The sequence below is a fragment of the Suncus etruscus genome, chromosome 2 (genome assembly GCF_024139225.1).
Source record: "Suncus etruscus isolate mSunEtr1 chromosome 2, mSunEtr1.pri.cur, whole genome shotgun sequence".
NCBI lineage: Eukaryota > Metazoa > Chordata > Mammalia > Eulipotyphla > Soricidae > Suncus > Suncus etruscus.
In genome coordinates this window covers 102,300,037-102,444,215 of record NC_064849.1, presented here as the reverse complement: position 1 = coordinate 102,444,215, position 144,179 = coordinate 102,300,037, and the positions used below count along the sequence as shown (strand labels likewise).

Genomic DNA, 144,179 nt, shown 5'->3' with positions numbered 1-144,179 from the left:
TAGTCTTTTTTAAAGAGATCTTCATTGCAATCTACACTTTTAAGAGTACCTCAGTTACGCTTCTGAACACTAAAGCTGGAGTATTATTTTATGTGCTTGTCTTTTTTTTGTTTGTTTGTTTGTTTTGTTTTTGTTTTTGGGCCACACCAGCAGCGCTCAGGGGTTACTCCTGGCTCTACACACTGAGGAATAGCTCCTGGCAGGCTTGGGGGCCCATATGGGATGCCAGGATTCGAACCACAGTTCTTCTGCATGCAAGGCAAACGCCCTATCTCCATGCTATCTCTCCGACCCATGTCTTTGTCTTTTGAGTCATTGAGTTGGCAATGCTCAGGGCTTACTTTTAGCTGTGTGCCTAAGGAGCACTCCTGGTGGATTTGGAGTTGTGATAATTATATGGGCTGCCAGTCATCAAACCCAGGCCAGCATGTATGTGCCCTATCTGCTTTTACTATCTCTCCATTTGGAGGACTATTTTTAAGTTACAAATAAATTAAGAATTAGTCCTCTGGAGTGATAGCACAGCAGTTGGGTATACCTGGGGCATACCCGGGCCTGATCCCTAGCATCACCTAAGGTCCTCCAGCCTGCCAAGAGGGATTTCTGAGCCCAGAGCCACAAGTAACCCCCTCCCCACCAGGTGTGGCCCCAAAACAAACAAACAAAACAGAAAAATTAGTCCTCGAAGTCCCCCCTCCCCACTCCACCCACAAGTTCTAAAGCAACCCCACCCACAGCTCTTGCAGAAGAAAGAGAAGGCTGTGGTAGACTTTGGAAGTGAAATCTAATTGAAGGTTGAAGAAGGCAAAGAAAAGAAAGACAAAGAAGTGAGAGAAATAGAAACTGTACCACTTGTAACTTCAGGTGTGGTACTCTAGGTAAAGGAAATGTTTTAAGCCATGGTAAAAGGTTGTTGTTGTTGTTGTTGTTGTTGTTGTTTTATTAACATCCGATTGTTAGGGTGACCAAAATGAGTTTGATGTTTGTAGATGTTTTGTAATAATCATAGCCATGAATCTAGTTATCTTTTGTTGGCATAACAATGCAACTTGCAAGTGTGTTTTATTTTTTATTAGGTTACTGGGCTGCACAAGGCATCCCTCTGCAATCTTCACTATGTAACTGGTCATTTGTATGAACTTCCTTCACCCAGCTTGCACATGAGTTGTTTTGTTGTGCTTGATCATTTACTGTTTTTAGGCCTATTTCCCCTCTAATGGCAAATAGGTATTCCAGTCTCCATGAAAGAACAAAATGATAATAGTATCTATTTTCCTTTACTTTGATGTTTCACTTAAGTCTGTCCAGATAGCCCCAAAGGGTAAGATTTCATTCTTTTTCACAAATGAACATTATGATGTATAACTACTAAACAACAGAGTTTTATTTTTTCTTTCTGGATGGAATGCCACTAAAGCACTCTAAGGATTCTTACTTGGTGCAATTGGTGAGCTGTGGATCTGCTTCACGAACTTCCTGAGGAAGGCAGAGCAATTCCTTGAGAAGCTACTGCTGGTTAAACAGGCAGGAAATGGCCAAGGGCACTGAAAAGTCTACATTTGGATCCAAAAGATCCTTGGAAGGTAGAATCAGCCAAATATGCTGATGAGATGTGAGTTGCTTAACCCCACATTGATATTTTTGGTTTGTTTACTCATGTTTGGGTCTGTTTTTTTGCTTTTGTTTATTGGGCCACACCCTACTAGAAATCCAGGAACACTTTTGGCTTTTTGCTCTTGGTTGCTTCTGGCAGTTCAGCGCCTATTGTGAAACCCTCAGGCAGTTACCTGAGGGTTTAGAAGAAGCAACCCTGGAGAGACATGCCTCTGGGACAGACTTCTTTGAAACTGACTCAGGACTATATTTGCATGGAAAGAAAGGAATTTGCTAATCTAGTTGAAGGGGTGGGACCAACCTTCTTGGAACTCAGAGTTTGGGGAGAATTAATCTTTATGTCCTTGGCCTACTTCTAAGCTGATTTTTCTTCTGTCTCCCAGTAGTGCGAATGAATATAGCAGGAGGGATGAAAACAATTCACTGGCCATGAAGAAAAATAGTTCGAAATATTATACTTTAACAACTTCATCTTTTATTTTCTGACTTTGTTTATTTGGGTGAGGGGGTGGCCAAACCTAGTGGTGTTCATAAGCTATCCCCAGCTCTACCCATACCTAATGGTACTAGTGATTTATCCTCAGCTTTATGTTGGGATGCTCAGGGCACTATGAGGTGCTGGTCTCTTGCATACAAAGCATGCCCTCAAACAGTTGAGCTAGCTCTCTGGCCCCTTTGTTTTGTTTTACAATAAAAGTATTTGCTAGGTAACCTGTGAGTATTAATAAGGATTTATGATAAATATCTACACATTAGATACACTGTTCTTTTTTTGTTATTTGTTTGTTGCTATTGATACATCATTAAAATCCTATAGTCACCATTCTCCTGCATGGCAAAAAAACAAAAACAAAAACAAAAAACTCAGGAAAATGAAGTGTGTGAGGTTCCAAACCTCTGGCACCATTTAAAGGTTCCATCTCCTATGCAGCTGACTAGGATTTCAGTGTAGGCACCCACCTGTGGGTTAAAACAACCACAACAAAAATCAAACAAACAGGGGCCGGAATAATAGCATAGAGAGTAATTTGCCCTGCATGCTACTGACCCAGGTTTGATCCTTGACATCCCGTATGGTCCTCAGAGCCTGCTGAAGCAATATCTGATCACAGAGCACAGGAGTAACCCTTGAGTACTGCAGGTGTGGCTCTCCAAAACAACAACAATAAACAATATAAACCAAAAAGGGTTTTTTTGGTTTTTGGGTCACACACGGCTATGATTAAGGTTACTCCTGGCTCTGTGCTTAGAAATCGGTCCTGGCAGGCACAGGGGACCCTATGGGATGCTGGGATTCGAACTACTGTCCATTCTGGCTCTGTTGCTTCAAGGTAAAATACTCTGTGCTATCACTCTGGCCCTGTTGTTGTTGTTGTTTTTTTAACCTTTATTCTTTTTCCTAATTTTTATGTATTTCAAGGATCTAAGCTCAGACTAGAGGAGGGGGATTTAGATTCAGAGTTTAGGAAATCTCTTTTATTGTTTGCTTTTACTTTGCTCAGACAGCATAAGAAAAGGCAGGTGAGGAAAGGGAGATTGAGATCAGAAGAAGGAAAACAAGAGGAAATCTGTCTTGTTTCAGATATTCAGTGAGAGACAGTCCTGCGCTAACAGTCTGTGATGTTTCATTGATTTGCATACTGGAGACTAAGGGAGATAAGGGAGTGGGGGGAGGCTCTAAAATTCAAAGCAAAGAAGCAGAAGCTCTTTTACTTCTCCCCAATGAGACAGACTCACCTCAATAGCCCATATATCTGGACAGAGCAGTTTCTGGATGCTGATTAGGACTATACATCGTGGCTGATCTGCAATAGGCATGTAATTGGCTGAAAGACAAAACTCCCAATAACCAGCTTATTTGCCTTTTAATTTGCTGTTCTGTATGTAGTCTGTTACAGAGGCCAGTCTAGCGTCTCCTGACAAATGCACTCCCTTGCTCCCAAACACTTTCTTTCTTTTTTTTTTAATTTTTTATTTTTAATTATGAGAACAAAGATGCAAAGAAAGAAGACAAGGTAAAGTTACAGTGGAAGGACAATCACCCATAACATAATTCTCAGAAGAAGTCCCCTTGCTGATATCTTAACTTTGAACTTTCAGCCAAAGAACATTAAGATAAATAAAACAGAATTCATGTACAATTATTTTGTCCCTCAAGTCCCCAGATTGTAACACATTATGATATTTCTTAACAGCACACAAGGCAATCTAAAGCCATAAAACTTACGTAACTCCTTAAACATTAGAGGCATAATATTTTTTACATTTCCATGTACATGCATATTAGCTTAAGTTAACCTCAAATTTTAAGTGTTTTTTTTTAAGGATTAGAGTCAAAGGAGCACAGTAAAAACAGTGTTATAGTGGCAATTGTTGTTTGCATAGGCCCACCAAAATATGAGGGGCATGGAAAGGAATAACCTTGGTCTAAATACAAAGAGACCCTACCCCTGAAGTTTCCTGGCATAAGACCAACTCTAGGCTCCAGGCAAGCTAGATCGTCCAATCCAAGACATTGTCTGTAGTGCCAACACACTTTTATTTTTCACACAGTCTCTGTTGTTGGTATCATGTTTCTGTATTAAAGATCCTGGAATCTGCATATCCTACATTGAAGTCAGGGCGTGGAGCATCCTCTCATTTCACCTCACAATTAAAGGGTAATGCAGGAAGCTCTGTCCTGTAAGTAGGTCTTTGTTGTTGTTAAGTCTTCTCAGTGTTAAGGGAAGTCTCTTGAGCAGGTCGATGTCTGAGCAGTGGTAGGGTCTTCCGTGGTAGAGGATTGCTTCCAGGTGATGTTATAGACAAACCTGGATGTTTCATGGATGGCTTCCCTGGTTCAGGGTGAATGGAAAATGCCCTTTCTTCTGAGGCCTATGCCAGGTCGTTATGTCAATGTTCAGGGTGGAAGGTCCCTTTGCACTACAAGATTTGTGTGTTCCAATCTCTATTAGATAGGATCTTATTTGTATGTATAGTATTTTCCCATGTTAATGTGCCTATGCAAAAAAGGAGCAATGTCAAGTGGCGTTATTGGCGCATATGGGGGCCATAAGAATAAGTCCAACAATCCCCATGACATGGTTCAATCATAAGCATTAAACTGGGGGACTCTTTCACCAAAATTCCTTGTGGAACAGCTCATAAAGAGAAAATAAAAAGTGGTTAGAATCATCACTGTATAAGGGAATATTTAGTAAGACTTATAGCTGTCAGAGAAAAATACAAAATATTCAAAAGAAATACGTGTCCATTTTATGTCTTTTGAAACAGTTTGCTCCCAAACATTTTCATGGTATAGGTGCCCTTACATTATCTGTAGGCCTGACATAGTCATTGTACCAGATCATCTCTCCTGGAAAGGGGCTAGATTGGCTACTGATTTCAAGTCACTCATTCCTTTAAAATCTTGACATGAGAGATAGTACAGCAGTAAGACATTTGCTTTGCATGTGGTTAACCAGGATTTGATTTTCAGCACTACATGAGACTCACCCAAGCATATCTAGGAATCATCCCTGAGCACAGCTGAGTGGTACCCAAAAATAAAACTAAAAAGAATGGCAATAATAAAAACTGTTAGTTTTCAGTTGAGTTATCACTACTAAAGTGATAATAATAATAGCAATTTTGGGTTTTGATTTTGGATCATCATACTTGATGATGCTAGGAACTGACTCCTAGCTCTGCACTCAAGGAATCACTTCTAGTGAGGAGAGGAGAACCATTTGGGGTGCCACGGATCTAACCTGAGTCATATGTATGCAGAGCAAACAGAGCCTTACCTGCTATACTGTATCTCTGATAATAGCATATGTTTTAATTTAGAGAGCAGACAAGCAAACATATGGACAGGCCTTAAGTGTGAACAGGCCAATACCATAATATTATATCAACCTGATAGAAACAAGGTCAGGACCTCTGTCTCTCTTACTAATGTGTTCCCACTTCCTTTCCTAATTCTCTGTTGATGTTTCAGTAATTAGAATTTACACAGGCTGGGTTGCTTTGCACTCCCACTCAACCTTGGTATTGCTGGCTCAAGCTCAAACTCCTTTTAGTTGGGGTACTTGGGCTACAGAACAGTTGGATCTTAGTGGTGGGCCCTAGGATCCCTAGACAGAAGAGCTTCCAGGTACAGTCAGCAACATAGTAGTTAGATCACACTCAGTGTCTGGAAAACATAAGGGAGCCAACATGCTTTCCATGAAGGTTGTTTTAGCCACTGAACAGCCCCCCAAAGCAAAAGTTTCTTAACCAGAGGTGGATGATGGGATGAGACTTTTTTTGTTGTTGTTGTTTTTTGTTTAGTTTTGTTTTGTTTTGGGGCCATACCAGGTGATGCTCAAGGGTAACTCCTGGCTCTGTGCTTATACCTAGCAATGCTCAGGGGGACCATATAAGGTGCTGGGGTCAAACCCAGGTGAGCCTAATGCAAGGCAAGCACCCTACCCACTGTGTTATCTCAGTGGCTCCATGAATGAGACATTTATAGCAGAAGAATTTGCCTAGAATAAAAGGAAGAGAATTCTGTATGTACTGATACTAATGAGTTAGATGTGACTTCCTCCATCTTTACCCTCAAATTCATTACTTTCCTCTCCTATATTTTATTTCCTTGTTCTACACAAAAGACCTGCACAAAATGAGGAAGAAAAGAGCTTATTACTCAAGTTCTTGAGAAGTGAGCTATTCAGTGAAACCATTATTTGCTTAGGTTTGCTTAAGTTCTCTAAAGTATTCAAAAAAAAAAAAACTGAGGTGTTATGTAAAATCTGCTATTTGACTTAAGGAGCTTTTGAATGATTTCTTTATTAATTGCTTGGGTTTATTTGTAACTTATGAAAAGCTTTAGTAGATTATAAAAATAATGAAAATAGATATTTAATTAATAACCCAGTATTAAATCATTGGTTTCCTTTTGTTGTATGTTATTTATTTACTTTATTTAAACACCCCGGTTTACAAAGTTGTGCACAATACAGTTGTTCTGGGCATTCAATGTTCTCATTACGATCCTACCACCAGTGTGACCCTCCCTCCAGCATTGTTCCTAGAGTCCAACGCCCTCCATACCCCCAAATAATTTATTTTATATTTCTTGTTACAACTAAATGGATAATGGACTTATCAGAAAATATTTCAAGGAAAGAAAATTTATGAAAATTGTTATATCTCACAGTGGAGTAATCAAGTCGTTGGCTGAAGGTTTACTGATATGTTTGTTGTTAGCTGCACTTTCTTCGATACTGTTCTTGTTTATTGAGCTTAGTTGGCTTGTGTGTTGATTTTCCTAACTAATTTGGTGTGCTCCTACTGGGTTGTCAGGATTATGGAACCTGGAGGTCCAGGATTTGTGGATCAGGAGCAATGGGCTGTGAGATGTAGGTGTGGCTGCCAGGGTTTCTGGCAGTATGGAGGTGTGTGGGGATGGAAAGAGACATCCAGTTCCCTCTCCAAAAAGACTCCAGAGTTTTCAGCCTCAAAACCAATATACCTGGAATTTTCATCAGTTTGGTATCTGTCTAGAGTTTAGTCATGACACAGTGAAGTCGAGTCATTGGCTTGGTGGCCGCTGTGAACTGTGGTGTGCTGCCTCCTGGGGCTTCAGTCCATCTTCTCCCAAGGGACCCCAAAGTTTTCAGCCAGAAGACCCAGAATATCTATGGATTTTAGCTGTTTAATTTGCATCTCTGCTGACAGAGGGTAGAGCCTTTTTACACGGTGGTGCGGCAGGAGAGTCCTGTATGGGTTTTGTCTTTTTACATGTCACATGACTGATGAAAAAGTCAGCAGAAGTGTCCAAGCTGAATAGACACTTTTTAGTTCCCCTCTTCTTACTCAATACCCTGAGGACCTAATAAGCTAGTAAGGAAGGAGGAGAAAGAAGGTCTCTCAACCCCTCAATCATGCTCCTAGATGTTCCCCACCCTTTGTAGGCACCATTCTTGAATTCTATACCCTGAGCATCACAACAGCCCAAAGCAGGACCCCAGAAAGACCCACACAACAGTCTCCCACTTTATTCTGCAGGAGCCAGATAATTGCTAGGCCCAAATTTCTTCTTTCAAATACTCCTCCAATCTTTAGGGCAGGCATCATTTTATTAGAGACAGTGTGATGGGAGAAGCAGAAGGAAAAGAGTGTGTGGTAGAAAATAACAGAAGATGCATAGCAGACCTCAAAACTGTCTCTATAATCAGGAGTGATTTCAGGTGGTTGGGGGTGGGTGGGAGAAAGAAGCTTATGCATTCCTGAGTAGAGAAGGTGTCATGGACCTCAAGACAAGTGCCTTTTTTCTGGTCCTACCTCTCAGACCCTGTCCTACTTTCTCTGAAGAAATCTGGCAAACTGTAACAAATGATGACAATGAAAATTATCAAGGAAATCTTTCAAAGGAACCAGTAACTGAAAATGTGGCTGGAGTCTTTGGCTTGCTTGAGTCAATTTTTACCATTTCCAAAATATTCATGGTACTCCCCCCAACCTTTAGTTACATTTATAGTCAGGTAATTGGGTCAGGTAATACATGCCCTTTCTCTGCTTCCTAACTGATTTGTGACTTTGAATTAGTAACTTAACTTCTCTGTGTCTTTGTTTCCTTCTTTAAAAAAAAAAAAAGTATTTACCTTATAGGACTGTTTTGAGTATAAAGTTATATACATTATACAAGTACGTAATAATATAGCTCATTATATTTGCCACCTTAAATATTTTGGAGTTGGGTAGAAATGATTCTGAATGGGAATCCTGATGAGTGTTTGGGAAACAAGACATACAAAGAAATACACGCTGCGAGATGAAGGGGTGGGGTGGATGAGGGTTTTGTAGAGCTAAATGTGAGTCTATGAAAAGGGAGACACACATTTTAAATATCCTAATGACCCAAGAAAACAATAAACAATAATAAGTCATTCCTGATCTGGGGATCCTAGTAGTTGTGGGGAATCAAACCTGGATTAATCAGGTACAAGGTGAACATCTCTACCATCTCCACTAACACTCCACCCCCACAGTGGCAGTTCTTAATAATAAAACCACAACTTAACATGTTCTGGTGTAGTGATAATGAATATTTAAATAACTGTGGGCTATTCAGGGAATGCCGTGCAGAAACAGGTTTTTAAAAGTTTGCAAAGGAATTCATTCTCTTTGAAAAAAAAATTTTTTTTTTATTTAATGAAAAACATTTTAAATGTTTCAATGCAGGCTGCCTGCTTGCCCTTTTCAGTTTTTCAACTAACTACCAATGAGCTTCAAATGGTGCCCTTCCAAGACCGAATCCAGAGGCACTTTCCCTGGCTTGGGGGAAAATTCTATCTTCCTTAACCATCTCACTGAGCAGTGACACTGACACCTAGTGGCCTAAAGGTTAAATTCAGATAATTCTTGACAGCTTTTGAGCTTTCTTTTACTTTTATGTCATTTTCCACCATGAAAATATCATGTTAACCAGAGAAAGAGAAAGAGCAGTAGCCATGGACCTCATCTTTCCATCATTCACTTATCTGCAGGACACTAAGTAAACATGTCTAAAAAGAAAAACGTTGAACGAGCAGATCTTGGTTTATTAGCAAGTTTTAGGTAGTGGTCTTGGGATTTGGATTCAGATTGTGGCTCTAATTTGAAAGGAGGCTCTGCCACTCACCAGCTGTGGGCCTCCTCTGGTGTTCTGCATCTTTTCAGGTTTATATTCTTTACCTGCAAATTCAAACAAGTGCCCAATGTGGTACAGTTTTCTGGGATTGGGAGGAGGGGTCACTTGGCAGTGCTCAGCCTCTTATGACTGGCCTTCTCCCCTCTTGTCCATTTCAGTATCTCCTAGGGCCATCTTAAACCTAGTGCCACCTGGAAAATTTAGGATAATCTTATTATTTTCTCCCTAATTACATCATAAATAATTATTCTAAATAAGGTCACATTTCTAGGCAGAGAGACAGAGTCCTCTCATGAGGGTTCACTAGCACTCCATTATGTGCATGCAGAAAATAATGGGAAAGTTTCAAAACACAAGCACATATATTTGTACTCCAATTTCACTTATTCATGCTGAATCAGAGTGCCTCAAAAGATACCCCAAGTCATTGTTGTTACATTTCTACAACTCTTAACTCTTAAGCAGGGATTCAATAAAGATGTAAAGGTTATGAGTAAGAGGAATCTAAGACCTATCTATATCTCTGTCTGTCTGTCTCTCTGTTTATTTGGCCACATCTAATGAGTGATGATACACAAGAGTTAACCCTGCTCTTCATTGAGATCAGTCACTCCTGTGGTGTTTGGGAAACAATATGGGTTGCCACAAATCCAACCTACCTTGGGTACCTATATGGCAAGTGTCCTACCTGCTGTACAATGACTCCAGCCCAGAATTGAAGTGTTTTGATCATGAAAGCACCCATATACACATGGAATGTTAGCATCTTCCATTGGTTCCCATGGCTGGTCCACTCACGGTTTCTCCATTCCTTTGTGGAACATAGCAAGATAGACTGAATCACAGGGCATATGTGGCTTGAGAAAATTTCATGTGGTTCTGCCATGTTTTGTGTTTGTAATCTCTGTCCCCCTGTCCTGATATCAAGAGGAAACCTAAAATACTTTTACAAACCCTATCAAGCAAAGCTAACTTTAGTCAAGATGTGCTTAATTCTATCAACAATTTGTATTCTTTTTATTCAATAAGGTATTTGAGATTGATCCATTTTATATTTTAGTCACACTTATTTGTAATTATTAAAGTATACACATACTTTGAATCAAACCAAAATTTTTAGGGTTTTTTTTGTTTGTTTGTTTTTGGTTTTTGGTTTTTGGGTCACACTGGGTGGCATTCAAGAGTTACTCCTGGCCCTGTGCTAAGAAATAGCTTCTGGCAGGCTTCTGGGACTACATGGGATGCCAAAAATCAAACCCAAGTCCATCCTGGGTCGTTTCATACAAGGCAAATGCTCTACCACCATGCTATCTCTCCAACTCCAAACCCCAAAATTTTAGTAGTAAGATATATATCTATAAAGCTAATTTTAATAAAACGCCATTTCTCTTCCTTTTAAAATGTTTTCCATTATTTCCACCCAATCTATAAAGCTAAGGAAAGAAAAATACATTAACTTAGAAAAAAACACATATTGATACAAGCTTATCATTATGAAGCAAGTATCATAAAGCAAGCTTCAACCAGTTTTACTAAATTTTTATCATGCTATCATATACTATACATTAATTTTGCCATTTTAGTGGTTTATAGTGTATGGTTCTATGGTCGTAAGTCCATTCTCATGGCTATAGACCATCACCACCATCTTTCTCCAGAACATTTTCTATCATCTCCACAGATATTCTGAACCTTAAGCACTAACACCCCATGCTCCCACTCCCCAATCTCTGACAACTCTTACTCAACAATTCTGTCTTTCTATCTACTAGGCTACAGACCACATTTGTCTCCTCCAGAGCTACTTGTGGGGTGCTTCCATATTTTGCCTTTTGTGAATAAAGCTGCCACAAACAGGAATGCAAATTTACTTGTTTGCATCCTGCCTCAGTTATTATGGATATTTTATTCAGAAATAAGATAGCCAGATCATAGATTGATTCTCTCATTTTTTGGAGGAAACACTTTATTCTCTTATATAGTGACACTTTACCAGCAATACACAAAGTTTTGACTTCATGTAGCCTTGCCAAAACTTGTTGCTGTTGTTCACTTTGTGTTTTTTATTTCCTATGGGGAAGGATAATTTCTAATAAAACATAACCTGAAGGGGAAGAATCTATTATCTGGGATACTGCTGAATCTTTAGCAATATGGACTCAGAAATGTTTTCCAGGTGACAGGTCACTATCTTTCTCAGTCCCTGTACCTAAAGGATACTACTTAGCTGCTGTTTATTTCTCTCTCTCTTTTTTTCTCTCTTTTTTTTTTTTTTTTGATATTTGGGTCACACCCGGCATCGCTCTGGGGTTACTCTTGGCTCTTTGCTCAGAAATTGCCCCTGGCAGCCACAGGGGACCATATGGATGCCAGGATTCAAACCACCGTCCTTCTGCATGAAAAGCAAATGCCTTACTTACCTCCATGCTATCTCTCCGACCCTGTTGCTATTTATTGTTATTGATTCTGAGAGGCAGCTCTGTGGGTGAAAAAATAGACCTTGTATAATTCTCTTCAGGGATTATATAAGAATTATGCAAATACCTAAGTCCCAGAACACTGCACACAGAGATCAAATATCAAAACATATTTTTTCAAAACAATAGGCCCAATTATTTCTCTTCTCTGAGGCTTTTCCCTTTCGATATTGCCTGAAAGTTTTCAAAATCAGTCAGTCTGCTTTGACCTTGAGCTCTACACCTGTAAATCTTGCTTGCTCTTTTTCCTCGCTGAGATGAATCAGTTATGATCATAACCAAGAGTATGGCAAATGTTAACACGTCACTGTGATAGATAAGGGATTCTTGGAAAGAAGTAAATGACTAGGGTTAGGTGGGAAATTTGGGAGGGGGGAGAAATAGGAAACTGTGAAATAGTTTTGAATGTAAGCCCAGAACTTTTACTCAAAACTAAAACTGTGCAAAAATAATCATAATTCCCTTGGTGTGTTGAAGTGAGCACATGACTTAGAGCTAGAAAACCTAGGTTTACCACATTCCTGAATTTAATTTATTTCTATAAAAATAAGAAGTAGGCTAGAGTGTGGGGCATGGCAGTTAGGGCATTTGCCTTGGCACGCGACCCACTGGATTCAGTCCCGGGCATCACATATGGTCCCTGGAGCCTGCCATGAGTGATCCCTGAATGCAGAACCAGGAGCAAGCCCTCACACATCTGGATGTGGCCCCAAAACAATAAAGCAAAAGATATTTGGGAAATATTAATCAGAGGTAACAGTTCTTATAAACATTGTTTTAAAATATGTTTATTAGTTCTAATATAAAAATAGTAATAGATAATAGCAATACTTGAGAATTTTTTGAATATGATAGGACAATATGTAAATCTGAGAGGGAAATGAATCATTTGTAGCTTGGAATTATGATCTTTACAAAGAGAGAGTACAGGAGTTAAAGTGTATGCTGTGCATACTGCTGACCTCTGTTCTATTTCTGGCACTAGTATCCCCTGAAAAATCACTGGGTGAAGCTTTCAAGGCTTCTAGCACTGCAGGAGGGAGGGCCTCGCTGATTCCCAGCACCACAGAACAGCTGCATCCTCTACCCACTTCTTTTTTATTTTGGGGCCACACCTGGCAGCGCTCAGGAGTTACTTCTAGTTCTGTGCTCAGAAATCGCTCCCGGCAGGCTCTCTGGACCATATAGGATGTAGAGATTGAACCCAGGTCAGTCATGTGAAAGGCAAATGCCCTACCGGCTGTGCTATATAGTTCCCGCCCCATCTCTGCCTACTTCTTGGGCTGAAGCTCCAAGTGGACAGAGAACCAGCTCTCTGGAAAGCTCAAAATTAATTAATAAAAGTACAGACTTTATATTCTGTAGTGGCCAGGGCCTAGCTCCCAGAGCTAGTCCTGAAGGAAGGAGCTGCCAGTATGATAAAAAGAAAATGAAAGAACCCATGAATGAATTCAGGAGCAAAAGCCTGAAGCAGCTGAAGCCATGAAACCTTGGTAGAGCAAGAGAAACTGGGCAAAGTGGTGCCAAGGTGTTTGGAGCAGGAGCTGTACCGTGAAATGCTAGAAACTGAGAACATCACAATTTTCATAAGTAGAGGTGTAACCCACTGTAAAGAGCCTCATGATAACAAAGGTGAGAGAACTGCTCATCTTATGGCAGAATCTTGTTACTGTGACAGGAAAAGTGAGGAAAGAGCTGTAGGTGATTATTTTATTTAACCCTTGTTACTTAGAAGCTAAATAGATTTTTCTCTCTCTCTCTGTTTTTTCTTTCTTTTTTTTTTAAGTCAGAATATGATCCCTCCACCAACATTTTTTTAAAGTCCCATGATGTCCAATACCATTAATGAGTTTGGTTTATACATGGTGCCAACCCCACCCCTATAACCAGAGATTTCCCCTTCACTCACCAATAGCTCTGAACCCCCTCCTAACTCCTACTCCTTCCTCCCTTCTTCCCAGGCTCACTATATGTAAACCGCTTCACCAGTTCTGTTGCCTTTTAGTCATTTTTTAATCCTTTGACGATGTTTCTTTCTTTATATCCCACATTTCAAAGACATCATTCTGATCTGTTCCTCTCCTGACTGACTTCACTCATCATGATTCCCTCTAGTTCCATCCACATAGCAGCAAACCATGAGTGCTCTCTTCTTTTCTTATAGATGAACAGTATTCCATAGGGTATACATATAGATATAAATAGATATATATAGATATATATATAATCAACTTATTGGTCATTTGTCAATGAATATGTTTTTAGTTCATCACTAGAAGAGACTCAGTAGGAGAAACAAGAAATGGGAGGTAAAGGAAAGGATTCTGCACTATCCTATTCTAAAGTGTGAGGATTCAAACAACTCTATCTCAGTTGTAGAGTCTTCCAGAAAGATCCATTTCTTTTCTTTTTCTTTTTCTTTTCTTTTTTTTTGTTGGGGGGGGGTTGGGGCTACACCCTGTGACTCTGAGGGGTTACTCCTGGCTATGCGCTCAGAAATCACTCCTGGCTTAGGGGACCATATGGGATGCAGGAACCGAACATAGGTCCGTCCTGGGTCAACCTTGTGCAAGACAAACGTCCTACCTCTGTCTCTGCACTATCGCTCTGGCCCCAGAAAGCTACATTTCTAAGATCTTCACATCACTATGACACAGCTGCCACCTGTCTTCTGTTTGTTGGCCCTTCCTCTTCCGAGCAGTTCTCTTTAGATCAGATCTTTTCACATGCTGGGAAGGAAGTCTCTAGAAAAACCTCATAGATGGCCTCATCCCTCCACCCCCACCCCACTCCATGCAGACCATATACTTTCAGTTTCTAACTCCTTGTCCTGCTCAAAAAAAAAAAAAAAAGAGAGAGAGATTCACAGTTTAGGCATATGTAGCGGCCTTTCTCTGAGTTGGGAGAAATTTGTAGGCAAGAGCCAAAAGAGACAATAGCATTTTCTCTTTCCCTTGTCAAACATCTTTCTCAACTATCAAGAATTTTTAGTGCCAATTTTGTTTTTTTAGCAAAATGAGTTTTCTTTTCCTGGCAAGTGTTTCTCATTATCTATTGTTATGTAATAACAAGGGAGAGTAAAATTAATATCTTTTGGAGTTAGCACAATTGGAAGCAGTGCAAAGAAAATTTGAAATGTATTATGACATATACATTCTATTTTTCTAAAATCCAAATAAACCACAGCAAAACATTTGTAAAACTCTTCAATTATCAGGGCCAAAGTAAAAGTATAAGAGGTAGGGTGTTTGCCTTGCACACAGAAAACTGAGGTTCAATTTTCAATATCCCATATGCTCCTCCAAGCTGCCAGGTTTAATCCCTGAGCATAGAACCAGTAATAAACCCTGACCATCCCAAATCTTCAACCCCCCGAAAAAGCCCAAAACACTTTCATTATCTACAAGTTCACTAGTCAGATTATAATTTTTTCTGAGATTTTTTTCTAATTTGGGATATATTTAATGCATGTTAAGTAAGCTATATCCTATGCAGAAATAAACTAAATTTACTATAAAAGTGGTATAAATTAGAAAGGCAAAAATAAATTATTACAGGAAAATTTGTTGCCCAGTACAATTTACAACTGCTCTATAAATACAATTAATGTCCTTTCAGTCTCCTGTTCACATAAGAAGTTGAAACCTTGTAACAAAACCAACTTAAGAAACACATTTTAAAATCACATGTAGCTTCCTCATTTATCCATTTGAGGTCATACCAAAGTCAAAACTGTAATTGCAAGAGAGTTAATTGGTTGGAAAACCTTGCCTGTAGAAAGAAAGTGATCTTCAAGTGCTTTGTCTTTAAAGACCAAGGTACTGAAAAACCTAAGGGGTTCAGACACATTGAGAAATCAAGATGACTGCACATTTGAAACAGGGACTCTTCCCCATGTGAACCTTGTCCTTTGTTCACCTACTTTCCATTTCTGCTTCACTTCATGTGGAAGAGAGAACACAGGAGGAATACAGCAAGGGCCAGAGCAGCAGGTACCTTAGAGAAGAAAGGAGGGAAATGATGCAATAGTAATGGCAGCAGCCAAGGTGTCATGCCAGCCTCTCAGGCGACATAGATACTTTCACTTGCACTGAGCAAAGAAGAACACACAATAATCAGAGTCCCTCCACATGCCAGGCATTTTCCTCTCACTCCATGATACCTCACAACTGAAAGGATGAGAACATGACAAAGTTGAATGCTGGAGTTGTCTATAGTTCTCCATCTTACAATTCATTGAAAGAATTAAAAAAAAAAAAAAAGATAGAGGCTATAGAGATAGCATGGAGGGAGGGCATTTGCCTTGCATGCAGAAAACGGTGGTTCAAATCCCTGCATCCCATATGATCCCCCCAGCCTGCCAGGAGCAATTTCTGAGCGTAGAGCCAGGAGTAACCCCTGAGTGCTGCCAGGTGTGACCCAAAAACAAAACAAAACTAAACTAAAAAAGGTAAAGAGCTGGGGCCGGGCGGTGGCGCTGGAGGTAAGGTGCCTGCCTTGCCTGCGCTAGCCTAGGACGGACCGCGGTTCGATCCCCCGGTGTCCCATATGGTCCCCCAAGAAGCCAGGAGCAACTTCTGAGCACATAGCCAGGAGTAACCCCTGAGCGTCACAGGGTGTGGCCCAAAAAACCAAAAAAAAAAAAAAAAAAAGGTAAAGAGCTATCACAATCAGGGTTATTACCCCTGTTTCCACCAGCAGATATTTCTACCTGAGACCTCGCCCCAGTGCGTAACTTTCAGCTCTTTCCTGAAGAACTCAATTTTTTGTGAGAGGTATGTTCCCACATACTTTTGAACAGATGTCTAGTCCTCTCTGCAGACAGAGTACAACCAACTGGAATCAATCACAGCCCATTTGCAATGAAAGAAAGCTTTGCTCAGATAGAGTTCTTTTTTTTTTAATATATTTTTTATTTAAACACCTTGATTACATACATGATTGTGTTGTTTGGGTTTCAGTCATGTAAAGAACACCACCCATCACCAGTGCAACATTCCCATCACCAATGTCCCAAGTCTCCCTGCTCCCCACCCAACCCCCGCCTGTACTCTAGACAGGCTATTTCCTTCATACATTCTCATTATTAGAATAGTTCGAAATGTAGTTATTTCTCTAACAAAAGTCATCCCTGTTTGTGGTGAGCTTCATGAGGCGAGCTGGAACTTCCAGCCCTTCTCGCTTTTGTGTCTGAAAATTGTTATTGCAAGAATGTCTTTCATTTTTCCTAAAACCCATAGATGAGTGAGACCATTCTGCGTTTTTTTCTCTCTCTCTCTCTCTGACTTATTTCTCTCAGCATAATAGACTCCATGTACATCCATGTATAGGAAAATTTCATGACTTCATCTCTCCTGACAGCTGCATAATATTACATTGTGTATATGTACCACAGTTTCTTTAGCCATTCATCTGTTGAAGGGCATCTTTGGTTGTTTCCAGAGTCTTGCTATGGTAAATAGTGCTGCAATGAATATAGGTGAAAGAAAGGAATTTTTGTATTGTATTTTTGTGTTCCTAGGGTATATTCCTAGAAGTGGTATAGCTGGATCATATGGGAGCTTGATTTCCAGTTTTTGGAGGAATCTCCATATTGCTTTCCATAAAGGTTGAACTAGACGGCATTCCCACCAGCAGTGGATAAGAGTTCCTTTCTCTCCACATCCCCACCAACACTGCTTGTTCTCATTCTTTGTGATGTGTGCCAATCTCTGGGGTGTGAGGTGGTACCTCATAGTTGTTTTGATTTGCATCTCCCTGATGATTAGTGATGTGGAACATTTTTTCATGTGTCTTTTGGCCATTTGTATTTCTTTGTCAAAGTGTCTGTCCATTTCTTCTCCCCATTTTTTGATGGAATTAGATGTTTTTTCTTGTAAAGTTCTGTCAGTGCCTTGTATATTTTGGAGATTAGCCCCTTATCTGATGGGTATTGGGTGAATAGTTTCTCCCACTAAGTGGGTGGCTCTTGTATCCTGGGCGCTATTTCCTTTGAGGAGCAGAAGCTTCTCAGCTTAATATATTCCCATCTGTTAATCTCTGCTTTCACTTGTTCGGAGAGTGCAGTTTCCTCCTTGAAGATGCCTGTAATCTCAATGTCCTAGAGTGTTTTGTCTACGTGTTGTTCTATATATCTTATGATTTCGGGTCTGATATCGAGGTCTTTATTGAGGTTAACTGGGGGGGTCTAAGTTTAATTTTTTGCAAGTGGCTAGCCAGTTATGCCAACACCACTTGTTGAAGAGGCTTTCTTTGCTCCATTTAGGATTTCTTGCTCCTTTATCAAAAATTAGGTGATTGTATATCTGTGGAACATTCTCAGAGTATTCAAGCCTATTCCACTGATCTGAGGTCCTGTCTTTATTCCAATGCCATGCTGTTTGGATAACTATCGCTTTGTAGTAAAGTTTAAAATTGGGGACAGTGGGCCGGGCGGTGGCGCTAAAGGTAAGGTGCCTGCCTTACCTGCGCTAGCCTAGGACGGACCGCGGTTCGATCCCCCCGGCATCCCATATGGTCCCCCAAGCCAGGAGCGACTTCTGAGCGCATAGCCAGGAGTAACCCCTGAGCGTCACCGGGTGTGGCCCAAAAAAAAAAAAAAAAAACCAAAAGTTGGGGAAAGTAATTCCTCCCATATTCTTTTTCCCAATGATTGCTTTAGCTATTCTAGGGTGTTTATTGTTCCAAATGAATTTCAAAAGTGCCTGATTCACTTCTTTGAAGAATGTCATGGGTATCTTTAGAGGGATCGCATTCAATCTGTACAATGCTTTGGGGAGTATTGCCATTTTTAATGCTGTTAATCCTGCCAATCCATGAGCAGGGTATGTGTTTTCACTTCTGCATGTCCTCTCTTATTTCTTGGAGCAGAGTTTTATAGTTTTCTTTGTATAGGTCCTTCACATTTTTAGTCAAGTTGATTCCAAGATATTTGAGTTTGTGTGGCACTATTGTGAATGGGGTTTTTTTCTTAATGTACATTTCTTCCTTATTACTATTGGTGTATAGAAAGGCCAGAGTTCTTAAAGAAAGGATTCACAGCAAGGGCTCAATATTTACAAGTAAATTTAGAAAATTTAGAAATTTCAAAATTTCTAAATTTCCCACCTGTTATCTGTGTGATCAATCATGGTGATGTTCCAGTACCTTCGGCCCACCAGCCCCAATATTCAATGCATATTATACAAGATATATCTCTGGTATTATGAAAGTATCTGATGTGTGTAAGTGGTAGTGTAGGGAGGCTGCTTTTATGGGTGAAAATAAAGCCAGCTCCTTTGAGGAAATTGAGCATGGATATTAAGAACATAAATTAGAATTCATCAAATATTTAAAATTTACACAGTGTTAATGGGAAATAAAGGTTTCCTGAAGTTTCATTGGAAGTAGAGAACTTGCCATTTCTCATCTTGTAAAAGGATTTTGTTACACATTCAGCTAATTTTCACTAACTTCATATTTATGATTAGAAGTAGAGTAGTTATACTGTATCATTTCAACAGTAAAATATTCAAAAATGTTATTCTCAGATTCAAGTGGTTTCTCCTTTTCAAAATCTGTGGGTATAGAGGATTAAATGCCTTTAAAGATAATTTATTATGCTAGAAAAAGAGTTTAGGTGATAGAATATGTAATTTGCAGCATGAACAAATGCCAGGTCCCCTACCTGACACTGCCCTTCACCCCTCAATACTACTAGGAACAGTTCCCACAGCTATAAAGAGCAATAAGACAATTTAGTTGTGTGTGTGCGCACACATGTGCATGTATGTTGGAAGGGTTTTAGAGATGTGCTGCAAGACTTTGTTTTGGAAGACAATTCTATTCTAGTTCCAAGCAAGTCATTTTCTAGCAATCTAAACCTAACCAAAAAAAAAAAAAAAAAAACAGAAAAGAAAGAATCCTAGACACAATAAAATAGATCAGTAAGGAAAGAAAAAAATGAAAGAAGAGAAAGAGAAAACAGAGACAGTGAGACAGCGCAATTTGGGTAGGTCATTGGAATTGACTATCTTTTTCTTGTATTTTATGCAGTAAAATAAAATAAAATCATTTTCTTCTTTATCCCTGGGCTCTATAAGGGAGAAATACAGCATCTATAAGTGTGGTTCACTCTTCTGCTTTTATTACAAAAGTAATATTAACACATTTTAAAGTGGTAAAATTAGATATCAATGCTATTTAAAATTAATTGCCCTCTACCCAAGGCTGTTGTCTCTTTTGTACTTTGCAAAATACATACTTTTCTTTTTTTGTTGTTTTGTTGTTTTTGTTTTTGTTTTTTTGTTTGTTTCTGGGTCACACCCGGCAGTGGTCAGGGGTCACTCCTGGCTATCTGCTCAGAAATAGCTCCTGGCAGACACGGGGGACCATATGGGACACCGGGATTCGAACCAACCACCTTAGGCCCTGGATCGGCTGCTTGCAAGGCAAACACCGCTGTGCTATCTCTCCGGGCCCGCAAAATACATACTTTTCATGAATGATGTTTTAAAGACAGGTTACATTAAAAACAATCTCTAGTGGAAAGCCTCCTTTTATTGTTTAGTTTATTGTGTGATTTTATGTAAATTTCCGGGTTTATTCTCCTCTTGGAAAGTAAAAGCAGATTTTCTGGAAGTTGTTTTCAATGACCCAGGAGCAATAAGATTAACATTCTAAGTTTCGACTCAGTTCGAATTTAGAACTCTTTGTTGAGACTGGGTGTAGAGGACTGTTCCATGCACTAGAGGCAGTTTAACAATATCCTTGGTCTTAACTAAGTAGATGTTAACAATTCCCTCTCCATGAGTAATTTCAGTCAGCCAAAGACATCATCTAAGTTGTCCCTGTTTGAGAGCTACTGGATTCTCCAATGTATAAGACTAATTGAAAAGCTTGAATAGTATAAAAATTTCAAAATAAAAAAAAAACTGTTACCAAGAATAGCAACAGAATATTTACAGTTCTCCCTATAAAAATATGTAGAGAAACTACAAGAAATTAGTGTGTACAGTTTATTAAAGTTGTAAACACATGAGTCTGATTTATTATACTTATGTTTTCTAAATGCCAAATATGATTTTCCAGAATCTGGGCTTTTCAACTGGAAATCTGAAGGTGTAGCAAAAGCATGTTTACTAACAGTTATCATCCCATAGTATGTGGCAAACATGTAAAGTTTTTAATCAGTGAAGTTGTGTAATTTTGAGGAAGAAAAAATATGTGATGGCCAAAGGAAATTATTTCTACTAAGAACATTCCTGTAATCACATCCATGAAATTGTAGAGCAATATATTTAAGGCCTTTGGGTTAAACATTATATAAATATAATTATGTGAAAGATTGAAGTAATTATGAATTATTTCAAATCATTTTGGAAAAGTGATTTTCAGTAATTTGAGATAAAGTGCTTTATTTAAAATATCCCAAACTCTGGGAACTTCCCGATTGTGAGGTATCAATGTTGAAGAATGAATAGAAATCCAATACATGTTTAAAGAATCCTACAAATTAATGTAAAATCATAACAGCAGAGGAAATTAGATCTTAGACGAGAATTTTTGTATTTTTGTAAATTTAAATCTCTTTTTAAAAAGATAAAGCAATAAAAGTCTCTTTTTGTTTTGTTTGTTTGTTTGTTTGTTTTGGTTTGGTTTTTGGGTCACACCCGGCAGCGCTCAGGGGCTATTCCTGGCTCTATGCTCAGAAATCGCCACTGGCAGGCTCGGGGGATTATATGGGATGTCGGGATTCGAACCACGTCCTTCTGCATGCAAGGCAAACACCCTACCACTGTGCTATCTATCTCTCCAGCTCCTAAAAAGTCTCTTTTTAAAAAATGGTTGCGGATAGAATGATAGTGCAGCAGAAAGGGCATTTGCCTTGAATGTACCCCACCAAGGTTTGATTCTCCCCCACCCCCGGGCATCCCATGTGGTCCCCTGGGCCTGCCAGGAGTAACTCCTGAGCATAGCTGGGTGTGACCCGACACAACACAAAAACAAAGTATGGGGATATACCAAGAGATAGTATACATAGTACAGGGGTTGATGCACATGTGTTGCTTCTGATGACGCTGGTCCAATCCTTGACACTACATGGTTCTTCTGAGCAGTATTGGGTACAGCCTTGGTGGTCACACTTTAGTGTGACACCCGCTAGTGTCACCCTGGTAATCCCCAGCACAGCTGGACTCAAGCAGCACCTCGTCCTGGAGCCTCACAAAGAACTAGTCATGGTAACTGAGAATGAAGCCCCAGAAGCCCCTGACTACAGTCTCCACCCACAAGAAAACAGTCCTGGAGCTGTAGATGTGGCTAAGTAGAAGAACATGACTTGCATGGGTGAGGCCCTTAGTTCAATCTCTTGTGCCAGAAAATAAAAAAGTGGGGGGAAAAGGTTCTGTAAATAATTCTACTAGCATGGATTCATTCATTCATTCATTAGGGGAGTGAACAAAGAATTAAAATTGAAAATAGTTAACGCCAATGACAGAGAAACCAATCAGAATGGTTGCTGAGCACACACCTAGCTATGCTTGTATACTTCAACTAAATATATAAGTTCTGGAAGAAAGATGCAAAGCAAGGATTCTTAGCTATGCAAAGGACAGGAAGTCTGTATGCTTATGAGTGTGTCTCTTTGTGTTTATATATCTGTATATCATAGTTTATCATACATAAGAAAATGATAGCAGGTTATCTCTTATGAGGAAGTGACCAAGTTTATAGTGTTTAAAATTGGTCAATTTTGAGAGTAGAAGGAAAAATTATTCAAGTTTTTTTCAGAATAACAATTGTAAATATGTACATACAGAAAAGCAACAGTATCCAACTACTCTAATTAACTATAATACTAGTTGAAAGCATTCAAATTGGATCAGGCTTCCTTTCAATGGCTCGCCCAACAATATACTGCCCTAGCTTCTTTCGTTTTAAAGTAAAATAGAAAGTATTTTAAAGTATTTAAAATATTTTAAAGTATTTTAAAGTAAAATAGAAAAATTCCTAGTAAAGAAAATTAGTATTCAATCTACAATGAAATCATGGTGAACCAATGTTTTTTTAAGTTTATGATTTTTGCCTATCATTATTGTAACAACAAAATCTAGCTACTATTATTGAGATTAAGGGGAAAGCTGAATGTTAAACTTTCTCTATTAATCTTATTAGCAATAATAATGAGCAAACAACTCTAAAGTTAAGCAATCTTCATTTAAGTGATGAAATAGTTGTAGAGCTCAGGCTATTAATTCACCAGAAACTCCTGTAGGAAACAGTAACAGTACTATTGCTATTGTGTAAGAACCCTGCATAACTATATAAAGTGTTCATTTCTATCTTTAACATCCAGTGAAACATGTCAGAGTATAGGTAAACCAAACTCAAATATATTAATGTTATTATGTTTTTCAGTGCTATTTAGGCAAATTGATTTAAAATTAGGACATAACATTAGCAATTCTAATTCAGTATCTGGTTATCTGAAAGAAAATAGAGCAATGTGACTAGCAACTTAGAAAACATGATAATGGCAGACAATCACTAGATGTTTATCATAGGCAAGTAATCTTGTTTCAGAAATAAAACCCTATTAGAAAGAGACACTATTACTGTATTCTCTTTTTAGTCAAAGAAAACTGAGTGTCTGGGAGATGTAAAGTAACTTGAAAGATCACGGTTTACAGAATAGACAAAAGTGAGGTTTTACGTCAAAGCCAGTAATCCAAGGTCCTTTGCTAAAGCCTAAGACATTGCTCTGTCTGCTGGCCTGGGTCTGGACGAGCAGCTGAGAGTGCATGTTCCAACTTTACATCAACCACTTCTGCATTTTCTCAACCTAAACCGAGACATGAAGCCTGACTATAGGTTAGTGTATATCCTGGGATTTTCCCCTTGAAGTCCAAGATGGAAGGTTGCTAAAGGAAATTTATGATGTCTTTTCAGTCCTTTGGTTTACTGTTTTCTACTAGTGCAAAAATAGATGACTTCGAGGAAATCCTCTTATATTCCAATTCTTCTTTAAAAGTACCTTAAAGATATTAATTTTTTTTACTTTTCTTAACAGCCCTATGACATTAGGTTTTAATTCCCATAATGGAGGTAAGAAAACTAAGGCTCAGGAAACACATGTACCATGCCTGAGGTTAGAGTACTTAGATTTTAAGTTCAGGTGGTCTACCTACCAAATACATGCTCTTTGCCACTCTGCTATACAGTCTTTTCTTGTGAATCTAGAGCCAAGTATAACTCTAAAATATAAATTACAAGATATAGAGTAAGTCTAGACTAGAGGAAAATTCCCCTGGAGGGAAGCTTCCTTCACAGCAGGAAGAAATTATTTTTTTTCTTTATTGTTGTTGTTGTTATTTTATGCTTGTTGCCTTAAAGACTGAGTCCACTGTAGCATGATCTCCACAGAGTCTCAGCCCAGGATGCAATTTCTCTTACTCCATCTCCCAATCCCTAATCAAACTTCCTAATTCTGCTGTTTCTCTGTCTATTGAATTGAGGGGATTCTTGTATCTTTGTAAAATTATGGGACTAACCCATAGGTGATGGAGGGAGGAAAGATAAAAGACAAGGTGCTTTCAGAGACTCAGAAATTCAAGTGATTCTGGGGCCAGAGCAATAGCACAGCAGTAGGGCATTTGCCTTGCACGCTGTTGACACAGGACAGACCTGAGTTTGGTCTCCGGCATCCCTTATGTCCCCCGAGCCAGGAGCAATCACATAGCCAGGAGTAACCACTGAGCATCATCGGGTATGGCCCAAAAACCAAAACGACAATAAAAACAACAAAAGAAATTCAAGTGATTACAGAAAAAAAATTACAGTATCCAACTTTTACTCACCCAATGTGTATTAGAATCATGCAAATACACTGGCCTACGAGTTTCAGGGCTATAAAGAGGAATGAGAAAGTTTGTGGACTTTGAAGTCCTAGATAGGCTTGCATGCATCGCTATTAATAGTTGCTTGCTGTGAACCCTTTAATAGACAGCTTAATTGCCCAATAATATCAGTTATCATATTGAGCTCATGCTACAGTCCACGCAGGTACTTTACAAATTCCATCTCTATTGCATGTAACAATTCCAGCAGATATGTGTCATTATCCACTTTTATCGATTTTGTAACTTAGGCCCCACGAATATATTAAAATTCATACCTACCTTCATACTTTTCCCACAATTTCTTCTTGTAGTTCTAACCTCACTTTTCCATGAAATGGAATTAGTAATGCCATCACTAAAAGAATTGGATGAGGTCATACAATGTATGATTCAAAATCAAACACATATTTAGAAACTAAGTGGTAGGTCCTGTTAGCATGAAAGGAAATCACATAGACCATAGAAAAAGTCTTAAGAGCATCATGACTTAAAAATAGGAAAGAGGGCCCGGAGAGACAGCACAGCGGCGTTTGCCTTGCAAGCAGCCAATCCAGGACCAAAGGTGGTTGGTTCGAATCCCGGTGTCCCATATGGTCCCCTGTGCCTGCCAGGAGCTATTTCTGAGCAAACAGCCAGGAGTAAGCCCTGAGCACCGCCAGGTGTGGCCCAAAAACCAAAAAAAAAAAAAAAAAAGGAAAGAAACATCTTCTGTTTTTCTTATATTAGAGAAGGGTTTTGAAAGACAAAATGAGTGTGGCAATAATAGGTGTTGTAGAAAGTAAAATCAAAGATTTTTAGGTGGGGGCTGGAGCATAGCACAGCAGATAGGGAGTTTGCCTTGTACATGGCTAACCCAGATTCAATCCCTAGTATCCCATATTGTACCTCAAGCTTTCCAGGATTAACTTTTGAGCTTATAGCCTGAAATAACTCCTGCCTGCCACTTGGTGTATCCAAAAAACTAAAAAAAAAAATAATTTTAGGTAAAATTTAAAGTATAAAATCACTTGTCACAACCACTTGTCTCTTCCATGATTTTGTAATCCCTTGGATCTTGAAATATTTCTCAAAGAATCAGTTTTGGGAAGAACTAACCCAGGTCAGTGAGACTGCAGTCACAGAGAAGGGTGGCACCTTTCTGGCTTAACCAAGTAATGCCCTGCTTCTAAGCAAGGAGGCCAGATTCAGATTCTCAATAGCACGACTTCTGAGGAGTGAAACATGTCATTGGAGAAGAGAAGATATGAGCAAAACAGGAAGTCTGGAAATGGAGACTAGCCTTTTAGCTAGTCTTTGCTAGTTCTTGTCACTTTCCCTATGGAACACCCCAGGGAGAGTCCCCCAACACAGAAGAGGTCCCAAAAATGATAATATTTTGCCTGCCAGGTTGGTTCCAGAAAAATCAACAAGCACTGCAGACTCATAAAAAAAAAAAAAAAAAAGGAAAGAAAAGAAAAGTTTATTGTACTACTTTCTTTTTAAAATGAGGGTGTTTGCTTTCTTATCTTCCTGGTAGCAAACACAGAGGCCTAAAGTGGGGGTGGGAATGAAAGACATCTTGTCAACCACAGCCACGCTCAAACCCTGCCAAGCTCTCTAACGCTCACAATCTAATTTTACTGGGGAGCTGACTTTTTTTTTTTAAGTGCAGTTTCTATTTAAGCGTCTCTACTGTCAAATATAGAAGAAGCCATTTGTTAGTCACGTTCCTATTTTATTTAAATCAGCTTAAAGGACCTAAGAGAAATACTAAATTAAAAGTAAACCCAAAGACCTCGCTAGAGAACTCAGAGAAAAGGGATAAATCTTTACACACAAATCAGCAATCAAGTCTAAAACAATAATAACCATAATTAATAAAAGTACATGCACCACAAAAATATGCATCTTCCCCTTCAAAGACATGCACACAACCTAATTTTGCCATAGAGGAAGACACATGTTACAATAGCCCACCGACCAATCAGCGATGCTGGGAACCTCAAAGCAGGAAACCCGTTAAAGTGTAGTAGTTAGAGCTGTGCAAGCTTCTGGTGCTCAGCTAGTTTTTGTTCCCTTTGCTTGTAGGATGGAAAGGCAGATGTGAAGTCCCTCATGGCGAAGTTTAACACGGTGAACACCCTAACAGAGGAGGTTCCCATCGTTCCCATCCGGCCCTTGAAGCTCCCAAAGCAAAACTCTCCTGCCGGAGTCCCACCTAGAAAGAACTTACTCAGCCCCCAGGGCCATGACAGCGCCCCTGCAGGACCCAGTGGTGTACCGAAGATTATGCCTCCAAAGCCCACCTTGGGGGTGAAACCTTCAGAGGACAAGCCTGAAAGGGAGCCCAAGCCCCCGTTTCTCAAGCCCACTGGAGTAGGCCAACGATTTGGAGCCCAGGCCAGCACAGCCACTAAAGATGAGTTGAAACCTGCTTTTCCAAAACCTGGCATCATCCCCAAGACTATCAACCTGCCCAAAGAAGATTACAAACCAGGCTTTCCTCCTCCTCCCGGAAACAAGCCAGGGTTTGGTCACGACCATGACTTGCCACCGGCAGGCCTGAAGCCCAGGTCCAACACTTCTGCTCAGGAGAATGAGCTGAAAGTGGGGTTCCCAAAACCAAGCGGGATCAAAGGCAAGTTTGCGTCCGCCTCTCAAGAACAGGACACCAAGCCCCTCTTCCCTAAACCAGTCTTCCAGAGACCCTCCCTGCGAGACGAGGACACCCACGAAGAGGAGATCCCCTGGAAGAACATGACCTCTCCATCTAAAGGATTCCCGAGTCCTGCAGGAGCCAGGTTCAGAGTAGGCTCTGCAAAGTCGGCTAGGGATGAGCCCGAAAACAAAGACCACAGTGGCGGCGAGGTGACCAGTGCCCCTTATCCTGGAGTGGTTCTGAAACCCACTGGAAGCAGAGCTGGCCCTGCTGGACTCCCCAAGAATGCTGAGGACAGAAAAGAAGAGAGGAAGGTGGATGCTGCTAAGAACATCTTCCTGAGCAAGATGAACCAGGAAGAGCCAGCCTCGGGGGTACCGCCTGCCAAGTACCCTAAGACACCCTCAAAACTGGTCCCAGGAGGGCCCTGGGCCCAAAGTCAAGAAAAGGACAAGGATGACAAGAACCCAAGTACCCCAAAACAGAAGCCCTTGCCTTCCTTGTTCACCCTGGGTCCACCTCCACCAAAACCTAGCAGACCCCCCAATGTGGACCTCACAAGATTTCTAAAAGCTGCTTCTGGAAACAGTGAGTTTTTTTTCTCTTTCTTGTTTGATATGTAGTTTATTTTGTTCCACATTTGAGGGTGTTGTGCTTCTGAGGAAAAGTCTTTTTGTTTGTTTGTTTGTTTGTTTTATTTTAGCAAAGCATCATGATTTACAGTTATTCGCAGTTAGGTTTTAGACATACAAAAAGGAAAGTAGTCTTAACAAAAAATGATCCGATCTGCGGTACTTGGTCTATGCTGACTCTTCTTTGTGGAGAAGCTCTATAAAGGATTTAAAAAAAAAAAAAGAAAGGAAGGAAGGAAGGAAGGAAGGAAGAAGGAAGGAAGGAAGGAAGGAAGGAAGGAAGGAAGGAAGGAAGGAAGGAAGGAAGGAAGGAAGGAAGGAAGGAAGGAAGGAAGGAAGGAAGGAAGGAAGGAAGGAAGAAAGAAAGAAAGAAAGAAAGAAAGAAAGAAAGAAAGAAAGAAAGAAAGAAAGAAAGAAAGAAAGAAAGAAAGAAAGAAAGAAAGAAAGAAAGAAAGAAAGAAAGAAAGAAAGAAACAGTTTTGTAGAAGCTTTCTGTGAGAACATGCCACAGTGGGCTGATTCTGGAGGGTGGGAAAATCAAACCTGATGGACCCGTTGTTTTACTTCCTGATAACCATTTTCCTTCCTTCCTTAGGCTCAGGTGTGTTGCATAGGGCTGACATGAGCTTCCCCCTTCCACACGGGTTAGATGCAGAAATCTCTAATTCAGAGCTCTCACACTGGAGCAAATGGAGGTGCCCAAGAACATGTGGAAAATGTTTGAAAGCACTTTGATTGTCAGAGCTCAAGGGTGTTACTGAGTAAGGCCAGTGCAAGCACCATGATTACAAACATGATTGTAGTTGGGTTTCAGTCATAAAAAGAACACCCCCACCCTTCACCAGTGCAACATTCTCACCACCAATGCTTCTCCCCTTCCCCAACTCCAAGTGATTTTAAAAGTCCATAAACTCATCCTAGGTTTCCCAGGTGCAGTATTCAATAAGAGAGAGGCAGAGTGAAAATGGCAATTGCTAGTTATTTTTTGTTTTCTAATTTTCTGTCTCATAAAGTAGAGCAGTGTCAGAAAAAAGAGCCAGAAAAACACTATTCTCCTCTTGGAGAATTTTCTATGAGATGTTTTTTTTACCAGATGTTGCCACAATCCCATGATACATGGTGCAGGTTGAAACAGAATAACTTGGTAAATATTTGTAATCCTGCATAGGGACCATAAAAGCTTTTGTCTTACATAGTTACTATTTTAGCCTAATAATATGTAAATGTTGACTAGTGTGAGGGGGACTAACAGATGTTGACACCTTGAGTCTATTCCCAAACCAGTGTCCTCTGTCACCTCTCCAGATGGGCTGCTTTATTTTATCAAGAGATGACAAAGCAAGCACAAATAAAATCCCAAAAAGCTCGTTTCTCTCCCTTTCTCTGTTCTTGTTTGAAATCCTTGTTCTCTTTCATCTTACAAACCACTCTAAGAGTGCATGAAGACTGTTACCTGTCTGCTTATTGTCATTCAAAGCCCACAGACAATATAATCATTAGATTCTCATATTTTTTACCCCATAAAAGTCTGTTGAATCAAAATTTAGTATGGATAATCTTCATAGTTTCAGAATTATTTTAACAAATGAGAGAATTCTGCTGACAGACTGACAACTGAATGGAGCTCAGATGTGTAATAAATATTATACACAAGCTCCATATTGTAGATCTATTTAGCTTACTTGTAAACCATAAGATTAAATTTATCACAGTGCTTTTTTGTCTTTTGAGGGGAGATGTAGTGATATAGGCACAACTACAAACACTCAGTGTCTACTCCTGGCTCTGTGCTCTGTGGTTGCTCCTAGCAATATGGGGAACTATTTGGTGCCAGTAATCAAATGTATGTGCAGTATATAAGACAAATGTCATAACCCTTATATTATCTCTCCAGCCCAGAATGGTGCTTTTTGTTTGTTTGTTTTTTAGGCCACAACCAATGATGCTCAGGGTTTACTCCTGGCTCTGGCTCAGAAATGATTCCTAGTGGTACTTGGGGGAACTATATTGGATGTTAGAGATCAAACCCAGATTGACCTCTTGAAAGGCCACAGGTGCCCTACCAGCTGTGTTCTCTTCCCTATACTACATGCTACTTTTTTTAAGATTGAGTTAATTACCTTTACTTCATACCCTAGAACCATTTTCCCTACCTCAGTACCATTTAAAGTTACAAAAGCTAAGCTTTAAATAATAATAATTAATAATTAATAAATAAAGTCCCAATCCAACATCTCAAAATGCCCTCTGAACTAACCTTTTTTTTTTATTCCTGCTGGTATACAGCAATGAGAAACTTACTCCAAGCATAGACATATGTTCTTTTCCAGAAGAGTTTAAGTTGTCAGAACCTCAGGCTTAATGGTTTGCACTTAAAAGTTAGTAGAAACCTGCTGGGTTATGCTCAATCTGTCCATTTATCTATTCTGGTTCTTAAAAATAGAAAGAAATTAATACTTATTACTACATGGATCAATTAAACTATCTTCCAAACTAAAGCTAGGTTCCCAGAAGGCATCTACAAAAGGCTACATTGGTACATAAACCCACTTAGTATCTGTCTGCTTATATGTCAATGTAAACAGTTCTATTTATTGCAATTTCCTGTAGATTTTATATGGTTACTTACTTACTTCGGTTAGTTTTACAGTGTCAGGTATCAAACTCAGGGCCTAACACATGCACAACAAAAATTCTACCATTGACCTCCTCTCAGCTTTACACCACCCTGGAGCCCAAAGGCACTTGAGTAACTTTTAGAGGTAGTCTACTTTGTTCTAGGAGAGGGATAATAATTTATTTTCCTGGATTGTGAAGTCATCATCTTCCTCTTTCCTTCCACTCTCCTTTCATTTGTCCTCTCTAAAAATGACCCTATTGTATATTCATAGGTTGATAGCATTTTACCAGTTACAAATTGTTCTAGAAAAGATAACTCCACTCAAACACCTTAAAGAAATCCAGGCTTTTTATAGTATTCTTGGTACAAGCATTGGCAATAACCAAATCTGAGAACCAAGTACAAGAAAAGCAGCTTTCAGATACTGACTCTAGAACAGTTCATAGAATGGGCTGTTTTGGAACAGAAAAGCTACAGCCCAAGGGCTTTAGAGCATAGAGTGGAACTGAATGCTTCTCAAAAAGAAATTCTATGTCTGGTGACACCAAGGTTCTCGTATGCATCAGGTGCTTGGGGTACACTTGATATCTGGTGCCCACTCCTACTTCTGGTCACAACTGAGCATCCTCTCCTTTCCCCAGGGAAAGCAACAAAGATCTCTAGGTCACTGTTAAGTCCAGCAAGAAACTTGGATATAATCTCTTCCTTTTTATTAGATGACTTAACTAGGATGAATGCATTAGAAGTATTGCTTGGGACCGGAGAGAGAGCATGGAGGTAAGGTGTTTGCCTTTCATGCAGAAGGATGGTGGTTTGAATCCTGGCATCCCATATGGTCCCCTGTGCCTGCCAGGGGCGATTTCTGAGCATAGAGCCAGGAGTAACCCCTGAGCGCTGCCGAATGCGACCCAAACCCTCCCCCCCCCCAAAAAAAAAAAGAAGTATTGCTGAGAGTCTCCCTTCTTTCACCCGTGTACACAACTCTTCCATAAGATTTTAGGAACTTGCAACCTTTTTTTTGGTTTTTGGGCCATACCCGGCGGTGCTCAGGAGTTACTCCTGCCCATCTGCTTAGAAATATCCCCTGGCAGGCATGGGGGACCATATGGGACGGCGGGATTCGAACCAACCACCTTAGATCCTAGGTCGGCTGCTTGCAAGGCAAACAACGCTGTGCTATCTCTCTGACCCTGAACTTGCAACTCTTCGTCTTTCTCAAATTCTCATCTTCTGTTCCCAGCTCTACTAAAGTAAACCAGTTTCTCAATTTAACTACACTTTCTCTTGAAGATGGAATATGGGTTTCCCAGAACCATCATCATCATATCATAATGTGTGTCTTTTGTCCTGTATAAAATCCCATTTATTTATTCTTTTTTTGTAAGCCATATACATAGTCTTAAATTTTCTTTCTGGCATTTAATTTTCTGGAAACCATCTGAAAGATTTTCCCTTTGAAAATGATTTGGTTTTTTTCTATATTTTCAAAGCAATCTCCATCTTAAAGGCTTAAACATCTTAGCCATGTCTCTATCTTTTATTTTAATATCAGTAGGTTTTGCTTGTTTGTTTGGGGGGGGGTGTTTGTTTTTGCTATTCTCAGGGCTTAATCCTGGCTCTGTGCTCAGGAAATACTCTTAGGGTACTCAGGGAACCATATGGGATTGAGGATTGAACCTATTTAGGCTATAAGCAAAGCAAGTAACTTCCCACTATACTATCTCTCCAGCCCCTTAAATTCACTTTTATTTGGTCCAGCACCAAGTAGTTATTTTATAACACTAATTCACACTTAGGCAATTTATAAGAAAACAACTTTTTGTAGTGACTGTTACTATACTTATAGGAAAGGTCATTGTTTCTCTTATTTATGGGAAGAGAAATTTCTGTCAATGTAACTGGTATAGAGTCTGTTGTAATAATTATTTCTGTGATCAACAGGCAGAAATTAATATATATATTTTTGTTTGTTTAATTGGTTTGTTTTGTTTTGAGGCCACAGCTGGCAGTACTCAGGGTTCTCTCCTGACCTTGTGCTCACTCTTGGCAGTGTGCAGAGTAACATATGGAGAACCAGAAATTGAACCCAGGTTGGTACCGTGAGAGACAAATGCCCTACCTGTTATATGAGAAATTAATATATTTTAAAAGTTGCGTACAAAGAAAAATATGCAAATTTTACCTAATCAATAGATATTATATTAGCTTTTTGGTCATATCAAAGAAGATGCAGATATTTATAACAAATATTTGGTTATAGCAGTTGAATTATCCATATAGTGTGAAATTTATTATAAGATGATTTACTATCTACCAAATTTTATAGAAATTACATAATTTTTAAAACAGACATTATATAACACATACAGTTAAATGCATTAAAATAAAATTGTAGTGATAGCTCAGTGGGTAGGACATTTTTCTTGCATGCAACTTCCCTGGGTTCATAGCATCCCATAGAGTCCCCCAAGACTACCAAGAGTGATTTCTGAATGCAGAATTAGGAGTAACCCCTGAGCACCATCAGATGTAGCCTAAAAACAAACAAAAAACAAAAAAAAAAAAAAACAAAAAAAAATTTGAATAAATAAAATTGGCATTTACTTAAGATTAAAAAGAAAGTAAAGTCAGCTAATTAAGTATAATACACATCTCTAATAATAAAATACATTAAAGTTACTCCTGATTACTTTCAATTCTCTTACATGTGTAAAAAAAGTTTTTTTTATGAAAACCAGAATGATATATAGTGAGTAAGGCCAGGTTTGATACCCTGTAAACATTTCCATAAGATTATTATGTTACTGATCCTACCCTAATCAATAATTGTGCCCTACCCTAGGGTGTGACCTGGCATTCTGCTCCCACCCTAGGGTGGTACCTGATTCTGATGTATAAAATCAAGGGTCTGTGGAAGGCAAGGGCTTTTATCTGGGGCTGATTCTGGGGCTTTTGGCTTCAGCCATGTCCACGAAATAAAGCAGATATCTTCTGAAGCCTGACTGTCTGTTAGTTTTCTATCCGCCACATTCACCTCAGAACCACCGACTGAACAGGGTGGCAGACGCATAGTCTGAGCTGGAGGAGAAAGACCTCATCCTCCATCTCTCCATCAGCCAGTCCTATCAAAGGCTGTTATGCAACAATACACAACATCCCATCTGGTAACCCAAGCCCTGCCAGGAGTATTCCTTGAGCACAAAACCAGGAGTAAGAGCATCACCAAATTTATCCCCAAAATAACAACAAAAATTTTAGAGGCTAGAGATATAGGACAGGGGATAGGGCTTTTGTCTTGCATGTGGCCCACCCAGGTTCAATATCTGGTATCCTTATGGTTCCCGGAGCCTGCCAGGAGTAATTTCTGAGCATAGACAGAAGAGTAACTCCTGAGTGTTGCAAGTTGATATCCCTCAACTTTTTATTTTGAACCTGAGAGAAACTTGTGGCAAAGATCTATGTGCAATTCAGTCTGCTCAGTGGATAGGAGGTGCTTGCCTTCATATAATCAGCTAAACTAATATCCAAATTAAGTCACATAAAATTCTTATACATGACTGCACTTCTAAAACATTTATTTGCCTCTAAAGTTTTCTTCACCTTGATCTTAATGAAAACTATTTCTGAATATGATGGATTCATATGTTAACAAAGCACTTCTTGGTTCAAACTTGTTTCAAAACAAAATAAAATTAACTTTCATAACACAAGAAAAATTCCAGTTACTTAAGGAAAAAAATTATGCCTTTGGAGCAGAAATTTAGATATCTGCTTTCACACAGTATCTAGACATTTCCTATCCTTAGAGAGAAAACTTACAATTATAAGTCATGTCTCCAAAGCCCAGAAAACCATCTCAAAAAGCAGATCATTTATTTTTAGTTTTGGTTTTTTTTTAACTGCATAAGAAACAAGAGAAAACAGTTCAAAATTTGGGTATGTCTAACTACTATATTAATTAGTAGTAAATAGATAAACAAAAACATATTTCTCTTCAACTAAATTGCTACTAAAGAACAAAAATGATTTCATTTTTATCTACCATATCAAGGGTAGCAGTAAAAAATATCTAAGATAGTCAATAGCCATAGATACTATCAGAAAAATGCAACTGAAGATGAGACATCTGGTTATGAAAACAAAAACCTGAACAGAAAGCCTTAAGTTTCTCTTTCTCCAGAGGAAAAATTTGGACTGTAGAATCAGTTGCTTGTTTTTATTACAGCAGTTTGCATCTCTGCAGCTGCCCTGTTGCACACCACAATTGCTTTTCTATCAAAGGCAAGTTCCTGCCAATTGAGTGGCAGTACAGCTATTGTGGCAAGCCTGGGCACAGTAGTTTTGCTACCTTTTGTAATACCTCTCTCTTCGCTTGATTTTCTTACTAGTTTCAGAGCAACTAACTAACAGATCACTCACCTAATTATATGTTGATATGTTGGGCTCCAGTTATACTGATATAATTAGCATAACCCAACAGCTTAAAGTCTGCCCCAAAAATGGCATGGTAGAGGCATAGAGCAGACACCCAAAATATGTTTAAGAGTTTGTTACCCTTCTTATATAAGAAAAGTTTTTCAGTTAATATTAAGTGGATACATAAGAGGGAAATTATGTAAATTCCATGTCAAAGTCCCTTTGGTGGTTTATTTTAAAATTCTACAAAGTACTTGCCTTGCGTGTGAGAGGCCCTAGGTCCAATTCCAGTCAGAATAATTCATTGGTAATTAAATGCTACAATATACCTCATGTTCTTTTTCACTATGTTGTCTTTAAATCTGTTGAGGTGTGCCATAGATTGAGGAGGAGGGCTAGCTTCTCAAAGGCTCTTGCTCTCCTGAATACTTTTAGAGGATCTGAATATCCTCAATTGGCTAAGAAAGCTGTATGTGTGCTCATGCATACACACCTACAATCCCCAACTCACAACACACACATACCCATAACTTATAATTTATAACTCCGACATTTTTTTCAAATGCAGTTTTCTGTGAAAGACACTTAATTCATAACGTAAATTTCAGTTTTTCATTTTACTCATTCAACAGTAATTAAGTCAAATAATATAAGACCCAATACTAGCCATTTAATAAGCAGGACATCTCACCCTTTTGTAGGAAGAGACTGTCTTTGACTTTTTCAAAGCTGAAAGTTCTTGGTCCGGTGAAGAAATTAGGAAAGCTCTGCCAGGGCAAGTAACTAGAGCAGGTTTCAGGATTTCAGGCTCTTTGTCTAAGTCTCTACCAGTTAGAGACTCCTGCTTCCTCCACTAACAAGGAGTTGTTTTCTAGTTTAAAAGAACTGTTACAAGGTTGGGTAGTCTGTTAGGGTTGCTACTATAAAAACACACAAAACACACAGGCTGGGTGCCTTCTAAACTACCTAAATATATTTCTCACAGTTCTGGAGGTTAAGACGTCCAAGATCAAGGTCTCCGCAGATCTGGTGTTTGCTAAGAGCCCACTTCCTGGTTTATAGATGACTATCATTTACTGATCCTCACATGGTGGAAGGGTGAGGCATTCACTGGAGACTTCTAATTCCATTAAGGAGGGTGTCAGCCTCATCACCTAATCAGCTCCTAAAAAACTCACCTCCATACCATTTTCTAGGAGGTTAGGTTTAATCCAATGAATTGGGTGTGTGGAGGGTAGAACATAGAAATATCCAGTCTCTAGCAGATAGACCATGCCACTCAGTCTCGCAAGTGACATCCCACCACTTTCTTGACCGTATTTCTCCTCCTCTCCCTCCCTGTCCCATTTTATTTTTTTACTCATATCTTCTTTTCATAATTTCATGAAATATGCTGAGCTTTATTGAGCTGAAGGTACAAAAAAGTCACCAAATGCTGAGCTATTAAGAACATGGAGAATGATCCATACCATATGATTTTGAATTAGAAACACTAAGACATGAAAAAGACATCGATGTCCTAATTGGATAAAGTTCATTACAATTACTATTTTGTATTTTATGGAGAAATGCTCTCAACAGGAAACCAAAGCATGGCATAGTAGCTCAAATTCTAAAAGTCCCTCTGACTTTAAGCTTCTGCTTCTAACTTGGATCAGAGTTGCCTTGCTGGTTCTATGCTGTTCCTCAGTTGCACATACAAGAGGTGGCTCTTTCCTTAGTTTTCCATGCAAACTGCTTGTTGAAGTCATTTGTGTTTGAGACAGACCTCATTGCAGGCATCTTGATAGAGGAGCCAACATGATTTTGCTACTAGAAACTTAAAATGGAACACTGGCAACTATCAGTCTCAAAAGTATTAGGTGTTTTATTGCCTACCTTCTTCTTTTCTCATTTTTTTGACCTCTTCTTCCCAATGATAAGGAAAATGAAAACACTATTTTCTTGATCAGAGGAGTTCAGCTATCTTCAGGCCCAGAACATAAACTCTGTTCTTTCCTTCATTTGCCTATAAGCCTAAATTCTTATCCAAAGATAACAGAACCATCCCTTTAAGGAATAAAAGATAGTGAAAAGGTATAACCTCGGGTGAGGAAATTTGGTGTTGATAACCTTGAGTTTCTAGAAACAAAGTATTAATGAATAAAATGTCATCAGAAGAATTTGGTCAATCCACACTACACAGGAATAAAATTTCTCAAAATTTGTGTGACAGTCAGATTTTTACCTTTTTGTCCAAATTTAGTGCCAAATAACCAGATATCATTATAAAATGTCTAGTAGGAACTACCTTGCTTCTATCTGATGTATGATTTAAAAGTTTCAGATTTCTTTTCTTGAGTTAAAATATTAAAAGAACAATTATAAAAACAAATATCTCTTACCAATCTTTTTTTGGGGGGGGAAGAGGAGTGGAGGACACACCCAGTGGTGCTCAGGATGGATCTCAGGAATTACTCCTGGCAGCTCCAGGGAACCATATGAGGTACTGGAGATCAAACCTGGATCAGACACATGGAAGGCAAGTGCCCTACTCACTATACTATCCCTCTGGGCCACAAGTCTTCATATAACATTAAGGCATTGTGATATTAAATGAGTTTCTAATGAGAAAGATGGTCAAATTGGATAAAGAATCTGATCATTAGTGTGAATGTCTTATATTTTGGGGGGAGCAAAGGTTTGGGGCCACAATCATAGGGCTTACTCCTGAGTCTGCTCAAGGATCACATCTGGCAGTGCTCTGGAGACCAAATCCAGTGCCAGAGATCAAACTTGTTTTGGCCTCATGAAAGGCAAGCTCCTTACACTTTGCACTATCTCTCCAGTCCTAAAATTGTCTACTCAGGAAGAAGAATAGGACATCAGTATTGGGACTTTGTAATTGAAAGGGTCTCAAACTTTAAATGTCACAAAAAATCCTCTAAGTTTTCTAATTCAAAAAATGGAGATGAAACCCAAAAATTGAATAGTTAGTTATCTACCATCCATTGTCTTTAGGCCAGGCTGATCCTAGACTACTTAAGAAACACTGCTGTCTGTGAAGCTATCTTAGTGGAGAAAAGCAGGTAAAGAAAACAGGGAGGAGGGCGAGGGTTTCTGATCCAGAGATACTTTGAATCTATTCCAAAGAAATGCTCTATCACTAGAAAGGACACTAGAAGTTAGTGATCACATCAAAACATGGACATGAGTGTGTGATCTAAGATAGTGTCCTATGATCAATATTAAAATTTTCTTACTTAAAGGAAGTCCAAAGGTACTATTCAAATACCTAATACCTGGATGACTGGTATCAGAGTCCTAAAGCTTCTTTGCTATTTCAGGCTTACCTTGTATGTTAGACCATACAACTCTGCAGGTATCCCTGAGTGTTGTTGTCTGAACAGATCAAGGACTTTAGCTTGTTCATTGTTGCAGCCATTGGTGGTTTAATCATCTACACCGGCTGTCCTTAAGCTTCAGCCTGGTGGGGCTTAATGTCGTGCCCTACCCTCAACCAGACATCTGTAATCAAAGACTCATTATTCTCACTCTTTCCTTTCTCCCTTTTTTCTGTTCTCTATTCTCCTTTTTGCTGTATTTCTCTCTCTTCCCTTCAGTGACCTCCAGTTTAGTTCAACATAATGTTCCTCACGTTATATATATAATTATTGTTCATTAAATGTGAAATCACAAGTAGCACTGTGGACAGTATTTGGGCAAAGGAAAAATATATAAGCACTAAGATGAACATATTTACCTGAATAACTATGTATGCTATGTTGAATGAGTCCATGAAGATAATAGCATCCAGGATCTTGCTGTATGTGTCCACATATCTTACAACCCTTCCCTTGAGAAGTTCCCATGCTCCTTGGTGATAACTCTTCTTTCCCCACCCCAAAACTAACCGGGTGGCTAGAGGGTAAGCAGAGAACAAAGTTGAAAACACTAGGTATTTCTATGCTCTGAATCTAATTACAGCCCAATAGCAATCCTCTACTCTCCTAGGTACCCCATATACAGATAACTTATCTAGATAATATAATTTACCATTTTCTCAGCAATATCTAGCATATTAAGTATCTTGCCCTCAAAATTGGACGGTGTTCATACTGTTCTTCAAAGAAATTGCACCAATGCAAAAGAAAGCCTGGCAACTGTAGTAAGATTTAAGGTACTTTTCTTCTACTTTCAAAGTAATGTGAGTGTGAACACAAGCACTCTTGAATTCTGATACCGCTAACAGGTTCCTCCATTGATGGGCCCAGTGATAACAGGAGAGGTAGATGTTACATTGATAAAAACATGCATTTTTTTTCAACCTTGTCTCTGTTTTTGTAAACTGGAAACTTTTCTTTTTTTCACCTGACTGTGAACTTGATAGGAGAGCTTGCAGAAAGCCCTGCAAACATTTAGTGATCCATGAGAAGATGTACTTTAAAGATAGGGCACGTTCTGTAGTTTCAAAAATGCAAGAACTTACACAAAATTTTTTAATACTCGGTGTTGTTTTTTATTTTGTTTTTGTTTTTTTTTTGGGGGGGGGCACACCCGGCAGCCTTCAGGGCTTACTCCTGGTTCTGAGCACAGATATCACTACTGGCAGGCTCAGGGGACTATATGGGATTGAACCAGGGGTCCTGGGTCATCTGCATGCAAGGCAAATGCACAACAACTGTGATATCACTCTGGCCCCAGAACTTACACAGTTTTATTTTCACGGGGAGTGTTCAGAGCAGAAATTTATTGTTCAGAATATAACCTCCCCTATTGGTTACAAGTGCAACCAAGAGTCAACCCCATACCTGCTGTGGGTACTGAGCCTCTGCCTGTCCAAAGCAAATGTACTGATTCATATCTGTTCTGCTGTTCTCTTTGGGCTTTTGTTTTATTTTCAACTGATTTCTCTTCGAACCTATTTGGGAAGGAGTGTGTTTGGGCCACACTTGGGGCGTAATCAGGACTTATTTCTGGTTCTGTGCTTCGGCATCACTTCTTAGAGAAGCTCAGTGATCCCAGCGATGAAACCTTGGTTAGCTTTGTGCAAGGCAAGTGCCTTATCTACTGTACTATCTCTTATAGCCCTCAAATCTATGGTTTCTCGTAGTCTCTGGTTTGCTTTCTTGATTTCCAGTATGATACTTATGTGTTTGGTTGGCCACCAGTTCTAAAAATTTGGATGAACATGTATTATTACATACTAGGGTCACTTTGCTATCTAGATTGGGAACTTTTCATCACATACCTAAGGGAAACGCATTAGTAGGTATTGAACTGCTATGAAATTATCAATAGCATAAAAATTCTTTTTTTTCCTTTATTAATGTCTTTATACAATTTGATTACAAACATGATTGTAGTTGGGTTTCAGACATATAAAGAAAACCCCCCTTCACCAGTATGGCATTCCCATCACCAATGCCCCAAATTTCCCACCTCCCTAACCCACTCCCCCTCCCCCCGCACCTGTATTTGAGACAGGCTTTCTACTTCCCTCATTCATTCACATTGTTATGTTAGTTGTCAGTGTAGTTATTTCTCTAACTGCACTCACCACTCTTTGTGGTGAGCTTCATATCATGAGCTGGACCTTCCAACCCTCATCTCTATTGTCTCTGAGAATTATTACAGAAATGTCTTTTATTTTTCTTAAAACCCATAGATGAATGAGACTATTCTGTGCCTATCTCTCTCCCTCTGACTTATTTCACACAGCATAATAGATTCCATGTATGTCCATGTATAGGAAACATTTTATTTCATTTCTCCTGATGGCTGCATATTATTCCATTGTGTATATATACCACAGTTTCTTTAGCCATTCATCTGTTGAAGGGCATCTTGGTTGTTTCCAAAGTATGGCTATTGTAAATAGCGCTGCAATGAATATTGGTATGAGGAAAGATTTTTTGAATTGTATTTTTGTATTCCTAGGGCATATCCCTAGGAATGGTATAGCTGGATCATATGGGAGCTCAATTTCCAGATTTTTTTAGGAATCTCCATATTATTTTTCATAAAGGCTGGACTAGACAGCATTCACACCAGCAGTGAATAAGAGTTCCTTTCTCTCCACATCCCCTCCAGCACCAATTGTTCTTGTTCTTTGTTATATGTACCAGTCTCTGTGGTGTGAGATGATACCTCATTGTTGTTTTGATTTGCATCTCCCTGATGATTAGTGATGTGGAGAATTTTTTCGTGTGCCTTTTGGCCATTTGTATTTCTTTTTTGACAAAGTGTGTTCATTTCTTCTCCCCATTTTTTGATGGGATTAGATTTTTTTCTTGTAAAGTAGCAGAAAAATTCTTAATGTGTAGCTTACAGAATTATCTGTAATTTAGGTTTATATAATGAAAATAAAATAAAAACTTTAACCACCTTTATGTATGCATAGGGTATATATAAATAATATGAAGTCTGCATTAATTTAAAAAGAAAAAAAGGACATCTGTCCCTTACGGAGATCATTTTCTTTTTTTTTTTTTTGTTTTTTGTTTTTTGGGTCTCACCCAGCAGTCTCAGGGTTTACTCCTGGCTCTATGCTCAGAAATCGCTCCTGGCAGACTTGGGGGACTATATGGGATGCCAGGATTCGAACCACTGACCTTCTGCATGCGAGGCAAATGCCTTACCTCCATGCTATCTCTCTGCCCCTGTTTTGTTTATTTATTTTGGTTTTTTGTTTGTTTGTTTGTTTGTGGGCCACACCAATAAGTGTTCAAGGTTTTACTCCTGATTGCACTCAGAAATCACTCTTGGCTGGCCCAGGGGACCATATGGGATGCCGAGGACAGAACCCTGGTTGGCCATAAGTAAGATAAATGTCCTATTCTCTTTAACTATCTTTTCAGCCTATATTTCTTTTTAAAAGTTATTCTAGTAGCTGATAAAAGTTACTGCAGCATCTTGATGCAAAAAGATTCAAGTAAAAGCCCAATATCAGCAATTATTAAGTATACTCTGCAGATGAGATATTATTCTTTCTATTAAGTAGACTTACTATCTAAAGTGGAAATTCTTTGGGAATTTCTTTAAAAGGCAGGAAAATTAACCAGTCTGTAATCAGTTAGTTTATATAGAAGAAAAAGATTCTAAACTTCACTTAGAATTTTCAAGTGAAAGTTAGTCAAGATAATCTATCTAATTTTTGTTTTCAAATTTTCACTTTTTTTTTTTTTTTTGGTTTTTGGGCCACACCCATTTGACGCTCAGGGGTTACTCCTGGCTATGCGCTCAGAAGTCGCTCCTGGCTTGGGGGACCATATGGGACGCCGGGGGATCGAACCGCGGTCCGTCCTAGGCTAGTGCTGGCAAGGCAGACACCTTACCTTTAGCGCCACCGCCCGGCCCCAAATTTTCACTTTTTAATTGACTCTTAAAATTATTTAAATAGTCAACAATTTCATTTATTTAAGTATACTGTTTTGTGCAAAAAAACTGTTTTAATTAAAATTTTGAGCTGTTTGTTATTTTAATTCTGTTATTTTCTTGTGAGCAAAGCATTACAAAATCTTTCATTGAATTGTATTAACTTACCTCCAAACTTTGGCAACTATCTGCTTTAGATAATTTTATAAACAAGGTGATCACATTTTCTAATATGACCTCAAAATTAGCCTAGAAAATTAGTTTTTAATTCATTAACCAAGTTCTTTCTAGAAATTGACATTTTTTTTTCTAAATTATTCAAAAGGGCTAAATTTGTCATTATGTGAAGTTCACTTTTACCTCAAAATATCTCACCTGGTGCCTATTATAAAATTTCCTTTCACCCATCATTTTACCAGACACTGTTTCTTCCATTGAGGTCTATAAACCAGCTATGATAGAATGGGCTTGAGCACTATTGAGAATTTGAAATAACTGTCCTATCCTCCAATTCCATCATCACCATTGCTCCCATTCTAATTCAGAATGGAATTAGTTCAGTGACCTAGGTAGTTCAATTTTCAATGTACTTTCCTAGGAGATTCCTATGCATACTGACAACAGAGGGCGAAATTAACTAAAAATAGCCCTTCTTAATCATATATATGTATATATTCAGCATTTCTGGGAGTCAAACTTAGAGCTTCACACATAGAAGAAAAGCACCACCATTCTCCCACTGTTGATCCCAAATTAGTCCTTCTTTAAAATAACAAATTCGTTAAAAAATAATTTATAGTCTAAACTATCTTGTTTTAAGCAGTGTTTGTAGCAGGTTTTCCTTAGGGAAGCTGGATGGAGGGTTGGAAGGGTGTTGAAAGACAACAGCATCTGTAAATTAAAAAGCTGAAATGAATTGTTCCAGACCATTTTGCAGTGGGCTGGGCTTGCCTGAACTGCCAGTAGAAGTAGACCTACAGCACTTGTCAGGTGACTTGTACAGTACACAGAACATTCTTAACAGTCCTCCCTCCTCTTTCTTCTTCTTCTTCTTCTTCTTCTTCTTCTTCTTCTCCTTCTTCTTCTTCTTCTTCTTCTTCTTCTTCTTCTTCTTCTTCTTCTTCTTTTTCTTCTTCTTCTTCTTCTTCTTCTCTTCTTCTTCTTCTTCTTCTTCTTCTTCTTCTTCTTCTTCTTCTTCTTCTTCTTCTTCTTCTTCTTCTTCTTCTTCTTCTTCTTCTTCTTCTTCTTCTTCTCCTTCTCCTTCTCCTTCTCCTTCTCCTTCTCCTTCTCCTTCTCCTTCTCCTTCTCCTTCTTCGAACCACCGCCCTTCTGCATGAAAGGCAAATGCCCTACCTCCATGCTATCTCTCTAGCCCCATCATTCTTCTTTTATGCAAGGAATTTTAGTCAGTCCTCTGGAGAGAATTATTTATTTGGGGGGGGGATGGCAGGGGAGCCCTTCCTGGGGATGCCCACTAATTACTCCTGAGTCAACTCAGGACTTCCTTCTGACTATGCTTGGGGAGGCATATGGGATGCCAGAGATGGAAGCTGGATCTGTTGTGTGTAAAGCAAATTCCCTACCTGCTATTCTGGCTCCAAAAATCATATACTCTTTAACCAGCTGCATCAGACAATGAGTTAGCAATCATGTTTTCAGTCTTTGGTCACTTAACAATGTCATCATCTGCAAAAAAATCATATACTCTTAAGTTTGGTTCTAGGAGCCAAGAGATAGAGGCCAGGGCATTGGCCTTGCAAGTATCTACTGGGATTCAGTCCCTGGCACCACATACCAATTATTATGACCTTCAAAGACATTCAATTTTGGTTCCAGATTTTCACCTGATTTGAACCTATGATGAACTAGTTTTCAAAGAACATGATGGTGCTAAAATAAGCTCAGTTTTCCCTTGTCATTTACATCAGTTACACTAACCCAGTTAAAATGATGTGCATGACCTGAGTCTCTTTGAAACTCATCCATTTAGCTGAAAAAAATATTAACCAAAGTTAAACCTCAGACTGAAATGAAAGCATTTATTTTTACTTTTTTGGGGGGGAGGAGTGGTTTGGGTCATACTAAGCAGTGCTCAGGGCTTTTGGATTTTCACTCCTGTATTCCTCCTGGTAGACTCAGGGTGCCAGGAATTAAATCTGGATTGGCTGTGTGCAAGGCAAATGCCCTGCTAGTTGTACTATTTCTCTGGCCTCAATAGCATTTTTTTTAGTGTTTAATGGCACCTGTATGATACTTTTGTGAGATTTTTCAAATTTCATTAAAAACAAGTAGTAATGGAGTAGTAGCTTAATACACACACATGTGCATACACACACATACACACACACAAACACACACAGGTGGTCATTGTACATGCCACTTGCTTTTAGTCACATCAGTATTTCCTTTCTTTTTTACATCAGTATTTCTTGATGAACATTATGGTAAATCATATTGCAATAAATAGAATGGAATAAAAGAAGTAAAATGTAGTATTAAGATGGAAAATAAACCCAAAAAGTAATCTCATGTTAAAGGTTCTGAGACTTTTATCTGAATATAGTATTGATGCTTGGGAAGGACTGTTGTAGAAGTTGTATAAAGAAGCAGACCTTAGCATTAAGCAAAGCAGGACTTTAAATTAGAAAGGTAGCAATTGGGGCCGGGCGGTGGCGCTGGAGGTAAGGTGCCTGCCTTACAAGCGCTAGCCAAGGAACGGACAGCGGTTCGATCCCCCGGCGTCCCATATGGTTCCCCCAAGCCAGGGGCGATTTCTGAGCACATAGCCAGGAGTAACCCCTGAGCGTCAAACGGGTGTGGCCCAAAAACCAAAAAAAAAAAAAAAAAAAAAAAAAAAAAAAAAAAAAGAAAGGTAGCAATTGAGATAGGAAAAGGGAGTAGATCTTAAAGACACTTTGATTAGAAAATTATGGGTTAGCTAAGTAGGAGAAACATGATTTTTATTTGAAGGTGTTCAATTAGAAGAGTCTTTAATATGTCAGGCAGTTGCTAAACATGTTCTCGAGCTCATCAGAGTTATAGTTCTCTCTCTACAGTGTTGATAATCCAGCCTGCCTCTTGGAACCCAAATATCTTCGGTTTTTACAGATCTAACTTTTTTTGTTTGTTTTTTTTTCTTTTTGTGCATGTGGGGTTATTTTTTTTTGGGGGGGGTCACACCTGGTGACACTCAGGGGTTACTCCTGACTCCACACTCAGAAATAGCCCCTGGCATACACAGAGGACCATATGTGATGCCAGAAATTGAACCAACATTGGTCCTTGGTCAGCCAGGACCTGGGTCAGCCACACACAAGGCACCCTACCGCTGGCCCTGCAGATCTAACTTTCTAATACCCTATTATTGAGATCTCTATTGACAATTTCTATAACCACTGTCTATAGATTGCTATTCAGTTAAATAAATTTAAAATATTATTCTACTGTTAAAGTAACTAAAATTTAAGTTTCTAATAACTACTAGTCATTTTGGTATAAGACAAAATAGATATTAAACATGTCTAATGACCCAGAACATTCTAATTGACAGTACTGGTTTAATGACCTGCTGGTACCTCAGTTCCTCCATTTCTAAAACGTGATCGTTTCCCACAATATCACACAAAGTAGAATCTAGATGGAGCTAGTTTATTTCAGTTCCTAGACATTTATTTATTGGATTTTCTGAAAGCCAGTTCTTTGTTCTTTTCAGGCTCTCATGTCCCCCAGAGTCAGCAAAACATTTTTATACAATTGTACTGTTGAATGAAAGAGTAACTCAGTGATTCAACACCAGAAATTCTCTTTCAGAAATGTAAATAACCCTGTTTAAACTGACAAAATAGTTACGAGACATTCAAAATGTGGAGAAATATATTCTGGTTTATAAAATAGTTCTGTAAGAGGGTTTATCACACATAATTATAACATAAGCAAAATAGAAGCAGGAGAGGAAGAAAATAAAATGGTATCTTCTCCAGCTGCTTTTACCCCAATTCCACTCTGTTTCAACTAAATCAACATTTAATGGGTATTGCCTACTGGTTTCTCACTTCTTGAAGAGAGCAACACAATAATACCTGTTGCTAGAGCAGTATTGCTTCCATCTCTTATATGTCCTGCCCATAATAGACCAGATAACTTTATCTGGCCAGATAACCATATTGGTGGTGAGTTCTGCCCACACAGTCTTCCTAAGGCTGGTCACGTCATGATAGGGACTTTCCTGAGAGCTTGGCACAGGAACCATACTGCGTAGTCTCAGCAAGGATAGTCTCATGTTGGGGCTGGAGCGATAGCATATTGGTAAGGTGTTCGCCTTGCATGAGACTGACCTAGGACAGACAAGGTTCAATCCTCGGTATCTCATATGGTTCCCCAGCCTGCCTGTGATTTCTGATAGCAGAGCCAGGAACCCCTGAATGCCACCAGGTGTGATCCAAAAACAAACAAAAAGAATTAGTCTCATGTCTTACACATGAGGATAGGAGATAATTGAAATAGTACTTAAGCAATAGTGGGAGGGCGCCAGAAAAATAATGTGGTATGTGAAAATAACAGAGGACAAGAGAGGCAGAGCCTGTGTAGACACAAACTCCTTCTTTCTCCCCCAGCATGCTAGGTTTGATCTATCTAGGAAGAAGGAAATATTAGGTCAGGAATGATTATAATGGACATGCTTAGCCTATGAGGGATAGTGGAGGCAGGGCTGGTAATAATCATTTTTAAGCTCCAGGCATGTCTATCTATGCACACTATTCAAGACCCTGTGGATTAGGAGAGAACAACAGATTTAACTCTCTTTCCTAAAACATGTCTTATAACAAGAGATGGAGACATGTTGCTGGGTTCCTATATTACCCTGTGATAAATACTTAGGTAGGAAAATGCAGACTACTTGGGTGTTCTAAGGAATATATATTCATGGAAGTGTAGGGGAAACATTTCAGTTTGTATAGAAGTTTACACTGAGCTTCAAAGAGAAAGTAGGTATCAATTAGAGCAGTGAGAGAAGAGCTAAAGGACAGAGCTGGGAGGAATAGCTTCATCCATGTAGACATTTGGAGTGAAGGATGAAATGAATAAGCTTTTATCATGTTGTAGGAGAAGTAGCGCATAGTGGGAAGTAAACTTTCTGTACAGAGACACGCACTACACCCCCATATAAAGTATGACACCTAGAAAGGAAAAAGAAATTCTTCTCTTTTCTCCCTGCTTGATCCAATATTTCTCACTCACCAAAAGCTGAAGAGATCCTGGAATAGCACCGTTTAGCTACCACTTGATGAGAAAAAGTAATCTAGGAGAGTATTGATCTAACCAACATTTTTTTAAGGACTTGCTTTTGTCATTTATTTGGCTGTAAGAGTGGCAATTTCTAAGAACCCAAAGGCATTGAGAAAAGACTTACTTTACTGTGGTCAAATTTGCACTCTTGGAGCTGAGCTGTTTTGGTTAGAATCTCAGGTTTGCCCCTCAAAGTTATCAAAAGTTATTGGGAAAGCTAATGATTTGTACTTATTTCCACACTTGCACCTGAGAATAATCATGCTCCCTATCTCCTAAAGATAAGAAGGAATTTCATAAATATTTCCATAAGCAGGGTTTTGCAAACAGTGCCTGATATGTAGCAAGCACTCTACAAAGGTAGTCTACAGAGATCTACTGTTATCTAGAGTGGAAACAGGCCCAGCATCAGCATTTTCAAAGAGAAGTACCTTACATGCTTTTCTGTGCCCAATGCATAGAAATCCACAGACACCAGGATGAGAAAAAAGATCTGTAAATTTAGCAGTTTTCTGTGTGCTCCACAATATGACATATTTCCTAAAAGGGGGGAGTTTTTAAGGTTCTGAATAAATAATCAGTTATAGATCAGAAAGCAATAGTTATATATTGGAATATTTGGGAGAAATAAAGCTATTTATTATTATTTACAATGATAAAATTCCAAGTGATATTTTGTAAAGACTTAAAAGAAAAAATTAGTCCCTGTTTTGATCACAAACTTAATGCTTCTATAACACTTTAAAATCTTAGTTTGAAAACCTAAATATTGTGCCAGAGTGATAGCACAGGGGTTAAGATACATGCCTAGCATGCTGCCAACCTATAACCACATGGTCTAGACTAGAGCAACATCTGAATACACAGATGGGAGTTGCCCATGTTCTTTTGCTGTATTTAAATATGTTGTCCTAGTCTTTTCTTTTCTCCTTACATTATTTCCCAGACTCTTCTGATTTTCCCTCATTTTGCTCAGAAGACATTGAGATTCAGTGATTAGTAATATCCGAAGTCATACAGCTAGTAATTGGTATGACTAAAAGTAAATATTAAGGGTTTTTAACTCCAGACTTTGTACTCCAATATATGAGCCTTAAGAAACACTTATTTCTAGGGCCGGGAGTCAGTACAGGGTTCATTCCTGGCACTCATGATCTCCTGAGCATCCCCAGCTGGAGCTGAAGCTGAGGCAGTCCTTACATTATCTGGCACCTACCTAAAGGCTAAAAAGCATAGCACCCTCAGGCTGAGTATTGAACTGCTGGTCTGATAGGCTGAGAATCACTATAAGTGACCCCCAGTCCCTTTGAGCACTGCTTGGGAGACCTCCCAGAAAAAAAAACACTTTAAAAACACTTCAATCCCATAATTTCTTGGAGCCCTGTGAAGCATATAGAACGAACCCCACAAATGTCACTTGTATCAGCATTGCTCAATCTACTGGCAGTCTTGAAAGATATTGGCTACTGTCATAGGCAAAAAGAATCCCGTTTGTTTGAAAAATGCTTAGCAAGCAAGGTTAAATTTGTTTTTCCCATAAGTTTTTCATATAAAGTCCTGAGCACTTTAAATAGCAAAAGGAGAAGAAGGTTTGTTGCAGTTTCCAACTCATAGTTGATTACAAAACATTTCCCTCCATTCCAAATATCTCTAGAAGATCCCTGAAATGCACTTTGTAGGATGTGCTGCAAAAGATAAATGGAATGTAAGGAAACAATGCAGTGTAACATATTTAATAAGTCCAATTCACTGCAGATAAGCATTTTGTATTGGCTAGAAACACTGTTTAACTGTACAGAGCAGAAATTGTATAAAAAGGAACATGAAGTTATTGTTCTAAGTCTTAATTTGCTTGAGATGGGGAAGCTGAGCGAGAACAGCTCTGCAAAAATATGTCACTAGTAAAGTAGGAAGTGGGTGTGCTTGCAGCTTCTAACAGCTGCAGCAACTTTGTTATTCAGAGCCATTGCCTCAAGAATTCTCATTTTAGGAAGCACAGCAATGCACATTCGACTTTAAGGGTCTGGATGAGGAGATGCTTGGGCTTTCACATGCACCTCATATGTAAAAATTATATATAGAGAGTTCAAAATTTTGAAGTAAAATATTTGATGTATTTGAAAAACTTACTGGAATTTTGCATTCTTAATTATTCTCTAGTTATATGACTATCAAAAATTTGAACACCATAGAATGAATCTAATCAAATCTAAATGTATTAACCATGTAATTGCATTTGATGTCCAGGAATTTCTATCTGGAATCTAGAGCGAGAGATAGCATGGTGGATAGGGCATTTGCCCTGTACACAGCTAATTCAAGCTCAATCCCTGGCATTCCATATGATCCCCTGAGCCTGCTAGGAATAACATTTCTGAGCGCAGAGCCAGCAGTAACCCCTGAGTACAGCTGGATGTGGCCCAAATACCTAAAACAAAAATAAGAAATTTCTATTTAGACCCAGCTCTATACATTTTGAATGATCTTGGACAACTAATTCCTTTTTTTATGGAAAGAATATTGGTTACATCATTATGTTTTAGGTATGTATCATTATATACATCAACCCCTGGATCAACATTAAATTCATCACTGAAAGTTCAATATTGAATTCCATTGACCAGATTGTCATTTGCAAAATGAAAGGATTAAACTAGATCACCCATAAATGTGCCCTCCAGTTCTAGAGAGTTGTGAAGTTAAAGAAATAAGAAGGTTATGTTTGTTAATTTATGAAAGAAGAAAGTTAGAGGCTTCTAGGGATAGTAGGAGCTTTTTCGTGAAAAAGACAGCAACGAAAACAATAAACTCTGGGGGTTAGCCACAGACCTCAGGAAACCAGATAGGTGACAAGCTTATAGCAGGCAGAGTATAATGTTTCTAAATTGAGGGTGGTACTGAAATAGTAACTAAGTGGAGACCACCAGTGCTTCAAAATATGATAACTGTCTAAGTTATATCCCAGCATTTTGCAAAACATTCCAAGATACAGCTTCCATAAGTATAATGTATGTGGCAATGAAGAGACTTGACTTCCTCCCAGGAGTTCAATAAACCTAATTGAAATTTAATCCACCCCCATCTCTAAAAATTTGATTTTAACTCTTGTTTCTCAAGCTGAAACTGTGCTGGGGTTATATCAGAGTGTTTTTTTCAGCCTACATCATCTCACTTAAAATCGCTTGGAAAACCAGCCCAAATTACTTGCATCTGAAATGACTAGAATCAGGAAACTAGGAAGTGTTGTTGCTATTTTTATTTTACTTTAATTTAAAATAACAAAAAAAAAACTTAAAGCTTCACTTTCAAAAAAAACCCTATTGCCATTGCTGCCTTTCTTTTTTTATCATGATTACTGTCTTATGAGATAGGCATCAATTGCCTTTTCAAAGACTGGCATTTTCAAAGTAAAGTTGTCCTCTTGATATTTGGAGATCTATCAGAAAACCATCTGAAGTTGCATCTTCTCCGATGTTGAGTTGTCGGCAAAGTCTGGACATGCTTTTGTTCAGAAGATGAAGTGTAATAGTAGCAGAGCATTCTGGCGATCCTGCTGTTCTTAGGTAGATTTAAATGACTTAGAGGTAAAAGTGACTGAATACTAAATGTCGGTAGACTGAATGAACTTTGGTGGAAAGGAAACTGCATTACTGTGTGTAGGGAGAGCTAATCTTTCCTCTGAGGCAGTTGGCACTTTAGATCTCCCTCACAAAACATCTGTCCTCATCAAGCAGAACTGCTTCGCATCTAGAGCAGGAATTTTAACCTCCTTGATCTCTTGCCACTAAAAAGCCCATAGTTCCCATAATTCCCATATGGTCCTTTGAGCCTGCCAGGAGCAATTACTGAGCGAAAAGCCAGGAGTAGCCCCTGAGCATGGCCACGTGTGGTCCAAAAAGAAAACAAACGAACAAAAATAAAATAAAAAAAAAAGTCTATAGTACTCACTAGCCATTGTAATCACTGAAAAAAATTTCTACCTCACTCTCAATTGTAAATGCCTTTTTGTATGCCAGTAATGCCCCACTCCCATTTGAAATCACCAATAGATGACCCTGAGATTCCTTTTGGTCCAGTATTCTATACAAAATGACCAAAATATAAAATAAAAAAACACTAGGCTAGGCAGCCTTGACCCTGCAATTCAAAACTGGAGAGATAGCCCAAAGGACTTTGTATGCAGAATCCCTAGATTTGATTCCTGGCACCCATTTTGTCCTTTGAGCATAGACATAGTGCCTCACTATGTACTACCAAGTATGGCCCAACTCCCTTTAGGAAAAGTAAAATAGAATCTCTTAAAAACCTCTTATACAGCAAAAAAGCTGCGAGTAAAATAAACTGATGAGTTCATTGGGAAATAAAGAATAAGATGCCACCTACTTTTACTTTGTCATTTTGTAGTTGTTTGATTTTTGACCTCTGGGTATAGGCAGTGATTTTTCCATGAGATTTTAAGAATCTCCCAAGTACAACCTTCAAGTCATCACTCCCACCTCAATCCCCTGTGGGAGTCATTCTTACCTCACAGCAGTTTCAATGCAGTGCAGAACCCCTTCTGTCAGAACCCCAGGTCCACCAATAAGGTTTTTTTCCAAATTCTATCAAATAGACCTCAAAGCCAATCACTAAGGACAAACTGCCTACTCTCACCGTGTCTACTCTGCTCCTCTTCCTTTTTTACACCCCCTCACCTTCCCCAGGCTAAATACCAAATGATTCCCCTCCCTCCCAGAAGTTAATAGCAATCAGACTTATCCCAAAGCAACACATACATTCATGCTTATGCATGCAAGAATAGGCATATTCAAGTACTTCTCTCCACTAAAATCCTGTGGACTCTTTCCCATGAGGGAAGAGTTCTGCCTGCTATATTTGTCATCAGTTTATTTCTTGTTGATTTTTATCTTTTGCATTGTCTTACTAAACTGCTTCTTTTCACCTCAGAAATTAAATACCTTCCTTTTGTTTGTGTTTTTGTTTTTGTTTTTAGCAAGTCATAGGTGAAGTAGCCAAAAAGGTATTAGCTTCAAAATGAGAGAGAAAGAGAAATTATTTGGTGGGATGGAACAAACTTTTTATCTGGGCTAATGATTTTTTTTTATTTTTTTATTATTTTTTATTTTTTGGTTTTGGGCCACACCCAGTGATGCTCAGGGGTTACTTCTGGCTATGCGCTCAGAAGTCGCTCCTGGCTTGGGGGACCATATGGGACGCCGGGTGATCGAACCGCAGTCCGTCCTAGGCTAGCGCTGGCAAGGCAGACACCTTACCTCTAGCGCCACCACGCTGCTAGAGCCCCTGGGCTCATGATTTTAAGCTTTGAGTCTTGAGTAGAATCTGGACCTTAGAGTTTTTATCTCTGATCCTGCAGGAAAGGCTGATTAAAGGCTCTCCATATATGTGTCATCCCTAAGGCTAAGTGATATCTCCTGAAAGTTATAAATTGCTAGGCAAGAGCATGAAAAATAACTTCACAAATAATCCAGAGTTTGAGGCAGGATGACAGCACAATGGCACTTGTGTTGCACATGGTTGACCCAGATTCATGCATGGTCACCAATATGATTCTCCAAGCCTGGACAGGCTTTGATCCTGAGCACACAGCCAGTAGTAATTCCTGAGCACTGTTGGGTATGGCTTCTAAACAATAAATAATCATTTTATTTATGCAAAATATGAAAGGTATTGAAACTGTAAATTTATAAAAAAAATTACAGTCTGGGGTGCTGGAGTGAGAACACAGTGATAGGGTATTTGCTTTTCATGCTGCCGGTCTGGGATGGGCCCGGGTTCGATCCCCAATATCCCATATAGTTCCTGAGCCTGCTGGGAGAGATTTCTGAGCACGGAGCCAGAAGTAACCCCTGAGTACTGCCAGGTGTGGCCCAAAAACAAAATGAAAAGAAAAGAAATATGGTAAAAGTTTTTTAGGTAGGCATAGATTCTTACATCTCCTCAATTCTTTTAGGTAACTTTGGGCTTGTGTACATAAAATGTTTGTTTGTGGTAAGCATTCTAAAAAGAGGGAAAAGTTTCAAAAGTTAGCGATTTGGGGGACTGGAGTGGTAATACATCAGATATGGTGTTTGCCTTGCATGCAGCTAACATGGGCTCAATCCCTGGCATCCTATAGGATCCCCAGAGCACTGCCAGGAGTGATACCTGATCATAGAGCCATGAGTAGCTCCCGAGCATTGCCAGGAGTGACTCCACACACAAAACAAAAAAAGCTAAAAACTTTTGTCAAATTATTGCTTAATTTAACTTCATGTTATTTTTTTAATTAAAACTATAATTTATAAAAATGATTTACATGTTATGGCTAACACATATATTTACTAAATAGATGAAAAATGAATAGCAAAGTTAATATGAAATTATTTTTTAAGAATTAAAAAGACCTCAGAGATATGTTAAAGCTAGAAATGAAAGAGAAATTTAAGCTAGTGATCAGTCTTTCTTTACTATTCTAATTGCTCGTATTAGTTTTTATCTCTACTTTTTAATTCATTTTATTTTTAAATCCTTTGAACCACATCCAGAGGTATTCAAGGCTAACTCCTGGCTTTGTACTCAGAATCATTCCTGTTGGGCATGGGGAAATCATATGACGTCCAGGAGATCAAACCCAGGTTGGCCACTTGCAAGGCAAGCACCTTACCGCAGTACTATCATTCCTGACTTATATCTGCTTTTTTACTTTCATCCTAATTTCTTCTTTGATTGTCAATTCAAACACTTATGTTTCAAAATTACTTTTCTTTCCATTTTGATGGGGTATTTTTTTTCTAAAGCTAACTAAAATACCGCTTCTTACTAATATAAGTACAGTGCCTTGTTTTTAGTTAAATTGGTTTTGAAATTTCCCATTCATTATGGTTTACAAATCCTTTGAAGATAAGAGCATATAGTTTTGAATTAGGGTAAGGAAAAAACCATAAAACTAAATTTCTTTTTTTTTGGAGGGGGGGTGTATGGCCACACCCGGCGGTGCTCAGGGGTTACTCCTGGCTGTCTGCTTAGAAATAGCTCCTGGCAGGCACGGGGGACCACATGGGACACCGGGATTCGAACCAACCAACTTTGGTCCTGGATCGGCTGCTTGCAAGGCAAATGCCACTGTGCTATCTCTCCGGGCCCAAAACTAAATTTCTAAGGCAGTGACCAATAGGCCAATAGGTGTCAAGTCCTTACCTTTGAAGTCTGCTGAAGCTCTTCTGAAAAATTTTAAGATACTGTAAAAACCCAAAGAAGAACAAATACAAGATTTTCTTACTCATCTATGCAATAGAGAGAGACAAAAGAAGGGAACAGATACTACTGAACGTTGACAAGCCCTTTACCTTGGATTACAAAACTAATTAATAAATAGTAGCAGGTGTGAAAGAGAAAATGAAGATCAGACCAGAGGTTACTTAGGGACAATGGTGGAGGGTAATGGATATTTATGGCCTGTATGGTGTACACGCAGGGGTCTCAAACTCGAAGCCCGCGGGCCGTTTGCGGCACTCCATACAACATTTTGTGGCCCTGCCCTAGCGGAATCTTTTTTTGTTTTGTTTTGTTTTAGTTGTTTGGGTCACACCCCCCAATGTTCAAGGCTTACTACTGACTTTACACTCAAGGATCACCCCGACTTTGCCTCCTGTGGCCCCTAAGTAAATTGAGTTTGAGACCCCTGGCAGGGGTCTGCTTTTTGTCTTCGTCCTTGATTACCAGAAACTGCAGCTGCAAGGACATATTGTCTTTGTTTTAGGTGCTAAATATTATCCAGAAAAAGGGTTCTCTTAGTATCTTTGATGCTGGAATTTCTGAGCCAAATTATTTGATAGAGGCCAAAATTTTGCCTGATATTTACAAAGGAGAGATTGCCAAATACTGACTGAAAATGTAATGCCAAGCATCTCTTTGGAAATTTCTCAACCATCCACGCAGGGGAAAAAGGCATCCATAGCAGGCCTTTTGAGGAACCCCGTGGGGGTTATTTTAGTTCTCCCCACCAGGAAAATCTGAGGATACATCTGGTGGGCTGAGCTCCCCTAAAAGTTTATGTATGCTGTGGCAATATTCATGTATTAAAAGATAGATAAAGGGGCCGGAGCTGTGGCGCTAGAGGTAAGGCATCTGCCTTGCAAGCACTAGCCTAAAACGGACAGCGGTTCGATCCCCCGGCATCCCATATGGTGCCCCAAGCCAGGAGATATTTCTGAGCACATAGCCAGGAGTAACCCCTGAGCGTCAAATGGGTGTGCCCCCCAAATAAAAACAAACAAAAAATAAAACATAGGTAAATAATTAATGTTATTTAGGATTAAATTTTTGAAACCTGCAGCAAGATCCAATTATTACTTAATTTTTTTAACTTTTTTAATTTAAACATCTTGATTACAAATATGATTGTGATTGTGATTAGGTTTCAGTCATGTAAAGAACACTCCCCTTCACCAGTGCAATATTCCCACCACCAATGTCCCAAATCTCCCTCCATCCCACCCTACCCCCACCTGTACTCTAGACGGGCTTTCCAGTTCTCTCATTCATTCACATGGTTATGGTAGTTCTCAGTGTAGTTATTTCTATAACTGCACTCACCACTCTTTGAGGTGAGCTTCATGAAGTGAATTGGAAGTTCCAGCCCTCCTCTCATTGTCTCAGGATTGTTGCAAAAATGACTTTTATTTTTCTTAAAACCCATATATGAGTGAGACTATTCTGCGTCTATCTCTCTCCCTCTGACCTATTTCACTCAGCATGATATATTCCATGTACATCCATGTATAGGAAAATTTCATGACTTAATCTCTCCTGATGGCTGCATAATATTCCATTGTGTATATATACCACAGTTTCTTTAGCCATTCATTTGTTGAAGGTTGTTTCCAGAGCCTAGCTTTTCTGAACAGTGCTGCAATAAATATAGGTGTGAGGAAGGGATTTTTGTATTGTATTCTTGTGTTCCTAGGGTATATCCCTAGGAGTGGAATAGCTGGGTCAAATGGGAGCTCAATTTCCAGTTTTTGGAGGAATCTCCATATCGCTTTTCATAGAGGTTGGACTAGATGGCATTCCCACCAGCAGTGGATAAGAGTTCCTTTCTCTCCACATCCCCACCAGCACTGATTGTTCTCGTTCTTTGTGATGTGTGCCAATCTCTGTGGTGTGAGATGGTATCTCAGCATTGTTTTGATTTGCATCTCCTTGATGATTAGTGATGAGGAGCATTTTTTCATGTGCCTTTTGGCTACCAAAAAGCTTCTAGAAACGATAGATGCATATAGTAAGGTGGCAGGCTACAAAATTAACACACAGAAATCAATGGCCTTTTTATACACCAATAATGATAGGGAAGAGATGGACGTTAAGAAGGCAATCCCATTCACATTAGTGCCACACAAACTCAAATATCTTGGAGTCAACTTGACCAAAGACGTGAAGGGCCTATACAAAGAAAACTATAAAGCCCTGCTTCAAGAAATAAAAGAGGACACACGAAAATGGAAACACATACCCTGCTCACTGATTGGCAGGATTAACATCATTAAAATGACAATACTCCCCAAAGCATTATACAGATTTAAAACGATCCCTCTAAAGACACCCATGACATTCTTCAAAGAAGTGGACCAAACACTTATGAGGTTCTTCTAGAACAATAAACACCCTCGAATAGCTAAAGCACTCCTAGGGAAAAGGAGTATGGGAGGCATTACTTTCCCCAACTTTAAACTGTACACAAAGCAATAGTTATCAAAACAGCATGGTATTGAAATAAAGACAGGCCCTCAGATCAGTGGAATAGGCTTGAGTTCTCAGAGAACATTCCCCAGTCATACAAGCACCTAATTTTTGACAAAGGAGCAAGAAATCCTAAGTGGAGCAGGGAAAACCTCTTCAACAAGTGGTGCTGGCAGAACTGGTTAGCCACTTGCAAAAAACTGAACATAGACCTCCAGTTAACATCATGTACAAAGGTAAGATCCAAATGGATTAATATCAAATGACCTTAATATCAGACCTGATACCATAAGGTATATAGAACAACACATAGGTAAAACACTCCATGACTTTGAGAGTAAAGGCATCTTCAAGGAGGAAACTGCACTTTCCAAACAAGTGGAAGCAGAGATAAACAGATGGGAATGCATTAAGCTGAGAAGCTTCTGCACCTCAAATATTGCCCAGGACACAAGAGCCACCCACTGAGTGGGAGAAACTATTCACCCAATACCCATCAGATAAGGGGCTAATCTCCAAAATATACAAGGCACTGACAGAATTTTACAAGAAAAAAACATCTAATTCCATCAAAAAATGGGGAGAAGAAAGGAACAGACACTATTACTTAATTTTTAAGTTATTGTATACACTTTATTCTGCAGGAGATTTTTTAGAGCCACTAAAAACAAGGAAGGCTGCTGTACTCTAAACCTAAAGAGGTATAAGTGAAATCATATTTGTATATGATTGGGGTCATATCTACAGTGTTCAAGGCTTACTCCTGATTCTGTGCTCAGAGATCACTCTGATGGCGTTCACAGAATTTTATGAGTTTCCAGGTATCAAACCAGGTCTGACTTCATGCAAGGTAAGCAACTTATCACCCTATACTAGTTTGCTGGTCCTCAAAATTACTGAGGGTGCTCAATAAAAATCAAACATTGAGGTGCTGTTTGTCTATTCATTTTGAAATGGAATTTCTGAATTTCTTCCCATGTATCAATATAGACATATTTTTGTCATTTCAAAGTGCTACTATTTCTTTCAAATTAATTGATGCCCTCTTAATTTAACCCTACTTCTATTTCATCTATGGAGGAATGTTGATTTTTGCTTTTACTTAATTAACAAGCAACATGTGCTTGCTTCACAAGGTTTTGTTGCTTTTCAACTTTATCCGAGAAGATCAAAAGGGGATTATACTGAGAAAACAGCTAAATATTATCTCACCATAACTTATTTTCCATTTCACAAAAATCTTAAAATATAGGTATTTAAAGTTATGTCTATATGAAATCCTGTGTTAAATGTTTTATGAAGTAAAACATTTGTTTTATTTCAACAAAAATCTTAAAATATAGGTATTTAAAGTTATGTCTATATGAAATCCTGTGTTAAATGTTTTATGAAGTAAAACATTTGTTATGGGAATAGTTTATTAAGAGTATAAATCTTGACAAAAAATTTTTTTTGTTTGTTTTTGGTTTTTAGGTGTTACCTGGCGGTGCTCAGGGATTACTCCTGGCTCTGCACTCGAAAATCGCTCCCGGCAGGCACAGGGGCCATATTGGATGCTGGAATTTGAACCACTATTAGTCCTGGATTGGCTGTGTGAAAAGCAAAAGTTCTATCGCTGTGCTATCTCTCCAGCCCCTTAACTAAATATTTTTTAAAGAAAATGAGTTGTTAAAAATCTTACTCAAATGGACCAGAGTGGTGGTGCAAGCAGTAGGGCGTTTGTCTTGCATATGGCTAACCTAAGACCTACTGTGGTTTGATCCCTGGGCGTTCCATATGGTTCCCCAAGCCAGGAGCGATTTCTGAGTGCAGAGCCAGGAGTAATCCTTGAGTGTCACCTGGGTGTGGTCCAAAAACCAAAAAACAAGAAAATAAAAAAATTTAATTAATAATAATTTAATTTAAAAATAAAAAGAACAAAAAGAAAAAGAAAAAGAAACAATGTGGAAATCCTTAAAATGTTAAAAAATAGTTGGCTAGGGGCTGGAGAGATAGCATGGAGGTAGGGCATTTGTCTTGCATGCAGAAGGACGATAGTTCGAATCCTGGCCTCCCATATGGTCCCCCGAGCCTGCAGGAGGTGATTTCTGAGCTTAGAGCCAGGAGTAACCCCTGAGCACTGCAGGGTGTGGCCCAAAAAGCCAAAAACCAAAAAAAAATGCTTAGTAATTCTACTTTAATCATATTTTCAAGAGAAATGAAAATATCTTTTGCATATATCTACAAAGAATTGTGCGAGTGTTCATCCCAACACTATACTATCAAAAATACCCAAATAAAAGGAATTAGCTTAAATCTTTATTTGCTAATAAATAGATGAATACTGTATATAGTATCTATTACTATATGACTGCAAGACAACTAAGTGAATGAAAAGTCGTAAGAGGCAGCATATTTTATGCATTTGTTAATATAAAGTATTCAGAATAGAAAATATATAGAGACCTATATAGATATGGAATAACTCCTAATAGTTTACATGAGTAATGTGTATATTCTAAAAGTCAAAGGACAGGAGCAATAGCATGGCGAAAGGATGTTTGTCTTGCATGCAGCTGACCCAGGATGACCCGGGTTCAGTTCCTGGCATCTCATATAGTCCCCCAAGCCTGCCGGGAGCGATTTCTAAGTATAGAGCCAAGAGCAACCCCTGATCGCTACTGGGTGTGACCCAAAAACAAACAAACAAAAAATAGAATAAAGGACCAGTAGGGTGGACATTCAGGTACTCTGCATATTCTTAGTAAATTTAAATTAAAGTTATCAGTGGTGAACAAGGAAGGCACAGTAGGGCTGGGAATGCGAGAAGATTTGAAACAACCATTATCAGAAATGTGTCAAAAATCTCAATGAGACTATCCTGAGGGAGCCCAAGTTGCACTGAGTGCAAACAGATGTGCACAGGCATTCGACCTTAAGGGAGCCCATTAATACTGTCCTGAGATGATTTTCTAAATTGGCACAGAGTCCATAGTCCAGATTCTGGAAATGTCAGACCTTTGCTAGAGCTTTGCTTCCTGTTTGGATAGGCAGCAACTATGTACCTCCAAGTCCAGAAAAAGTCAGTCCACATTCCAAGACTAATCCTCAGGCCATACTTAATAATTCCCAAATAAATAAACAATTTCATATAAGTGATTTCAAATGTTTTAAGTCACGATTACTTCACAATGACTTTATTTGTGGCTTCCCTCATCCTGATCATCTTTTGTGTTTATATAGTATCTTGGACTTTTTCAAGATGCTTATATACACAGCCTTCTTATACCCCCAGGAAATAGCTTGAATTAGATTACTCACATTAGACAGATGAAAAAACTTAAATCACATGAAGAATAATTTATTTACCCAAGACAAAGAACTTTTTGGTGATAGAAATGGTGTTTAAAATAAGTTTTCTGGGGCCATTGAGGTGGCGCTAGAGATAAGGTGTCTGCCTTGCAAATGCTAGCCAAGGAAGGACCACGGTTCAATCCCCTGGTGTCCCATATGGTCTCCCCAAGCCAGGGGCAAATTCTAAACGCTTAGCCAGGAGTAACCCCTGAGCATCAAATGGGTGAAGCCCCCCAAAAAATAATTGTTCTAATATTTGTTCCAATTCTCAGTCATGCCAACAAAACCAGAATTACAAGTGCTTGGACCTAAAGAGGAGGATTGAGGGCACTTGGGGGTATATGATACAGTGTCTTGGATTTTTTTTCAGAGTCCCATATTTAAAAGTAAATTGAAAAAAGTCCCTAACTCTAGATTTTCCTTGGTTTCTTGGGACATATTCTTCATCAAAAGTCACAAATGTCAATCTGTGATACAGGTTTCCTGAGTTCTCATAGATCTTTGAGTAACAAAAGTATTGTGGCAATAAACACAATACCAAAAATCAGTGTCTTTGTTGGCAGGAAAAATGTGTAGTGCAAAGCTGCTGAAATAATATAATTTATACTTTCTTTATCACTGTACCTCCTGTCTGCTAAAGTCTTCTCGAATCCTCCCCTCCCCTTCTTTCCTTCAGTCCTCAACTGTTTTTCTGTTTATGGAATTTGGGATCCTGACCAAATATCACCACTTTGGGTAGCTAGCTTTTCAATGAACTTGGACCCACCTTCGAAGCAGGGCAGGATAACCCCTGACTCATAGAGGACCCCTCCTAGTCATTTCCTCCTGGTAGAATGACCAGGGGGTCCCACCCATCCTGGCATGCCTGACTAGAGCCACCTGACATGGGCAAGACCTCTTCCAAACTTCCAAAATTAGAGGATGAAAAAATTTATACAGGGGATTGTTAACTTTCCAAATTCTTGACAGCTGGTTTCATGCCCTAGGTTTTGTCCTTTCTCACCCTTTTATGCCCAACTCTCCCTTTATCTTCTGTAACTGGTATGAACTGTTTCCTAACACAAAATCAGTTAGTTCTCTGTGAGTGTTGCTATTAGCTAAACTTATTTAAAATAATTATTTTATTACCAAAATTATCATTTCTCTTATGAATGATCATATGTTACAACACAAATATACCAAGCACTGTTTTATTTGTTTGTTTGATTGTTTTAGCAAACTGCCTAGAAGCCTTTTTCTAAAGCCATCCTAGATTTGACTTTCGATAGGAAGTAAGTTGAGAATTCACATGATTAGAATAAGAGCCCTCCTACAATTTTCAGGAGACCAGCTCAACTCATGGTAGGGAATCTTTATTTGGTGGGGGAAGGAATTTATGTTCCAGTGTTTTTAAAACACAGACCAACTGGGGAGTTCTCCCTGAACCTTAGGGGATGTAACTCAGAAGTAAAGAAGGAATGTAGGTACTAAGCTTCAAAGTTTACACCCCTGATTCTTTTTTTTTTTTTTTTTTGGTTTTTGGGCCACACCCGGTAACGCTCAGGGGTTACTCCTGGCTATGTGCTCAGAAGATGCTCCTGGCTTGGGGGACCATATGGGACACCAAGGGATCGAACCGCGGTCCATCCAAGGCTAGCGCAGGCAAGGCAGGCACCTTACCTTTAGCGCCACCACCCGGCCCCCAAGGCTTTTTTTGGGGGGGGGGTCACACCCGGCAGTGCTTAGGGGTTTTTCCTGGCTCCCTGCTCAGAAATTGCCCCTGGCAGGCACGGGGGACCATGTGGAATGCCGGGATTTGAACTAATGACCTTCTGCATTAAAGGTAAACACCTTACCTCCATGCTATCTCTCCGGTCCCTCCTGATTCTTAATGTCAGTTAAGCCCTAAACTTTTTTTTTTTTATTTAAACACCTTGATTACATACATGATTGTGTTTGGGTTTCAGTCATAAAAGGAACACCACCCATCACCAGTGCAACATTCCCATCACCCAAGTCCCGAATCTCCCTCCTCCCCACCCAACCCCCGCCTGTACCCTAAACAGGCTCTGCATTTCCCTCATACATTCTCAATATTAGGACAGTTCAAAATGTAGTTATTTCTCTACCTAAACTCATCACTCTTTGTGGTGAGCTTCCTGAGGTGAGCTGGAACTTCCAGCTCTTTTCTCTTTTGTGTCTGAAATTTATTATTGCAATAATGTCTTTCATTTTTCTTAAAACCCATAGATGAGTGAGACCATTCTGCGTTTTTCTCTCTCTCTCTGACTTATTTCACTCAGCATAATAGATTCTGTGTACATCCATGTATAGGAAAATTTCATGACTTCATCTCTCCTGACAGCTGCATAATATTCCATTGTGTATATGTACCACAGTTTCTTTAGCCATTCGTCTGTTGAAGGGCATCTTGGTTGTTTCCAGAGTCTTGCTATGGTAAATAGTGCTGCAATGAATATAGGTGTAAGGAAGGGATTTTTGTATTGTATTTTTGTGTTCTTAGGGTATATTCCTAGGAGTGGTATAGCTGGATCGTATGGGAGCTCGATTTCCAGTTTTTGGAGGAATCTTCATATTGCTTTCCATAAAGGTTGAACTAGACGGCATTCCCACCAGCAGTGGATAAGGGTTCCTTTCTCTCCACATCCCCGCCAGCACTGTTTGTTTTCATTCTTTGTGATGTGTGCCATTCTCTGTGGTGTGAGGTGGTATCTCATTGTTGTTTTGATTTGCATCTCTCTGATGATTAGTGATGTGGAGCATTTCTTCATGTGTCTTTTGGCCATTTGTATTTCTTCTTTGTCAAAGTGTCTGTTCATTTCTTCTCCCCATTTTTTGATGGGATTAGATGTTTTTTTCTTGTAAATTTCTGTCAGTGCCTTGTATATTTTGGAGATTAGCCCTTTGTCTGATGGGTATTGGGTGAATAGATTCTCCCACTCAGTGGGTGGCTCTTGTATCCTGGGCACTATTTCCTTTGAGGTGCAGAAGCTTCTCAACTTAATATATTCCCATCTGTTAATCTCTGTTTTCACTTGCTTTGAGAGTGCAGTTTCCTCCTTGAAGATGCCTGAAGTCTCAATGTCCTGGAGAGTTTTGCCTATGTGTTGTTCTATATATCTTATGGTTTGGGGTCGGATATCGAGGTCTTTAATCCATTTGGATTTTACCTTCGTACATGATGTTAGCTGGGGGTCTAAGTTCAATTTTTTACAAGTGGCTAGCCAGTTGTGCCAACACCACTTGTTGAAGAGGCTTTCCTTGCTCCATTTAGGATTTCCTGCTCCTTTATCAAAAATTAGGTGATTGTATGTCTGGAGAACATTTTCTGAGTATTCAGCCTATTCCACTGATCTGAGGGTCTGTCCTTATTCCAATACCATGCTGTTTTGATAACTATTGCTTTGTAGTAAAGTTTAAAGTTGGGGAAAGTAATTCCTCCCATATTCTTTTTCCCAATGATTGCTTTAGCTATTCTAGGGTGTTTATTGTTCCAAATGAATTTCAAAAGTGCCTGATCTACCTCTTTGAAGAATGTCATAGGTATCTTTAGAGGGATAGCGTTGAATCTGTATAACGCCTTGGGGAGTATTGACATTTTGATGATGTTAATCCTGCCAATCCATGAGCAGGGTATGTGTTTCCATTTCCGCGTGTCCTCTCTTATTTCTTGGAGCAGAGTTTTATAGTTTTCTTTGTATAGGTCTTTCACATTTTTAGTCAAGTTGATTCCAAGATATTTGAGTTTGTGTGGCACTATTGTGAATGGGGTTGTTTTCTTAATGTCTATTTCTTCCTTATTACTATTGGTGTATAGAAAAGCCATTGATTGTTAATTGTTAAGCCATTGTGTGTTAATTTTGTAGCCTGCCACCTTGCTATATGAGTCTATTGTTTCTAGAAGCTTTTTGGTAGAGTCTTTAGGGTTTTCTAAGTAGAGCATCATGTCATCTGCAAACAGTGAGAGCTTGACTTCTTCCTTTCCTATCTGGATTCCCTTGATATCTTTTTCTTGCCTAATCGCTATAGCAAGTACTTCCAGTGCTATGTTGAATAGGAGTGGTGAGAGAGGACAGCCTTGTCTTGTGCCAGAATTTAGAGGGAAGGCTTTTAGTTTTTCTCCATTGAGGATAATATTTGCCACTGGCTTGTGGTAGATGGCCTTAACTATATTGAGAAAGGTTCCTTCCATTCCCATCTTGCTGAGAGTTTTGATCAAGAATGGGTGTTGGACCTTGTCAAATGCTTTCTCTGCATCTATTGATATAATCATGTGGTTTTTATTTTTCTTGTTGTTGATGTTGTGTATTATGTTGATAGACTTACGGATGTTAAACCATCCTTGCATTCCTGGGATGAAACCTACTTGATCGTAGTGGATGATCTTCTTAATGAGGTATTGAATCCTATTTGCCAGGATTTTGTTGAGGATCTTTGCATCTGCATTCATCAGCGATATTGGTCTGTAATTTTCTTTTTTCGTAGCATCTCTGTCTGGTTTAGGTATCAAGGTGATGTTGGCTTCATAAAAGCTATTTGGGAGTGTTTCCACTTGTTCAATTTCATGAAAGAGTCTTGCCAGGATTGGTAGTAGTTCCTCTTGGAAAGTTTGATAGAATTCATTAGTGAATCCATCTGGGCCTGGGCTTTTGTTTTTGGGCAGACTTTTGCTTACCATTTTTATTTCATCAATGGTGATGGGGGTGTTTAGATATGCTACATCCTCTTCTTTCAACAGTGGAAGATTATAAGAGTCCAAGAATTTATCCATTTCTTCCAGGTTCTCATTTTTAGTGGCATAGAGTTTTTCAAAGTAGTTTCTGATTACCCTTTGAATCTCTGTCATATCAGTAGTGATCTCTCCTTTTTCATTCCTAATACGAGTTATCAAGTTTCTCTCTCTCTCTTTCTTTGTTAGGTTTGCCAGTGGTCTATCAATCTTGTTTATTTTTTCGAAGAACCAACTTCTGCTTTCGTTGATCTTTCGGATTGTTTTTTGAGTTTCCACTTCGTTGATTTCTGCTCTCAGCTTTGTTATTTCCTTCTGTCTTCCTATTTTTGGGTCCTTTTGTTGAGTACTTTTTAGTTCTATTAGCTGTGTCATTAAGCTACTCAGGTAAGCTCCTTCTTCCTTCCTGATGTGTGCTTGCAAAGCTATACATTTTCCTCTCAGTACTGCTTTTACTGTGTCCCATAAGTTCTGATAGTTTGTGTCTTTATTGTCATTTGTTTCCAGGAACCTTTTGATTTCCTCCTTGATTTCATCTCGGACCCACTGGTTATTGAGTATGAGGCTGTTTAACTTCCAGGTGTTAAAGTTTTTCTTCTGAGTCCCTTTGGAATTTACAAATAATTTCAGAGCCTTGTGGTCAGCGAAGGTAGTCTGCAAAATTTCTATCCTCTTGATCTTATGGAGGTATGTTTTATGTGCCAGCATGTAGTCTATCCTGGAGAATGTCCCATGTACATTGGAGAAGAATGTGTATCCAGGTTTCTGGGGATGGAGTGTCCTATATATATCCACTAGGCCTCTTTCTTCCATTTCTCTCCTCAGGTCTAGTATATTCTTGTTGGGTTTCAGTCTGGTTGACCTATCCAGTGTTGACAAAGCCGTGTTGAGGTCCCCCACAATTATTGTGTTGTTATTGATATTGTTTTTCAGATTTGTCAACAGTTGTTTTAAATATTTTGCTGGCCCCTCATTTGGTGCATATATGTTTAGGAGAGTTATTTCTTCCTGCTCTACATACCCCTTGATTAATATAAAATATCCATCTTTGTCCCTTACAACCTTCCTGAGTATAAAGTTTGCATTATCTGATATTAGTATGGCCACTCCAGCTTTTTTATGGGTGTTGTTTGCTTGGATAACTTTTCTCCAGCCTTTTATTTTGAGTCTATGTTTGTTCTGACTATTCAGGTGCGTTTCTTGTAGGCAGCAGAAGGTTGGATTGAGTTTTTTGATCCATTTAGCCACTCTGTGTCTCTTAACTGGTGCATTTAGTCCATTGACGTTGAGAGAAAGAATTGTCCTGGGATTTAATGCCATCTGTATATCGAAATTTGGTGTGTCTTTTGGTCAGTCTTGTCTTAGATTACGTCTTTCAGTTTTTCTCTTAAGACTGGTTTTGAGTCTGTAAAGTTTCTGAGCTGTTTTTTGTCTGTGAAACCATGTATTCTTCCGTCAAACCGGAAAGTGAGTTTTGCTGGGTACAGTATTCTAGGTGAAGCATTCATTTCATTCAGTCTTGTCACAATATCCCACCACTGCTTTCTGGCATTTAGTGTTTCTGGTTACAGGTCTGCTGTAAATCTCAAGGATGCTTGCTTGAATGTAATTTCCCCTTTTGATCTTGCTGTTTTCAGAATTCTGTCTCTATCTGTGGGATTTGTCATTGTGACTAGGATGTGTCTTGGGGTGGTTTTTCTTGGGTCTCTTTTGGTTGGTACTCTTCGTGCATGCAGGATTTGATCACATATATTCTTTAGCTCTGGGAGTTTCTCTTTAATGATGTTCTTGACCGTTGATTCTTCCTGGAAATTTTCTTCCTGGGTCTCTGGGACTCCAATGATTCTTAAGTTGTTTCTGTTGATCTTATCATAGACCTCTATTTTCATCTGTTCCCATTCTTTGACTAATTTTTCCATTGTCTGTTCATTTGTTTTAAGTTTTTTTTCCAATCTCTCCTGTTGTATGGAATTGTTATGTATCTCATCTTCCACAGCACCAAGTCTATTCTCAGCTTCTGATACCCTGTCCCAGAGCTTATCCATTTTGTCATTCACTTCGTTTACTGATTTTTTCAGGCCTGTTATTTGACATGTTATTTCAGTTTGGAGTTTTGTGATTTCTGTCTTCATATTTTCTTGATTCTTATTAGTGTTCTGTTCTACTCTATTCATGATTTCTTTGAGTTCTTTGAGTATATTCCATATTGCTACTCTAAAGTCCTTATCTGAGAGATTGATTAGTTGGTTGGTCGTTAACTGGTCATCAGAATTGTCATCTTCATTCTCTATGTCTGATGCTGGCCTGCGTTGTTTCCCCATTGTCACACTTGTATTGTGGGTTTTTCTACGTGTTGTGGTGGTATTCATTGGTTATATGATGCAGGCAACGCACTTCTCTGGCTCCGCCCTTTCTGGATGGGCCTGCTTGCCTCTAAGGGAGGGGAGTCCTCCGTGGATGAAGCCTCACACAGGATCAAATCTTAGGCCCAAGCACGCAGCAGAGAAGACAGTCTGGAGAGAAATTCTTGCTTCTGTGATCCAGCACAGTTCTTAGTGTGGTTTCTTTCTTCTTGTGATTGTGTTCTTTTTTTAGAAAGAGTGCACGGCTGCGTAGCGAAGTGGAGCTAAGTGCCTTCTGGAGCCTCTTTTCAGCCCACTCTCAGGAGGTTCACGCAACAGGATAGCAGAGAGACACACACAGGCAGCACTCACAGTTTTTCACAGTCGGGCCCCACTGGTCAGGTGTAGTTTTCATTCGCTCGCTGGGCAGCTTCAGAATGCTGTATTTTTGGGGTTCACTTCCCAGGACTCTGAGGAGAGTCACTGGCTCGCTGGGTAGCTTCCGAATGTAGTTTCTTTGGGGTTCGCTTCCCAGGGCTCTGAGGAGAGCTTCCAGAGTTCAGGAAAGACAGAGAAGGGTAGGACAGGGCTCCCTTCCGGTGCTCAGTTCCTCAGAAGAAGCACAGCCTGGTGGAGACTTTGCAGGTAGAGCAATCAGCACTCTGCCTGGAAACCCCCACATGCAGCCATTTCTCACTCACTCACTGGCTCGCTGGGTAGCTTCCGAATGTAGTTTCTTTGGGGTTCGCTTCCCAGGGCTCTGAGGAGAGCTTCCAGAGTTCAGGAAAGACAGAGAAGTGTAGGACAGGGCTCTCTTCCGGTGCTCAGTTCCTCAGAAGGAGCACAGCCCGGTGGAGACTTTGCAGGTAGAGCAATCAGCACTCTGCCTGAAAACCCCCACATGCAGCCATTTCTCACTCACTCACTGGCTCGCTGGGTAGCTCCCGAATGTAGTTTCTTTGGGGTTCGCTTCCCAGGGCTCTGAGGAGAGCTTCCAGAGTTCAGGAAAGACAGAGAAGGGTAGGACAGGGCTCCCTTCCGGTGCTCAGTTCCTCAGAAGAAGCACAGCCCAGTGGAGACTTTGCAGGTAGAGCAATCAGCACTATGCCTGAAAACCCCCACATGCAGCCATTTCTCACTCACTCACTGGCTCGCTGGGTAGCTCCCGAATGTAGTTTCTTTGGGGTTCGCTTCCCAGGGCTCTGAGGAGAGCTTCCAGAGTTCAGGAAAGACAGAGAAGGGTAGGACAGGGCTCTCTTCCGGTGCTCAGTTCCTCAGAAGGAGCACAGCCCGGTGGAGACTTTGCAGGTAGAGCAATCAGCACTCTGCCTGGAAACCCCCACATGCAGCCATTTCTCACTCACTCACTGGCTCGCTGGGTAGCTCCCGAATGTAGTTTCTTTGGGGTTCGCTTCCCAGGGCTCTGAGGAGAGCTTCCAGAGTTCAGGAAAGACAGAGAAGTGTAGGACAGGGCTCTCTTCCGGTGCTCAGTTCCTCAGAAGAAGCACAGCCCGGTGGAGACTTTGCAGGTAGAGCAATCAGCACTATGCCTGAAAACCCCCACATGCAGCCATTTCTCACTCACTCACTGGCTCGCTGGGTAGCTCCCGAATGTAGTTTCTTTGGGGTTCGCTTCCCAGGGCTCTGAGGAGAGCTTCCAGAGTTCAGGAAAGACAGAGAAGGGTAGGACAGGGCTCCCTTCCGGTGCTCAGTTCCTCAGAAGAAGCACAGCCTGGTGGAGACTTTGCAGGTAGAGCAATCAGCACTCTGCCTGAAAACCCCCACATGCAGCCATTTCTCACTCACTCACTGGCTCGCTGGGTAGCTCCCGAATCAAGCCCTAAACTTTTACTTTCTAATTTTTTCATCAGATTTAATGACTTTTTCAAATCCCCAAGTTCTGTTCTTGAAAGGTTTTTTTTTCCACCCTTCATGTTCTGTATCAGTCATTCATTTTTGAGAGATCAACTCCACTTGTTTTCCACTGACTCCTACTTGTTTCCTATCTAATTTCCAAACTCAAATTCTGAGCTACCAAGGAAGTAGCGCAAGTGGTGAAGCACAAGCCTCATATATACAAGTCTAGCATATTTGATTTCCAGTACCACAGGCCCCACTACCCAACCAAGCTACAAGTTGAATTGGTGGTATCCAAGCACTATTGGCTCAAATACCAACAAAATAAATGAATATATTTTTATTTTAATCACTTACCATTCACCTCTTAAAAATAGTTATTTCAATTTTTTAAGGCACTCTTTTTATAAAATTATTCATAATTGAGTTTCAGGCATAAAGTGTTCTAACACCAATCTCATCACCAGTGTTAACTTCCCTCCACCAGTATAAAGACAATTTTTCTCTATGCAAAAACAAATTCTGAGGCATATATGTGAATGCCTTTTACATATTACTTTCTCTAAAGTCAATTCTATCTTAATGAAAATGAAAATAGCACTAGCAAGAGTAAAGGAACCAATCTAAAAGGTTGGAGTTATACCCAAGTCTTAGGGAAACTCTGTTATTGTATCCAGTGGAAATTTTTATTTTCCATTTCATGACATGAACAGAGCATAGAAGAAATAACATAGTATTAATTAAGATTATGATTCTAAGTTTCAATTTCATTTCTATTGCTTACTAACCATGAATTGAGAAGTTTTCTAACTCTGAAGGTAAACCAATACCCCAAAGTGCAACTACAAAAATTAAACAAGTCCAGAGTACCTAAAATTGATGTTGGAAATAAATAAGTTATTAGTTAATGTTACTATTATCTCAAATTTTCCCAATATATGTATTATTTACTTTTTTCTCTTTTGATTTTATCATATTTCAATATCAACCACCAATCTTCCATCCACAAGAGAGTATATTTATGCTTTTGAGAATTCAAATGGAACTCATATTTTGGTATAATTTATAAAGAGTAAAATTTCAGAGTCAAACATATAAAGTTATCTTAAATATTTTTCTCTCTGAACTACAAGGATGTTTCTTCTTTGAATTACTTTGCATGTATGCAAACTTATTCTTTGTAGCATTTGATTGTGACCATAGCGTTTGCCAAAAACAAAACAAAAATATATGGGATTGGAAATAATATATCTGGTACGGTATGTTGCCTTCTATGTGACCAATCTGGGTTCCACCCCTGGCATTTTATATGGTCTTCTGAACACTTCCAGGAGTAATTCCTGAGTGCAGAGCCAGGACCCCTGTGCATTGATGGTTTGACCCATAAGCAAAAAAATAAATAAATAAATTACCACTAAATATTATTACTTGAGAGGAATTTAGCATTTAGTTCTCCCAAGCTTAACGGGATTTTTAAACAAGTGGTTTAGTGTCTCATGAAGTCTTTTAAATTATCCCCCCAAATTCTAAAGGTAATTTTGGGGCTCCCTGGTAATGCTTAGGGCAGGGGTCTCAAACTCAATTTATCTGGGGGCTGCAAAAGGCAAAGTCAGAGTGAGGCAGGGCTGCATAAGGGATTTCACACACACACACACACACACACACAAGTCCTCAACCGTCATTATTAACAGTTTTAATTATTTCTTCTGAACATGAATAGAACATTGAGTGAAGATCATGAACAGTTCTTCTGAACATGGCATCTTTTGCCTATTCCTTGCTGCCAGAGACTTGACAGCACAACCACATTTGGCTTTAGAGAGGAAGCAGTTGAGACCCTCAGTATGGCTTGAAGGTGATCATCATTAAGTCTAGACCTGTACTTTGACTTATTGAAGTTCAATGTGGAGAATAACTTTTCACACAAATATGTGCTCCCAAAAAGGCACATGGTGCGCTTGAACATTCGGGAAAACTCAGGGAAGCTGGAGGACAATTCTCTCAAAAACTGCCCATGCAGGTCTGCTTTTCCACTAATCTCCCTGAACTTGGCTTTGAGATCAAAGTTGCATTGCAGGTCAATGAGCTCCATTTGAAGCACAGGAGGGGCATCTTGCACATCAAAGGAAAAGGGGTCCACAAAAATTTGGAAAGTGGCTCTGCGCTTTTTGAAGTCTGCGAATCTGTGATCAAATTCCTTCTCTAGCTTAAAAATAGCATCAACATATTTCTCACCACTGAATGGTATGCCTGCATCCACAAGATCTTTGTATGTTGGGGGATGGCAAAGGTTTGTCTGAGAGAGATGGGATTTCCATAACACAAGTTGTGTGGAGAATGCTCTCACGTTATCATAGGCAGCACTGATAAGCTGCCCCGGGCCTTGTAACATCTTGTTTAGTACATTCAGCTTATGTGTGATGTCAACAAGAAAAGCTAAGTCCATGAGCCATTAGTGATCACTCAACTCAGAAACAGCATTTCCATCCTTCTCCATGAAGGCTTTCACTTCTTCTCTCAACTCATAAAATCTTTTCAGGACATTTCCCCTGCTGAGCCAACATATCTCGGTGAAATAAAGCACATCTCCATATTCTGACTCCATTTCCTCTAAAAAATCACGGAACCTCCTGTGCTTTAAGCCCCTGAATCTGATTTGGTTGATGCATTTCACAACAACAGACATCACATTGTCACACGGCAGGCATTTACTGCAAAGGGCCTGCTGATGGATAATGCAGTGATGAGCAATGGCCTTATCTATACCCTCCTCTTCAAGTTTTTTTTTGAACAAGTGCCACCAGTCCATTTTTCCTCCCTGTCATCGATGACGCTCCATTGGTTATTATTCCAACAAACCTCTTCCTTGGCAAACCTGCATTCTCAATGGCATCAAACAGATGCCGAAATATCTCATTAGCTGTGGTCTGGTCATGCATTGGAATTATTGTGAGCAGCTCCTCTGTCAATTCAAAATTGCAATCAACACCACGGACATAAATTGTGAGCTGTGCAGTGTCTGTTATATCTGTGCCCTCGTCAAGAGCAACTGAGTATGCATCAAAACATTTGGCTTTCTCACACAGTTGATGATAAATGTCACTTGACATGTCAGAAATGCCCCCTGCCACAGTGTTGGCAGAAAGGCTGATTTTGCTAAACTGACCTTTCTTTTCCGGACAGATAATACTTGCAGCCTGTAACATGCATTTTTTAACAAACTCTCCTTCTGTGAATGGTTTCCCTGCCTTAGCAATCATCTCACTAACCATGTAACTAGCTTCGACTGATGCAATATTCTCTTTGGTTGCTTTCTTGAAGAAATCTTGTTGCCTCATTAGACATGCTTTAAGACTGGCAAACCACGTGGCTCTCTCATTTCCGTGATATTTTGCACATTCCTCAGCATGTTTAGTTGAATAATGGCATTTCAAGTTGTATTCTTTGTGCACCGCAACTTTCTCTGAGCAAATAAGACATGTGGGGATGCCCCTGTGCTCAACAAAGAAATACTGCTTCTCCCACTTTTCCTGAAATTGTCTGTGCTCTTCATCAATCTTTCTCTTCACTGCAGGCTTTGATGAAGTCATGATGAAGGTATGACAAAATCTAATTCTGTAATAAACTTCTCTCCCTTAGGCCTCCGATAATGCAAGGGACAGCGGGCAGGAGCAACCGAAATGACGTCTGCGCTAGGCGCAAAGTATTCGCGATTATTCGCTTACCGAATATTCGCAATAAGAAATCGCATTAGTAAGAAAAAAAATCGCAAAAAATCGCATTAAACATTTGCATACCCCGAATGGAACTGATCAGGGTATGTGACTGTTTAATGCAATTTTTTTTCTTACTAATGCGATTTTTATTGCGATTATTCAGTAAGCGAATAATCGCGAATACTGAGGTATTTGAAGGCCAGCCGCGGGCCACAAAATGTTATACAGAGGGCCACAAACAGCCCGCGGGCCACGAGTTTGAGATCCCTGGCTTAGGGGGTCTAGGTACTGCTCCACCAATACTCAATGACTCAGGGCACCTCAGGCTACTCCTAGCAATGACCTTTACTGGCCAAATGGTTCGTGCAGGGTTGTTCAGGCCCAGCAAGTCTGAGAGTCACCAAGACCACCTTGAAGATGTCCAGGAGCCATCAACTGCACCCTGAGGTGCCCAGGGAACTATGAGATGACTCAGAACCTCCCTTGCCTGGCATGTACTCCTGCCCTTTGAGATACTTCCCCAACCCTCCAGTGGTAATTTTCCTTAAAAACTCAACTTTTTCTTCTCCATCTCTCAATCTTGCATTCTATTGAACTCACAAAGAATTCCTTCTGGGTGTTAATGAGATGGCTGCAGTCTGTGCCACCTTGTTTCAGTTTCAAAGCCAGTGAGAGGGCCGGAGTGATAGCATAGCAGTAGAGCATTTGCCTTGCACGCGAATGACCTAGGGTGGACTCTGGTTCAATTCCTGGCAACCCATTGGTTCCCTAGAGCCTGCCAGGAGCGATTTCTGAGTGCAAAGCCAGGAGCAACCCCTGTGAGCTGCTGGTTGTGCCGCCCACCCTCCAAAAAAAATAAAACAAAAAAAAATCAAAGAAACTGGGAAAACTACCAGACTGCTCTCTGGGTAGTTGAGGTTATCCTAACCAAGGAAAGTACAAATGGCAGGAAAGCAGAATAGGATCTGCCAGTCATCCTATAGGCTCTCCTGAGCAACACCAAGAGTGATCCTTGAGCATGGAGCCAGGACTAAGCCCTGCGCATCTCTGAATGTGGCCCAAAATACAAAATACCAAAGTTAAAAATCACACCTCAACAACATGAATAAACCTCAGAGGCATTGTGATAAGTCTGGCAGCAAAAACAATACTACAATGCAGAACTATATATAACTTCTATTTTTTTAAGTACAAACTTTTTTTCATACAAAGTTTGATGCTCCAATGTAAAACATGACATAGTTAATAACATGCTGTTGCATAATAGAGATTTGTTAAACAAGAATAATTTTAAAGTTTCTACCAAAGAGTGAATATTTGAGGTGATGTTTGTTAATTAACTTGATGGAGGAATTCTTTCATAATGTATGCATGTCAATTATAATTTTATAGACTTCAAATATTTTATGGTTTTATTAATCACATTTTCTACAGTAAAATCAGGGGAATAAAATGTTTTAAATGTTGTGTTTCAAAAAAATTTTTTTAAAAATGTTGTGTTTCAAGGGGCCAGAGCAGTGGCACAAGCGGTAGGGTATTTGCCTTGCATGCGCTAACCTAGGATGGACTGCAGTTTGATTCCCCCAGTGTCCCATATGGTCGGTCCCCCAAGCCAGGAGAAATTTCTGAGCATATAGCCAGGAGTAACCCCTAAGCATCACCAGGTGTGGCCCAAAAAGCAAAAAAGAAAAAATTGTGTTTCATAATACGTTATTCAATTCTAAAGTACTCATTTAATTTATGGTATTTTTTTTACTTTTGAATAAATAGGTTTAACTAGTTTTATATTTGATATATTTCCTTCAATTCATTCTATTTTTGTTTTGCTTCTTAGGTACCAGCAAAGACACAATATCTTCCTCAACAACTTCCCCTCTCCCACCTCTACCAGTCCATCCAACCAATCAGCCGCCATTACCAGCATCTCACCCAGCACAGTCGTCAGTGCCGAGTCTACCTCCCAGAAATATAAAACCTCCCTTAGACCTAAAGTAAGCAAAAACTTACTGTTTCTTTGCAATCTTTTGCCATAGATCTTTCAAGTAGATTTGACTGGAGACTGAGGGTCCCCTAGGAGCCTGCAGTGACCACAAAAGGGAGGCATTTAGCACGGGAGAGAGATGACTGAACACACTGCTTTCATATTCACACACCCTCTAGTCTGAGCAACTTTTTTTTTTGCTCTGTTTTCTAATTTATTTTTTCCTTACCAATTCACTTAGAGAAAATCTTCACTGCTGTTTTTCAAGTTCTGAGTCACTCTTCAAGCCAACACTACCACCTCCCATCACTTCTACCACCATTATCATCATCACTATCACTACCATATTTGAGGAACTGCATAGAAGATTCATATGTTAGGGCCCTTTATATAAAATTCCTGAAGAGTACTGAGTGCATAGTATTATATCACAGATGAGGAAGTCTCCAAGATTACTTTTTAAAATTGATTTAAAATATTGGGCCACTGCAAGTGTCTCTCAATCTTTAGATTTTTCAATTGTATGTCAAATACGAGTCAAGTCTAGTCAAATGCCAATCATGTGTCAAGTCTACTATTGCTTAAATTGCTTTGGTACATTTATAGATGTTGAAACTATGTGGACTTCTATACATGGACTCCTTGTCCATGACTTACTTAAAATAAATGTTTGCTAAAGGAATTAGTGAAAAAGTAGAACAGAATGAAATGCTATCTTTAAAAAGAAATATCCAGATGATGGTGAATATAAATTTTTATAGAATATTGCTTTATATGATTTTTTTCTTTATCACAAATAATTAATGCCCCAAATATTTAGATGAAGTTTATATTTTCTTTATTTCAATTCCCCTGTCAAGTTGACAGAGTGGTATTTTCTATATTCAGAGTATAATCTTTTAATAATCATGTCTGACTGATAACTTTCCTTTAATCAAAGCAATTTATGGCAAGAGTTAAAAACACATTTGTATGGGTAGCCACCTTTATGTTTTATTATATTCTACTTTCTTTGAATTATAGCTTAAGCCTATAAATTAAATTTGAAGATTTTAAAGGAAATAATCAGAATTTTACAGCAGTTTAGTGGCTATTATTGTACATATGGCCTCCTTGTACATTTTTATGAATTGCATAGTCTTTGAGACACTTGAACTTAGGAATTCTAATTAAAGACAAATATCCATGATACCTACCTGCCAATGTGTAATTATACATTAGTTACGCTGTCTCACAATTATAGGTATATTGATTAGTTTATGTAGGTCTAATGTGTAGGACCTAAATATTAGGTTAATTAAAATAAAATAATATATGATCTGGGGCTGGAGAGATAGCACAGCAGTGAGACCCTGGAAAGGAACTCGGTTTTATTCCTGGCATTCCATATGGCCCCCCCGAATTTGCCAGTAGCGATTTCTGAACACAGAGCCAGGAGTAACTCCTGAGCATCATCAGCTGTGGCTCAAAAACCAATTAATCAATAAACTGCTTTAAAAATATATATGATCTTATATGAAACTTATATCCATGTAAATTAGTTTGCATTCATGTGCATTGAATCCTGTTGCTTTTTCCTACTGTTTCCAACTCTATTAGTTTTTATTTAGTGAATCAAAATGTTTTTTATTGAAATAAATTGACTTAAAGAAGTGTGAATGGAAAGAGAAATATAAGATTGAGAAAGAACACTGATTTCTCCAAAGTAAAAAAATAAAGTTTATGCTCTTATATTTTTAATCTTAATATTTTTGAATTTTATGATGTGCCTTATCTCAGCTACTAGCTGTGGCCAGCCTTTCTAATACTGTATAACTTGTAGTGATAAATTTTAATATGTATCTTGATTAGGAATTCCTAAAATCTTACCAAAATAATGGTAATTATCTTGAAGAATTGTGGAGAGGAGAATTTTTCACTATTCCTTCCAGTTAAAATGTCCAGACCTCTCCTTTGTTTTATGATTTTCTGAAAGGATTGGCTAGACTTATCATATTTGCTCCTGGTTAAAGTTTATCACAATAATATTCTCCCTGTAGCCCTAGAAGCAGACATACCAAGAGTACTTCTTTCTACAGTTACAAAAATTCACACATGGAGCAACATGTTCCAGGAAAGCCTATGAGAGACTGTATTGAGAGCTTGTCACAGAAGCATCATGTTTCTAACAACTCTCAAAATACCTCTTCTAAAAGGAAAACATGCTCACCCTGAGTAATATTGTCATAGAGTCTAGGCACAGGAGAAATCATCAATTAGGCAGCTTTTTCTATCAATATAGTTTGTTGAAAATTAATTTTCCAATTCAAGCCCAAGATCAACCTTGATAGCACATTCTTCTAAAGACCTCTAAAGCCTTGGATCTTCTACAATACATCTTTTTTGTTAACTTATTCCTTAAGATCCATTAGGATAAGGGGAGGGAGGGAGTTGTTGAATGAGAAGAGATTTCAGAACAGTCCTATAGCCTTTACTGCTATGAAAGCTGGTTAATTTACCAATATTACGGGAATTCTTTTGAAGTTGAAAGGGGCATACACAAAGGTAGGCTCAAGTCTGTACTTGTAATGTTCTCATCAGAAAGTAGCAAAATTCACCCATTGAAATAAACTTTATCTGACAGTCACATCTTATTAAGCACTCCCAATTAGAAAGTCTTGTCCACCTAAGAGTTTTTCTCCACAAAAGATGTTTCTAGAACAAAGAAGAAGAGAAATAGGTTTTAGATATTAAAATCACTACATAAGTTAATCAACATACCTATAATTGTAAGACAGAGAAACTGCAAGCTAAGTTTTTGGAATTTTTTTTGTTTGGGTTTTTGTTTTGTTTTGTTTTTGGATCATACCCAGCAGTGCTCAGGGGTTACTCTTGACTCTGTGCTCAGAAGTCACTCCTGGCAGGCTCAGAGGACCATATGGGACACTGCAATTCAAACGAGGGTCCTGTGTCTTGTGTTGGCCTTACCGCTATACTGTGGCTCTGGCCCCAAGCTAAGTTTTGTTTTTGGGGTTTTTTTTGGGGGGGTTTGGTTTTTGGGTCACACCTGGCAGCTCTCATGGGTTACTCCTGGCTCTACGCTCAGAAAATGCCCCCTGCAGGCTTGGGGGACCATATGGGATGCCGGGATTCGAACCACCGTCCCTTTGCATGCAAGGCAAATGCCTTACCTCCATGCTATCTCTCTGGCCCCGCTGTTATTTTTTTCCCAAAAGTGAATATTTAATGTAGAGTGAAAGCCTCTCAAATTTCATAAGATCAAGTTAATTCCAAAATGAAGAAATAACTGAGTTAGAAACTTTCCCCAAGTAGGGGAAGTTAGATAAGATGCAAAGAGGAAATGAAAGAAAAATGGGTCTTGATGTTTAGGCTCAAAGGTTTATATTTCATATGAGAGGGAAGTTTGTGGGATTATCTTCAAGTAAAGTATATGGATGCTTTAGTGTGTGTGTGTGTGTGTGTGTGTGTGTGTGTGTGTGTGTGCAATCACCCTTCAAAATCCCCACATGGAAATTTCCCAGTTTCTCCCTCTGCTGGCCTACTAATGACATTCCTCCTTCTACTTACAGATCCTTCTGAATCAAAATTAAATCGATTTTTCTCACTCATTAAACAATTTTTTAATCACCACTTTGTGCCTTTGTAATAGAAACTAAGCAAACATCAGTAAACAAAATAAAAATTCTTTCCCACATGAAATAAGGCAAGAGACACAAGAATAAAAATAAGAAGAAAGAATACACTTTGAAGGAAGTATCTTGTGCTATGGGAAAAAATATAAGGTTAAGTGGTGTGATATGAGTGTGGCATTGAATTCAGTATGTTGCAATTTTAAAAAGAGAAGTGAATGTAGTCCTTTTGGAGAACTACTTGAATAAAGACTCAAGGGAGAAAGAGAGTTTGGAACAGAGATAACAAAGTAATCTTTGGATATAGACAAGAGAAACAAAGTCTTCAAATATATAAGCTAGAATGGAAGTAGTTATGTTTGAAAGAGAGTGAGCAAGAGGACAGAGAAAATAAAAATATCCATGGAAGCTTTTACATGGTAGGAATTAAGGATCTTTTCCTAAATGCATTAGCAACTATTGAAAGAATTGACTAGATGGAAATGTTTCCTAATAAATGTTTTATAAATGTCACTGTAACATCTGGATTCTATACCCTAGTAAAAACAACAATAATAATACATATATGTATTATATTATGTATACATTATATTATACATATATATGTTACATATGCAATGTATTTAAATATATTTTAAGGGCATGTGTATATATCTCATGCTTTAAATCATGAGACAGGTTAAGTTACCAAGGTAATGAGTATAACTAGAGAGAACTCAGTCCTGGAACACTCTAACTGCTAAACTGAGGGAAGAAATCAGCATAGGTGACTAAAAAGTTACTAACAGTACAGTAAAGAAAAGACAAGATTGTGGTTTTTGGTAGACAAGTAAATGAGGACTTTCTAAAGAGGAAGAAGATGGTATTGAAGAAAGGAACAAAAAAGTGAGGACAGGGGATATAGGTGTGGGGAACCTTGAAAAATTCTGAAATGTCTGAATTCTGAAATATGGCTCACTAAAATAGCCCAAACAGCATGAATGAACAGAAGAATTTAAGCAGTTTGAGGTCAGATAGCACTTTTCTCCCCAGGATATTGGATTATTTTTCATTTGTGATCTATTTTACAAAGGGTTAACATGTATGGCTTTAATGTACACAGTGGTCTACCTCCTCATCACCAAAGAGCCTCCACTCAAGTCCTCACGGCCCTTCTAATCTGTCTCTTTACCTCCTTACCTCAAATCTATTTGGTAAATCTGAGTATTGCAATCCAAGGCCCAGACTTGGTTATTGTTCAGTACTGTTTAGTCACTTGGGTTTTTTTTTTTTCTGTATGTACCATAGATAAGTGAAATCATTTAATATTTATCTTTCTTCCTATCACTTGATTTGTTTAACATGATACCCACCAGTTTCATCCAAATTGATAGAACTTTAAAGAGGAAAAGAAGAGGAAAGAGATGGGGCAGTCACTAGTGACAAAAATGGAATAAAGACATATTTTTAGATGGAAGAAATAACAGTTTGTAGGCCGGTAGGGATGATCCAATAAAAGGGGGAAATGATCATGGTGGAGAGGAGAGAAGTCCAGAAACCAAGTATGAGATCAACTGGGATCTTGTGCTCAGAGGAAACACTGACTTTCCGAGAGAATAAATAACTGGTAAGATTTAGTTCTTCATGGGATCTAGAGACTCTGCAGCCAGTCTGTCTACTTCCCAGGAGTCCTTTGTAATTATGTTATTCCAATTCAGGAGGTGTTGGAAATGGACTGATAATTGAATGAGAAGTTTAGAATTATAATTTAGAAGTTGTAAATACATTTTTTAAATAAAGCAATTTAGACTAAAGTTCTGTTGTATTTTAAGTTGTATTGTTTCCCCACCTAGTGGTGAGAAATCAGCAATTTACATTTTTAGGTACTTAAGCATCCAAAGAGGTCAAAAGAATATGCTTTTTTTTTTTTTTTTTTTTTTTTTGGTTTTTGGGCCACACCCGGCAGTGCTCAGGGGTTACTCCTGGCTGTCTGCTCAGAAATAGCTCCTGGCAGGTACGGGGGACCATATGGGACACCGGGATTCGAACCAAACACCTTAGGTCCTGGATCAGCTGCTTGCAAGGCAAACGCGGCTGTGCTATCTCTCTGGGCCCGAATATGCTTATTTTTAATAGTGTTCAAATCAACATTTTTTTTTGTCTTTCAAATCAACATTTTTAGTGACACACATTTCTTGGAACCATATTTTAAATTTTCCATTATTTTAATTGTTATAACTAAATCTACTAAATATGAAAAACAGAACCAAGGTTAAAGGGCTTTGGTATACTAATCACATAGGTGGTTATTAATAGTAATTAGAGAGAAAAAGTGAAATCATGAAAAGATAATAAATAATGAGACATGACTAAGGTTGAAAAAGGAATGATTAAACAGTTCTGACCCTGAGATCATTCATAATGTAAGAGTTTTGATTCTATGATTAGAAGAAAAGTAAGAGTTTGCTACTAGACACTTAATATCAACTAGAAATATTTAAATTTTTCTGGAATTTGAAACTTAAATAAGTTGCAAACTATCAGATATTTATACTTCACTCCATTTGGAAAACATTGGCTTACACGAGTCCTGGTTTAAAAGTTTCTCCTGTATTAAATATAGGAAGGCTTGTTCTAAAAAGAAGTTCACAGGATCAATAAGGGCAAGTACAGAACAAATATTTTTGTCACTTAGATTTCTTCCTGTTAGAAAAATAAACTCTGAAAATTAAAAGCTAGTTACAGATAAATATGGTATAAAGGTCAACAGCTTTACATCTTGAAAATCAGAAATTAGAACTCTAATAGCTTTTTTAAATGACAATCAGGGCTGGCAAGATATCACAGTGGGTAGGCACTTGATTTGCACCTGGCTGACTGGTGCAATCCTCATCATTCTATTTAGTTACCTGAATACCACTAAGAGTAAGCCATGAGTGAAGAGCCAGGACTAAGGACTAAGCCCTGAGCACTGCTAAGTGTAGGCAAAACAATAAGTAAATAAAAAAACCAAAAAGTTTTAAATTACAGTCATATTAAATTAAATTAACTTTCAAGTTCATTTTGACTTCTTCATGATATAGCAGGAAAGCAAAAGGTTTCACTTGTCCCTCAGCTTGACTTGCTTTATACCTAAGTTCACTATTTTTAGAGGGCTTTTCTCCATTTGGAGCCTTTTTTTCTGCACTTGATCATAGTTTAATCCCCCCATAATATTCACCTGTGTTTCTTCTCATCTTCTGTTTCTTTTATTCCTCACAACCATTTATATTTTTACGACTTCATATTTTGAAGATTTTAATGTTGTTACATATTATTAATTTAATCCTATATAAAATAAGCAAGATTTATTTGGGCCCCTGAATCAATATGTGTTGACTATATCCATCAATGTGTTCTGAACATATCCTTGTGAGTGTGTTTTGAATATATCCATAATTTTTCAAGTACTAGTTATTCAAACTGTTATAGGAAGTAAGCTGCAGGACCAGTAGTCTAGCTGATCTGACTTCACATCTTTCTTACTATTACTAGTACATTATTAAACCATACACATGACAGAAATTATATTCATAGCTTTCTCAAATGACTGTCATAATAACAAATTAACTAGCAAAGTGACAATGTGGTTCCTTAAAAGACTTTCAATCTCATGGTGGGAAAAAATAAAATAATAATTACTGTATAATTTTAACAATTCAGATGATCATTTTAATGATTTAAACTGGGGATCAAGTCAGCTCAATGAGTGTAAATGGGTTTCCTCAATTTGATTAGGGAAAGAATTATCTTGTAAAATGAAAAGGATTTAGACATTAAGAAGTGCTTGCTATTTGTGGATAAGAGCAATTTGTGCTGAGGAAGGAAACACTGACAGGTTTAGGAATAGGTTTAAACAAAAAAGACCAATAATAATATTATAAATTATGAGTGTCAGAGTGAATGCACTGTGGGTAGGGAGTTTGTCTTGTACATGGCCAACTCAACTTTGATTCCTGGCCATCTCATATGGTACCCTGAGCCTGCCGATGATAATTTCTGAGTGTAGAACCAGAAGCAACTATTGAGCACCACCAGTGTGGCCCCCAAACCAAAAATAAATATATAAGTATATATTATAAATTACATAAAAAGTGAAAGACATTAAAAGAGTAAGAAATTAAAAGGAACAAAGAAATTATACAAAGGTGTGGTACTTGCCACATCTGACCCCGTTTCATCCCTACACCATCAGGAGTGATTTCTGATCACAGAATAAGGAAGTAGCACAGATAGCTGTGGACCAAAAACAACAACCAGAAAAAATAATGTTAGGGAGTAAAATTATTGTGACTTCATGTAGTATTAGTAATAGAGATGGAAAGGACTTTAATAGAATATGGGCAAGGATGGGTATATATGTAGGTAAGATTGGAGGTTAAAGGAAAGTATTTTATTATTAAAATTTATATATAAAAGTTATTATTTTATGAGTAAAATAAGGGAAAAATTCCAAAGAAGGGCCAACTGGAAAAAAATATAATGAGATTTTAGAAAGTGTTAAGGATATTGTTGAGATTGAATGCCAATCATTTGCAATATCCACTGTCTATAAAAATGGTTATTTTCTCCTGAATTATAATCAACCTAACAATAGAAATGAGAAATAGAAATCATCCTATAAGTCATAAGTGGGTTATTGGGTTCAGGTACTAATAATACATTTTAAAAAATATTGAAGTGATTGAAATGAAGAGATTGTGGAGTCTTAGTCACAGATAATGGAAGCAAAGCCAACTGGAGAACATCTAGGAGCAAAGAATTGTAAATTCTTCTCTTTGTTACCAATACCTATAGAATCCATCAAATGCCTTAAGAATCCCAGAACTGAATTACTTACTACAACTTGATTAGAACTTATCACTACCTTTACTTGGAGAAACCCTAAAAGACTCAAGTTCTTCAATTCTCTATCATTTTCAATAGTAGTAGCATAAATATAAGGCAAAATTCTATTTTAATGGTACTGACCTCTTAAATCAGGGAAAAGATGGAAAAGAAAATAATAATTCAAACCTGATCCTGTTACTCTTTTCCCTTTTCCCTTGAAATATGAACATCTATTGCTTCTCTCAACATTTTCTTTCTCATTTTCAGAAGTCCTGTAAATGGAGAAAGTCAAGATGCTGTCAAGCACTCAGATGGTAAGGGACAAATAGGTGTTCTGTTATTTTATGACCTCAGACTCAGAAGTTTAATTATACTTTTAATTGTCCTTTTAGGAATTGGATCATTAATATCAATATAAGTATATAATATTTGTACTACTTGTTTTATCCTTTTGTCTTTATGACCTGATCCTATTCCTTACCTCACACTAAAGCAAATATTTTAATTTATTGAAAGTGTAGATAGATGTCTTTGGTGGTGAGAAATGTGCACCGGTGAAGCATGTTATACAGTGTATGACTGAAACTCAATTAAGAACATCTTTGTAACTGTGTATCTCCTGGTGATTCAAGTCAAGATTTATTTATATAAAAATAAAATAAAACATCAAAGGGGGAAATAACTAGATGTCTGTATATTTTCTTCTAATACAATTGTGTGAATACATTTATTTCAACTTATATGAAGATAAGCTTATAATTTTCTTTAATCTTATCTTTATTAAGTATTGTGGTTTTAGTGAAATTCATGCTCTATGTATATTTATTTTGTTCTGTAAACCACTGCCCTGCTTGGAAAACACTTCATAGTATGCATTCCATGCATAGACATTTTCTTTTCAACTCACTGAAACACATGTATGCTTTCTTGTCCATAACCCCATGGTGGACCTCTGGAAATTGAATAACCCAGCAGTAGATTGTTGCTTATAAGCTATTAAATAACTGTCTGGCCTGTGAAGAATGGGGTACCCTAATTGAACTATGTATGTTCTTACTCCCATCAGCGTTCTAGTGTTGCCAGACTAATATGTATATAATAATATCTCATTTTAAATTCAATCAACAATTGAATTTTAGAAACGTTTACTAATTTTTGTGGTTTTCTTCTCTCTTTTAATGCCATACCTATCCTTTGAAGCTTGACGGGCCTGATGTATTTTTCTGATTGACTTGCACAAGTCATTTATATTCTAAATATTAATACTTTCACATGTGATGTGAACATTGAAAAACCTTTTCTCATTCTATGTTATTAATTTAGCTCATGCTATTCATCAAAGAACATATATTTGATATAGTCAAATTCATTAAAATTTAATATGATGTATTTCTGCCTTTAATTTTGTAAACTAGCTTTATCCCTTAGAAAATTAAACATCACACGGGGGCCGGAGAGATAGCATGGAGGTAAGGCATTTGCCTTGCATGTAGAAGGTGGAATCCCGGCATCCCATATGGTCCCCTATGCCTGCCAGGGGCGATTTCTGAGCACAGAGCCAGGAGTAACCCCTGAGCACTGCCGGGTGTGACCCAAAAACCAAAAACCAAAAAAAAATTAAACATCCCATACATTCTTCTTTAGCCCCAATTTTAAAATTTCTATGAATGTTCTCTTTTTTCCCTATAAATTCTATCCCTGATTTTCAATGTAATTTGATCTCTTTGCACATGACCTATGAGAGTTACTAGAAATCCTAATTTATAATTAAGGAGCCAGTTTTATTATCATAATCCGATAAGCTATTTTCTCCATTAACTTGTGTACCAGCTTTATGCTCCATAAACTCTATGTGTCTGTATATTTTGTTATATTTTCATTATATATACATATCTATGTAAATTTAACTTTTAGTTCTATATGCTATTCCATTATTAGTCTAGTTTTCTAATACTAGTATCGTGTTTATTAATATTGATTTTCCTTAAAATTTGATTAGTTTATATCACTAAACACTTAAACAGTAAAATATTTTAATCTAATTAATTTGATTTTGTTTATAAAAGAAAACCATATAGGGGCTGGAATGGCTGGAATGGTGGCGCTAGAGGTAAGGCATCTGCCTTGCAAGCCCTAGCCTAGAATGAACCGCAGTTCCATCCTCCAGTATCCCATATGGTCCACTAAGCCAGGAGCGATTTATGAGCGCATAGCCAGGAGTAACCCCTGAGTGTGGCCCAAAAACAAAAATAAAAAAATAATGATTGAGAGCAACAAAGAAATGGGGACTAATAAAAAAAAAACATATAAAACAAATAAATAAAAGTGCTAGCACTTTGTAATTTCTTTTTTTATTTTTACTGAGGTACCAGGATTTTTAAAATTATTAATAATACTGGTTCATGACTACAATATTTCAGCTTCATACCCACTACCAGAGTTTCAGCATCTCTCTACCAATGTTCCTTCCATCTACCACCCATTAATTAACTCAGTTCTGGAGGTTAATTTTGAAGTTCTGTTGCCTTTGCCCATTTGTTATTTCCTTACTATGTTTCTTTTTAAGATTTTTTATTTTTGCTTTCAAAATATTAATAATGGCTTCTCAAGGACTTAATTCCAATAACCACACCTTACAATGTTTTTTTCATGTTTTGCACATAAGAAAGATCATTCTGTCCTTATGCCTTTCCTTCTAACTGACTTCACTGAGCATGATACTATCTAGTTTCATAAATGGTTCAGTGAACTGCATGATTTTATTTTTTCTTTTATCTGAATAACATTCCATTGTGTGTATATGCCACAATTTTTTAATCTAGTCATCAGTTCTTGGGCACTTGGGTTGTTTCCAGATGTTAGCTAATGTGAATAGTTCTGCATTCAGTATAGCTGCACAAATATCTTTTAAAAATAATATTTTGGAACCATAGTATAGATGCAAAAAAATGGAATTACTGGTTATATGGAAGCTCAATTCTCTGGGAAGTGTCCATTTTGTTTTCCAAATGTTTGTACCATTCAATATTCCCACCAGCAGTGGATGAAGGGTCCCTTATCTCCATAGCCACACCAATCCTGATCAGTTTTGTTCTTTGTGATGTGTGACAGTCTCACTGGTGTAAGGTAATATCTCATTATTGTTTTTCACAGTGGCTGAAACAGTTCGTATTAACCTCTTGTAATAATTTCCCAATATCTTTGTTCTACACAAGCCCACTGAAGCAGATGTGAATGCTTTTTATTTAGAACTCAAAGGTTTTATTTTTTAAATTTTATCAAAGTCAGTAAATTATGGGTTTTGTTTGTTTGTTTTTTTGATTGATTGGTTGCTTTTGGTTTTTGATACTCCAGGGTTACTCCTGACTTTGCACTCAGAAATTGCTCGTAGCTCTGGTGATCATATGGAATGCCGGGAATCTAACCAGGATCAGTCCTGGGTTGGCTGTGTGCAAAGCAAACACTTTACCACTGTGCTATCACTTTGGCCCAGTTAAATTATTTTATATCTAAGTTATAAGTACTAAAATACAGGTATTTTAACTTACCCTTTATAAGCATAAGTTATTATGAATTGTTCTGAGAATTTTGTTCCAATTTTGTATAAAATGCTTCTTAATTATAGTGCTTTTAATTTTATTCTTTGTTTTTTAACCCTTTAGGTGCTGGAAATATAGATGAGGTCAGATCTCTTTTCTTCTTATACTATATTTCTGTGAATAGTGATTATTATGATTTATTCTAAAGGTATAAACCAAATTAAAATTTGCATGAGAAATTATGATGGTTTTGTTTATAATTTACTTACCTAAAATATTTTAAACATAAATACCAATCAGTGATTAATAGTAATATCATAGAATTGACCATGACTTAATTCTAGCTACACATTTGGGATTGTACAGAAAAATATAAAGTGAGATATTTTGTGCTCACCTTCTCTGTTTATTCTTAAAAGGAAACCATATTTTTAAAGCCAACTTTGCATGCACTTAAATTTCAACCTGTTTTACTAAGTATTTGATCAATGAAATATGTATGTGCCCTTTTGAATAATTAAAATTTATCATTTTTCATGTCTTACTTATAGGAAGAGAGTGAAGGAGAAACCTATGAAGACATGTATGTTATACTTTTCATCTTATTTTCCTTTAAACATTATTATAATACTTGATTGTGTGAGATTGCATATAGAACTTCAGAGGAAAACATTGACTGACATTTAATTAGCATTTTATTTCAGAAAAAGGATTAAATATTCTTTACTTTTCTAAAATTTTATAAAGAACTCTCAAAAATCCATTGGTAAAGAGTTTAGAGACATATAGACTACTAAGTCCATTATAGGCAAGAATCAAAAGCCAAGAAGCTGCTTTTTTCCCCAGTGTGTGTTGTGAATTAATTTATATAGTGTAACTTCCTCATATGGGCATTGCTCACCTCTCTCAGTGTTATAAGAAATAAATCAGCAAGGCACAGATGCCAAAGTAACAAGAAAAGATGAAGCACTGAAGGGCTTTAAAATGAGTTTTAATAGCCCAGGATCCAGACATTTCTTGAAAAGTATAAATAAATATGGTTTTGTGATGACTCAGATATCTACATTTTCCTGCCCAGCCTCTTAGTCAATAAGTTCTGACTAATGTTTCTGAGACAAGGTTTATATGTATGTTCTGTACCTGTAGATGCAAGCTTGTAGAAACATATTAATTCCACTCACGCAGATCTGAGTAAGAACAGAACCTTTATAAATAATGATTTCCACTTGCTAGCACAAGTACTAATGGGAGTGGGCCAACACATAGGTGCAGTAGTTAAGGCCATACTTGGCATGCATCTGTTTCCATATCCTGGAACCCTAATACTAAAAACATCAGCCTGGTTTGAACAAGAATCATTTGGAATAGGCAGAATCCCCTAAGTATAGCTTAATTAAGTATAGCTGCCCCCCCAATTAACTAATAGGAAGCAGAAGCAGAACTATTAGAAGGTATATTCAGTTATATGTTTCCACAACTTTTAATAATATTCACATAGCTGAGAAAGTTAATAATCCATGGTCATTAACTAACATCTCTACTAAAGATATTGTCTTCTATGTGGATAGAGGCCGCTCTGGATAATGAACTTTTAGTACATCAACTCTTGGAAATGCTCAAATAGTTGGACAATTTTTATTCACAGAGAAGCAACCAAAGAACGAGAAAAGAAAAGAGAAAAGGAGGAAAAGAAGAGACTAGAACTGGAGAAAAAAGAACAGAAAGAGAAAGAAAAGAAAGAACAAGAAATCAGGAAAAAGTTTAAAGTAAGCTTTCTTACAGATGGATTAAAAAAATATAAGAGCCCCTTTATAACTCACAAAAAGGGACACCATTTTGAAACTATACATGATTGTTTAAATGATTATTTTCTAGACAAGTACTCATCTTCAAAACAGTAATTTTTGCCTAATGCATTTTCTTATACCTGCATAAGAATTATGATACAAAAAAAAGAATTATGATACAGTATGTGACCAGAGTGATAATATAGTGCTTGCATGTGACTAACTTCTATCCCCAGCATCTCATATCCCATCATATCCCACCACCAGAAGTGATCCCTAAGCAACATTGGGTGTGGCCCCAAAATTATAATACAATAAAATCCAAATAATCTGTGATTACTTATATCCAGTGGATGTTCAGGAAATCACATGTTGATTGAATGAGTGAATACTCACTTACTCAAGCCCATCTTTGCTCTCCTCATTACGTATTTTCATATTTTCCTACTTAAAATTTTATTTTAAGATATAGATATCACAGTGACATATATAATTGAGTATAATAAAAAACAAATGCCTTCAGGTGAATTTATTTCGTTTAAAGCTTTTATAAACTACTCCAAATATTGATCTTTTACATTTTTACCTTTATTTTACCCCTGAGCATCACCAGGTGTGGCCCAAAAACCAAACGAAAAAAAATAATTTAAGGATTAGAAAATTAGTGGTTTAGGGTTTACAGTCTAAACTAGATTATTCCTCTAAATAACAGAAACAGACTATTAATTTTCTTTTCTTGTTAAAAATTTTAATATAGAGTATGTAATATGGTTACAATAGTGTTAAATTGTGGTATTGGTATACAAAGTTACTGCACTCCACACCCTCCAAGGTACCCAAGATCTACACCCCTCTCCTTCTGTCACCCCTAGTCTGATCTTCATTCATTCATCACCTCAAGCTCTTTTCTTCTCCCACTGTCTAGTAATCAGTTTTGTAATCTGTGCCCAAAAGTTCATATTTATTTGATACTGTCTATTCCTATTTTGTTTCTATGCCACAGATGTATGAGATCACCCAGTATTTGTTCTTGTCCCTCTGATCTCTTTTTTCTATTTTTTTTCTTTTCTTTTTTTTGTTTTTGGGCCACACCCGGCGTTGCTCAGGGGTTACTCCTTGCTGTCTGCTCAGAAATAGCTCCTGGCAGGCACGGGGGACCATATGGGACACCGGGATTCGAACCAACCACCTTTGGTCCTGGATCGGCTGCTTGCAAGGCAAACGCCGCTGTGCTATCTCTCCGGGCCCCCTCTGATCTCTTTTAATTAATATAATATCTTCCAGTTCCATCCATGTTGCAGTAAACAGCATGATTTCATATTTTTTACAAATATATAAAATAGCTACATAATATTTTTATTATGTAAAGTTATTTCCAGAATGTTGTTTTTATTTATAGCAGGTAACAGCTGCTTCTAGTTTATGTAGCAAGTACTACAAAGAGAAAATGCTTTTTACTATGAGTATAAACTATTACCATCAACCTACCTTTCTTTTTACTGTTTTAGACCTATATAGAACCAGATCTATATAGAATCATAAATCAAACTACAAATGGGGAAAGTGTTCATTTTCCAGACAGATTGCTAACATATTCCACAGAAACACATAATATGCAGCATGGCTTGTTATACAAGAGTATTCTGGTACTAGTGACTTCTTTTGCAAATCTTTTTCAGAATTTCCATCACCCCTGTCTCCTGGACCCCACTTGTATGCTTTCTTGTTCTTTGCTGGACCCGACGACCTCTGTGATTTTTTTTCATCTCTTCTGTGATGGAAACAGTCACTAAGAATGCCATTCATCCTCAATTTCTAGTTCAAAGCATGAATGTTGAAAATAGGCAGAATGGCAAATTAGGGACACATCATTCAAAACTGCATTCCTTAAAGATTTTTCAAATAGGAAGAAAACCTGTTGTGATTTTTTTCACTTCCCTTTGCAGCTAACAGGCCCTATTCAAGTCATCCATCAGGCTAAAGCTTGCTGTGATGTCAAAGGCGGAAAGAATGAACTGAGCTTCAAGCAAGGGGAGCAAATTGAAATTATCCGCATCACAGACAACCCTGAAGGGAAATGGTTGGGCAGAACAGCAAGAGGGTCGTGTGAGTGCAAATACTGCTGTGACTTCAAAGTGTTTGCTTTAGAAGCCAATATTAAATGTTCAGATTCTTCCAAATTAAGGTAGGGCTATGTGGCACTTAACAAAGATGGAAGATTTTTAAATGACAGGGGCAAATATGGGTTCTGTCTTTACTTCATCGGTGCAATTCTTTTAGTGGGGAACAATGTAAATATTTACAGAAAGAGGCTAAGAGCCTTGATTTCTTTACTATTTAAAAGGCTAAAAAAGATCTACATCAGTCCCTTGAAATCTTTAAAATCGACTCTAGTCTTAAACAACACCGTAAGACTTTTACAAAATATAGTAAAACATGTGTAGTGAATCTAGCAATCAGAATTGCAAGCAAAGTCAGGGATAGGAAAATATTTTCTGCCAAGGGACATTGAATTATTTATAATATTATTCGTGGAGCATATAATAATATATGCAGATGGACAACAGGCAGCCAACAAGATGCATACTTGTCTGTCTACTTATGGACCAGAGCCAGATCACATGATCCAGGGGCTTTCTACAATCCTTTGGTCTGTGTGTTGCCAGTCCCTAAAATAAATAAGAGAAATTTTTACAAAGAAAATGTACAATTAGCATTTTATTGACAACTTGAATATATTTAAGCTCCATTTACCTGAAAATGAATCATTGTCGTTTGGCAGATGGCTATATTAAAACAACTGCCGTAGAGATTGACTACGATTCTTTGAAACGGAAAAAGACATCTCTCAGTGCCCTTTCATCCAGACCTCCAGAAGATGACCAGGATGTATATGATGATGTCGCAGAGCAGGACACCAAGAGCAGGTATGTACAGATATGCAAAACTAATGAAACCATCTTCTGGTCAGAGAGGATCTACTTTAAGATCCAGAATTTTCTACTATGGGATTAAATGCCATTTAGTGTAACTCTATAGTGGATTTAAGGCAATGTGATACTTTATAGGGTTATCTTTTGCTCTTTCAAATGGGCCATTTGTCAAATCTTGGCAAATGTATGGTCATATTTCAAATTGCTATCTAAGAATCCTCATTCTGATTTTTATCTTAGGGATATGCTTAAAGAAAATAAAATGTTGTAAAGTATGAAGCATAAAGGGTTTGGGAATAGAGGTCCAATGAAAGAGCATATTTCAAAGATATGTGAGGCTCTGAGTATATGTATGTATGTATTTATAATTATATATTAATAAACAATATTATAATATTAATGTTACTGAGAATATATTATTATGTGAATATGTTTATATTAATATTACATTGTTATTATTGTGGCATATTATATAATTATATATTGTTGTTATAATAATGATTAATTTGTTTTAATATATTAAATTATAAGTATTAAAGTATGTATATATCTTTATATATCTGGACAAATACCAAAACTTTTTAATTCTGAAATCTTCAACTCTACATATATTTGTTGCTTATATCTGAAGATAAAAACAGGCCAGAGATATAGTATAAAGCATAAAGTGCTCACCTTCCATGCAGTCACTTCAGCTGCAATCTGGGTTTGATCCTCACCAGCATCCCCTATGATCCCCTAAGCATCCTAGGAGTGATCCTTGATTGCAGGGCGAGGAGTAAGCCCTGAACACGGAGCCAGGAATAAGCCTTGAATATTGCTAGGTATGGGTCAAAAGCCAAATAAATAACTAATAGAGAAATAAATGCTTTATACTATAGCTCTACCCTGTTGTTTTATGGTTAAACTTTAATTTCCTGTCATCACCGGGAGTTCACTTTGACAGGATGGGCAACTGTCATCTCAGTGTGATACTGGGAGGATGATGGCTAAGGAATTAAGCCAGTCATGGCTTGTGCAAGAGGAAATGTTAGGGACTAGAAAGCTGAAAATTCTGGAGTCCCTGGGCCTCGCTGGCAGCACCCTGAGAGTCAAAGATTCTAAGGAGGAAATAGGTACTGTTCTTCCCAGCACCCCCAATCATCACTATTGTTCTGAGCTGGAGGGGACATTTTGTGTGTGTGGAGGCAAAGGTCACCTGATGAACTATAGTTGCATTGGAGGCAGGAAGGACCGCTGCAGCAATGTGTTTCCATAACAACAAAAAAGGAGATGTGGATCTTCTCTCATGAACCTCCAGTATGAAGTGCATTCTTTCCTCCTCTGGCAGGTAGCAGAGGAGTACAGCCTTTATTGCAGAGGGTCGACCAGAGGCAGAGGGTGACCAGACATTTCCTCCATCAAAGGTGATGGAGAGAGAGACAGGACATTTTATGGACTGAGCTCAAATACTGGGAGGGGGTGACCTAAACAGATACCCTACTTCTGTCTAGGCAGGTTGTCCAAATAGGTTGAGGGCTAAAATGAGGAGTGGGGGGGGGGCAGAAAAGGAGGGAGAGGAAGACAGGACTTCCAGAAGGAATAGACTTACTCCATTTCAAAATCTATCTGGAACTTCCTTGAGAGACAGTTTTCATGTGCTTGGGAGCCCCAGAGCATCAGGTATGCCATTGGTCATTGGCCAGTGTGTTATGTTATCATTTAGTCATAAGTGGAGGTTAAGGTTAAGGGTCCTCTTCTCATGACATACTCATTACATTATTTCTGAGGGCTCTTCATCAAGAATGCTGAAAACAACTTCAGAGGCAGGGGCTTGTTTCTGGGGCAACAGAGGGGAAAACAGTCTTCTTTGCCCACCACCTTTTTCTTCCTTGTGTTCTTTTCTCATCTTTTTTTCTCCATGCCTTCTTTTATTTTATCTCTCATCTTCCTTTTGTCATTTAACCTTTTTAATTTTTCCATCTCTTTATTTTATTCCTCCTTTCTTCCAGTATCCTTTACTTTCTTAGGAAAGCCTAATCTCCAAGAACTAATGGAAAAAAAGAGGACTAATTCATCTCAGCTGTGAAGAATCATTATTTATTAATGTCCACTTTGTGAGAGTGGAATGAATCCTTCCCCTGTGATCCAGACACATCTTGTCAGGGCTAGTATTGCCCTTGGGTAAAAGTGTGCCCACTTTCATAGCACAAATTCCAAATGAAAGATGTTTTTATTATTAACTATCAAGAATGTATAAAACTATCAAAATAGTGAAATGGAGCCAGAGCAATAGAACAGTGAGTCAGGCACTCGCCTTGTATCAGGCCAACCCAGATTTGTTCCCTGGCATTCAATATGTCTCCCAAGTCCCACCAGAAGTGAATCCTGAGCACCAGGCCTTAATAGTGAGCACACACCACTGGATGTGGCACCAAAACAAAAACAAACGAAGCTAGTGATATGCTTGCAAGGCAAGAGAAGGACCAGATTTCATCTCATTGTTTAGACTTGTAATGTTGCAGTCTGGAGAGTCCATCTCTCCAAAAGGAATGACTGACAACCTGAAAAGCTTCTTATCCTATTCACTACAAGTTCTTCAATTAGATTCAAAAACCATACAATGTATGCAGAGAAACTAGATCAAAAGTTGGTTTTAGTATAGAAACCTAGTTAGCAAGTCAAGCTATAAATGTGAGGACAACTTTCTGTATATAAATAAGTTACTCTCAGACTGTCTGTACACAAGCATGTCTGTCTACACATATAATTAATATAAACATTTTGTCTTATTTTTAATAAAAAGAAGCATGCACATCTTATCTGAAGGTTAAAAAGAATTGTATTGATAGTACTTTTTTTTTTGTTGTTTTTGGGTCACACTGGCAGCACTCAAGGTTTACTTCTGGCTCTACGCAAAGAAATTAGTCCTGGCAGGCTCAGGGGAACATATGGGATATGGGAAATCGAACCACCATCCTTCTGCATGCAAGGCAAACGTTTTACCTCTATGCTATCTCTCTGGCCCCCTTGATTTTTAAGCTAATGTTTATACTTAAAGAAAAATAATAACTCTATGAGAAAAGAAATTATTTGCTAAAAAATGTAACATTTTTAATAATAATGATTCTTTCCCAAAAATAATACTCTGATCTTCATTTTATTGAGTCAACTGTAAATCACCTGTAAGTAGTTGTAAATGACAGGCCTTAGTAAACATAGCACCAAAAGTATCCTATATTTAATAAAATAAAGGAGGATGCATATTGTTTTCATGCTCAATAACTTAAACAAGCCTTGTACCACAATATTTACAAAGATCAATTCCCCTTGATAATATAACACATTATATTATATGTAAGTTTAACATGAAAATTAAATACAAAATATAATTTCCATGCAAGTTTTATATTTGAAGCTGCAGCCCTTGCTGGCGAGCTTTACTAACAGAACATGCTTTGTCCTTAGAGAAATGGAACAATAATGAGCCTAGCTGGCAGCTTGCTCCAGCAAGAGTGAAAGGAGGAGGCCCCATCATCTCCTCTCTCCTCCTGGTGCATCCTGGTACCTCGCTCTCTTCCCTGCTCTTCGCCCCATATCTCCAGGGTTAGGAAGGCTGCCTATGAGATTCAAATTCTGAAGAGGCAAGGGACCAAATACCCCAGATTCTAAAAGCTGTCCTTTCTTTATACTGAAGACAGTTACTTTTGTATTAAATATGAAATACTGAAAGAGAAAGTTTAAAAAAAAAAAAAACCACCACTCCATCACATAACATGCTCTCCACAGCACATAACTCTTTACCTCCCTTTAACTTTTCCTTTATATCTTCCCATCTCTTTTCTCACAGTCCTCTGCTTCCTCTCCACCACTAAATAGTTTGTATTCTGAGCTGACCATTTTAGAAAGTTAAAGAATTGCTCTGGGAATGAAATAATGTATGGTGTTGCTTCTGATTTTTAGAACCCTGGTTTTAGAAATTGGCTGGAAGAATCTGCAAGATGAAATGAATCTGCCAGAATGGCAACCACTCAAAATCACAACTCCACAGAATTCCAGCTGCTTCCTTCAAGCTCACAGGGAAATAGCTTAGAAAATGAATGTGATGATAGCATTTAAGAAAGTGAAAAATGGGCCCTGAGCAATAGCACAGTAGGTAGGATATTTGCTTTGCATTGCTGCCATGGCTGACCCAGATTTGATCCTTGGCATGCCATATGATCTCCCGAGCCTGCTGAGAGTAATTTCTGAGTGTAGAACCAGAAGTAATCCCTGAGCACTAGTCAGTTATGGCCCCACAACAAACTAGCAAAAAAGTTAAAGATATTCTAGACCTTATCAGAAGTAATTTTCTCGGGGGGTGGGGTGGTAGTGGTGGTGGTGCTGGTGGCCGGAGAGATAGCACAGAGATAGGGCATTTGCCTTGCATGCAGCCAACCCAGGAGGGACCCAGTTCAATTTTAAAAATTGTTAATGCTATTTAAAAAATAGTTAATGCGATTGGACCAAAAGTAAAATGTTGTTGTAAAATATGGAAAGATAATAGAATTTGATGCAATAATGATCCTTGCTCTTGATTTTTAATTAAGTCTATCTATGAAATAATATTATATATAACAGTAAAACTAATTATGGCAAACTATTAGAAGCAAAAATTGCCATTATCTTTGCAAAAATTGTCATTATATTTAATGCTTATGTAGTGCTGGCTCTCACTTGATTTTTATTGAGTTTGCTTTGTTTTATTGTTTCTATTACTCTAAAATCCAACTTTTCTTTCTCTTTACACGTAGCATGCTGATAACTTTAAATTGGAATTTCATCTTATAAGTGATATATATGTGTACATCTTTTTTGATAGCTAATTTATGTTAAATTAATTTGTATGAATTTTTTTTCCAGCCACAGTTATAGTGGAAGTGGAGGTAAGTCATATACTTTTGTCTATAATTTCTCCAATAAATCTTAAACATTTTGTGTATTTTCATGACAAAATGCTTTTAATTACAAAAGTGAAATTATTATTGTGAAAGAATATTATGCTGGGAACCAATGACCTTGCTTGAACCTTAGCCAATGAATAACTTTAACCAAGTTACTTCTAAGTTTGCTGTAAGACCTAAAGTAGCTATACATTCTCAGTGCCCAGAAAATTCTTCATTTTATGCCAAATATTTAAGTATGATTATAAGTTAATATATACCTTCCAGAGTATGCTTGTATGAATGACAACTTATTTTTTTTCTGATTAAAAACACAATTTTTTTCCATAATGGCTTACATGTCTTTCACAGTAGTATTTTTAGGTACATATTAACATTGAATCAGGGGAATACCCATCACCAACTATGTCCTCCCCCCATTCCAGTTCCCTTTCTACAACCCATATATCCCACCATCACCCCCCCCGGGCTGCTAGAGTAGGTGGACCCCTCTTTGTCTGGCTTACTATTAGTGATCACATATCTGTTTGGTCCTGGAACCCTCCCTTGTTTCCCCCACTATTTAAGAGGCAGAGCTAGAAAAATCGAGGTATGTGGTTTTGTTTGAAGAAAAGAAAAGCAATAGATTGGGGTACAAAATAAGAGGGAAAAAAAAAGAAGTCAAAAGTCAAATACGCTGAAAATGGGCAGAGTCCCTAGAGGCTTCCAACTTCAGTTTGAGAGAGGACGTGAAAAAGGGAATTGAAATACCACAACAATACAGAAAGAAATATCGAATTAAATAATGGTGAGCACTACAGCAATAAAGACAGGCACCACACAATAGTCTCAGTTCTGAAATCAAATCATGCTCGAGTGCAAAAAGAAAGAGAAAGACCAGGCAAAATAAAATAAAATAAAATAATATTGGAGACATCAACCGTAATCTCCACACCAAAATAAAGACGTCAAAAAAAATCAATCGATAAATAAACATGTGGAAAAATTATTGTTTTGTGCTTTTTTTCCCCCTCCTTTTCTTTATCCCCCTGCATAGGCACAGTAACTATTGGGGATATTGTAAAGGGAATTCCCTTGACCTAGGAGATACAGGGTTTCTCGACCCCTGAAGTGTATTGTCATGGGATTAACTCTAGACTCCTCGCATGATCATTTACTCTCCCCTTGCTGCTTTCGTGGTGTGTGGAAGACTTCTGCTTTGTCTTGGATGGTAAAATCAGACCTCTGTTTCTAGAGATCTTGGTGGCTGTGCAGCTCAGGGAATGGAGTTTATGAAGTCATTCTTTGTGGTTCTAGCAGTTATGCTTCTTCAGTGTCGTTTTAATCCATCTTCTGTAGATGGTGTTCTTGGTCGTTATGTTGCTCCTAGAATGGAGCCTGGGATAAAGTCTTTCGTTATGTTTCTGGAAGACCCGTACAGTTGCGGTAATGACAACTAATTTTATCTCCTTAATTATAGCTCCTAAAGACCCCTGGTTTACTTATCAATGAATTAAGAACATTTTAATGACACCTAGCTGCTTATATTCTTCTATTGAAGTAAATTTTAAAATTTATTATTCATACTTCTGCAGATACAGCACTAAATAAATAGAAATATTTATAGAATAAATAGAAATATTGTAGAAACATTGTGGAAAAATTAGGATCCTGAGCAGAGTAGGATAACAAGTTAAAACAGGAAGTTAAAATATCACTGTAAGGGCTGGAAAGATAGCGTGGAGGTAGGCCGTTTGCCTTGCATGCAGAAGGACTGTGGTTTGAATCCCAGCATCCCATATGGTCCCCTGAGCCTGCCAGGAGCGATTTCTGAGCATAGAGCCAGGAGTAATCCCTGAGCGCTGCCGGGTGTGATCCAAAAACCAAATACACACATACATACATACATATACATATATATATGTATATATACCACTTTAATAAAATGAAATACAAGACAGAGCTGCTTTTCTTTTTTGCAGCTTTCATCAGTGTTTATAAGTTGACTTTTTATTCATTTGCTTTTTTTTTTTTTTTTTTTTTTGAGGGAGATGGTTTTGGGCCACACCATTCAGGGGTTACTCCTGGCTATGCGCTCAGAAATCGCTCCTGGCTTGGGGGACCATATGGGACGCCAGGAGATGGAACCGTGTTCCGTCCCAGGCTAGTGAGCACAAGGCAGATGCCTTATACCCTGCGCCATGTCTTTGGGCCCTCTTTTTTTTTTAACTTATATCTTCATCAATATACTTTTTGAATATATACCACTAACTTCTCTTTATTGCCTCATTTCTCTTTTTTTTACAATAAAATCCAACTTTATATTCTCCCTCATTCCCTTTATCTCATCAAAAGTAAAAGGTGTACAGTCCCTTTCACCATCCCAGCACCTTTATTCTTTTAAATTAATCAGAAAAAACTTTTCCTACTATCTATGTGATATAACAAATAAAGTTGATTTTTTAATTTAAGTAGTTAATATTTTAAGAGAGATGCTTCACTTTGTTCTTGGCAGCATTTCTTATAGTAGCCAAGATAGGGAAGCAATCCAAGTGCCTAATAGATGAATAAAGTTATTGTACTATATGAATACAATGGAATGGTATTTAACTTTTAAAATAATAAAATCTTGGGACAGAGCACTATTACAGCTGGTAGAGCACTTGCCTTGCATGAGGTTAACCCAGGTCCCATCCCCAGAACCCCATATGAACCCTGTGCCTACCAGGAAGTCATCCCTGAGCACATAATCAGAAATAAAACTTGAGCACCACAAGTGTTGCCCCAAAAACAAGAATAAAATCATGAAAATATAAAAAAGAAAGTGTCCTTTTTGGCAAAATAAATCAAACTTAAAAGACAAGTCCTGGATGGTCTCACTCGTGTGTTATATGAAGAAACAAAGTTAGGAATTAAACAATGGCCATAGATAAACAGACCCCTAGCCTCTGCCAACAAAACTGATTAATAAAGGGGAGAAAGGATGAGGGGGATAGGGCAAGGTAAGAAGAGGTATAGGGATAAGGTGTCAGGCATGGTAAATTTAAATTATTTATTAATACTATTATAAGCGAGGAGCAAGTTGAGGAGGAGGAGGAGGAGGAGGAGAAGGAGGAGAAAGGAGACAATAAACCAAATAAAATGGATGTTTTCTGCATGTAAAAGAAAACAAATTTTGTTTTGTTTTGCTTTGGGGCCACACTAGGTGGTGTTCAGGGGTTACTCCTTGGCTCTGCTTTCAGAAATCACTTCTTGTAGGCTCGGGGGACCATACAGAATGCTGGAGATAGAACCCAGGTCAGCTGCTTGTAAGACAAACACCCTATTTATTGTGCTATTGCTCTGGCTCAGAAAACAAGTTTATTATCAATTTTTGAGTGACCTTTATTTTATCAAATTATAAAACTAACAGATTTTTCCTCCTCTAATCTAAAGGAATATTCCCACCTCCCCCAGATGATGATATTTATGATGGAATAGAAGAGGAAGAAGACATTGAAGGGTAAGAGTGATCAGTAAATTTCCATTGTGTAAATTCTTTACTATATTAAATATACTCGATTTTCATTTCAATAAGAAGCAGAGAATTGTGATCTTTTTACAAAATTATATTACAATGTTTGAATTAAAAACATTTTCATTAGATTAAGAGATGTAGCACACAGCTAATTTTTGGAGAGCTTTATCACTCGATAAAGAAAGCTTTATTGAGTGTTAAAGCTCGACCAAAAAAAGAGAGATTACACCTCTAACAAAATGAAGTAGCATATGATTGAAAGTACTACAAAAACTGTCAAAACAAGTGGAAAAAGAATAAAGAATTATGATGGGATACATATTTCTTCATACTCTTTCAAATTATTTATAATAAGATGTATTTTCATCTTTTATAATATCTCAAGTTTATAAGTTGTATGTAATCCTTTAAACAATAAATATAATTCTAGACAACTCAAATAGATCATATGCAATTTTTTCAGATGCAATTGATAGGATAATATGTAGTCAATATTTAGTTCTTTAAGTATTTAAACTTGAAGTGGCATTTTGAAATTTATTTTTAATTTAATTTTTAATGTAATTTCTTATTTAAAATTTTTATTTAATTTAATCACAAAATAGAGCTGAATTAATGTTTAAAACTTAACCTTGAATGAGCTTGCTCTAATGATGACCAAAGGAAATCTCTCCTAGTAGAAAAAAATACTAATTTTTCTATTACTTGCCTAGTAGCAACAGTATTCAAAGACATGTCCTTGAAGCCTAGTAGCATCAACTTATTTAATAACATGAGTAGACACTGCCTTAATGATGGATACAGTAGAATGACTTTAAATTCTGAATATTCATCCACGTCTTCACATTGCATTGGATCTTCCATTTTGATCAATGCCTGTATGCTCCAAAGCTCCATGCAACAAGTTGAAGAGCAGAGTAACACCTGGCCTTGGGGAATTTTGAAGATGTTCAAGGGAAAAGATGACAAAAAGAAAAGTACACGAGTGAAACCTAAAGAGTCTGAATCAGACAATAATGAAGGTTCATAGTAAGAGTCCACCAGCCAAACCCAGTGCACAATAACGACACTAATTTTAATTTAATCATCTGCTACTAATATTTTATAACCAGTAACAAAATTCTGACAGACGTAAACCATTTGTCATTCTCTATTAACAATCACTTTAATTCATTGTGTCACCCTTAAATATAACATTTATGTAAGAGGAGAAGGTTTTCATACATCATCACATGGGGTAGAGTTAGGTTTTGTTTTCTCTATAAGCATGTAGACACACATACTTCCTAATGCATTCGTACATAGTCACACCTTTGATTTACTAAGATTTTTTTTCTGGTCACACCCGTTTGATGCTCAGGTGTTACTCCTGGCTAAGTGCTCAGAAATTGCCCCTGTTGTGGGGGACCATATGGAATGCTGGGGGATCGAACCGTGGTCCTTCCTTGGCTAGCGCTTGCAAGGCAGACACCTTACCTCTAGCGCCACCTCACCAGCCTGATTTACTAAGATTTTTAAACTTTGGCATCATATCTAAAAGCTCACAATCCTAGTGACACATAATGGTTTATATTAGCTACTCTTAAAATAGTATTTAATTTTTTTAATTAATTGACTAGAAATAAAGGAAACAATTTGGAATTTCTTTTACCTAAATGCAGCACTTAAAGGTTCTTGTAACTCTGTGATATATTAATTCTCTTTGGATAATGATTTTTATATTAATATCATTTAAAAATCTTAAAATATTCTAATATAAAAACTAGACTTCATATTTTCTTTTCCTGGCCCTCACATAGCACCTTAAATATAATTTTATATATATGGATTTAAAAGCTCTTAATAACTTTCTCTAAAATAGTCTTTTTATACAATCACAATACTAAAGTCTACATAGAACATTGATTTTACATATATTTCCTGACTTTGAGCTGTTTTGTGAAACACTATAACAGTATTTCAAAAATTAGACATTTAAAATTTTTTTATTTGGGAGCCATACCTGGCTGTGCTCAGAGATTACTCCTAACTCTGCTGATGGAACAAACACTCCTAGCAGAGCTCAGTGGACCATATATGGTGCTAGAGCTCAAACCCGGGTAGGCTATATTCAGGGCATGTGCTTTTCCCACTTAAAGTACCACTAATAGTTTCCACTATATTATTTCTCCAGCTCCAAGACACTTAAAGTGTTTAAATGAAGATAACAAGAAATCTCTTGATGTAGCAGTGTTGCTCATAGGTTTCACTTAAAAATAAAAGCAGATGGGGCCGGGCGGTGGCGCTGGAGGTAAGGTGCCTGCCTTACCTGCGCTAGCCTAGGAGACGGACCGCGGTTCGATCCCCCGGCGTCCCATATGGTCCCCCAAGCCAGGAGCAACTTCTGAGCGCATAGCCAGGAGTAACCCCTGAGCGTTACCGGGTGTGGCCCAAAAACCAAAATAAATAAATAAATAAATAAAAGCAGAGATGTTATGTCTGCTTCAATTACTCATCACTTTGTTTTTGATGATTTTTAACTAATATTCTTTCACTCTTTCATATGTGTGCACCATTCTTTGAGTGATTTATGTGTTATGTATGTGTCTATGTTTAAAGTTCAGAAAGTAATGAAAGCAAAAATCTTTTGCAACTAAATTTCACTCACTCCTGATTTCAGATCACTCCTATTAATAGTCACTCTCATTTCAGTAGATATTCCTTTCTTAGTCACCATTCTCCATATATGTACATAGTGGGTAAGTGTGATTATGTATAGGTTAATATGACTTTCATTGGATTTTTGACTCTGTATTTTTATCATTTGAGTCAAATAAGCAGTTTACTGCCAGAATTATGCCACAACTACTTCAAAATAGAGTCCATTTTATTTCCTCTGGTATAATAATATAAATAACTAAGCTTCATAGAACAAATATGAAAACATTAGTCCAAGACTATGGGGAAAATAAACCAAGGAATATCTTGACTATTCATTATTAAGCCTAACACTGGAGTTTAAAAACATCTGGCCAAATCTCATATTACTGGATAGAAACTAGAACTTTGTGGAGAAATGGAGAGTAAGAAAGGAATGATGGTCAACAAATTTATTAGTCTATCTACACTTTTACTTATTATTTTACCACCCTAAATACTCCCATTTGTGTTTACATTAGACTGATTATAATTGTTCTGATTTCCTTTCCAGTTTTCCTTCTCCTCCTAAACAATTGGGTAAGTAATAAAATCTAATTGCATATTTTATGTCCTACTTCTTAAAATTAAGGTAGAGGGAAATCATGGTTATAGTACATTATTAGCAGAAGTGTGAAATTACATAATCACTCTGGAGAGTAGTTTCTTAAATGGTAAGTATGCATTTACCTTATTATTTAGCAATTACACTCTTAGGTATTAAAGAAATTAAAGTGCATATCCAAAAAACCCTTTGAAATATGAGTTTTTTTTAATAGTGGTCATGCTCAGCTATGCCCAGAGGCCATGGTCACTCTCAGCAAAGCTCAGCCAGGCTGTGCTGGGGTGTCATTGAGACTGCACTCTGAGGCATTTGGGGGACTTTACAGTACTGGGGGCTGAGCACATGCTTAGTTCATGCCTTATCACTTATCAAGCTGATAGCTTGATCATTTTATGTTTATCTGATGAAATTTTTTAGTATAAGTATAGGAAGAATACACACATGTGTATGCAATATGTATAATTAGTGCATATCTATGTATGTATTAGTAGATAGATGATACATGCATGCATACATACACACATGAATAAGGTGTTCTTCTAGTTTGTTTTTGGCATTGGGGCCTATATACTGCTATGCTCAGTGATCACAGCTAGTGGGATTTATGAGACTCTATGAGTGCTAGATATCAAACCCAGGTCAGCTGCATGCAATACAAGCACCCTAACTACTATATTATTTCTCTGGTCCTGTAAATACAATTTTAAAGTCAATCAAATTTTTTGTTATTAGTAGAAAATATTTTGGCTTTCTATAATATCCACCTCTTAAGATAGTCTAGTGATCCCACTCCTTCACACAAAAACGTTACCTTGCAGTGACACAGCAAAACTATAGTCATTGCAGCACAGTTTACAATAATCAAGTTCTGGGAAAAAATCAAAATGTCCAATGACAGATGAACTAATAAAGAAGTTGTGGTATTTAAAGATAATAAAATAGTACTCAGTTATAAGAAAAGATGAAATCTTGTCTTTTACTACAATTTGGATAGAGCGAGAAGTGGTCCTATTGAAGGAAGTCAGAGGGAGAAAAAAACAGGATAATTTCATATATATTATATATGAAGAAATAGAGCAAGGGAGCAGAAAGTCTCTAAGGATAACAAACTCTTGAGTTTTAATTACAAAACAAGCTAAAAAGCAGGTGGGAGGTGGGGAAGTAAAAGAATGCCTAGAATTGACTTAGGAACAGTGCTGGAAGGTCTCTATTTCTGGAGGTGGTGGGAATAAGTACCTTCTGTACATCAAATGCATAAGCATTAACACTCTTGTTACCACAATTACATTTTTTTAATGTTAGCAAGTTTTTCAGCTGTCTCTTCATCATAATCTGCTATGGAACATCTTAATTGGTGTAGAGGAGACACATTATTTTGTTTTCTTTTAATTAAAATTAAAATATTTTAATCTTTCTTTTTTTTTTTTTTTTGGTTTTTTGGGCCACACCCGTTTGATGCTCAGGGGTTACTCCTGGCTAAGCGCCCAGAAATTGCCCCTGGTTTGGGGGGGACCATATGAGACGCCGGGGGATCGAATCGTGGTCCTTTCCTTGGCTAGCACTTGCAAGGCAGACACCTTACCTCTAGCGCCACCTCGCTGGCCCCATTTTAATCTTTCTTGATGAAGTAGTCTGGGTTGCAATACTGCTAGTGACAGTTTCATGTACATAATTTTATCACTACAACCATCACCAGAGTACATGCTTCTCTCCTCGAGAGTCTCAAAGTCCCTTACTTTTCAGCCCTTAATTCATCCCCAGAAACTCAGAAAGAAAAGGATCTAAGGTTTCCTGGTGGAGTCATGCAGTAATTTAGCATATCTGCCTTGCAAACCTGTGGTCATGAGTTTGAATCCTTGTTGTCCACATCTGCTCAGAACAATCCTGGCAGATCTGCTCTATGAGCTTGACAGCTCTGTTGTCTGTAGTCCTCAGAGCTATAAGTTATTTTCAGTCACAGCACTGCCAGGTATGTGTGAACAGCACAATAAAAAGGGGGACCAATCTCCATTGAGCATCAGAACTAAAATAAGATGTGAGCACCATGTCCAAGAAATGTGATTTCCTGTGAGCACATGTGCTTGCATTGCAGTGATCCCCAGGGAGCATCACAAGTATAACTTGTGTTTCCATCTAAGAGTTCAACCCAAGCACTTTGCAACTAAAGGGAGTATTACTCTTGGTGAGCAGCAAGGCCAACTATGCAGACACCATATAATTGTGACCCGGGTGAATAGCAAAACCATGCAAATATGCAAGTTGCTGTTGGCCTATCACAGCATAGCAAGCACAAAGTGAATAGGAGAATTAGATAAGAAAAAGAAAAGAATCTAAATATTAGGAATAAAGAAACACTGATTCATTATATCCATAAGCTACTTTTCCACCAATATCAATCCTAAAACATAAGAAATTTCTTACTGGGACAGAAAGTATAGGGATTAAGGCACTTATCTGGCACAAAGTGAAGCCATTTCAATCCCCAGCACTGCATTGGCCTCTAGAGCACTTTCAGGGGTGATCCTTGAGAACATAGCCAGAAGTAAACCCAGAGCACCATTGGCTGTGGCCCACCCCACTGCAAAAGAAATGTTTTATTAAAAAGAATTCTGGAAAGAATTTTCCACATAAAGGTGGTGTCACTTGTATTTCTATAAGGTAAAAGTTAATGAGGAACAGATCCATGAGTGAAAAAGAATGATAGCCAGAGGGAGTGGAGAGAAAAAAGCATAACCTTATAAATACAAGATGCCTATTAAGTTAGCACCCAAACCCCAAGAGAATCAGGTTCAATGTTCTTGTTCTGCAGACCAACAACCAGTAACAATCAGATGTTTATCACATTTACCTTTAACTAATCCAGCAGTGAAGGCCAAGGAGAAAATCTTGGCCTGGAGTACCTGCTTTCTACATGCCTTAGAGTGAAACCCTTCCTCAGAGCCAGTAGGTAGAAGCATGCCTGGTCATGCTGGCTATGCACCCCCATACCCTAAAACAAGCATTTTAGTTAAATTATATTGTTTGGATTTATTATATTCAGAACATAATAGTCACCATCACTGACTTATAGTTTCTCCCTTCTCTTGCATTGTTGTCAAAGTTATCATTGCTATGATGACAGGGCAATATTAGTTGTGGTTCACATATACTTGGTTGTGGTAATAGTACAGATCTTCACACTCAGAAGTGCACAGGGAACGCAAGCAGTTGTGCTACTTAGATCTTGGCACATGGGCTACATGCATGCAAAGCAGGTGCTCTCCCACTGAGCTTCTTCATTCCTGGTTCCTTCATTGACAGAGGGACACTTCACAGCCCACCAAATAACAGATCCTCTTCCAAGAGAATGTACCAAGACAGCAGGATGATTTTTGTTGTGGTTGAATCCAACTTTTTAATAAGAATACCATTAATGCCCTTAGCAAACTTTGAGTGAAAAGTACTGTAACATGTGATATTGTGTCTTTTGTTAGGAGATGAAGTCTATGATGATGTGGATGCCTCTGACTTCCCTGCTCCACCTATGGAATTGAGGTAAGGCAAAAGTTCTCATTAGAAAGAAATATCAAAAATGAGATTGCTCAGGATATTCAACTGGAATAAAATCATGGAGCACATGTCTGCTGCCTATGATCCTCTGTCCTCTGCTTGGTCCCATTTTAAGAATTCTTCCAGAATTACAAATAGGAAGCCCAGCCTGATGGCAATCCTCGTCCTCTTTCATCTACTCCTGCTCCTCCTCCTTCTATTCTTCCACTTTTTCCTCCTTCTCCATCTTCTACTTCACCACCTACTCCTTCATGCTCCTCTTCTGCCTTCTGCTCCTCCTCCTCCTTAGTCTTCTTCCCTTTTTCCCCACTTTCTCTTCCTGATGCTCTTCATCTTTTTTTCCTGCTCCTTCCCTCTCTCCTCTATCACCATCTCATTCTCTTCCTCTCATCATTTTTAGAAGTTTTGTTCCTTCCTGATTACTCTCTTTCTTGTGGTTCACTAATGTCTATATCATTTATTTATTTATTCACTGGGAAAATATAAAACGTTTGTCACTTTTTTAAATTTTTTCTTACTTTTTCCCCCCAAAACCATTTTATTTCTTCCCAACCTTTATCAACCAAGTTCTAACCTTGCCTTCCTCCACAAGAAGAGTGCTTCCTTTTATATTTTTATCTGTTGTTTTAAATGTGTTTTAGTTGGGCTAGAGAGATTGCATAGCAGTATAGTGTTTGTCTTTCATGCAGACTAATGGTGGTTTGAATCCCGGCATCCCATATGGTCCACCGAGCCTGCCAAGGGCTATTTCTGAGCGAAGAGCCAGGAGTAACCCCTGAGCAATGCTGGGTGTTACCCAAAAACCAAAAAGAAAAAAAAAGTGTTTTAGTTATATTTTATTTTCAAAGAAAGCATCAGGTTATCAAAGGTTTTATTCAGTTTTTAATTCAGTAGTGTGTGATGACGTTTTCAACTCATGTTAGGTTTCTATTTAATTTGGGGCATAAATTATAAGAAAATATAAGATCAGTTCATATAATTAGCTAGCATTTTTTGGCTCACTGAAGGTATATTTTTCATTTTGGGTATGAATTGTAAGAAAGTATAAGATCAATTTATTCAAATATAGAACCTTTTTAAAATTATTTTTAAATAGAAAATAACACTGTGGGATGCACTATAGATTATTGAGGTTTTATACACTATATAAATGTAAGAATATTTCTTTAGCTTTTTCAAAAACTTTGGAAAGGTAAATAAAAAGATCTTGAACTTGATTTGTGTGTGTGTGGGACCTGACAGTCATGATGGCTTCAGGGAACAAAATGTGGTACTGAGAATCAAATCTGGGTTAGCACCATGCAAAGTAAGTGTCTTACCCATTGCACTATCTCTCCAGCCCCCTATAATATGCTATTTTAAGCTAGTGGTTCTGGTTCTCAAACTTAGTTGCAAGTTAATATCACCTGAGTACATTTTTTCTTTCTTTGTTTTTTTATATTTCACCCAACTGATATTATTTATGTTGTTGTTGTTCTTGGACATAGCTTATATTCTTATAGACTAGTTTCTGCATTATGAAATTGTATAATTTATTACAATTAATTTATGCACTGTTTACATTCTAAGAAAATTATGAACAAAGAACAAAGCATCAATGTAATATAATTTCTTATGTATTACCATTTCATATTTTGAAACAAAACCTATGTGTTTTTCCTTCCTAGTCAAGATATCAAGGCCAAGACACAAGAAAAAGACCTTAAGAAGTTAAAAAAGCAAGAAAAAGAAGAAAAAGAGTTTAGGAAAAAATTTAAAGTACGTTATATTTAATATTATAAAAAATTTCAAAGCAAAAATAGAAATATGGATTATTTTCTAATACCAAAATATAAGAGAAATTATTATAAGTATCTATATACCTTGATTTTCTATATATCTATATATCTTGATTTTCCACAGAATTTTAAATCTAAATTTATTTCTATGTCAAGTTAGAATATTATTATAAACATGTATACACCATAGCAGGAGCTAGAGAGATAGTACATGGGTTAAGGCACTTGCCTTGCACATGGCTAATTCCAGTTAGGTCCATAGCACAATATATAGTCCTCTGCATCCTGCTAGGAGTGATCTCTAAGCACAGCCAGGAATAAGTCCTGTGCATCATTGAGTGTGGCTCTGAAACCAGTATATATTTATACATTGTCATGATCATATAAATTAGTTTTTCGTTGAACTTTGATAAGAACGGAATCCAAAATTAGAATAAAGTAAAGTGTACTATATATTCTTATAGATAGTCCTATTTGGGAACATTAGGTTATTGTTTTGATGTTTTATTTTGTTTTTGTTTTTGAGCTATACCTACTAATTCTCAAGAATTACTCCTGTCTCTATGCTCAGGGATTATTTCTGGTGGTGCCCAGAGACCATATGGGGTTCTGGGGCTAAATCTGAGCTGTCTACATGCAAAGGAAATACCTACTGAAATATCTCTCCAGCCCCAATATAACTATAATTAACAGTATTGTAAAGCATGGTGTTTTTAATTGTGATATATAATACATATAATGGAATATTACTAAACCTCAATAAATAAGTTTTATCTTTTGCATATAGACTAGCATATTCAAGGGTAAAACTTGAGACCAATTATGACTAAAAATACTGAAAATCACATATCTGGGATCTAAAAAAACCAAACTCATAGAAATATAGTAGAATGACAGTATCAAAGGCTGAGGATTAGAGGTTTTGAAAGGAATAAGGACATGTACTAAAAGAACTGGGGCCAGAGTGATAGCACAGCTGTAGGGCATTTGTCCTGCACACAAATATATATAATTAATATATATTATATTTATTATATTATATTATATTATATTATATTATATTATATTATATTATATTATATTATATTATATTATATATGTTATATATAACTTATATTTAAATATATTGTATTAATCAGATATTAATATAATGCCTCTAGATATAGTTAATAAATTGGAGATATACAACACACTGTACAACAATTTCATTATAGTTAACAATAGTGTTATATCAATTTAGACAATTATCATAGACAATATATACACCATAGAAGCTAGAGAGATAGCACATAGGTTAAGGCATTTGCCTTGCACATGGCTGATTCCAGCTCAGTACTACTGAGTGGAGGCTTTTTATTTTTTGGTAAGTGGAGGCTTTCTTAATACACCTATCTACAAATGTACAACTTTAAAACAGTTATCAATAATGTGTCAATAATAATAATCAATAATAATGTATCAGTAATGTACTTTTTTATGCTTGCAGTATGATGGTGAAATCCGGGTCCTATATTCAATTAGAGTTTCTCCTTCCTTAACTGCTAAAAAGTGGGGCAATAGAGATTTACAGATAAAGCCTGGAGAAGCCCTGGAAGTTATACAAAGCACTGACGATACAAAAGTTCTCTGCAGGAACGAAGATGGAAAATGTAAGTCGCTGTTTATGATATTCAACAGAGTTGGTGGCATTTGCTATCATATACTGTTCTAAATGAATACAATTGAGTTCTTGTCCTCAAGGAGAGGAACAGAATAGAATGATCTCTCCCATATGCAGGACATAAAGAAGCATAGTAGGAGAATAACAAATGTCCAAAGATAACAGGAACTGAGATTGGTCTTTAGTTGGAAGCTTATCATGGGTGAGGGGAGAACAGGGAGTGTGCAGTTGGATAGGGAAGGACACTGGGACAGTGGTCGAGAGGGGGGGCACTCTGGTGAGGAGTATAGTGCTGGAATGATTTATACAAGAAATCCTACATTTAGCAGTATTGCAAACCATGATATCTAATATAAAATAAAAAGTTTATTGTATAAAATAAATAAATGTTAATTTTAGTTATTTTATAAATAAAATAGAAAATTTAAGAGAGTTCTTGCCCTCTTTGACTTTTATTTTTAAGCTATTAAAGATGACAGATAGAAATGCTAATTTGTCTAATTTGAAAAGGATGTGCCTGTTTCATTGAAAACCCAGAGAAGAGTTACACAAAAATGTTGTGTTATGTTTAAAAAGCCTGTTTGACTATCCATATCTGTCCAATACACATGGAAGACATAAACTCTGAGTCAAATTTTAATGACAGGAATGTGACTTGAGGATAAATACTGAAGTTAGTTTTTAAAAATAAAGCATAATTGGGGCCAGAGTGGTGGCGCTAGAGGTAAGGTGTCTGCCTTGCCAGAGCTAGCCTAGGACGGACCACGGTTCAATCCCACGGCGTCCCATATGGTACCCCCAGCCAGGAATGATTTCTGAGCGCCTAGCCAGGAGGAACCCCTGAGCATCAAACTAGTGTGGCCCAAAAATCAAAATTAAAATAAATAAAACATAATGATTATATGGTGGGAATATAAACCTAAAGTTATTATGGTGGAGGTACAGTTGGGTGGAATGTGGGTTATGGGAGTAGTTTAGTAATCAAGACTAATAATTTAAAGGCCAGAGAGATACTGCAAGGGGTGCTGCATGTGCTTTGGATACAGCCAAACCCAGTTTGATCCTCCAGTATCACATACATTTGATCTCCCCAGCACTGCCAAGAGTAGCTCTTGCCAGATGTATTTACAAAATAAATAAATAAATAAATAATAACAACAAAGACTCAAAGCTTTCAGAGAATGGATACACAGTGCTCCATGAACAAAGAAATTTCTTATCCAGACTAACATTTTTGAGAATATATACTTAGAAGTAGCATCATGCAGAAAAATATGCACTAAAATATCATTAAAATATTAAAATCTTGGGCTAGAGCGGTGGCACAAGCAGTAAAGCGTCTGCCTTGCATGCTAGCCTAGGATAAATCTCGGTTTGATCCCCCGCCTCCCATATGATCCCCCAAGCCAGGAGCGATTTCTGAGTGCATAGCCAGGAGTAACCCCTGAGTGTCACTGGGTGTGGCCAAAAATCTTCCAAAATTTTTCAAATAATTTAATAAATGTTGACAACTATATCAAATATAAATATTTGACATGATACTAGCATAAAGAAAGTCTCATGATGTAATAAAAGATAAGTAAAAAAGAGCCTAAGATGAAAGAGAATTTAATTATATAGAAACTAGGAGTGGGGCCAGGGCGATAGCACATCAGTAGGGCGTTTGCCTTACATCTCATATGGTCTGTTGAGCCTGACAGGAGTAATTTTTGAACGCAGAGCCAGGAGTAACCCCAGAGAGCTGCCGGGTGTGACTCAAACCCCTCTCCCCTACCCCCACCCCCACACACAAAGAAACTAGGAGTGGTTAGTAGTTCAGTGGAAAAATTAAAAGGGGAGGAGAGGAAAAGTATTAATCAAAATATTAATAATGACCAAAAAAAGTTGATGCATCTAAACAAATTTGCTATTTTTGCTCTGCGTGCAAATATCTTCACATTTTTCACAATCAAGAACTGTTCTAGTTCTGTCATTAGGACCTCTCTTCAGGCCACAAGTATTAGGCACATCTTGTCTAGGATGTGCAATAAAAAATCTTGCCATGCTGTTCTGAGAATTTTGTCCTTCACAACAATTTCTACCATCTGCCTTTAATATCCATGTACATCCTGTGGGGTCTTATTCAAAATGCAAGTTCTAATGCATTAGGTCTAAGTGATATGTATGTAGCATTCTAAGTACCCTAGCTCCAAAGTAACTTTTGCTTCAGGTCCATGGAATATGTTCATAAATAATAAAGATGTGGCTGATCTCATGAACAAATTTTATGAATAAATTTTATGTATATTTATATAAACATAGCATTAACAGTATATATAAATTAGAATGCAGGAAACAGAAGTTACGAGAATGTTACTATCTTCCTAGAAGCTAATGGATCTGAAGCATGAAAGAGTCTTAACCTAATTCAGTGATCAATTTTGTTATCTGTTGTCATTTCTTATATACAATAATTAACTTATTGATAATTTACAATAATTCTGACTTACAAGAATTTATGACCTGATCAAATGATACACAAAAGTATTATATTTTAAAATCATATAAAAACCAAATATAAAGTTGATTACAATCAAGTAATCCATGTAATGTTGTTTTGCTACTACTGCTGCTGCAATACCAATGCACTTCATCATTGAAACCTAATCCCATTAATGTTTTTTTAAATTACTCTCATACTTAATAATTATATTGGTAAAAACTCATGTATGGGTTCATGTGGGAAGGATTTTAATTTGCTTTAGGATTTTCCTTGGTTTGTTTTTATTTTGGGGGCCACACCTGGCAATGTGGCTTTATCCTGGCCTTGCATACCCAAATCAACTCCTACTTGACCACAAGCATGGCAGACACCTTGCCCACTGTAATATCTTTCCAGTCCACTGGTTTGGTTTTAATTGTAAGGTTTTCTTTGGACTGAATCTTGTCTTAGACTGGATTCTCCATTTGGAAGGTGACTCTAGGAATGCTGTAGAAAAGCATTCAGGAGAAAGTAGAAGTTCCCACTTGGATAACTAGACTTTAAACTAGCTGGTTATTCTGAGAGGAAGTGTTGTCCATCCAACAGGATCCAATTTAGGGTTTTGATATTTCATTTCCTGTCTAGCAAAGCCCAAACTCCAAAATCTGTTCCTATGCCAGCAGGAATCATTTAGGAAACTGAGCAAGTGATGAGAAGAGCTGTGGAACCCAGAAAATAACCAGAAATTAATGCATGTTTTGTTAATTTAAAGTTGACAAAAGCACGGAAGTAGGGAGGGTGGAGGTGCCTCTTGGTACAAATTGTCCATTCCTGTTTCAAGTCACTCCTATATTTAATCCTCATATCAGGTTAATTTCACTTTTATTTTTCCTAACCACTTGCTTTTCTAGATTTTTTTAAAATATCTTGTTTGTCCTTCATTCAGCTGTATCCTTACCTTTCTTAATTCTGATCAATTTTCTCACATTCCTCTAGAATGTAGAGAATTACTGTAATCATTTAAACTTCTCTCACCCAAGTTTTAAAACAATCTTTCAAATAATTTTCAGATGTTTTTAATTTTTATTTAGTCACTTACAAACTACAAACTTACTCACAATTGGGTTTCAAGCATACATTTTTTTTCTTTTTCTTTTCTTTTTTTTTTTTTTTTTTTTTTTTTTTTGGTTTTTGGGTTACACCTAGCAGAGCTCAGGGGTTACTCCTGACTCTAAGCTCAGAAATCACTCCTGGCAGGCTCAGGGGACCATATGGGATGCCAGGATTCGAACCACCATCCTTCTGAATGCAAGGCAAATGCCTTATCTCCATGCTATCTCTCCAGCCCCATACATTTTTTTTCAATACTGTTCTCTTCCTCCTTTTTTTAATTGACCAGTGTCCATTTGCCTCCAACTACCAGCCTTCCTCTAAGAGGGGAACTATGTATATATTCAATATCACCTTTCAGCACCACCTCCATTTTCCACTTAAATGTTTTTCTCCACCATAATCTTTTAGGTAATTTCTACTGTCTCAAACAATTCACTCTCAGCACTATTCTCCAAATAGTAGTAGTATAGGGCTAATCCTAACTCTTTTCTAAGAGAAAATTTTTGGGAACCATGTGGTACTAGAGACTTAGCCCAGACCTTCTCTGTGCATTGCATACCCTCAATTCTTTTGAGCAAACTCTCTGGCCACCCCCACTTTTTTGTTTGTTTGTTTGTTTGGTTTTTTTGGTCACACCCAGTGGTGCTCAGTAGTCTGAGCTTTGCGCTCAGTAGTCGCTTCTGGCAGGATCAGGGGACCATATGGGATGCTGGTATTCAAACTGGAGTACTTCCTGTGTTGGCCAGTTCAAGTCAAATGCCTTACCACTGTGCTATCGCTCAGTGATCCACAAAAATTATTTTAAAAAACACAAAATCTTGGGGCCAGAGCTATAGCATGGAGATAAGGCATTTGCCTTGCATGCAGAAGGACTGTGGTTCGAATCCCGGCATCCCGTATGGTCCCCTGAGCCTACCAGGAGTGATTTCTGAGTGTAGACTCAGGAGTAATCCCTGAGTGCGCTGGGTATGACCCCAAACGAAACAAAACAAAACAAAACAAAAAGAACACACAAAATCTTTAGGCAATTCACCAACCTTTTAGGATCAAGCCTCTCTCTCTTATCAAGTGTTTCCCATCTGTAGATGGCACTCCTAAAACACAAGCTACTTGTCATTTCTTAAACAATTTATGCTATTTATTCATCTATATTGCTTTATTCTATATGAAATGTTCAATATTGTCCAGGGAAAAAAAACTCATTTGTAGTCTAAAGTTGAAAACATACTCATGCTAGACTCTAAATACTCGATCACAATGAAATCTTCCCATACCTCAGGTTTTTGGGTCACACCCGGCAGCGCTCAGGGGTTCCTCTTGGCTCTACGCTCAGAAATCATTCCTGGCAGGCTCGGGGAACCAAATGGGATGCCTGGATTCGAACCAGTGTCCTGCATGCAAGGCAAACGCCCTACCTCCATGCTATCTCTCCGGCCCCCAAGCTACTATTTTAATTGCAAATAAAAGTCCTTATTGTTTTACAATCTATTTTTCTTGCTAGACTCTGAACTCAAGAGAATAGCTTTAAGAAATATTCTCAACATCACAGAGCCAGCACATTCTAGTACCTTGTTTGGGATTTGCTGAGTTCAGTATAATAATTTGTAGAGTGCAATTGAATAACTGAGTGAAAGTTTAACACAGACACTTATAAAAAGAGTCTGTTGAATAGTTTAACTTGCTAGAAGAGCTTTACTGTGCTTAGCCTTAGTCACTATGGTTTGTGTATTTTCACGTAGTTGGTGGCTCTAAATTTTTCAGTTCCTTTTCTTAACATCTTCTGATTAGCAGTTAAGGCATTTGTAATCCAACAATACGAAGACTGTAACATTGCCCTTACTCTCAATTTCTTTCTAATTCATCAATGAAAAGAAAGCATAGTTGTTGTTGTTTTTTAAGTAAAACAGGTTTTATTTGGAAACTGAGGAAGAATGGAGAGGAAGAGGATAAAAAAGAAAAAATGTGGAGCTAGAGAGATAGTATAGTGAGTAGAGCATTTGCCTTGCACGCTGCCAACTGGGGTTCACTCTCCAGCATCTCCAGAGCTCACCAGGAATAATTTTTGAATGCAGAGCTAGGAGTAACCCTTGATCATTGTCAGCTATGGACCAAATAGCAAAAAAATAAATAACTAAAACAAAGAGAGAGTAACTGGACTCAGGAGACAGCCTCAGTACACCAGTGTGAGAATACATGAAAGCATGAAAGTACAAATAATAAGAGGCTCTGGAGAGGCAGGCGACATGTGCTCAGGCATCAGGTGCCCAGGCAACACATGCACGTGCCAACATAGCTTTCTTACACACAATTTGTAAATATAGAAATTAATGGTTAAGCATTAAACCATTTTTTCCCAGGCATTATCACACCTGATCAAGTCTTACCACTACTTATAAAAGTCAATTTGTAGATGTTGAGATATTTCTGCCATATTTCTAACTCTTTAGAATTTCTCACCAATATTTATACTTATTCCACAATTGAATAGATCATGAACTTTGAGTTTTCTCACATTCTGTCACTGGAGGAAAAGTTTGTGACAAAAAAAAATTGTAGAATGAGACATGAGCTGAATGTTGTAAGTAGCCAAAATGTTCTGTTTTCTTGGAGTGTCAAAGAAAGGGGGGAAATAAAGCATGTTTCGAATTTTATATTTTCCCAGTTATTTCCTATGCAATTTTATTTCCAAATTTAAAAACGACACATGCTCAAGTGAAGTTTTTCTTTTTAACTCAGAAAATTAAAAATTCACCTGATTTGAAATTCTAGGAAGATTAGGAAGAGAATTATTTTTTTTTGGGGGGGGGGGGTTGGGTCACACCCAGCAGTGCTCAAGGGTTACTCCTGGCTCTATGCTCAGAAATTGCCCTTGGCAGGCACAGGGGACCATATGGGATGCCGGGATTTGAACCACTGACCTTCTGCATGAAAAGCAAATGTCTTTCCTCCATGCTATCTCTCCAGCCTCAGGAGAGAATATTTTTACCCTCCAAGACTGAGGCTGAATCAAGGGCTTCAGCATGCACTCGAGGGCTTTGAGCTATCTCCCATTATATTTTGTATATTTTCTTCATTTACATTATAAGTCCTTTTCCCTGAAAGTGGACATTGTTTCACTTACCTAGGCAAATGTGTATTCATAGTTTTGTTTTTTAAATTGAAAAAATTTTATTTCTGAACTTATTCACAGCCAATGGATGAACCAGGAAATAATAAAAGGCATCATTCTAAATCTAATCAAAATATTGCAATCAAATATTTTTTATTTTTCAAAAAAATTCTTCTTTTGTTTGCTTGATAATTTTCTGTTTATAATGCCCTTCTGAAAGGTGACTCATTAGTGCCAGGACATATCAACACTATGGCACACGAACATTTTGAGAAGAAATTAACTGGCACATATGGGGTTGGGTGTTACTTTCTCACTAGCTCCATCCTGCCACATATTTCAAAACATTTGTTTCAAGTCACTGTGTTCTGTTCTGTGAATGTGAGGGATCCAAATAATAACTGCATATTAAGTAAGAGAATTCCTTAAATAATAGCACCCATGATATGACAAGGTTACTAAACATGGAAGCCATGTACACAACCAAGCTGATTTTTCTGTTTATTTCATCTTTGTATGTAGTTTATTAACATTTTCTATGACAGTTATACATAGAATGTGTGAAAAAGAGAGCTTTTATATCCCCAAAACTATTATTTCTAGGAACTATAAAGGGATGATTATGTGATTTTGACACTGTAATAAATCATGCTTTAAGAGGATTCAATTTTAGCAGAGGTTTTTTTTTTCGAGGTACTAACCAGTAAAACCGATGCTGTATGAAAAGTCATTAACCTTGTAAAAATGCTATATAATAGTAATTTTATAGATACTAGCTTCAAATTGTATCACTTAGGGAACTAAGAGCAGCACAGTGCCATCCATGCTCCATCTCACTGATAGCTTATTTATTATGGGCTCTGAAAGGAATATTGAGCAGTTTTGCTGCTAAATATAAAAAAATATGAAAGATTATGTCTTAGATTTGGTGATATCTTAAAACACCTGCAAGTGAACTATAGAAGAAACTATGTTTAATTAACTCCCTAAATTGGGATCATATGGGTAATACACAAAGAAATAGATTCAAAATTGAGAATGTTGTACTAAGATCTAAAGCTGCTCTATGAAGAAAAACTTTAAATTTAACAGGAAAGAAGTAAAGATTATTAATTGAATGAAAGAAATATGAGAGAGAGAAAAAGAAAAGTAACAGTTAATTTGAATGAAAAATGTGTATTTTCAGACAAATAGAATTACTCTAGATATTATTATTATTATTATTATTATTATATCAGTGTCATAAAAGGGGGGCAGTAAAGGGTTACATAGAACAGCAGGCAAGGTGCTTGCCTTCTATGTGATTGACCTAGGTTTGATCTTGACATCCCAAGCACTACTATGAATGGTTCCTGAGTGTAGAGCCATGACTAACTCCTGAGCACGGCCAAATGTAGCTCCCCAAAAACTTTAATAAAGATTTTTCAAGTTTGTTGTAATTTTTCTTTTTCTTTTGCAGATGGTTATGTCCTTCGTACTTACTTGGAGGACAAGTAAGTTTATTTCTTCTGATTTACACTTGTAATAATAATGTTATGCCTTTTTTTGTTTGTTTGTTTTGCCTTTCTTTAGGCAACATTGCTGATATATTAAAGCTTTATAATCTTTGGGAGTATCTTTAAAACACTATTATACTCATGTAAGTATAGTAAAGGAAAATATAGAAAAAGTTGTTATTTTTTAAATAAAATAATTTTATTTAAGGAAAATGACTTAGAGAAATGAGAAGGGAGAGAAGGAGAGAGATATACATATTCAAGAGAGAATATGGGTTTCTCTAGAAAGGAAAATCTGAGTGCACATCGCAGGTCCGTATGCAGCCAAGTCTCTAGGGTAGAGAACAAGCACAGAATTACAGTTTTCATTTTTTATTTTAAATGAACAAAAAGCACTTCTTCTATTCATTATTATGCAGTTAAAAGCTTTACACATTTGTTGAAGATGGAAAGACACTGCACACACTGGAAATAGATAGGGCAAAGCAACCACACTTTTGTTAAAACTCTGCGTTACATTTGCTGAGAATACAGTTGGTTGAATTGGTCTGGACTCAGTATCACACAGTAAATGCTACTATACCTGTAAATAGTTTGCAGCTTGGTCCCTAATTGAGGGCTTTTCTTTACTCATACCAGACATAGTAGAGTATTAAGTTGCCTTTTTGAAATCATGCCAGAAAAAAAAGGAATCAATGATTCCTCTATTCCTCTGAATAAGACGCTGTCACAGCTTAGTACTGGTGTACTATCAAATGCAGCAAAGAAGTAATAACATTCTGTTCCAAGTAAGCCAGGGTAGGGTTATATATCATTAGGCAGATTTACAGCATAATAAAATCAGAATAATAAAAAAAAAACCACAGCAGATTCACAAATACCTGACAATAGTCTGAAAGAGATAAATCAATACAAGCTAGTGAAGTACCCAAATAAAATAACAATAATAATGCTTTTGTTTTCCTCAGAATCTTAATGCAGGAAGTAATCATGGGGCTTTCAATGATTTTATTTTATACAATATGCATATTTCAAGAAAAGAATGTATACAAATGGTAGAATAGTTTCATTAGGAATTTTTAAGAGGTGAGAAAGCATATTCGCGAAATTACTTTGGGTCTAACTACCTATTGAAATAAATACTTAATAAATTTCAGTGAATGATAGAGAGAAAAAATATCTATCATCAGTTTTCCTCTTAGCCAGACTCCCTCAGTCTCATAGAAAGGATCCAAACAGAAGACATAGCGAACTCACAGCATCTGCCACAGTTGGCAGCTCTTTGAAGAGCCTACTGCTGTTTCCATGATGAAAGCACAGAGCTAGGCCTGGAACCAAAGGAGGGCCTGGTCTATGTGATGAGGCCTCTTGCATTTTTTAATTTTACCACTGTATCCTGCACATCGAGCTCTAATATTTAGAATGCTTTCTATTTTAGTTACCTGTCTATCATCTACTCCTCCATTAGCTTATAAACTGAATTCACAGCTTCTGTCTCCTTTTACATAGGAGGATCTCTGTTGGGTGTATAATAGAATATTTCACAACAGTTCAGAGCCAGATGTAATTCAAAATGTGAAAAAGTAGTTAGCATTATTATTTTGGATGCTGCCTATAACCATAAATGTTTTTAGAGCTATTTAATGTAAAAGATCACTGTGTTAACCATAACTCAGTGACTTCTTTTGTAATATATATTGTGATGAATATTTATAAATTATAATTAGAGCTATTTGAAAATGATACACACATTTTCTATTATATATTATATTTATTGTACTTAATATTCATTTATTATATTTAATATATTTATTTATTACATTAATACATATTATTGTATTCATTAAAGTGAATGTATAATCTTATATAAACAGGCATAAATAAATCATAGCAATTTAGATTCATGGTCCCTAGTATAGTTTGACACCATGGGAGTTCAGTCTGTTCAGTTTAACAAGAACTTCTTACTAAAAAATAAAAAAAAGAACTTCTTACTAAGCTCAGCTGGTTGGGTCTAAATATAAATAAGGCAATGTTTGAGCTCTTATTCTTGATACAGAATAAGTCATTTTGTTTTAGTTTTTAAATAAAACAGAAACAAACTAAGCCAATAAAAGAAGATATATTAACGATCAAATTTCTTCTTTATAAATATGTAATGTCTATAAATATGTAATGTCTTGGGACCAGAGCGATAGCACAAAGGTAGGGCCTTTGCTTTGCAAGCTGCGGATCCAGGACCTATGGTGGTTCAAATCCCTGCATCCCAAATGGTCCCCGTACCTTCCAGGAGCAATTTCTGAGCACAGAGCCAGGAGTAATCCCTGTGCGCTGCCAGGTGTGACCCCCCCAAAAAACAAAACAAAACAAAATAAAAAACAAAAAAAAAATAAATATGTAATGTCTCACCCTCAGCTGCCATACTATGTTACATAAAATAATACTAACCTGGGGCTGGACTTCTGAGCACATAGCCAGGAGTAACCCCTGAGCGTCACCAGGTGTGCCCCCCAAAAAATAAAACAAAAAATAATAATAATAACCTTTAGCCTAACATAACCTTCATGTTAAAGCATATTTACAATAAAAATTATTTTCTCTATTTCCAGTGATGGAGAGATCTATGATGATATTGCTGATGGTAAGTAAGTCTATGAATTTGATATTCACCCTAAATAGACAGTACCAGTGACTTTGCTGTTCTTATAAATACTAAAAAGGAACTAGAGAGAGATCGTGCAAAGATGAGATAGTTCAGTAGCTCTTGCCTTGCAATTAGCTGACCTGGGTTCAATCTGTAGAGTCCCATATAGTCTCCAAGCCCCACCAGAAGTGACTCTGAGCACAGAGTTAGAAGGAAGCCCTGAGCACTGTCAGGTATGGCCCCAAAATATCCCGCCCCCCCCAAAAAAAAACCCAAATACTAAAAAACTTAGTTTTATGGATATTAGTTTGTAATCTGCTATAAATTTGAGTCATTTGAAAAATTAGTAAAGCATAACCCCATAATATGTAAATATACATAATACATAAATATTGCTAGAAATGAAAAAGGATCTCACTGATTTTCCTTGAAATGGTGACTTTTTAATTATTATTATTACTGGGTTTTTTGTTTGTTTTATTTTTGGCCACACCCAGCTGCCCTCAGGGGTTAATCCTGGCTATCTGCTCAGAAATTGCTCCTGGCAGGCACGGGGGACCATATGGGATGCCAGGATTTGAACCACCTTTGGTCCTGGGTTGACTGCTTGCAAGGCAAACGCCTATTATTATTTTTTTTCTTTTTGGGTCACACCCGGTGATGCTCAGGGGTTACTCTTGGCTATTTGCTCAGACATTGCTCTTGGCTTGGGGGACCATATAGGATGCTGGGGGATGGAACCACTGTACGTCCTAGGTTAGCATGTGTAAGGCAAATGCCCTACCACTTGTGACACCACTCCGGCCCCAATTTTTTATATTATGACTCGTGAAAGAATTGTTTTGATCATCAAAAATATGAGTACTTGAATAAGTATAGGTGCTTAGTGTCCTATAATACTCATTAATATTCTCTAAGTATTGCATTATTTCTTTCAAATTATTTTTTATTTATTACTCATTCGCACATTATAGAATTTGAGGAGTTTAGATTCACACTCTCTATTTGTGTAATTCTCACCATTTCTATCACCACAAAGTTCTAATGCAATCCCCCATTCAAATGACCCTCTGCTCATTGCTCCCACCCACCTCTGCCTTTTTTTTCTTCTGGTAAATACCACAATCTTCCTGAATCTAAGAATTTTGTGGGTTGTTCTGTGTTTGAGTTTGTTGGGGTTGTTTTTTGTTTGGTGTTTTTTTTTTTTGGTTATTTATATTCAATGTATTAGTGAAGCCATTCATCAATTGTACTTCACTTCCTATTTCATTTAGCACAGTCACTTCAATATTTATTTATTTTATCCAAAAAGACAAGATTTTATCTCCTCCCCAACCATGGTACATTATTATTTCTGAGTATAAAAACCATAGTTTTTTTTTCCAGTCATCTTTAAATGGGCAGCTATGTTGAGTCTATGTTTTGACTGTTGTGAATAATAATGCTCTAAGTATGAGGTGCAAAAATCATTTTAAATTAGTACTTTTGCATAATATCATATATTCTTAAGTTATAATAAAAAAAAAAGAAACCTAGAAGCCTGGGTGTTAATTTAGCTGTAGAATCTTGCCAGGCATGTGTATTGTCCTGGAGGTTCTATCCCTGACACTGCAACAAATTGAAAGAAAAAAATAATTATCCCTAGCTTACATGAAACATGGTATTTAACATGTTTCCTATTGGCCTTCTTTTAAATCAATGGTCCTCAAACTACGGCCCGCGGGCCACATATTGTATTTATTCCCATTTTGTTTCTTCACTTCTAAATAAGATATATGCAGTGTGCATAGAAATTTGTTCATAATTTTTGTTTTTACTATAATCTGGCCCTCCAACAGTCTGAAGGACAGTGAGCTGGCCCCCTGTTTAAAAAGTTTGAGAACCTCTGTTTTAAATATACAATTAATAATGTTTAATATTTAAGTCTTCTTAAGAATGACTACCAAAGGAAGTTTTCCATGAATAGCATGGAGTACAGTTAGAGCAGATTGGTGACCATCATTACAATGATAGTTGGAAATGAGCACTTTGGACAAGAACTGGTGCTGAAAGGAAATAAACCGATATGCATGCTATACTTTTAATAATATTGCAGATATTGTCTAAAAGGGAAAAGAGAGAGAGGCAGATGTTTGTTATAGAGGCAAGCAGGAGAGGGGGTGAGGACAAGTAAGAGGGAAACTGGTGACATTGGTGGCAGGAAATGTGCCCTGTGTGTTCGCATTGTATGACTGAAACTCAATCATGAACAACTTTGTAATGGTATGTCTCATGCTGATTCAATTAAAGAGTTTTTAAAACTTTAGTTTTTAAAAAAATGTCTACCAAGAAGTACATTTAAATTTAATCAATCACCAGGTAAAATAATTGAGTTTTATTGAGTTTAATTCAGATTTTTACTGAGAAAGGAAGTTTTCCATAAACTTTGTTGGAATTATATATTTAATAATGATAAATAAATATCACATTTCTTTTAACTATTTTTCATAAAGTGAGCTAATTCTATTGTTTAAATCCTATGCCAGTATATTATGAATTATTCATTGTTCATTATGTCCAATCCTGTAACACTTTGAGAATATTTGTTTTGTTCAGATATATTTAAGTTTGTATTTTTTTCCCTTTCAGATACCATTTATGACAATGACTAGCTCTCAGCTTCACTCATTCTACTATGTTCTTTTAATGCCAATTCAATGGCCAAAATTTTTTAATTGACCTGTTACTGGACAATGTGGAAATGAATATACAAAGCTACTCATTACCATATATTACAAAAAGTTGATTATCTGCATCAAGTTTAAAATTTTTAAACTTAAATGAAGATCTCTCCTTAATCAGCTTCTCAAAAACAATATCAATGAATGCAAGAATTTTTAAATATCTCATTTTGCCTCATTCACAATTATGAAGGTACTTCTTTTAGACCATCAGTAAGTAAATTCTCTGAAAAAATCATTTGAGGTGCAGTATGAAGAAAAATGAAGCATAAAGAAGAATATTTTAATACAACCCACAAAAAAGCTATTTTTGTACCTCTAATTATGACAGTATATTCTTTATCCAATTATCTATCCTCAAATAAGCAGAAATATCTTATTTCCTGTTGGTGGACTAAATGTTTTGGAAATTATAATAGCAGAGCTTTTTCATAAAGTTTTTCCTTATACATTGTGAAAATGTGTTAATTATTTAATAAGAAGACACCTGAGATTAAAGAAGACATCTGTGATGAAAATTTCAGGATTCATTTTGAAGATTCTTTTCTTTTATATTTTTACAAATTCACTAACAGTTTAATTCCATACTCTGCTTAAAGTACTGTTGTAACTAGATTAGACACCAATGAGGACTATCCTAAGATTGTGAAGAATGTAAATATGTGCTTAGAAATTAATTAGCCTTTGTGGCACCTTTTACTATTAAAGACTCAAAGTATTTGTTTTTGTTCTCAGTTACTGCTATACAACTTTTATTTTTCACCATTTTTCTGGAAAGCTGACCATCAGGGGAATAAAAATATTTAAAACCTAATAGTTGTAATAGCATGTTAATTTTTATTCATTCCTTGTTTATACATGCTCATTCCCAGAGCAACTTCAGAATGAAATCTTAAGCATTGGACTCCAAATGCTAAAAACACTAAATACCATGTAATAAAATTCAAAACTGTATCATCCAAGAATAATAGCAGGAAGGTTGCACTGATGAAGGGAGGGTGTACTTTTTAAGGCCAACACCCAACTACAAACATGTTCGTAGCCATGGTGATGAAATTTAAAAAAAAAGAATTGCATAGCAGGTAATTTTTCCATACTTTCAAAATAGTGAAATGTAAAAGTCATGTTATTGATTTTGACCTCTTTTTTTTTTTGTTGTTGTTGTTGTTTTTTGTTTGTTGGGGACCACACCTACTCCTGGCTCTGAGCTCAGAAATCGCTCCTGGCAGGCTTGGGTGACCAAATGGGATGCTTGGGATTGAACCCAGGTTCGTCCTGGGTCGGCCATATGCAAGGCAAACCCCATACTGCTGAGCTATCTCTCCAGCCCATGCATTGATTTTAAGACCAGTGAACCATGATGTGGCATGTGTGTAAATCACTTACATCTTCAGTTCTCTCATTTATAAATTATGAGATTAGATTGTTTAACACTGTTTATTTCTACACTTCTATAATTCTTTTCCATTTCAGAGCCTTTGCCTTGCAAACAGCCAATCCAGGACTGACAGTAGTTCAAATCCCTGCATCCCATATGGTCCCCAGAGCCTGCCAGGGGAGACTTCTAAGCACAGGGCCAGAAGTAACTCCTGAGCACCACCGGGTGTGACCCAAAAACAAAACAAAAGAATAAGCCCTCTGAGTTAAAATAATTTCAAAAAATTGTAAAAAAAAAAAAAAAAAAAAGCCAAGATTCTCATGTGGGGAAAAAAAGTTTCTATGAGAGACAATCAACTTCCACTGCTCAATATACAAATTCTGGGATTTGGAGCCCTCAGATTAGAAGCCAATATCTTAAAAATCTCCTTTAAGAAGATCAAATTGATAATAAAGTAGGTAGAGCACTTGAATTGCATGTAGTTTGACCACATATGGTCTACCAGGAGTAAGTCTTGAGCACAAAGCCAAGAGTAAGCCCTGAGTACCATCAGGTGTGACCCACAAACAATACAAATTCCTTTAATTATGAAATATGTTGATGTCAACTCTCTGATAGGGTAAGTCAATATTTTTCAGTAAATTCACTCATAGTAAACTTATTTAAATGCTCCATTAAATTATGCTGCTCAGAAATGGTTGAAAATTATGTTGCAAATATACTTAGTCTAGTAAGTTTTAATTGAAAATGGCATGAAGGTAATACAATGTCAGGGGTTTTATATGCCAAATTAAATTAAGTAGATTTTTTGGAGTTAGGCTTTATCACCATGAAATACACATAAATGCCTATGAAATATTTATGTAATAATGATCTTAAATATATATAAATCTTATATAAATATAAAGCTACACTTGAGGTATTGCCTTCATAGACCAAAAGTTATTGTTGTCATGTGAGAAGAGAAGAAATAAACAATACCATCAGCAGATGATTTTGCATTCTTTATTGTCAAAAAAAAATTGAAGCCATCAGCCTTTCTTGAACAACTTGATTCTTTGCCTTCAAAAGTATCTGCCTCTGAAACATCCTTCATTCTCTCACTTCATCCTCAAAGGATGTGGCACCTCCTCCTGTTCAAGACCAGCCCTTCCACCAGTGCCTCTAATACTTTGCCTTCTGTTTTGTAGTTTAAAAATGAGGTAGTAAAATGCAATTACCTTTAGCATCCTAATACATTTAGCTTGAACCCATATTCAGATACTAACCCCCAAGACAGGGTGTCAACTCAGATTTAAGTAATCATCCGTTATCTGACCTCCCTGGAAACTTCTTCCACAATTATTTCTTTTACTCCTTAAATCTACTTACCATTCCTGTTCTTTCCTCTTCTCTCTCCCCACCCCATACACCCATCTACATCCATTCACTCTTCCCAATCTCTCTTTATTCCTCCCCTTGTTTTTATTTTTTACTTTCTGCCTTTGTGAAGATTCCCACCCCTGCACTTACAAAGATAGCAAAGTCTTAATGTTTTTCCATTAAAAAAAATGCCTGAGCTGTTTATTTGCATTTAAGACCCTTACTAGAGTCCTTTTCTATCTAACTTTAATCACTTCGTTGCCTTCAAAAATGGGGCAGTCAGGAAAATATGTCTCATAAATCTTCAGTTTGATTGGCCAAAGATTCTGCTTCTTCACACTGTAACTCATCAACTCCTTTGTATTGATGTTAGGCCTTCAAATAATAGTTCCAAGTCCATGACTGAACATGGCTGGATCCTTCCTTGAAGATATGGAACTGAAGTATTACCTTTGTTTGAGGACTCCCTGACAGTCTGGCCAAACTTCCTCACCCTGCCTAGCTCTCTTCACACTTCTACCACACATTCCTTCACTACTGTCAGAGTTGCATTGTTGACTGAAGGTTCCTCCAGACTCTCCTGTCTTCCTAAAAAAAAAAATGTTGATTTTTTTTTTAAATATAGCTTGTGTCTGCTTTCCAGAGGTTCTGGATACAGATCATCTGGAGATTTTATATAAATGTCCATATTCCTGTTCAAATCAATTAAATCAGAATTTCTGGGGAAGGACTTTTTTTTACTAAGACAAATGTAAAAATAGTGTTTAGTCACTCAGCATTTTCAGCTATCCAGGTCTCAGATATAAATGCTGTTCTTAAGAATTATATTCCAAGGCATATTAAAAACAGGGGAAATTTTACCTGTAAAAACAAGCTCTTATCTACCAGTGATAAGAACTTATACTTTTTACAACACAGGGACATCTCCCACCCTGAATGTATGTCATGGGGAACCAACCTAGACTCCAGGGAAATAGGCACCTACCACCCAGCCTTGACTCCTGGATCCCAGACATAGAAATGACAGAGTTCTCCACAACAGCTCCAGGAACCAAGTCCCCTCCAGGGCATTCATAATACTGCTCTGATGCCAACGTACACCAGTTCTAATTTGATAACCCGACAACGAGGAAATGGGAACTAGATCTAAGAGCAAGTTATCCTTCCTCACCAGCCAACGATAAGACAAAATCAGAAGACATGTCACCCTTGGATCTGTGCAAAAACCAAGATTGCTATATACAGATGACTGGTTGTTACAACCAGGACTAGACAGTACGCATCCCGGGACCAACAACAACAACAAAAAGCTCTAACCTAGCTTTTGGTCTACAATCTATTCAACAAACAAGATCTCCAATTCCAGAGGTCTGACTGAGACAACTGCAAGTGAATGGGTCTTCCAGAAACATAACAAACGACTGTCCCAGGCTCCATCCTAGGAGCAACATAATGACCAAGAACACCAACTACAGAAGATGAATTAAAACGACACTGAACTGAACTGCTAGAACCACAAAGAAAGCCTTCATCATAAGCTCCATTCCTTGAGCTGCATAGTCACCAAGATCTCTAGATACAGAGGACTGATTTTACCATCCATGACGAAGCAGATGTCTTCCATACACCACAAAAGCACCGAGGGGAGAGTAAATGATCATGCAAGGAGTCTATAGTTAATCCCATGACAGTATACTACAGAGATGGAGAAACCCTGTATCTCCTAGGCCAAGGGAATTCCCTCTACAATATCCCCAATAATTACTGTACCTATGCAGGGGGATAAAAGGAAAAAAAAAGCACAAGATAATCATTTTTCCACATGTATATTTATTGATTGATTGATTTTTTGATGTCTTTATTTTGGTATAGATATTGAAGTTGATGTCTCCTTTTTATTTTATATTATTTTATCTTATCTTTCTCTTTCTTTTTGCATTCCGGCATGATTTGAATTCAGAACCAAGACTATTGTGTGGTGCTTTTCTTTATTGCTGTAGGGCTCACAGGATATTTAATTTGGCATTTATTTTGGTATTATTATGGTGTTTCAATTACCTTTTTCATGTCCTCTCTCAAACTGAGGCTGATAGCCACTAGAAGGACTCCGCCCATTTTCAGCATACTTTTATTAATTTAAAAAAAATTTTTTTTGCTTAATCTTAACACATTCTATTGCCTTTCTCTCCCTCAAACAAAGCCACATAACTCGATTTATCTAGGTTAGCCTCTCAAACAGAGGGAGAAACAAGGGAGGGCACCAGGACCAAACAGATGTATGATCACTGATAGTAAGCTAGACAAAGAGGGGACCACCTACTCTAGCAGCCTAGGGGGTGATGGTGAGGGATATAGGTTGCAGAAAGGGAACAGGGAAGGGGGGAGGACAAATTTGTTGGTGGGTATTCCCCTGATTCAATGTCAATATGTACCTAAAATACTAATGTGAAAGATATGTAAGCCACTATGATCAAAATAAAAATTAAAAAAAAAAAGAATTATATTCCTGGGGGCTGGAGTGATGGGTTTGATCCCCAGTATCCTATCTGGTCTCCCTACCCTGCCAGAAGCAATTTCTGAGTACAGAGCCAGGAGTAACCTCTGTGGTTACCTACACACAGCTGGGTGTGGCCCAAAAAACAAAGTCATATACCTGGGATGGAGTAATAATACAGTGGGTAGGGCATTTGCTTTGCAAGTGGTCAACACTTGTTTGATCCCCAATATCACATATGGTATCCCGAGCAGGTCAGGAGTGATTCCTGAGCAGAGACAGTAAGTAACCCCTGACCATCACTGGTGTGACCCCAAAATCAACAAATAAAAGTATATTCCTGGTACAAAGATTTAGTATAGCATGTCTGGTGCTTGCTTTGTGCAAGCTAAAGAATCAGAATTCAGTCCCCAGATACTGTCCAAAGTGATCCCTAAACTCAAAGCCAGGAGTAAGTCCCAAGTACTTCTGAATGTGGCCCAGACAAAGAGGTTTTTTCTTCCCCCTTCAGGCCAGAATTCTTATCTTGCTGGTCACCAAATGTAGGCCACCCTAAGAAGGCTATGACAGTGCATGATGACTCAGGCTGAGGTGGACTTTGAAAAGAGACAGTTGGAGTGTTTCTGCAGCCAGACTTCACTCTGCTTGACAGAAAGTACTTCCTTGAAGGCAGTATGGTAGTCTGCAGAATTGTGACTAAAATGTACTGTCTCTATTTACGCATTCTGATGACCAAAATAAATTTCTCATCCAATTTGAACTACATCCACACTTCTTGACTCACAGTTACCAAAAGCCTTGAAATTTTTAAATGCTATGAAAAATGAAGGTATCACTTGTTATGCTGATGAAATTAACTTCTTTAAATTATTGTTTTAACTACAGCATCAATTGTATACAAAGCATTGAAGTAGTTTTTGCAGTTGCAGAGATGCTATAAATCTACCTATCTTTAACTATCCCTCCATTATTATCCCAAACTCCCTCCTCCCACTGTTAGGTGGCTGGTTGCCATGCAAAACAGAGTAAAGAGGATAGAGATAGATTTATTAAGTTTCAGCTCCAATGACCTGCAAGTCAAAGGAACTTGGAACTTCCAGCAGAGAGTAGGCATACAATTTATACAGCCCACGCATTCAAGGCACATATCCATTTTCCTTCAAGGCACATATAAGCAAGACAGATGTTAGATTAAGCCATGCATCTTGGGTTTTTTTTTTTTTTTTTTTTTTTTTTTTGGTTTTTGGTTTTTGAGTCACACACGGCAGTGCTCAGGAGTTATTCCTGGCTCTATGCTCAGAAATCGCTCCTGGCAGGCTCATGGGATGCTCATATGGGATGCCGAGATTTGAAGCACCATCTTTCTGTGTCTAAGCCTTACCAATGTGCTATCTCTCCAGCCCCACCGTGCATATTGTTTAGGAGCCCTTTTTGCTTATTGTTGTCAGGACCCTGCTCCAGGGACCTGGGGAAGGGGAGGGAATTTTTCCTAATCTCATTCCAGGTACTGGGCAGGCTGGGTCTCTTGTTTTCCTAGGTCTAGAAGCAAACTTTTTTGTTTTGTTTTGATTTGGTTTGTTTAATTTGGGGGGGGGGTCACACTTGGCAGCACTCAGGAGTTACTCTCAGGCCTGAACTGTGTAATGGCATTGCTCTGGTTTACTCCACTTCATCTGAGGATGGGGCTGAATACCAAGGAAGCCAAAATGAAGAAAAGTTTGGATCATGATCCTACACCCTGAGCAATGGAGAGAGGGACTGAAGGTGAGACTGAAATGGCCAGTGCAAATAAATGAGTTCAACAATATGTAGCAGAATTGCATTTCCATAAAAGACCAAAAGGACAGCTCTCAAGGAACTTCAAAGAGTTCATGTTGGTAAACACACTAAATTTATAAAGAGTTGCAATCCTAGAAAACCATTCCCTCATGCCTTGCCTCACATAACTTATTTTTCCCTTCTGTTCCTGAGTTACATCCTTTATTACATGCTGGTAGTCTAGTGAGGAAATGAGTTTTCTAGAGTTATTTGAGCTCTTCTAGCAAATACATGGGACCTGGGGAGAATATCCGGTTGATAATCTGATTGATAGTTAGCCAGGTAGATAGGAATTTGAAGTCTGAGATGGAGGTCATGAAACCTATTGTCTAGCTGCTTGATCAGAAACACAGATGACACCTAGAATTGTGATGGAAGACTGAGATGGAAAAAGGTCTTGGGAGTCTGAGGCCTTAACCTGCAAAAATTGGCAAAATCTCTGGGCAGAAAGTACAAGAGTTTTTGGTTGGTGTGGAAAAGCGTACTCACAGATATTGTAAATCAAAGAAGCTAAATACACAGCATATCCTAACTCCGTGAATGAAATAAAATTCCAAAAAATGTTGCCAGATAAATGAGCAGCTTTATGTAAGTAACACACATGTATGAAGATAAAGTGAGGAAATATTATTTTAAATTGTATTGGGGGAGTGAAGTGATAACAGCGGTAGAGCATTTGCATTACACGTGGCCTACCTGGGTTTGGTCCCTGGCATCCCATGGTCCCCCAAGCCTGCCAGGAACAATTTCTGAGTGCAGAGTCAGGGGTAATCCCTGAGTGTCTCTGGGTGAGGCCTAAAAAACAAATATAAATAAATAAAATTTAAAAATAATAATAAATTATGTTGGGGATATTGTTTGCTACCTAAAACTGAAAAGACTCAAATTTACTCAAAAACTGATAAAGGAGCCAGCCAGAGAGATAGTAAAATGGTTAAGTGTACTCTGTGGATGCAACTACAACCCTATTTCAAATCCCAGCACTGAATATGGTTTCCTGAGCATCACTACGCATGGCTTTTGAGCACAGAGCCAAGAGGCACTGGGTGTGGCCCCAAACCTCCTCTACCGAAAATAATTAGACTGTGGGCCAGAGTGGTTGCACAGACAATGGGTAGGATGATAGCACAGTCAGCTTTGCATGCTACCAATTTGGGTTTGATTCCCAATATTCCATATGGTTCCAGAGCCTGCCAGAAATAACTTCTGAGCACTAAAACCCCAGAGTTCCTCTGGGTGTGGCACAAAAACAAAAACAAAAGTTGGAGGGGCTGGAGAAATAGCATGGAGGTAAGGCATTTGCCTTGCATGCAGAAGCACAGTGGTTCAAATCCCGGCATCTCATATGGTCCCCCGAGCCTGCCAGGAGCGATTTCTGAGCATAGAGCCAGGCATAAATGCTGAGCACTGCCGGTGCGACCCAAAAACAAAACAAAACAAAACAAATTGGACTGATGGAAATAATCTATCTGGAAGGAAAACTATTTTTATTTTTTGAAGTGAAAACAGGCTTTATTTGGAAATTCTTAGGAAGGGGAGGGAATAGATAAGAGAGAGTAATGAACTGAAAGAGAGAACACAGGCTTGGGGCTGACTCCACCTAAGGAGACATAGTCCCCATGTGTACATGTCACCGCATATTCCCTGTTGAGATATGGACTTGCCTACTTTCATGTTGGGTTGTGTACTGGGGCTCTCTCCACTTTTGGAGAAAGAAGAGGAGAGAGAAGAGGAGAGAGAGGGAGAGAGAGAGGAGAGAGAGAGAGAGGGAGAGAGAGAGAGAGAGGGAGAGAGAGAGGAGAGAGAGAGAGGGAGAGAGAGAGAGGGAGAGAGAGAGAGCAGGCTTCTCCAGGGGTGGAAAGAGTCCCAGTACACAACCCAGCTTGAAAGAAAGTTCACATCTTAATAGGATAGAGAAGATGCAGGTGATTTGTCTCCATAGGTGGAGACAGCCCCAAAATACATCTCATTGTAAAAGTATGAAAGTACACATCTCAGAGGGAAATGAGGGCAACATGTCTTCAGGCAATATGTACATGAGTCAAGAGCACACATATGTGCAGCACCAATACATGGATACAGGGAGCACATTTGCTGAGAGGAAAGCATTTAAACAGCAAGAGTAAATCACAAAAATATGAGTTTATGAAGAGGTAGAAGTTTGAACAGATATAGGATATAAAAAGTATAATTTTCCCTAACAAATTATTTCTTCTTTTTGTTTTGGGGCCACACCTGACAAAAAACACTGGGGTTACTCCGGCTCTGTCCTCAGAAATCACTTCTGGCAGTCTTGGGGGACCTTATGCATGCCGAGAATGGAATCAGGGTCCATCCTAGGTTGGCTGTGTGCAAGGCAAATGCCCTACCGTTGTGCTATTGTTTCGGCCTTAGTAACAAATCATTTCTTATAACATCTTTGAAATGCTAACCATTTTTATGGGCACATCATAGGACTCAAATATTATCACTTATTGCCATATCTAATTTTGAAATACTTGCATATGCTGCCTATATTTATACAATAATAAAACAATTAAGGATCTTTATTTTTTAGTGTAAGTTGTGTTATTCTTTATGCCTTGTATTTGAGGTTACCTGCTATGTTATGTAATCAAGAACAGGATTCTAGAAAGACAGTACAAAGGTTAAGACACTTGTCTAGTGTGTAACTGTAGGCCCTGCAATCCTGGTTTGAGTCCTGGCTCTGCTTGCAACTCCCTGAAAACTGCCAGGAGCAAGGAGCAACTGCCACTGTACTGCTGAATAAGCCTCTATCGATCCTCCCACAAGAAAAAAATTCTAAACTTTGCTACAAATTAGAATCTTTAGTTGCAAAACATGAAAGTATCTACAGGATTCTAAAATATACTTGAAGCTATGTACTTTATCATAGGACAATGTCTGACACATACTATTATTAACCCCCTCGCTTGCTAGATTACTAGTATACCTTTTAAAAATGTCAACTCAGTGAAATTTTTTGACATTATTTTCATCATCATCTACTTGCTCTGAGTGTCAGTGATTTGTCAACTAATATATGGGAATATTACAGAAACACTTAAGACAATAGGTAAGGAATTTGCATTGTATGCAGCTGACCCAGTTTCAATCCCTAGCACCTCAACAGCAGTGCAAACCTGCCAGGAGTGATCACTGAGTATAGAGCCAGGAGGAGTAAGTCCTGAGCACAGCTAGCTGGGTATAGTTCAAAACAAATGCAAAAGAAACATTGAAATAAAAGCAATGAAATTGAAAATAAAGCAATGAAGTTAAACAATGCCTGGGGCAGCTTCAACTCCTACATCTAAGTGATAAATCCTTTTTGGTTGGGGATTGAAATAAAAGTATATGTGATTGGGAGGTTTTCATTTCCATTTCCTGAAATTCTCCACTAAAAGGAGAAAGTCGTCCTGGCTTTCATAATACAAACTTTTGATATTTGTTTCATAATTCAGTGATAGTTTTTGCTGCATTTCACCAGTGGACAACATTAGACTCTTATCTGACTATGGTAGTCTGGATTATAGTCAGTCTTCAGCTCTATGGGTAAATTTTCCAACAGAAACAAGTTATCTTTGAGGGGGCTATTGGTAGACAGACAGGCAGGCAGGCAGAAAGACAGACAGACAGATAAAGATAGATAGATAGATAGATAGATAGATAGATAGATAGATAGATAGATAGATAGATAGATAGATAGATAGATAAGAGCCACAGATGGGAAACAAGATCTATTTAATTTTCTTTTCTTTTTTAAGCAAGCAGACTTTATTTCTGGCTTGCCAGGGCCGTCTCCTTAGAGAGCAACCCTGGCCCAAATTTTCAAGCAGCTTATATACTCTTCAGATCATTCCATTCCATCTTTTGTCAGTCACACAAAACTACAAAAGGTGATATTTCTTTTTTTTAATTATCTTTATTTAAACACCGTGATACAGATATAATTGTACTTGTATGATTACAGTCATGTAAAGAACACCCCCCCTTCACCAGTACAGGATTCCCACCACCAATTTTCCAGATCTACCCACTCCCCACCCCACCCACACCTGTACTCGAGACAGGCTTTCTTTTTCCCTCATTCATTCACATTGTTATGATAGTTTTCAGTGTAGTTATTTCTCTAACTGCACTTATCATTCTATGTGGTGAGCTTCATGTCATTAGCTGCACCTACATGGGAGGATGGGGGGAAGTAAGGGTTGGGACTGAGGCAGTAAAATATTAGAAATGAGCTTTGTAGGGCAGTATCAAGGTCCCAATACAAGATGGATATTATGGATATATAGAATATATGCAAACAATAATATCAATATGAAAAAAAAGAGAAAAAATTTCCACTGACTGTCCCAATATAAACCAGTACTAGAATAGCCTGCCCTCCTCCCAGAGTGCATTCCCATTAGTGTAGGGAGAGATAGGGGGAAAGCCTGTTGACCCCTATAGAGTCCACCTAGACCGGTGTCCAGGGAAAGACTGAAATCCAGGGGAGAAAAACCCTATACCTGGCAAGAGCTGGTCTCCAGAATCAAGGACGAAACGGAAGCCAGATGTCCGCCTGCCCTCCTCCCCATGCACCTCCCCACTGGAGTACGGAGGGAGGGGGGAACCTGAGGACCACTAAGAGTCCACCTGAATCCACTTCTGGCCATCTGGGCTAGCACCCAGGGAAGGCCTGGAGTCAGGGGAAAAAGACAAGGACGCCTGGGGGCCTGCCAAGCCTCCCAGCACTCCACAGGCTAGGGAGAAAGGTTCTGGTATGGGGCCTCCCCAAACCCCATACCTGGCAAGAGCTGGTCTCCAGAATCAAAGAGGAAACCGGAAGCCAGATGTCTGCCCGCCCTCCTCTCCATGTACCTCCCCCCTGGAGTATGGAGGGAGGGGGGAACCTGAGGAACACTAAGAGTCCACCTGAACCCACTTCTGGCCATCTGAGTTGGCACCCAGGGAAGGCCTGGAGTCAGGGGAAAAAGACAAGGACGGCTGGGTGCCTGTCAAGCCTCCCAGCACTCCTCAGGCTAGGAATAAGGGTCCCAGTAAGCTCAGTTTTTCTGATCTGTTAGTTCAGTGTGAAAATTTCAGTTGACAAAACTTCTTGATGCTTAATTTTGCTCCAGTCAAGTTTATCGATGCTTTTTTTTTTTTTGAGCTCCCTGAACATTTTCCATAATTCTACTCTAAACTTCTTGAGAGGATACCTATTTGTTTTGTAATTTTTAGATTATTAGAGGAGCCATCTTGATTTCTGTAAATATGGGGGTGTACTGCAAAATTACTCCATTAGCAAGGCTGTAGATTGCTTCTTAAAATGTACAGAAATGGGGCCGGAGAGATAGCATGGAGGTAAGGCGTTTGCCTTTCATGCAGGAGGTCATCGGTTCGAATCCCGGCGTCCCATATGGTCCCCCGTGCCTGCCAGGAGCAATTTCTGAGCCTGGAGCCAGGAATAACCCCTGAGCACTGCCAGGTGTGACCCAAAAACCACAAAAAAAAAATAAAATAAAATGTACAGAAATGGAATTTTGGGGTTACAAGATAAATGCGGCCGTGAAGCGAAGCGGAGCTGCCGTGTTTCGGGTGTGGGTCCTTAAGAGGCTATAGTCCTTGGATGTAGGCAGGCTCAGCAGAGAAAAGGGAGAGCAAGGTCGCTGTGGTTTAAAAGTCTCTGGGTACCCAATCACGGCAGGAATTGGTCCCACGTGCGTTGGATGGGGACATCCTACTGGGATGGGTCCTGAAGAGGCTATAGTCCTTGGATGTAGGCAGGCTCAGCAGAGAAAAGGGCTATTTTCAAATATATTAAGCACATATTATTTTTCTCCTATAAGAAAATACTATGCTGTCTCAGATTTGATCTCTCTCTCTCTTTTTGGTATTTAGTCTCCTGATATTCTCTTACTCACCTTTGACAAAGACATTGGCAGTGAAATGGTTCTGTCCTGTAAGAAAAACCTATAGTGCTAACATGACAATCTGTAGCAAATGATGTCCAACTTTGCTTCGGGGATGGAGCTCTGGTGTCTGTGACAAAAAGTCAAATATTAGCTGTCTATGGGAGTGACTCACTAATTGTCCTGGTTGTATTCTGTTTGGCCATCCAGAGCCCTATCTTTCACCTGCTCTGTTTCCTTCAAGACGTTATAACCTTCGAGGATCACAGTAAGAGACTTTGACTTTGACTTAAAACGTCTAGCTTTATTTGATCCAACTAAGAATGCTAGTAATCAGTCAGAGGAACATAAAGTAAAGTTTGGTATTTATTCTTCCAGAGTCATTTTTCAAGTGTCATTACAAGCAGGCTGTGTCTCCACCCATGGTTACAGCTGTCTAAGACAAGTTTCTCCACAGTGGCTGACTGTTCCAGAGCTTGTCCCTCTCATTGACCTTCCAAGACTAAAGTGGCTTTCCGAGGTTATACTTTTCAGGTGACTACACTTTGATTCCTTCACACTATACACAGATTTACAAAACATCCTTTATTAAGCCTTCTCTAAATTTCTCTTTTTTGTTTGCCATTTACTTACCATCTGGGTATTTACTTAGCTGTATTAGATTAGAACCAATATTTGTATATTTCAATTTTTCAAAAGAAACAACATGGAAAACTATATACATATATGCACATTTATGTGTATATGTACATGCACATTAATATATAATAATGTTACTTATTTTATTGCCAATTTCTCTGAAATGCACCATTCAGACAAAACAATTATCTCATAGACCAGATTGGATTCATCTGGTTAATCTGCCACATGAGTCATTTATATGAGGTATTTGATCAGATGAAGTGTGGAACACTCTGTAGCTATCTAACTCTTCCAATATGGGGAGCCTTTTTGTGGGCGAGTGATGGACAAGCCTCATTTATTGTCTATGACAGCCAGATTTCATCTTCCTTAGTAGCTCAAAACACAATTGAGAGCTCTAATAGGCATGCAAACATAAAAGTTGCCACATGTAGATTCTTTAGAATTTGATATGTTGCAAATATCAAGACCTGGAGCCAAAGAAAAGTCTCAAGATGATTTGTAACCACAAGTTGGAACTTGCCCAAATAAGAATGATATCTAATAGCAGATGTATATGTGTGTATCATCTGTTAGTGACCAGGTTCTTTTTGTGTGTGTGTGTGTGTGTGTGTGTGTGTGTGTGTGTGTGTGTCTGTGTGTGTGTGGAGAGAGAGAGAGAGAGAGAGAGAGAGAGAGAGAGAGAGAGAGAGAGAGAGACTTGACAGTGCTCAGGAGTTACTCCTGGCCTGTGCTCAGAAGTGGCTCCTGGCAGGCTCCGGGACCATATGGGATGTCAGGATTTGAACCATGGTCTGTCCTGTGTTGGCCACGTGCAAGGCAAACACCTTACAGCTGTGCTATCACTTAGGCCAGTAACCAGGTTCTTAATAGCAAAGGAGACCAAGGAAATACATTGGATACAAACTTTTCATGTCAGTTCTTGGGAACTGATCTTTGAAATAGTGTTGCTTTTCTTTCTGGAGGGAAGGGGATTTTGCCACGCCTGGCAGTGCTCAGGACTTCCTTTAGTGCTCAGGGATCATTCCCTGTCTTGCTTAGGTAACCATATATAGTGCCAGGGAATTACGGGTGTATAAGAAGGGGACAAGGTGGGCAAATGCATGCATGCAAACAAGGGCTTTAGCCTTTGGACTATCTCTCCAGCCACACAATATTTTGAAAATTTTAATTAAGTTGATGAGGATCTTAATTTGGGCATGGTAAATAATATCAACTTCTTTAAGTTCATAATCCAACACATTTCATCAAATGTCGAAGTTTAACACTGATAACATCTCTTATAGCAGTGTTGAAAGTAAACCTTTCTAAAATTAGAATGAAATATAGGTTATTGTACTGTAGCTAATATTATCTGCTTGTCAGGACTTCATCCTAAATGGTAGAGCTGTATTAAGAAAAGCACACAGTTTCTGTTACCTCCCACATGCCTCAGGGGACCAGAGTTTACCTTTGGTTTTGCGGAACTTTAAGATCTGTATTACCAAATTTGCCTATGGAAATAGCAAAAATGTTGCTCTGTGAAGTGTTTCTCAACTGGGGCCATATGGCCTCTGAGGATCTACGGGATATTCCAAGGAGGACACGGGTGAAATTTCTGTGTAGGGAGGACACAGGGAGGAAACAGATGTTTGATAAACACTTCTCTAAACTATCATGGTTACTAACCTTTAAGACATAAATATATAAAATTAAAAACCAAAACCACAAAGCATTCACAGACATGTAAAGATTTTCTACATTTGTATAGAAATTACTCTTTCTAGTACAGCTCTAGAAAGGGATACTCAGAAAGTTTTCTAAGGTTGGATTCCTTAGATTAGGAGGTGGGATTTCTTTGAGCTTCCTGGCCAAAAAACAAAAACAAAAAGAACCAAAACTGTATTAAGAGTGAGGTTGCAGGATAGCATAGGGGAGGAAATCAGACAAAGACAGTGCATTTGAAGTAGTGGAGTAGAAAGTGCATTTAAAGCAATGGAGTAAGTAGACAAAACATTTAAAGCAGTAAAGTCTCAAATTGTTTCTAGAGGAAGCATTGCAATAGGGATGGAACCACTGAGTCATGCATACCTCCCTGAGGCCAAGGAGCCAGGCTTGTCTGCCCCAGGAGGCAGTTAGTGGCTGCCAGAAGCTTCCTCCTCCCCTAGTGTCAATGTACTATGCATCTGAGTAAAATTTTTCCTTTGGGCTGAGAGCAAGTCTCTAAGGTGCAGGTTTGAAATAACTGCCTCTGCAGGAAAATATTGTAGATCAGATGTAAATTTCTGCAGGAATATTGGTTCTTTCATCAGATAGAAAGAAGCATCAAATGTCTTTTTTGGTGCATTAAATCCTAATGCAGATGCTCCCCAACATCACTGAGGAATTGTTCCAGTGTTTCGGGTCCTGTTGGCATCATCATTTATTCCAGCTACATCACCTCAAGCCACCACAGGTAAGTGTGTAAGTCACACTTATTTAAGTAAATCAAGAGGTAGTTGAAAGCCTATTTATTATGAACCTGTGTCTTTTACTCATTTTTTGAATGGCAAAAATCACCCATATTCTTTTGTTTGTTTTTGAGCCACACCCGGTGACGCTCAGGCTATGCACTCAGAAATCGCCCCTGGCTTGGGGGACCATGTGGGATGCCAGTGGGGATTGAACCCCAGTCCTTCCTAGGTCAGCCGTCTGCAAGTCAAACCCCCTACTGCTGCGCCACCGCTTCAGTCCCTCATCCATATTCTTGAAGCTACTAATCATAACTATTCCTTCCGCATATTCAAATAAAACTTGTGCCTAACACTATTTTCGTATTTTAGGAAGCAAACACTCTATTATTTCTCTATTATCAGTTGTTGAGAACCAAAAAAAAAAAACCTTTAACCCTTTCTTTCACATCCCATATCCAATTTGTCAACAAATTGTTTGGATTCACTGTCAAAATAAATCTAGGATTCTATCGTTTTTCATTGTTGCTACTGCCCTAGTTGACACCATTATCCTACTATCTGGAATTAAGCTACTTTCCCTCTCCCCTTTAGTTTATTTCTCATCATAGCAGCTAGAAGAATTAGTCTAAATGTAAGTCAGATAGCAGCTTTCTTCGTCTCATTTTCCTCCAGTCTAAGTCCTTACTAATAATTGCACAGCACACTCAGCACCCACTACCTTTCTTTTTTTTGGGGGGGGAGGGGGTGAGTTTTCGGTTTGGGTTTTGGGCTACACACTGAGGTGCTCAGGAGTTACTCCACTTTAAATAGTTTTACATACTCTTCTCCTCTCATTGATGACATTTTTAATTTGGGGGGAGGGTCCACACCCAGCAGCACTCAGGGGTTACTCCTGGCTCTGCGCTCAGAAATCGCTCCTGGCAGGCTCGGGGACCATACGGGTTGCCAGGATTCGAACCACCGTGCTTCTGCATGCAAGGCAAATGCCCTACACCTCCATGCTATCTCTCCAGCTCCTCATTGATGACTTTTTGTATTAGTGTCACTTGTATATTGTTATACATATCTTATAATTCCCTCTTTTACCTTATTCAACATTAACACCTTTGTTATTTGTATCATAATGGAAAAAGACACAATTTACCCAATTCTGAGTGTACAGCCAGAAGTAACCCCTGAGCACTACTGAGTGTGACCCAAAAATCAAAAAAGAAAAAAAAAAACCAAAAATACAATTAAAAATAAATTTGCTGAGTTTATATTCATACATTTGATATCTAGATATACTCATTCCTAGTATTTCACAACTATGGTTATTTCTATTATATTCATGAAGAGCATAGCTTGCCATTTGACAGGATAATTTCAAGTTTTTAAACTTGAAATTTCTACAGACAATATAAACAATTTTATAATGCCACTATATTTCTAAAGACTAAAATAATTTTTTAAATCTCATCATTTGCAGCTGATTAAAGAATTACTATTTCTTAAAAGTAAAAACACTAATTAAAAAGTCATAAAGTTAGGTGAGAGGAATTAATTAAAGACTATAGATGCAATTTGTGAAAATGTAAAAATGAAAAATAGCAAAAAAAGACCTTTTAAAAATTTCTCTCCTCCTTGGGGCCAGAGTGATAGCACAGCGGAAGGGCATTTGCCTTGCACATGGCCAACCCGGGATGCACAGGTTGGACCATCCTATACAAACCTGCCAGGAGTGACTTCTGAGCACAGAGGCAGGAATAATCCCTGAGCACCGCCGGGTGTGGCCGCCAAACAAAAACAAAACAAAACAAAAATCTCTCCTCACCTAAGAGAAAAAAAATTTTAAGGACTCACAATGTTAGAGAAATTAAAGTGTATCATGTTAAGTGAAGTAGTCAGAGGAAGAAGCACAAATACTGGGTAACTAACTCACCTGTAGAACAGAGAGGCAAAACAAGGAAATAGACTGTCTTGAATGATAAACCTTTGACCCTCAATTACAAAACTGAGGTTCCAATCCAGGACCAAAGGTGGTTGGTTCGAATCCTGGTGTCCCATATGGTCCCCCGTGGCTGCCAGGAGCTATTTCTGAGCAGACAGCCAGGAGTAACCCCTGAGCACCACCGGGTGTGGCCCAAAAGAAACCAAAAATACCCAAAAAACTGAGGTTACCAAGCAGCAGGAGGAAGAGAGGAAAAGAAGAGGTAGATTCGAAGTAACACCGAGACAGTGGTGGCCAGTCTTGGGCATTTTGTAGTAGTCAGAGCTACAGTAACTATATACCCGACCCAGGAATGTTAACACCATTGTAACCATGTTATCTAAGCAAAATTTTAAAAATTAATTATAAAAAATGTTTCTTTTGGAGCCAGAGCAACAGGACAGCATCAGGACACTTGCCTTGCATGTGGCTAACCCAGGTTTAATCCCCAGCACCCAATCTGCCCCCCTTAGCATTGCCAAAAGTGATTCCTGAGCTCAGAGCCCCATAGGATGTGATTTAAAAAAAAGTCTCTCTAATTCCATGCTGACCAAATAACATTATGATCACTAGCTCTGTTTCTTGGGTGTATCTAGAAGGAGACCGCAGAAGAATGGAAATGAGTCAGTCACTAGAAAATTTATTCCACTGGTAAGCTGTTTTGGTATGCAAAATATTGTTATGAGTGTATGTTAGAGCCAAATCATCAGGAAATTATTAAAACAGGATCTGAAAACTACTAGCATGTATCCTCTGATGTTTTGCCCTGCTTTTGAAAATATGAAATCTCAGTGACTGTGACCTTTGCTTTTAAGTCATTGTCCCAGAGTTGTTCTTCTGATTGACAGATGAAGTGTCTCCACTGGAAGTGAACAAAACTGAAACAAGGACACCGGGAAAGATCCATGACAAAAATGCCAACCTAGCAAGCATGAGATCTTAAATTTGACTCCTGTCACCATTCCACATGCACCAAGATTGACCTTAACCCCACTATCATTTGGGTTCCTGACACCACAGCTGAGGTATGAGATCTCAGGCCCACAAGAACCACAAATATGACAGCACCAAAAAAAAAAAAAAGAGTATGAAACCCTCCACCCCTCAAAGAGCATGAATGTAAGCATTGCAATTAAGTGCCTGTGACTTCAGTCCAGTTACTGAAACAAAAAGGAAAGGGAAGGGGAATAAATTTAAATAAATGCATCATCATTTCAAAAATATAAAGTTAAGCAGAACAACTATTTTGCATTTCTTTGCTTGAGATTCCTGCTTATTTTTTTTCACAAATAATCACTGATTTGTATATCCTCACCCATTGTATTATCTCTCCAGCTGCATACATTTCTTTTCTTTTTTTATAGTTTAGCCTCTTTTCAAATTGTTAGGATATTTTCAGTAACAGGTGTTTTTGTTTTGTTTTTGAGACACACCAGTTGGGCTCACGGTTTAGGAATTAGTTTTTTTTTTTTTTTTTTTTTTTGGTTTTTAGTTTTTGGCTCACATGCGGCAGCGCTCAGGGATTACTCCTGGCTCTACACACAGAAATCGCCCCTGGCAGGCTCGGGGGACCATGTGGGATGCTGGGATTCAATATGCAAGGTAAGTACTTCCTGTACTTTTTCTCCTGTCCCACAAATTACCCTATTTATTTTATCTATCTCTTTTCTCCGATGTCAGTGCAACAACTCCAGCATTTTTTATTTTACATATGTTCTCATCTCTTAATTTTTTAACATATTGTGTTTGTGTTGTTATTTAGTAAATAGTATGTAGTGTGGTTTTAAAAAATAATTCAACAATTTCTGCCCTTTAATAAATTTTCATATAAATAAACTTATAACTATGTATAAATATTTTAATTTATTTTTTATTTTAAATTGTTCTTTCTATTATTGAATTTCTTTCCAAGTTTTTGCTCTCAAGTCTTTCTCTCAAGAATATGTTTCTTGCTTTGCTGGTATTTTTGTTTTGGGGCCACACCCACCAATA

At 37.9% G+C, this 144,179-nt stretch overlaps 1 protein-coding gene and 1 non-coding gene across 2 annotated transcripts; one reads left to right on the top strand and one right to left on the bottom strand.

Moving 5' to 3' along the window:
- Positions 1-26,699: 26,699 nt before the first annotated feature.
- FYB1 (FYN binding protein 1) lies at positions 26,700-124,142 on the top strand. The gene is given in 19 exon segments (XM_049767686.1): positions 26,700-27,852; positions 75,124-75,280; positions 84,015-84,061; positions 87,410-87,429; positions 87,838-87,869; positions 88,932-89,052; positions 91,020-91,179; positions 91,856-92,000; positions 96,888-96,910; positions 100,343-100,409; positions 101,316-101,453; positions 103,615-103,640; positions 106,886-106,891; positions 107,139-107,210; positions 108,887-108,972; positions 110,479-110,641; positions 118,795-118,828; positions 121,441-121,472; positions 124,104-124,142. Coding segments are annotated over 19 exon segments (2,484 nt in total). The 5' UTR covers positions 26,700-26,720; the 3' UTR covers positions 124,127-124,142.
- LOC126002455 (small nucleolar RNA Z17) lies at positions 43,911-43,981 on the bottom strand. The gene has a single exon (XR_007493154.1). It is a non-coding gene; the product is annotated as a small nucleolar RNA Z17 (small nucleolar RNA).
- Positions 124,143-144,179: the final 20,037 nt, after the last annotated feature.